The sequence below is a fragment of the Psittacula echo genome, assembly GCF_963264785.1.
Source record: "Psittacula echo genome assembly, chromosome: Z".
NCBI classification, from domain to species: Eukaryota; Metazoa; Chordata; class Aves; order Psittaciformes; family Psittacidae; genus Psittacula; species Psittacula echo.
Window position 1 is genome coordinate 74,480,069 of NC_137742.1, and position 125,585 is coordinate 74,605,653.

The following is a 125,585-nucleotide window of genomic DNA, read 5'->3' on the forward strand; positions in this document are numbered from 1 at the left end:
TGATGTATCTTCTAGTTCCTCTTATAAATTCCTCGTACTGCATGCAATATTGCACAAATGTTTCAAAAATTCTCCAGTGTACTTAGTACATTGTAGAGCAAAGTGAAAACCCTCAGTAGCAACCATCCCTCACTGTCACAACATCCCATAGCTTACCACTAGTAAGCCTGATTTTTATTGCTTTCCCCCTTTGAACCTAGTCTAAAGGTCTTTCAATCAGCTCTGCTAACTTCTGAGCAAAAGTATTTTTCTCCTATTAAGAAATGTGAATCCTGTCAGTCACAGCAAGCTTGGTGTTCTATAGATGACCCGTGATCAAGACCTCAAAATTCTGCTGGTGTCACCAGTCTCAGAGTCAGGCATTGATAAACTGGGTCTGCCTGTTTCTTTTGAAGTCATTCCCTACAACTTGGGAGGTTAGGCAAGAATACTGCCTGCACTTCGAATCCCTTCTGCAACCTCAACAAGGACCTGAAGTCTCTTTTGGTTGCCCGTGGGCTTTTCACTATGACTTTGTTGGTACTCATATGACAGAGCAATAGCTGATAATAATCTGAGGACCATAGAAGGCTAGGAAATTGCCTGCTGATTTATTTAGCTTGACTCCCAGGGCAGCAGCCAAATGCAAGGCAGCTGTGGTCAACAAATCAGACTTTGTTCTCTCAGAATGGAGTCACTTAAGACAATAACATATATTTTTCTTCACAGAAGAGGTAATGATACAGATAATAGGTTGACCTGACCTTGGTGACTCCTCTAGCATAGATGAATCATTATCTACTTCATCATGACCCTGTCTTTCCAATTACAGAGCTTTATGGCATTACATTTCTGAGCGTTACAGATCTACCCTCTTTCCACACTAACAACTCTGGTTCTCTTTTCAGCTCTCAGCTGCAGTGAGTGCTTGGTGCTATGTTTCTGTCCAATTTTGCCTTCACCTTTTTTACATGTGACTGAGGAGATGCCATTATTTCTTCCTTTTTCATCATGTAACTGGTCTTCGAACAAACATTGTCGAATCCCAGTGACTATCCTTCCCACAGTCCCCCTCTCTAGTACTGACCTTAACTGGGGAAGAAGGATAAAACAATCAAGCTTGATTTGTAGGTTTGCAACTGACCTCAAAGTGGAGAGTGTTGGCACAAAGACAGGCAGGGCCCTGAAGGCCTGGGGAAAGCCCTGGTTATGGAGGAATGCTGCTCATCAAGCCTGTGTGTGGGTCTGTGCAAAGTTTTTGCTGTATATGTCAGACCTTCTAAGGGGAGGACTGTCCAGGGGACAGGAAAGCTGGTTTACATTATGGAAAAATCCACTTTCCCTGAGCTTTTTCTGAGATGCTCCCAACATGACATGACCAACCAATGACACATACCATGGATTTTTTTCTTTCAGCATTATTTCACCTGATGTGTCTATCTCCTTTCTTAGCACTTCTGTTTTCACATTTTTCCCCGGATTCACTGAGAGACCTTGCTATTTCTAGGATAAATTTTTTCCCTTGCCTGAGGTGTGAGCAGTCAGAGAACATTGCCTTTTCAGTGGTGTTAACTCAGATACAATACAGACATCCAAACCAGGCAGACAGCAGTTTGACATATGCAACTCTCCCACCATTTTCAAAACATTCTGCTGTCATCTTGCTCTAAAATCATGTATGCAGTGTTGCATGTTCTCTAGTTTTCATGCTTACAAACTCTCTCCTGGTTTTCCTTTTGATTAATACTTCTTCAGGAGTCCACCTCCTGTGGGTAATCTGTGTCTCAGGTAGTTCTTCAAAGTGGGGAACATCCTGCCACCGAAGTCAGAGGTTGCTCCTCTTGAGGTTATAGTGTAGTGGTATTTTCACCAAACTCAAGGAAATAAACTCTCCAGCCAGAATGACAGGTTTGTAACTGACATGACTCTGTTATGGTACTGGGTGCATGGGGGATCGATCCACCAGTCACACACATCAAAGAGACAGTTCACAGCTCACGTATCTTCATTACATACACATTCATTATAATTCTGTGAAATGCCCACCCAATTCCTGTTACTCATTGCATATGGTAATTTGGGCAGATAAGGCTGTGGTGCAGGGTCTGTGAGCTTGAGGAGTGGTCTCTGGGGGTTGCAGTGCTTGTCTGGGGAAAAACACCCCCACTCGGTTTACCCTTCTATGGAAATCCATTAGTTAAGGACATTGGAATGTGTTTAGTGTTTCCAATTAACTACATGTTCTTGTCTGGGCTAATTTCTGATCCTGAGAGGCTCCTTGAGCTTTCTTTCACAGCTGTTTACCCATTTGTCAGGCCTTACCAACAGGAGGAAGGCTTACATTGGTTTGAGAGAAGACATCTGGTTTTCTTGTTGCATGCCTTCCTTATCTCTATATCCTTTATACACAGTCTCTATCTGTATAGCCTCTATGCACAGTAAAATTCTAGTTTAAGAATCCTTGTAACCCCATCTGTGTCTAAGTCTCTATATTAGTGAAATACTAATTTAATTTGGTATCAATTTTACAGTGAAATAAGTAAAGGACTAAGATATTCTTTATTTTCAGTGGGGATGGAGAAATAGAAAAAGATTTAAAGAGCCAGAAGGATAATTATAGAAGGCATTAACTGAAACTTTCTGGTGGCAAATACACTGCTGGCCCAAGTTCCATTAGATGTGTTTTTAGAATTCTCCAGATGCTCCTACATCCCCCAAACCAAACCTGAGTAAACTCCTAATTTTCTAGATCCTGTACAAGTGCAGCAGCAGTTTCTTTCCTTCTGATAAGAGGCCTACCCTCATCTTCCAGAGGACAATTGCATAAACGTAATAGTGTGGTAGGGTTTATGAAGCAATAAGACTGTAAAACAGGATAGAGAGTTATGTTGTATTTATCCACTCCATGCTGTGCCTCAGCTTTGTGGTCTAATCAGGAGATTATTAAGAGTATATATTTCATGTTAATTATGATAGGGCAAAAGGACAATTTGATTACTGTTAGAACCTTACTCTTGCCAAGTGCTCTACTTAGTTAGAAAATAAATAACTAGAACCTAATAGCCTTGGGCCAGTTTTAATTCACTCATGTAGAAAAATGTTTTAATCCTCTTTAGTGGTAGTCAAAATAATAATCAGATTATAGACAATTCACAAATGTGCTGTCAAAGTAAACGTGATCATAATTAAAGACTATATTCTTTCAGGGAATTTTATTTTATGGCATCCCATGATAAGCATAATTAAACTTCTTGGTAAGCTGAATATTAAGCTGAGTTAGAATTAACCTGTCACACATCAAAAAATGCTGCTGCTGAGGTGTAAAAAGGAGCTTAGGATCTGTGATAGCTGGAAACATGTGAGTCTTACATAAGAAACTCCTTTTCCCTGGCAGTCTTCTCATCCCTTTTGTCAGACCAGAACACAAAACATCCATTCTTGTGCATATCTTCCTACCAAAGGAATTATCTAGGGTGGGGAAAAATCTAAGCAGAGAGTTCATGCTGGCTTACTACCAAAAAATTCACGCTTCAACTCATTCACATCTTCACTGGAAAGCTCTTTCAACTGAAAATCTTATTCAGCTTAATCTCGGTAAGACTTCTAGGTGTTAGAAAATAGACCTAAAAAGAGAATGTCCATCATCTGGCCTGAATGAGAATCAGGTTGCCATTCCTTTGCCTCTTCAGAGCAGAAAGCACAGACAACATTGTCAACAGTGACTACCTTTCCTCTTGTGCTGTCACAAAACCTGGAAAAATGTTTCCTCCTGCAAAACACAAAAGGTCACAGACCATTTTCTGGTCCTTGCTGGACTGATATCAGGAATCTTGCAAGCTTCAAATCCAGCTAAAACTAGCCTAGCATGCCAATGAAAGGGTCATAGAAAAAAGAAAAATAAAAAAATGGCTTCTCTGACGAAACGGTAAGAGCCACAGAAAAACAACAGCACTGAGTTTTTTTAATAGAATGTAAAAGCTGCAAGTTCAAGGGAATTTTCTTTGCTTGGTTTCTTTTAATAAGCAGGATTGAGAAAATCTTTCTTTAAAGAAAAGAGCATTGCCTCTGCATAAGATCATGTGAAGCCCTCAGCAGAGGCTGGCTGTCAGACTTGTTCTACAGTCCAGCAGGTAATCATAGCTCAGATTATGGAAAGCTGGCTTTCTATTAGAAACTGTCATGTACATCTGCTACTCTCAAAGAACTGCCAGAGGTTCCCAAGCCAGTGTGCTGTGTGGGTTTCTCTTCTCAAACTTCCATAGATCATGAGCAAAAGTGATAAGAAAACTGAAGACAAGCCTATCCAAACCAGAACTTCTTTAGTTTGCCTTTCCTCTGAAGTGGCTGAACAAGGCTGAAAATCCACAGCTCACATACTGCAGATCTTTTGGAAGGTTGTGGTCTTGTTCCTCATATGTTGCTTTTCCAAGTAAAAACCAAATCAACTTTCCTTCATCTAAAAGGACTTGGAAAGTCGTTGCTCATGAGTGAGTCTGTATCTGGATACTGGGAATGGAGTAATAGGAAAGTGGGGCTCTTGACTTTCTTACACAACTCCCTAGACTACAGATATTCCTCGACAGTTGCCTGCTGTGTTCTGTGGTGCGTGGGACAGTGTCAGTAGCTGTTCCAGTGAAGTCCAGGTGTCTTCCTAGGTGTTCACTATGGCAATGAAAATTGCTAAAGTCCATTTTTGTCCCAGAAGCAAACTCGAGCTTTTCCATTTCCTAATAAATCCCCGTGTTGTGGGTTTTTGTTGTGTGCAACTGAGCGGCAGTTATGCTTCATACAACTGCTTGCTCACTCAATCCACCCCCAGTAGGGTGGGGAGGAGAATCAAAAGCATAAAACTGATAAAACTCATGGGTTGAAATAAAGCAATTTTAACAGAAAAAGCATAACTGCATGAATAAACAAAGCAAAATAAGGAATTCATTAACAATTTTCCATTATCAGGCATTCAGCCGTTTCCAGGTCTCGATCTCTCATGGTGATTAAATGGGAAGACACACCGTAACTCTGAATGCATCCCCATCCTCCTTCTTTCCCACAGGTTATTTCTTTTGCACACCAAAAAAAAAAAGAAAAAAAAAGGTATAGGACGTCCCTATGGTCAGTTGGTCAGTCCTCCTGTTTGTTCCCCATGCTTCCATGCATTAGTGTACAGATTTGCCCCATAAGATATTCTGGAGGCAGCTCCTTCTTTACATACCTATGCATGAAGTGACTGCATTTCACTTCTAGTTTGTTGAATGCTACCATCCTTCTGTACCAGTCACCCTAGGCCCTTGTCTTTCTCACCTCATCCACAACTCCTTCACTTGTTATTTGAGAAATTTCTCGACAACATCATCATTCCTAGTTTAAATCTCTTCTTATCTGGTTGGCAAGCCTGTTGGCAAAGATCCTTTTGCCCCTGCTTGCCAGGGGGATCCTGCCTCTTCCAAGTGATTGTTGATCTTCAAAGAAAATCCCAGGGTCATAGACACCGAAACTGTGGTGCCAGCACCACCTGAGCAATCAATTGTTGGATCCATCCACTCCTCCTCAGGCCCTTATACCTCACCAGCAGGACTGAGGAGAGCACCTCCTTGCTCCCCATGCCCTTGATTACTGGGCTCAGAGCATTGTAGTCACTTCCTAGGTCATACACAGCAATGCCTACATAGAAGAGCAGCCCCATGCAATAGTTGAACGTACCTTAGTAGCTGCTTCACATCACCCTGAATTTGAGATTCCAGCAAGCAGCAAGCAACCCTTGATGGCAAATCAAGATGGGGGCCTTCATTACATGCAGTAAAGCCTCTAGTCTGATGTGCAATTCCCAAAACCATGTAGGATCAATTTAAGCACTGGCTGAAGATCGAGCGCATACTATCCTAAACAGAGATATATGCTTAATGTTCTCTAAGCATTACAAGTGCAATTTGTGTGCTGGTCTTCTTCCTCATTGTATGGTATATTTATGAGCAGTTTGGTTTTGTTTTTGTTTTTTTTTTCCCTGGATCGTGATTGAATCCTGGTGGTAACTACTTCACATTCTCCATGCAACAGTGAATTGAAAATATCATGGAAATGTGAATGTGTTTCTGATATGCATTACTGAAATTAAAATGCATGAGGCTTGGGGAGATTCAGAGCTGTTCTCAGTAATAAATGAACTGAAATCTCAGTTCTGGTGAGCAACAAGAAGAGTAACAAGGCTCAGAGAGGAAAACAACTTTCTGTACTGCTATCATCAATGCCAAAAGGAAAACAAGAAAAAAGTCCTTTCTAAGGAACTCGTCCTCTCCTCTTACAATTACTCCTATTAATGCAAGTGAATCTAATCTACAGTGCTTTTTTTAATCCTCCTGATAGAGCTGGAAATATTTCTTAATGTTATTACCTTGTTAGTGGATAAACAATGTGTTTTTTACAAGTTCATACATATTATGGCAAAGCAGGGCATAGACCCCATGTTTGCAGATGGATGCAAAAGACAGTATCATCAGAAGAGTCTTTCCAGCAATCAACTAGAACATGAAGAAGGAAAGAGACCAGACAGTTTTGCTTTCCTGAAATGCATGAGCTAATTTTTAATATGCTGTAAAAGAGAGAGGGTCTTATTGACACTGGTGGCTTACTGAATCTAATATCACTTTAATAGTTTGCTCCAACATCCAGTGGAGTTAATGGGAAAGCTTTCAGGGAGATAGTGTCCTTTTGTTGACAGAAGTCAGCATTCTAGTCTAGGAGGGTTGGTTCCTTGTCCTTCTTTTACAGGAGAGGTATCTGAGATGGGATTTTTCTGGCTTCCCAAGGGCAATGGAAGTCTCTCAGCTTTCTATTTGCAATCTCAGTCTGTCTTCTACCAGGAATCCCATCTAAACAGGTAAATGTAGTGATTCACAATACAAGAATCGTTTCCATTTCTGTGAATCCCACATAAAAATGTAGGTGAAGTCAGTAAAGAGCCTGGCACACTGATGAAGAAGAACATAAAACTCACAAGATAAAAGCAAGTGTGCTTAGGGTCAGGTTCACATTGAACATCCTACAAGGGGATACTGTGTTAGCAGGCCACATAATTTACGACATTGCAGTACTCAGAGCAGTTAACACAGCAGACAGAAATGTCTTTTCTTACACTGTTCTTTGAGAAGTGAATTAGATATTTCAACTACTCTGAGTTAGAAATATGTTTGTGGCCAGTGTCAATTTACTTTAAGTCATTCTCCATTTTTTTTTTAGCTGGGTTCACCTGAATGCTGGTTGATATTTTTGGTGTTCTTTGAGGATGCTTTCTGAGCCTGTAATTTGCTTTTCAGGAAGTTAAAAATATTTGTGAAAAATATTTGTGAAAATATATAAATAGATATGTAAGTATATAATTAATTTATATAATGAATTATAAGTACAAATATAAATACAAATATTAGTACATATGTATTGGGGATATTCATGTAGTCTTCTAGAGGAGTTTGCATGTAATACAATTTTTAAAAGATTTCTACCCCAAGTATGTATTCATTTTTTGACTTTCAGATCTAGAAATTTCCAACTTCTTGTCTTGCTGCTGCCAGTTTCAGAAGAGGAACAATATAATTATTCCAGATTAATATGAGTTAACCTCACAAATGAGAGCTGACTAACTGCATTATTTATTATTTAAGTATTATTTAATATATTCATCAAGCAAGTTTGCTGATGACATTAAGCTGGGAGGAGTGGCCGACACGCCAGAAGGCTGTGCTGCCATCCAGCGAGACCTGGACAGGCTGGAGAGTTGAGCAGGGAGTAACTTGATGAAATATAACAAGAGAAAGTGTAGAGTCCTGCATCTGGGCAGGAACAACCCCAGGTTCCAGTATAGGTTGGGGAACGACCTGTTAGAGAGTAGTGTAGGGGAGAGGGACCTGGGGGTCCTAGTGGACGGCAGGATGACCCTGAGCCAACACTGTGCCCTTGTGGCCAAGAAGGCCAATGGCATCCTGGGGTGTATTAGAAGGGGGGTGGTCAGTATGTCGAGAGAGGTCCTCCTTCCCCTCTACTCTGCCCTGGTGAGACCGCATCTGGAATATTGTGTCCAGTTCTGGGCCCCTCAGTTCAAGAAGGACAGGGACCTGCTGGAGAGAGTCCAGCGCAGGGCAACTAAGATGATTAAGGGAGTGGAGCATCTCCCTTATGAGGAAAGACTGAGGGAGCTTGGTCTCTATAGTTTGGAGAGGAGGAGACTACGGGGGGACCTTATTAGTGTACATAAATATATAAAGGGGGAGTGTCACGAGGATGGAGTCAGGCTCTTCTCAGTGGCAAACAATGATAGGACAAGGGGTAATGGGTACAAACTGGAACACAAGAGGTTCCACTTAAACTTGAGAAGAAACTTCTTCTCAGTGAGGGTGACGGAACACTGGAACAGGCTGCCCAGGGGGGTTGTGGAGTCTCCTTCTCTGGAGACATTCAAAACCCGCCTGGACACATTCCTGTGTAACCTTATCTAGGTGTTCCTGCTCCGGCAGTGGGATTGGACTAGATGATCTTTTGAGGTCCCTTCCAATCTCTAACATACTGTGATACTGTGATACTGTGCAATGCCTCTGATGTACAGTCTTAGTCTGGTCATATTTGTTTTCATCACCAGCTGGAGGAAAGGGTGAGGGGTCATCAAGTTCTGCAGCACCATGGCTATGCTTTGTCTGCTCTAACCTCATTTAGCTCTGCTCAGAAAGCTTTCTTAGTAAGGAGAATTCTGAGCTGGTAGCTAAGTGACAATTAATAGAGCTGCCCTGCACCTTGCAGTCTCAGCACTATCCAGGCACAGAAACAAGGCATCAGCAGGAAATTTCAGCCCTTGCCAGAGTCAGTCAATGGGAACTGACCATGAAAAGCAACTTGGAATTCCCTTTTGGACTGCTTTGGGATTTTCAGATCTTTATCTGTGAATATGGATTAGCCCAAAAGCTTCTTTGAGTCCAGCCTGTCTTTAGAGTGGAGTTTCTCTCCCACACTGAGGCTGTTGCTTAGACTGAGTGGAGAGGAGGAAGCTGGTTCAGTGTTGAAAGCTGTGTTCCTTAGGGACTCTGAACTCTCGTGCAGTGAAGAAGAGGAGTGTGTTTCAATACACTCAGTCTCCTGCCTCTTGTCTGCAAGGCTCTTGGCATGGGAGGTGTGTAAGATAGGTCCTAGTGGGACCAAAGGGGCAATCTGGAGAGCTGTTGCCTGCCTATGGGGTATCTATCATCATTTTTATCTTCTGGACTAAGAATTTTGATGTTTGTAGGCAAAAGAGGCAAAGACAAGTACTCTGGATCAGTCCTAACACTGGCCCCTGAAGGACACCACTCGTTACTGGTCTCCGACTGCCATTGACCGCAACTCTCTGTGTGCGGACATCCAGCCGATTCTTTATCCACCAGGTGGTCTATCTATCAAATCTGTGTCACTCTGCAAGGATGAGACAAAGATGTTGTGTGGGATAGTGCTGAATGTTTCACATGTGTCAACGCTGAGAGAAAACACACCTGTAGCTTTTGTTGCAAGGATTACAGATGTGGTTCTCCCCTGTGCCTTGTGCCATGGAGCTAGTCAAACCCTAACACACTCAAGCACATATTGAATGCTCTTCTACCAAAGAGCTTCTCGAAGAAGCAGGATTAACAACATGCTGGTGGGTCTGAAAAGCGCTGGTGAGCAAATATGGACATGCTCCAGATATGAGTGTTCTGACCAAAAGGTAAATGCCAAGGTAAAAGCACTACAATACCCAATTTTTAATGTATGATGATCCCAGTTCATTGTTTGATTGGATTAAGCCCCATCCAACCTGGCCTTAAACACTTGTCAGGGATTGAGCAGCCGCAGCTTCTCTGGGCAACCTGTGCCAGAGTCTCACCACCCTCACAGAGAAGAGCTTCCCAAGATCTCATCTCAATCTCCCCTCTGTCAGGTTAAAGCCATTCCCCCTGGCCTGTCCCTACAGACCCTTGTCAAAAGCCCCTCCCCAGGTTTCTTGTTGGCAGCTTTACGCACTGGCAGGTGGTCTAAGGTCTCCCTGGAGCCTTTTCTTCTCCACTCTGAACAAGCCCAGCTCTCTCGCCTGTCTCCAGAGCAAAGCTGCTCCAGCCATCACAGCATCTCAGTAGCCCAGTCCAGGTATTAATAGTCCAAGGAAGAAAGGGTTTTTTTTGAAAGTATGGACAGGCCTTCTCTCCTTTAACATCACCCTCAGCATATGTGCTTATTTTTAACATTAACTGACAATTTTAGCACATGTTTTGATGTATGTTTTGCAGCAAAGTCTCCTTAGTTTAACAAGGACAGTTTCTTTTGTGCCAATAAATGCACTTCTCTTTCTTCCCTCTGGATGCCTGGTGTGCTCATATGACAAAGTTAGGACTAAGAGACTAGCTGGAAAACAGAGTAGTTGCTAGCTCTGCCTTATACAAGAAATATTCAAAGGTGTACCTCTGCCAGAAATAATCCATCCAGAGAACATGCCACCCACCACTTTTTTGGATGGAAGGCAGATTGAAAGGGGGATTCATTAAACAAGGCTCTGCTTGTAGCATGTATTGTTTGAATCTCTGTTTCCCCTGTCCATTGGCACTGTGGGTTTTTTGGTGTTCCTCGCTGGCTGCTGCAGCTGTGAATCCTGGTTGAAATGCTGCTGTCAAGCCCTGGATCCAAGAGACAGGCAGTTTCTTGAGGATTACTACTATAGGTAGTTTAATGTATTTCCATTTCAGTGACATCAAAGGTTCAGCGATTCATTCCTTCTTTCCCCTGCTGTGGTTTCCATCCCTGATATGGGTCAGGTTCTTGTCCTATGATGAGTTTTAACCTTTGATGTGACAATGCAGAAATCCACCCACCACAACTAATGTGTGCAATGCCACAGTTGGCCTTAGTCGTAACTTCAGTGTTCTTAGGCCAAGATGTTTCCAAGCTATAAACTATGCTCCCACCTTCCTTCAAATCCCCCAAAGGGAGACAGGGAGACTCCTCTCAACCTTTGACCTACTTTTACTCGGAGAGAGAGGGAAAGGCAATTTTTCATGGTAAATATATGGGGCTAAAGAGCCTCTACCTGCATCCCCCCCATAAAACTTTCATCTTTCTTTGTTTCTTTTCCCTGCCCATGACAGGAGGGTTGGAACTAGATGATTTTAAGGCCCTTTCCAAACCTAACTATTCTATGATTCTATGATATCTTTCCTAAAAATAAAAAAGAAAATCAAAGCTTCACAACAGCTCCTTTCCTGAGTTATTGAATAACTTTTTGAAGGGAAGAAGAAAAGGAGAATGGTTCCTGTAGGAAGTTGAGTGTGCATGTGGGATGACAATTTTTCACCAAAAAAAGTCATGGGAATTTGGAAGTTTTGTGATAATTGCTCTTTTATACATTGTCTCTTCTTGACTAGGAGTAGGAATGCACAGGTGAGAATATCACTGCAAATTCTTGTGAGGAAGGGTGATAAAATGACTGTTTGTAAGTGCTGCCACACACACTCTCCTGCCTCCCATTCTTTATACACTGACAAGTATGTCACATCTGCCTGATTTCAGCTGGCAGCTGAGATTATCTTTCACCTGGCAGCTGAGATTATCTTTCACCTATGCTGCTTTGCGCATCGTAACAGATGAGCTCACACAATCAATATAGAGCTAATGACAAATGTACTGTCCCCTACTTGTCTTTCCTAAGAAACACAAGACTTGAACTAAAAATTAAAATGGTAAAAAAAATCCTCAACACCCAAAACCGACATGGGAAGAAACAATTTTCTCACTGCGGGTGTTCAACCCTCCAAGCTTCTGGTACTGATATTCTCTGATCTTAATTGCTTTTGTGAACCAGGCAATCACATGATGCAATAATCAAACCAGTAAATCAGTTCAAGTAGTGATGTACCTTGTAATTAAGCAATGCAAGTAATCAGCCTAAAATGAGGGCCATAAGAAATTATAGTGTCATCAAGCAATAACTCAATCACAGCTCTTCATAAAGTTTGGCAATAATGTGGAAAAGATTGTGTAGTTATTAAGCCCCTCAATTTTGGAATTTCCAGTAAGATTCAAGCAATGTTTAAATACCCTGTCAGAAGGCAGAACTACTTTCCAGTTAAATCTCAAATCCTCTCCTACTGTTAAACTGGTAGAAAACGTTTTTATCTGCCCTGAAGTCTGATGAGAATTGAGTTTCTGACAGTGTCCGTGTCTTCACTCTGGAAACCTTTATTTTAAAAAGAAGAACATTGTGTTCCTATCCTTTTTACCTCTCTAAAAGCTAACCTGGTCTCAGAAGTTTAAAAAAGGATCCTGGCATTGTATTTTAGCAATGTTTCGGGGAGGGGTGTGTGTGTGGGGGAATAAAATATCTCACTCTTACCTTTTTCTCCATGGAAACACCTTACAAAAACAAAGGCATTTTAGACTTCTTTGTGATCAAAGTAACCCCTTGTACAATTAAGAGGAACATTTTGTGAAGTAAACTTTCTCTTGTCGTTGGAAATACTTTTCTTCTAGAAACTGGAAACAAAAATGAGTAATAACTTTTTAAACCATTGGGTTTTCTCCATAACTTTTTATGCTGAAGTCTTTGGTTTTCAAGTGGTTTTGATAGAAATGCATGAAGGTGATTTTTTTTTTTTAAAATACCAAAAATGGTTTTCAGAAATCAAATTACCACTATTCTTGATCAAAAACTTGAAATACAGGAGTTGGGGGGAGGGATGTGGTGTGCGTGTTTGTAGGGTTTTTGTTTGTTTTTTATTTTTTAGTTTTGCATTTCTGGAGCTCTTTGAAAACTTGAGCAAAAACAATGAGAATGAAAACTTGACAGAAAAAGCACATCCAAACTAAAGCAAGAAAGTCCTTCTATTGAAACTCTCATGGAAAATAACATCATCCTGTGATTTTTGTTTCGATGCTGTTTTCTAGGGCTGGGAATTAGCACTGTTTTTACAAGCTGCATTTATTTTGTTTGGAGTTAAGCTCTCATTAGTATTTGCTTGGTAAATGTAGCTTCATTGATTTCATTTTCTACCTACTGTGATACTTTAAGCTGCAGCCTCAATGAAGTGAGAAGATCTCTCAGCTGCATCACAGTGAGTGCCCTTTTTATCCAACTAAATATATCACCGTGACTTTAATTTTCACCTGAGGTTTGTGAATTGAATAGATGGATTTCTCCATCCCCTCTCATTGATGTACAGTTATGAAACCTTGACCTTTACCTGCTGAATACCCGTTTCATTTTAGCCTGAGAATAATTCAGTCCCAGAGCTGTAATGAAGTTTCCCAAACTTGTTTGTCTGCTAAGTACAAAGTTCTATCCCATGCAGGGAGCGAAGGAGAGAACTGGTTACCTATTAATCATGACATTTCTGCTATTTTCCTGTCCCAGAGAGACTTGACATATCCCACTAATCTTCTCCTTAGGTCTTCAGGAAGTCTACACCATATTATTCTGTACTTTTCCATTAATATATACTGTAGGAGATAAATGTAATGAAACTGTGCAATCCCTTATGGAAGGGGGAAGGAATTTCATTTAAAATGGTCTCTCAGTGGGTTAAAGCTATGTGCTTACACTTTCACATCCAGTCACTAGCACCAAGATGAGTATGCCCAGCTGCTTTAACTAAGATCAGTTATGTATGGCATAACAAAAGTATGTGCACACTAGGGTAAAATGGCCAGAAGCACCAAACTTAGTCCAATGGAGTGTTCAAAATGCTCCACGACAACCCATAGGACTAACATCATCAGAGATTCTCTCTGGGAGGTGTCCAGCTATACCAGGGTCGTATATTCCAGCTAAGACCAACCTATTGAATGGAGATGAATGGTTGACCCAGTACATTTTATATATGCAAAAAGGGTTTAAAGATAAAAGAAGATATGCCCAATGGTGCCACCGCATACCACCTGAAATGCAGGTACGTGTTATACAGCCAGAAGACAAAGTCTTAATTAAAGTGTTTTTCCAAAAATAAAAATTGGAACCTAAATGGTAGGTGCCATGTACTGGTTTACTGTGTTCTTATTTTGCTGTTAAGGTTTTAGGAGAAGAAAACTGGATACCCCATTCTGAAGTGGAAAGAGTTGTGGATAGCCAAACCAGCAGATTGAAGACAGAACCCTGAACAGCGACAAAGAGTCAAGTGGGATATTTCACTACTTCTGACACTGCCAACTCTAGTGACTGCTACCCTATAGCTAAGTATAACATTAAAAAGAATGAGTGTTAAGGGTGGTCATGTTGTACCTGTTACTGATAGTCACCTTGTATGAGAACGATCACATGGTTTGGAATTTTTATCTATGTGTCCATTGCAGTGATAATGCTTGGGTTGCATACTGGTTTAACAGTATTTCCAGCTCATGTGAGATGTGAACTGTTACAGGGTGCCCTAGAGTGAAGGGATGGCATTTTCCTAATATTGTGGCTGCTGCCACTGGTTTAATACAACCAGATCTAGTTCCATGGAGTAGTATGCAATCAGTCCCTGGTGTGGTCCTAACTTTTGTGTTGTCACGCCAGTGGCTATTCTTTTTCATTCATGCACATATAAGTTGAAAGGCTTTGTATAATCTGGGAGGCCAAGAGTGGGAGCTGATGCCAAAGCTCCTTTTATAGTTTTAGAAGCTTGTTGCCTTCCTGGACACCATGCAATAGCTTCCACTTCCTCATTTGTTTTTGCTTCTGTCAGAGGTTTTGTGATTTCTCCTAACACAGGAATCCAAAATCCCACAGCTCAAAGGAACACTCCCAACTGTTTCTTTGTAATTGGAAGTAGAAGCTTTATTATAGTTTCTATTCTTTCTGGGTCTGTTACTCACTGCACTTCCCTTAGGATAAACCCTAGATATTTAACTTCCTTCTTACACAGCTGGAGTTTGTACAGCGATGCGTGTTGTACCAAGGCAGTACATAGATGTATAGTACCTTTTATATAGGCGTCCTCATCTTTACTTGCTATTAACAAATCACCTACATATTGTGTGAGAGCTGATTCACCCAGTAGTTTTATGTCTTTCAAATAATTTCTCAATATTCGTGAAAAAATTGTAGGAGACCCTGCAAACCCCTGTGGAAGGCGTGCCCAGCTTAATTGCTGTCCTTTCCACACAAAGGCAAACAGAAATTGTCTGTCCTCATCTAAAGGGATACTGAAAAAGGCAGCAGTTAGATCAATAGCAGTAAAATACCTTGTCAATGTGGTATCTGTAGAAGTATGGTAGAGGGATTGGGCACCACTGGATGAGGAGCCACAGCATGATAATTACCTGCAGATCTTGTACAAAACAGTATTCTGGGTCCCCATCTTCATCTAATCTATTCTTTTTTGCAGGGAGTTTAAGAGTATTACAGAGCAACATAATCTTCCAAAATTCTTTCGGCTAAATACTGGTCTGTCTGCTTTTGAATGCCCTTCTCAGCTTCTTGGGGAATAGGATGCTGTTTTATGGCCAGAGAGGGTTTCCTCTCTTTGTTTTTATGTTTATGGGTTAGTAATCCCACATGAGTTGTAATTTACTGCAAAGCTTTGATAGTACTCATTTCAATACTTCTGGTATTTTTGGCTCATTTTGTGAGCTTTTGGTACTCACACTCATTCACATAATTAATAAGTCTTTCCTTTCAGGTGAAAAATGTAATTCTACATCCAGACCCTTCAAGAGATCTCCACCTAGCAGGCACGCCGCGGGGTTCTCTGCTAATAAAAATTGCCCCATATACTCATTTCCTATTGTTACTAACCAGGGCTTACTCAAATTCCTCTCTTATTTTCCTGTAACTCCATGTATTAAAATTCTGTCTGTGGTCCTGGACCATCTCAGTGTAAAAGTTGAAAGGGATAACATGGTTCCTGTATCCACCAATAATTCAGTTTCATTCCTTTTAACTTCACCTACATTATGTCCCTGCTGGTCCAATTGGGTTACCCACGTATTAAAAACCTCTAACCTTTCTAGACTCCACCCAAATCTGCAGAGTCCTTATCTTCTAGTCATTGTGACTGTGACTCCTGGGGCAATTCTCTGCCATGGTAATTTTTCCTTCTGTCCTTTCCCATGGCTGGAGTGGATATTCCCACTGTATATGTCCTAAATTCCCACAATAATACCACGCACCTCCAGCATTCCTTCCATTTCTCTTTCCCTTTTCCCTGGTCTTAGTTCAGACCTGTATCTGCTGTCTTCGTTTCCCAGCCCATCTTTTACATGTAAGTTCCTTGCTAAAGCCACAACCAGTAAATTTGTCTCCTGTTCTTTTGGTTTCTTACTTTCTTTAATTTGCTTAGCTTTTTGCCTTTCTCTTTCCTTGCATCCATCATATACAAATACAGCAACACTCAAAATCTTCTACAAATTCTCTACCTGCCACCCAGCTCCAAGGTAAAACTGGAATGCAGAAAAAATGGGTTAGTTGAGACCCCCAACATTTCAGAATGAAGGGGAAAAAAAATCAACACACTAGCAAGCTAGTATAATGTGAGTTATACTTTTGGAGAAGAGAAGGCTGCATAGAAACCTCTTATCAGCCTTCCAGTATTTAAAGTGGGCCTACAAGGATGGTGGAAAGGGACTCTTCATCAGGGACTGTAGCAACAGGACAAGTGGTAATGGATTCAAACTCAAACAGGGGAAGTTCAGATTAGATATAAGGAAGAAATTGTTTTCTGTGAGGGTGGTGAGGCACTGGAACTGTGGAGACATGGTTAGCAAGCAAAGGTCATGTTCCCATGTCTGAGCTTAATTAAGCACAGATTCTGTGAAAGTGAGGAAAAACACCAGTGGTGTACAGTTACCAGCAGTGTAAAAACCCTGGAAGTTAACCAATAGAGATAGAAGACCAGCCGGCCTAACTTGTAGCTAAAAATTGTCTGTGAACTAGGAGCAGAGACCTTGAGGGGAGGATGTGTATATGAGCAGGGGAAAATCACTGAAATGCACCTGGAATGTACCCAATGCTGTATAAGCCGACCAATCACTACGGGAAGCTGTGTGTACGTGGCAGTTTGACACTATATATACCCATTATTTGAGCACAATAAACGGATCACTTTTATCAATCATATTGATTGTGCATGTGTTCCCTCCGTGCGCGACGACATGGAACAAGTTTTCTTCTTGAAAATGGGAGTTATATTTTCCCTTTTCAAGTCCTCAGGAGCTTCACCTGACTGCCATGATTAATTCGTAGAGGAAGCCCCAGGAGGAATTCACCACCATTCCCAGCCAACTTGGAAACCTGGATGAGAAGCAGCAATTAGATTAAGAAAACAAAATTTTCTGTGTAGTTGCTTAATCTTGCTTCAAACATATATTTCTTGGTTGTGTGTGGGCCAAGCATGAACGAAACATCAACCAGGCCTCCCTCAACTCAAGCTCTCCCTGCTCTGCCCCTGCATGGTAGTTAGCTCCAGAAATTTGAGGAAAGGATCTCGCTCTGCTAAACTGTAACTGGCACAGTGAGGAGGAGCTTGCAGAGAGGCATTCATCTTTATTGCTTGAATAATTATCAGCTTTGCTTGATGTGCATCAGCTGGCTTTGTGAGTTTGATAAATGTTATCATTTGAAGATTAAATTTTACAAAAGAGGGTTAGACGAGAAATGGCATGTAACTAATTGGTGGCAAGCAATGTGAAATTAAAAGGAAGGCAAGTGTATGTAACAATGCTTGTATTTCACACAGATTCAGGCACATTACTGATTAAACATTTTGTTTATTGAATCCTGAAATACTTTGACTCCCAACAGAGGACATTTTTCTCTTTCTACCCGCGTCTCCTGAAGATTCAATAAACACAGTGATTTTTTTCATTTAATGTGAGACTGATTTTAGCAAAAAACCATCATACAGGAAGACCTTGTGTAAGAGTTAAATCATGTTCCCAAATCACATCATTTGTATTCAGGGAAACTCATCATTTTAGTTGTTCCAGCCTAGATGAATTAATTTGGATTCAACAAAGCACTTGCACATGTGCACTAATGGAAGTATCTGCTTAAGTTCAGTTATTTCAGTGTAGCTTAAGGAAATGCTTTAAGTCAAATTCCTTCTCTTGTGATTTAGCTTAAATTGGAATCTGTGCTTTGGCCATTCTTGTCTAATAATCACCTCGTTCAGATTTAAGAACTTTTTTATGACTACTGAAGTGTTGCTTCTGCTGGCCAGTAATAAGCCATCCATTTTGTGACTGTTTAATAGGTTCATAGCTGATGTGTTCCATGAACGCTAACATTGTATAGCATAGATAACTTTTTTCCTTTTTTGCTAAGGGATTCACTTGCATGCGCTGGGCATGGGGAGGATGTGGAAATGGAAAGAATAAAAAGGCTAGTTTTGTAGGTCGTTTTTTTTTTTCCTATTTTAGCTATAAAATTTATTACATGATCAGAGTAAATCCCTGGAGGTCTGATTTACTAGTTGCTATAATCCAGTCCCAGTGGGATTATGTTATAGGCCTAATAGATGTGGTGTAGGAAATATGCTAGTAAGAGAAGAATTGAGAACAGATGCAATATTTTAGCTCCACTTGCATTGATTTTTGCACATGTGGATGCTTTCAGAGAAAGGTGAAGCGGGAAGAGGAATGGTAGTGGATGTCCTTGGGTACTCTCGGAGAGAAGCCTGATGAAAGAACAGCCTGTTGTGTAAAGCTGTGGTTTTGTAGATGGGTTTCCTCATCGTATGGCTGACCTTTCTTTGCCTGCAAAACCCGAAGGAATAGAATCTCCTACATTGCTGCCTGCATGCAACCTTGTTCCCACTATGCCTGTGGAGCTGTCAGTTGACTGACACTGTCTGGACCAGTGCAAGAAATGCCATGCTAGTAAAAATATGGAATGAGTTTGTTGGACATATTTATTTTATTTATATGACATTGCAAGTTACTTTTTTACAGTGCCACTAAAGGAAAAAGTACTCATTCTAAGGAGAAATTTATGTCTATATTTTCTGGATTACATAGACTTGCTATTTCCAGGTACTGCTATTTCCCTCATCCTGATTCAGCAAATACTTTCTACCTAGAAAATTACTTCTTCATATGTTTAGATTTCTTAACAAAGTGAGGTGGTAGGGAGCAAGTTCAGACTAAAATAGGAAGGTATGAACTGTTGGTTTGTATCTAAGTATTGTGGTCTCTGTAGAGACATCTGAATGTAAACAGCATAATACTGTAACAGCTTAATTTATTAGCACCATATGACATACCTAAGAGTAATTGCTCTACAGGTGTCTGAGGTATCTAAAGAGATATGCACACATTCACTTCATGCCTAATGAAAAATTAAAAATAATGAACAACTAGATTTGTTATTGTGAATAGGAAATCATGTCTATTGATGTGAATAGCTCCCTTCCAAGCTGAGTTCAGAACTTGTGGCTACTCTTTTTACACAGGAAAAGAACTACAGGGACACAATAGTACACTACTCATACTCATACACAGCTGAGTATGCTGTTTCACTTTGCTCCTTTTCTTTGCCTAGAAGCAAAGTAATAAAAGAAGGTGAGGTACTCAACTAGCTAAGAAAATTGAGAAGTTTGTTTGACCTTTTAAATTTTGTTTCCACTGTAAATTGCAACAAAGAGGAAAAACGTGACCTCTTTCCCCCTCTCTATGATATGGAAAATCTGAAAAAAAGAGAGGTGCTCTGATAGGATTATGTGTTTAGTGTTGATACAGACATGTGTTGCTAGAAGAGAAAATTCAAGGCAAAATGAATTAGTCATCACCAAGGTACAGTGCTTTTGCCATATCAAAGCAGAATATCCCCACAGCATCAAATACAGGTAAGGAGAAATACTTTCTTTGCCTTATCTTTAAACTTCTATGTAAACTGAGACATTTTTAGAGAATGCACTGATTTGGACAAGCATTATTTACCAGTGGAAAAAATCCAGTCAAAATTACTTGAAATAGAAGTCCCACAACAAAAGCTTGATATGTTTTTGATAAAGACATCATGATCTGATCACCTGAGTTATAAAGATGAATTCCCAGCTTTTTGGACAACTTATGTCTCCCAAAGAAGCCTTTTAATGTGGACCAGTAAATCCTGAAGACAAAAAGCTACAGGATCTTCACTCCATCATGGCCATCTGCAGGAATCAGAGCCCTGCGTTGGGACTCTCTCAAGGTAAGAGCTTGTTTGGAGAAGAGGAAACAGAGACAGGGATGGAGCTACAAGGACAAGGAGAGTAGAAAAGGGAGAGTACAAACAAGAAAACCCTGCCTTAGCATCTAGGAGCTGTAAACGGCAGCCTACCAAGCAGCTTTTTCGTAAAGAAGGCTTGGACACCCATGCTAACATATAAAGAAGATATAATATGCATGCCTGTTTCTGCATGTCATGGAGACAGGGTGATCAACAAATGTTTGCTTCAGGTTTTAAAAGAGGAGACACCTAAAATTTGTTCATTTGTGTGATACCTTCAGCAAATGCTCACCTAGAAAGGCCACCTTCAAGAAATTTGAAGTGGCTTTTTCTTCAGATCTAGCAGAAATGGTTTAAAAATCCTGTCACAGTTTTGACAAATGGGAAATATGCACTTCTTTAAGGGAACATGTATGTATTTTTTCTATTTTGTTGGAAAATAAAGAGCTTACTTCAGGACTGCTATAAGCTGAGTAGAATAGCAAGAAACAAAGCAATACTTCTGAAGAGACAAAACGTCTAGGATTCTGAAACGTTTTGAAAGCCGGACTAGACAGCTGAAGAGCAAACAGGAATATGAAGTAGTGCTGAGTGAACAAAACCACTGGGGGGACTGAAACTGTTTTTGATTCCTCTCTCTCAATAGCTGTCTTGATAAGAAGCTAATCATCCTATTCAAGGCCAGGCTGGACAGAGCCTTCGGTGACATGGTCTAGTGTGAGGCACCCCTGCTCATCACAGGGGGTTGGAACTGGATGATCTTAAGGTCCTTTCCAAGCCTAACAATTCTATGACTCTATGATCCTATCTTGCTGCTGACGAGGTCCTGCCTGCAACACATAGAACAGTGCTGCGGGTACATCAGTGTGAGTTGATACTAAGGTGGGAAAAAAACAAACAAAACCTCCCAAAAAAACAGACAAAAAGAAACAAAGTAGGTTCACTCTGGGCAGCTGCTGAAGTATTTTCTATAACCTTCTTCTCTATAACTTTCTTATTAGTAATATTTTTGTATGGCAACTTGGCATTGATTCCAGTTTAGCAGTCAAACACCATATGGAATTGAATAATCAAACATTGCATTTAAAGATGCTGAAATAAAACATCTTGACTCATGTAATTTTTTTTCTTAACTTCCTGGAAACAGACTCTTTTCCTTCTTTTTGGAGAATTGAATATTCATTTTTTCAATGAAAAATGTGTCCAAAACTGATTATTGGCTTACACCACTTTTTTACACAGACATCAGTAAATGCACAGATACCCAGCTGATGGCCAAGGAGTCTGAGTTCCATAGACAAAGCTCCATGGAGATCTTCCTCTGCTCTGAGTTTTCCATACTCTTCATTTGCTCCAAGCAAGGTTACAGAGTGGATTCCTTTTGTCCTGGTACTGTAAAGGAAGAAGACTCTTCCCACAGTCAGAAGGAGGCATATCTCAGTCTTACAGTGCAAATCAGATGGAAAGCTGCCTTTGGTATTTTGAGAAAATTTGGAGGTGCCAGCGGTGGTCTTAGCATGTGCCCATGGTTCTGAGATAGATCCCATTTGAGAAACCAGACTCCATTCCTTGCTCTGATGAAAAAACACTGCTATTCATGAATATGACTGCCAGATTAATATTAATAAAGTCTTCTGGACATATTTTGTTATATGCCATCAGAGTAAAGATGCATGGGCATTGCTCATATCATGGCTATGGCTGGGCAAGCTGTTATTTCTCTTGTAACAGAAGTCATATATATCTTGGTTAAATCACATAACAGATCACCATGGGTCAGTCTGTCTTGCTGGTTTTCTCAGCAAATTTAGGACAAGTTGTGTCAGAACCCCTCTGTTGCATTTCCAAGGTGAGGGCCTTCTGCAGAAGAGACCATTATTAGATGCATCTATAGAATACATCACCTCTGACCATCTATTTTCTCTTCCTTGTTCCTGAACCCTGTGTGTTGATGAGGGTATTGGTGGGATCTTTTCTGACTGATAAGTCAGGGTGCCACCTGGATAGAAGGTACCCAAATCAGGCTCACAAGCATTTGCATTTTCATCTTTGAAGGCACATCCTGTGGGAGCTGCTTAGAAGCTGTCACTTGAGGCAGGGAAGAGGTGCTTAATTTGAGACTAGGAGTATCTCAGTGAGGTTTGTGGCTTGGTGATCCTGTGCCTTACTCTCCTTGAAGAAGAGGGAGCTGTGAAGTAGTTGGTGTTGCGGTCTTGTTTCACAGATTCATGTATCTTGATTTTCTATGGCAGCTGTATAATCTGGAAAAAATGGGAGCAGTTTTGGGACAAAAGCATGGGTACATGACCTTTGAAGGGTCACCTGGTTCTGGGGACAATCCAGCAGCTCTAAACAGGTCAATGAAGAAGCTCAAAGACCTCTCAGGGCCTTCTCCTTGATATTCTTATTGTTTTGCATGGCTTTGAAGGCCCCTGTGAATGACGCCACTTTATTCTCTGCACACAAGGGAGGACATTTCATGTTGCAAACCTTGTCAGGAGCCTATGGACAGGAAAGGTACCATTTCTCAGCAGCACTACTTGTCTGTGCTGACCCTTGTTGCTACAGGAGTTTTTTGGCATTGCATGCTCTGGCAGGAAAAAACCCAGTTTAGGCAATTATTATATTAACTATTATCCTCCACTTCTCTGATCCTTTGTTTGAGGGAATTTGAATTGTTCCTTCTCAGACTCCAGCATATAAGAGGAAGGTGTGTACGAGGAAGTTAAGTAATGTGTGGTGAGCACACTGTCTTCCTTTCCAAGAGCATTCACACGATGCGGCAAGAATGTGAGGTGATGCACGATAGACCCAAACTATAAGCTCCACCCAGAATTATCTGGGAACATGCGGGTGGGGAGGTGGGGGGTGGGGGCGAGCAACATAGGCTTGAAAATACTGTGTTAATTGCACAGGAATGTGGGTACACAACTCCAGCAGGCTCCCAGGTTTATTTCTTGGGCATAGCCCTCTACAGTGACACACTACTAAAAGTGTGTATGGGAAAGAGAGCATCAAAAAGATATGCCCTTTGGACTGGAAATATAGGGGGTGAGGTAGGGCTTAAAAAAAGCAGGTTCCCTACACCCTCTTGGTGAATAGGGTGCAGAATAGAATATAGAGTAGATGAGATAGAGATAGATAGAGATAGAGATAGATAGAGATAGAGATAGAGATAGAGATAGAGATGATAGAGATAGAGATAGAGATAGAGATAGAGATAGAGATAGAGATAGAGATAGAGATAGAGATAGAGATAGAGATAGAGATAGAGATAGAGACAGGCAGGATGGGACAGGATAGGATAGGATAGGATAGGATAGGATAGGATAGGATAGGATAGGATAGAACACAGCAGAATGAATAAAAAGAAGGATAAAGAATGTAGAATGTAAAGAATAGAAAATAGAAAATACCATAGTTCAGTTGGAAGGGATTTCCAGTGATCACCTAGTCCAACTGCTTGACCAATTCAGGGCTGACTGAAAGTTAAAGAGTGCTGTTAAGGGCATTGTCCAAATGCCTCTTCAACAGTGACAGGCTTGGTGCAGAGTGGGGGATCCAAGCTGGGGGCGGATATTATCCTGAGCACAGGAGCCCTCCCGCATCTGCACCCGAAAGCTCTGCAGGTTGTAGAGCGCCGGGGCCTGACAGCTCTGCCCTGCGAGGAACCGTTCTGCCTTGGACCTGGACCCGCACACCTGCGCCCCGCTGCCCCCCTTCATTCTCATTTCGGTGGCTTCGGGGACTGCTGCTCCAGCTCTCCCGCTGCCGATAGCAGGGTGGGCAGCAGCAGAGCCCCAGGCCGGCTGTGGCATCGTAAAGGTAGCGGGTATGGCTTTGCTTACGCACGTAGCGCTTGCAGCACAAACAGCCCCTTTCTCACCTTTAGATGCCGTCCAGAATTCGTGATGGACCATGAATGATCTTAAAGGTCTTTTCCAACCTAGTTGATTTTATGACTCTATGTATCGCCGCAGTAAACTGCAGGGATGGGGACCCGAACACCTCCACCTCCCCTCCCCACCCCGCCCCCCCTCCCGACTTTCCCCAGCCTCCTCCTGGGCTGCAAACATCGCTGGGTAGCGAGAGAACTGAGCTGAGCGCGGTGAAATCCAAGCGAAGGAAGAGGGAGGAGGAGGCTCTGCTCCCTTTCCATATTCTTCCTTGCCTCTCCAACTCCTTCGAGGACCTCGGGGATTAGAAGGAAGGGGATGTCCGGGAAAGACCCAGAGCAGAGTATGCGGGCCCGCTCTCCCACCCTCTCCGTTTTTCAGGAATCCGTATTTGCAGAGGTGTCCTCGGTATACACACACAGTGACTCCCGAGTAGATGCAAGGACGCGATTGCAGAAAGCATCAGCTCGCTCACAACCTCCCTTCCTTTCCTGCCGGCAAAGAGAGAGAAAAGCTGGGGATGCTGCAAAAACACGGGATGGGGCTGGTGGGGGAGGGGGTGGGGTTGGGGGCGTGGTGGTGTGCATGAGGGCATACGCACCCCCCGAAGGGCTGGGGAGCGCCGAGGCAAGGGGCGGGGGAGCCGGGGGCAGAGGGAGGGATGGAGCCCGTCTCCCGCAACGAGGGGAGGAGGAAGGAGGGACCGTGTTGGTGGGATGGTCCGGAAGTCCTGTGATAAAAAGAGGGGCGCGGGGGGAAAAGTAGGGAGCAGCTCTGGACTCCTTTCCTCTCTCTTCTCTTCATCCCCGAACACGCAACTTCCCCGGCACTTCCTTTGAGCGCACGAGAGCCGGTAGGACCGGAGCGGAGCTGCCGCAGGGACCTGCCATCGGCCCTGCCCAGCCCATCTCACCTCATCCCAGCTCAGGAAAGCTCTTCCCAGCTCAGCACATCGCTCGCCAGCCGAGCGAGGTACCGGCGCCGGGGCGGGATGGACCGTGTGGTGCTGTACCGTACAATGCCGTGCCGTGACGTGCCGGTGTGCGGAGCGGCAGCGGGCACGCAGGGATGGGGAAGCCCTTCTTGTCGTCGTCCCCTGCGCTGACAGGCCCCGTGGTGCCTGTGCCGGGAGAGGAGCAGCCACCAAACCGAGCGCACCTCTTCCAGCCTTGTCAACCTTGAGCCGTCCCGGGTGTTCCCGAGGAGGTGAAGCCCTCGCTGGCTTTGAGCCGGAGAAAGGGTTCTGAGGGATCAAGGTGCGGGATCGTGCCCCGCATCCATTATCTCTCTCCGGCCTCCCCCGCTGGCACAAGCGGATGCTTCACCTTCAAATGCCCCCTCGGTGGTCCTCGGCGGAGCTATGGCTCCCGAGATCGCCCTCGGAAAACAGAGAAAGCGAGATGCAGGCGGGGAAAACGAGGAAGTTCAGAGGTTTAACGCCTTCCTCCCCGCCTGCAGGAGAGAAGCCGTGAGGAGCATCACACGGCTCCTTCAGGGTCACTCCTGTGTTTCCTTCCCTCCTTCTCCTCCCTCTTCCCTGCTCATCAGCATCCAGCTTTGCTTCCCCCGTGCCTTGTCCTGCAGACCCAAGGCCTGCAGGTATGGCAGATTGGAAACCTGCCTGCACCCAGACAAGGGGAGAAAAGTGAGATTGAGAAGCTGAGAAAGACCAGGCATCAGCGTTTTCTCCCCCTAAAGAAACCATTCCTCTTACAGTTGTGCCTTTCTGCAGGGTGCCCTTCAAGGACTCCTGATACCTGTGCATCTGGGGTGTGAAGGTGGGCAGCACTGCTAAGCCATCGTCATGGACTTCGTCATGAAACAAGCTCTAGGAGGTAAGTGCAGTTGGCATAAGAGGGGCCCCCCATCCCCTTCCGTTTACATCTGACAAGAGAGGGTCTCTGTGAGTCTCTGTAAGGGTCTGCAGCTGGAAGAGCTGTCTGGAAACACATTCCTCTCATGGATTCGTGATCTCAGAGCCAAGTGTCTGAAGGACCTGGGCATGAGAGGGCAGCAACAAGCAGACAGCAAAGTGCCATGTCAGGGGAGAGATCTCCAACACAAGCTGTGCAGGGCCTGGGTCATGTCTCTTCTGGCACTTGACTTGCTCCATAGTGCGCAGGTCTTGCCTTGCTTCATGTCATACTGCTGAGGTGGGTATTACAAAGGCTGCAAAAAGTTTTAGCTAGGGTAAACCCAAAGAGATACTAGCATTTTGTATATGTGCATGAGCCTCCTCTTTATCTTCTCCCCTCAGACCTTGACCAAAAAACAGTCAGTGCAGAAACGTTTGTACCTGGTGTTTGGAGATTTGTTTTTAATAAGACAATCACTGCAATAAGCAGTGATTAAATATTAATAAAATATCCCCCACATATGCACCATACATGGATTTTGGGCTAACCCGAAATACATTTTCGACATATTTTCTTCCATGTGTGTTTTAACCTAATGATGGGAAATAGAAAAGGCAACGGTGTATGTGTATGGGGAAACTGAAGACAATGCAGAAGTATTTGGGGATGAGATTGTTTTGTTCTGCCACAGTGCACATTGCTTTTCTGTGCCTTTCACATTGCCTGTGACACAGGCTGTCACTGTGATGATGATGCTGAATGATGGCTGCTGTTGGGAGTTGGAATAGTTGGCTTCTGAGGAAGTCACTGAGATTGATCTGATCATTCTTTTTTTGTACTGTACCTCATATATGAATTTTTTATTGATTTTCCTTTGGAGAAACTGTACAGTCATGGGACTGTGAGAATACTTTGTGCATAGTGTTACTCTACTGATGTCTTCACCATTTACTGCGGGGCTCTCTCCCATGATATGGGAGCAAGATTTTTATCCTTGAAAGCAAATGGATTGTTTGAGGGTTTTTTGTTTGTTTTGTTTTGTTTTTGCTGTTGTTTTTATCACCAAGACAGCAATATTCTCACAGTTAAGACTAGAACAAGCAACCCAACTTTTATCTAAGGTGTTTTGAATGGGAAGGTACTACTGGACAAGAAAACGTCTAATCTGATTGTACAAAATAGCTAGATATGGAGATCTCTATGTGAGAAGACAGCAGTTTGTATGGTAGCAGTGTTGCATTGCATTACTCTGCAGGACCTGTTTTGAAGGAGAAATAGTTTTGGGAAGAGTAGATTTTGCACTGTTCACTACTGCTTGCACAGAAATGAACACTTGTACCTGCAAACTGGAGATACAGCGACAGCAGCTGGAGATCTTGTGAATCCACCAAGAGAAATAACTGCTTAGAGACTGCAGTTAAAGGCAGGGGAGGAGGGCTGCAGCAGAGCAGTAACGGCTGAGGTGCATGCCTTTTTGTTCATCTTAATTTCTAACCTGAGCTGGAAGCAGTGTTTGCCCATGCTTAACATAACAATAACAACATAACATATAACAATAATCCAGGGCAGACATTCATCCTAACATAATGTTGCATGCCAGAGTCAGGATTGGCATCATAAAAGGACTTGCTAAGAAGGAAAAGTCTGAGTTCCTGATGTCTGTCAAGATGCTGTCCAGGGCACCAGCTCTTCTGCCAGGTGACTTAATGCGTCTGGAACTTGCTTACTTAATAAACAAGAAGTCTCTGCAAAGTGGGAAAATCCAGTGCTCATTCATTAAGCAAAGACCTGGTTTTAAATTAGTAATTTCTAAGAGGAAATACAGCATCACCCAAGGCAAACAGCATGGCGAGCAAAGCTAGTTTTGGACACTTGTTTTCCACTGGAGCTGAAGCCCAAGCTGATGCAGTCTGGCTGAACTGGCACAGTAAGATAAAGACTAAAGGTTGCAGTTTCCTTAATTACGGGGCCAGAACCCTTTTGTTTGCTGGTTCTGACATCCAAAGGAAGATGCTCAAGTTGAGCAAAGCACCAAACCTCTGGTGGGTAACAGGCTTGCTTCTGCTAGCATGGTGTGATCTGCTAGTGGGCTTTTTCATTATTCACACTTCCAGCAACATCTTCCCGTGGATTTTGTGGCTTTTGGACTTCAGTTTCATTTGGCTTTTCCCAGAACATCTCCAAATTAATTTTGCTGCCTGCTTGAGATTTTTTGAATGGTGTGAAAGTTCTTATCCAGTTCGCAGAATCTCTTCTGGCAACCCTGGAAGAAACAAAAAATACTGCAATTTTGTCAGAGAGGTCCAGTTTACAGAGAATCAGACTTGCTATAGATATCACTTGCAGATCACCTTCAGCTATGATAGCTTACCCCTTTCACTATCTCAGCCATGACAAAAGCCAATGGGCTTCCTTGTATAATCATTATGGTCATGACATTTTCTTTTCCCAGCATTCAGCACTAAAGTGGGTCTTAGACCAGAGCTTATGGTAGCTCAGAGCCTGGATCTGAGAACTGCTTGCAGGTTGGGTGTTTTTCTGCTTTTCTGCTCGACAGGGCTGTACAGGGCTTTGAAATATATGTGGACTTTGGGACCAGATTTTGTCATACTAGAGTGGTTAGAGTATGTACTGGGAGGAATACTTCATTGCTTTCCCAACTCCTCACTCATTAGTAGAACACTTCTGTGGGAGTTCTCCCATTGTCTTTGAAGCTATCTTTGAGGACATTGTCCTGTGCCATTAGAGACAAGGGAATCAGGTTTGATTTTCCTTGGAGTTTTGCCAGTCAGACAAGAAGAAGTCAGTGATGTGTCTCGAAAGGTAAGTGAGCTGTTAGGAAGCAAGGATAGGCAGTTATGTTATGTAGAGTTGCTTGGCTTGGAAGTCTGTGTGAATGGAAAATTTGCATTTTGTGAAATTGGTTTTGCGGGTTACTGTGTTGTGAAAGAGGAGTGTGTCCTTGTGCGGACTTGTTGTTAAAGGACGTCTGTTTCTGTGCAGTGGAAGGCCATGCTCTGCTATACTGCCGCACAGGGATTTTGCTGCTCATATTGGCAGCAGAATCTGCATGGTGGTTAACCATTTGAAATACGTCTTTGCAAATCCCTGTCCCATTCAAGGCAAAATCCTTGTCCCTATCATTAGCAGTGGACAGTGGTTGAGGAAAAGCTGTGCAAAATACGAGCTCATTTGGCCAATTTGCTTCCATGGCTTGTTTTGTGCTCCTTAGACATTTCAACACGCTGTTTGAAAGTCATCTCATTTATTGTCTGACAATGCCAGAAGCTACAGAGATACAATGCAGTCATGATGCTTATTAGCTGTGTAGGACAACAAGAAGAAAATAGCAAGAAGAAACCCAGACGTTTAACAATTTTGGCTTCTTCTTGCAAAAAGGTAACAGGGACTGCAAAGGCACATTTTGTAACTGATCCACTCACACCAGCAGACACTGACATAGGTATGCAGCAAGGGTGATCAGTCACTTTACTGTTCCTGCGACAGTTCATTAAATGAAGAAAACCAGAGTGATTTAATGATTGTGTTTTACATTAGGATTGCTCTTTACCAAGCCAGAGCAGACCTCAGAAGCACTCTCATAATGACCAAGGTTTCCAACTTCTCAGGAAAAAACTGGTAATGGAGGACATGAAGGAATTCAGCCATAGTGTTTTTCACTGGGAATTGTTTATTTCTTTATAGATTTTTGTGAAAGCAAAGATTACTTTAACAGCTGTGTTATACTCTTGTGTCATACAGCCCTGTCTCACTTCTGTCGCTAGTGGCTTGGACAAATAGGGAAAAGGGACCAAAGTAGAAGACAGTAAAATTCATGAAGCTCTGCTAGCTGTCATCCTGTAACTGGGAGACCTGGGGCACAAGGGTCTCTGGCAATTTTCAAATGGAAAAAGAGGAAAGCCTATGGGGAGGTGAGTAGGATTTGTCTGAGGTGGGATCATGACATGGTTGAAGAGAGAGAGATTTCTTAGGGCAGAATCTAGCACTGTGCATACCATTCTGTGAAAATATGGATATACAGAAAACACAACAGCTCTAACTCTATTATATGATGTTGCACAGGGGCCTTTTAATGTGCTCCTTTTATTGACATGGATAAGATATGTGTCTAGCTGGGATGTCTGCCGTTAATTAGTGACTTTTCCTAATGTCAGCCTGTGGATAAATCACATAACTCATTTCATATACAATAGTGCAGATCAATGGTACTGTCTACATTTCTTGTTCATACTACCCGTACTCCTTGAACTCATTGTGCAATGCAAGCTCCATCAGGAGGGAGGCTTCATTGGAGTTTCTGGATAGATATTCACTGGTCTATATTGAAGGTATAAGTTTCTGTTTTATTGGTTGCAGCTTCAAGTGAAGACTACAGCTTAGCAATCACTTTATCTGTCACGATTCATTGGAGATTTGGTTTGGTTCATAATAATTGTTAAAATACTGCAGGCAGAAGACAAATGCAAAACCATTGCCATCTGGAAGATGTCAGCAAGGGGAGACTGCCTACTTCATGTACCCTACTGGCAGCTTTGATTCAGCTAGGTAAACCAAAAAATACAGTCCAAAGAGGGTCTAAAGTGTCCTTGTTCCCAAAGATAGGCAGTGATCTAAACCTTCCTGAACATGATGGGGTTGAAGTCACTGTTCATAAGCTCTGAAAAAACAACCCCTGTGCTAAGCTTACGTTAGTGAATGTGTACGTATGTGTGAATGCCAGCTAAGCCTGAATGGAAGCTGTACTAGTGTTTGACAACATCTCAGCAGAGGCCTTCTCTGTGGTTTGTGAAGTGTATATTTTGAAGCTACATTTGTCTTATTTTATTTGCTTGTGATGTCAGGATGAGGTACTTGGTTTTCGCTAGAAAAGTCAGTGAGATTGAGTGCAGTCAGAGGCAATACAGACGTGCCTAGGGTGGAACAGACAGTGAAACAAACACAGTAGTTTCTTTCCTCTCCTCTTCCAATTCAGCCTCTTGTTTCTCACATGTGCAGTTCTCTGCTGAGCCTGTTTCCTGTTCTGGGGCCTCATGCATCATCTAGATCGTGTGCCACTGCTGATGTTAATGTATGAAGTTCTGGAGCAGGACTGAAACTGTAATGCAGAATGGCAAATTATACTGCCAACATGTAGTGATGGTGTTTACTTCTGGGGTCTCTATTGCCTATAATCATTGAAACCTGTGATAGATGAGGTCTTTCTTTTTGCAGTAAGATGTTTCCATATCACATACACTGAAGAAGCTGAGATGAGACAGGAGTTCTCCAAAGTGGTAAATGTGGGGGGCCCATCTACTTTTGTTCTCAGAAAACTTCTGCCTGTATTGCGTGCAGCTATAGGCCCCACAATTTAGGCATATTGTTAAGGTATTTGATTGGGTCCGAGGAGGGCAACAAAACTGGTGAAAGGGCTGGAGAGCACATCCTGTGAGGAGCAGTTGAGAACTCATAGTCCAGAGAACGCTATCAGGATGCTTCAAGGGCTGGAGCACTTCTGCTGCGGAGACAGGCCGAGAGCCTGGAGAAGAGAAGGCTCTGGGGAGACTTTGGAGCAGCTTCCAGTGCTTAAAGGGGTCAGAAGAAAATTTGGAGGGGGGCTTTTGGCAAGGGCCTATGTGGACACGACAAGGGGGAATGGCTTTAACCTGACAGAGGGGAGACTGAGATGAGCTCTTAGGCAGAAGTTCTTCCCTGTGAGAGTGGTGAGACCATGGCACAGGTTGCCCAGAGAAGCTGTGGCTGCCCCATCCCTGGCACTGCTCAAGGCTAGGTTGGATGGGGCTTGGAGCAACCTGGTCTAGTGGAAGGTGTCCCTGCCCATGACAGGGGGTGGACCTGGATGAACTTTAAGGTCCCTTTCTACCCGAACCAGTCTGAGATTCTGTGAATCTGTGATTCTATGATTCTATGACTATAGGTTTGTGTAGTTTGAAGAAAAGCAGGCTGAGAGGTGTCCTTATTGCTCCCTAAAGCTGCCTGAGGAGGCTGAGGATTTCATCTCTTCTTCCCAGTGACAGGATATGTGCGAATGGTTTAAGTCAAACACTGGGGCAGGCTCCCTAGAGACAATGAAACAGGTTGCCCAGGGCAGTCGTGGATGCCGCATCCCTGGAAAAGTCTGTGTGAGGTGGTGGATGCCCCAAGCCTGTCAGTGTTGAAGAAGAATTTGGACAATGCCCTTGATGACGTTTTAACTTTTGGTCACCTCTAAAAGAGTCAGCTGGACTAGATGATGGTTTAAGGTCCCTTCCACTATGTTATGTGAAATATATTATATATATTATATTATATTATATTATATTATATTATATTATATTATATTATATTATATTATATTATATTATATTATATTATATTATATTATATTATATTATATTATATTATATTATATTATTATATTATATTATATTAATTTATTATATATATACCACACATATATATGAACTGTATTATCTTATTCTATTAAGTTCTAAAGTGAGTAAGAGTATAAGATGAATTCTGCAGCCCTGGTCTGTAGTATGGTTGTGTTGTTGGTCTAATATCTTCTGGGTCTTCTTTTCTTCAATGCTTTGAGTGTATGTATTTTAACAATGTTATGAAGAGGTAGTGTTGATATCAGATAGATACATTTTTCACAAGGAATGGTTTTATAGGCCTTTTTCTTCTTAATGTGCGTTGCTGACAAAGAGATTTTCTTTAAGAAATTGGATTAAGTTGAGTGCAATCATGATGTCTGTGGCAGAGAAAAGGATAGAAACCAAAATCCCACGTAGGTGACTCAGCGCTTACAGAAAAGCAAAATATAAATGCATTTAGCTGTTAAATGCTGATTAATCTATACCAGCCTTGGATCTTCCCTGTTAATTTATTTGATGCCAGATCCTCCAGTAGCAAACTGTAGGGTTTAGTTATTCAGGGATTCCCATTGACACCAAAGAGCAAGATGTCTTTCAAGGAAGCAAGTCATAGACTGTGGAGATGATACTGATGAAAGAGCTCGTATGATTTATTCCACTTAGGATCCAACTCAGAAGGAGAAAAACTGGCTAGGTCCTTCCTTCCTGTGCCTTTCTTGAGAAACCTTCCTTTTATTCTTGCTTTCCTCCATTGGTCCTGTTGCTGTTATAATCGTACAGATGCTCTCACTTGTGTATGCTGGGATCTTATGCTTCTCTTATTTGTAAGCAAGCACTGAGATAGTATTCGTGGATGAAATGAGCAACCTTCAGATGGTAGAGGTATGTCACAAAGAGCTTAACTAAGATTTCTCCTGCTGAGCATCTGCTTGACAAGTGCCTGCTTGGAGTGCAGTTACAAGGATAAGCAGGAAATTTTCTCTCTCAGAGAAGGGAGAAAGTGAGAAAAAAGGAAATTTCATATGCACTGTGAGGTATTATGGAGTTTATCTAGTATTTCTTCATGGCAGAACAAAAGATGCTTCTCTTTGATTCTCTGTCCATTTCAAAGGAAGTTCTGACACTTTTCATTTTAACATCTGTTGCTGTACAGCTGAATCTTTCTGGCTTTTCTCTTTTCTCATCTTCCATGATTGAACCTGGTTCTCATGGGGGTAGAGAAAAGTGGTGATTTCTTGCCCAGCTGTATACTTTTGGCACAGTTTGTCAGTGTTGAATTTTTGGCCTGCTTTGCATAGATAAACCCTATCTGCAGCCTCAGATTTGGAGCTAGTCAGGAGTCCAGTCCATGATGCCTTACAGTTATTCAGACCTTTCTGGTGAAATGGGACTCTGAAAATACAAGCTACTGGTTTGCCTTTGTGTTGGTCTTTGGGGAGAGAGAAGTTCAGACTGTTGTTAGGCTGTTAGTTGTGGAGGCCTATTCACTTGCTTGTGTGCTGGCAAAGGGGCAGCCATTAGAGAAGGCTGGTGAACATGAATGCCTATGTACATGGCAGGGCATTGTGCTTTGATTAGAAATGAAAATAAGACAATGAAATCAAATCCCTGAAGCTACATGGGTTAGAAATCTTACTGGGTGAAGTTGAAAGTGTATGGACTGTTTTTGTTTGTTAGCACTGCAGTAATACAGGGCTCTAAAAGGGCTAACTAATCGCTGCAAATGCTTAAGTGAAGGCAGGCACCTTGTCTAATGGAAGACAAGAATCTTTCATTCTGGAGCATCCCCAAGCATAGAGTTCAATTCTAGCGGTAAGATGTTTGCATGGGAAATTGCAGTAAGAAATCTGTGGCAGCTGCATGGAGATTAAAAGCTCTCCAGCAGTTTTTGAAGGTCACCAAATTGTTGAGGAGACCTGGAAAAGGAATGGCAGTAAGCCGGAAAGGCTGGAAGAACGAGAGGGACAAATCTTTAGTGTGTTGGCACTGGCTTGCCTCCTATTAGAGGGCTATATGCAAATGCTTTTCAGTTTGAGCATCATGGTCCCCTCTTAGAACACTATATGATAATGCTCAGAGAGGAAAGAGAGGGAGTAGAGACTGGTGATGAGACTCAGAGACAGATACAGGTTCTAGTGTTTTCAAGAATGGGAATCCACCATTTCTCAGGGCCTTGGAGAGGCGAATGGTTACCAAACTATGGGACATGAGTCTCTCAAAGCTGCAGAATTTCTACTCCCACTTCCTACAGCTGCAGATGCACCATGCTGAGGCTCTTCCAAGTTCTCTGAATCTCCTCTTTCAGTGCTGGGGCAGGCAGCACTCTTCTTAACCTTGGACACTCCTTTTTAGGAGACTGCAACTCTGCACTGCCTTTGTGTACTCATTCCATGTGCTGAAATCAAGTGCTTGCTCAAGGCTACACAGAACCTTGAACTTTTGCTAAGTAATGTATTTGAGAACTATGTTTGTGGCTGTCTTATTTTCTCACCTATGGCTTGATAGTGAGAGCTTGGATACAGTTAGTTCTGTTTCTCTCTTTGGTGGGTTCAGGTTGGGGTATGTGTCTCAGGATGAAGAGCTTTGCCAAGAAGGCTGAGAATTTCCACAAGTTGCTGAGCAGATAAGCATGTGGTTTGCTAAAGAGTGATCACTGCAAATACAGACATGGCCAAGGTTACTTGTGATCTTCCTACCACTGATACAAATCACAGTGCATACCAGAAACAAAATACTTCAACAAATTGTGTTTCTCTGCTAGGGACAAATTGATAATAACACTGTGTAAGAGAGTTGATCCACCCTTCTTTTCCCTCCCTGCAGTTTTAAATGAGCTGATTGGGTGGATGCTGTCACTGCAGAAACGCACTAATGCAAAAGCTAAATTTAATCTGATTACTTTGATGCGCACTTTTTTTAATATTTGAATTTGCCGTTACCTACAAGAACAAAGCTGCTCAGCAATTACTTGTGTTTTTGCAGCATGATTTGAGTCTTGTGGCTCCTTTGCAGTGATACTGACCTTGAATGAATGTCAAACGTGCAACATCAACAGGAATGCGGGATTTGAATGTGGGAAATCAGGAAAGAAACAAAGAAACCCAAGCATGGAATGGTTAAGCTGTCGCCTGAGATAATAGGAGGAATGAAAGCGAAGGCAGACATCTATTAAAAGAGGCAAAGCCATGTGTGTCGAAGTTTAGGTTAGCTGACCTGCCCTGTCTCTGTGTCTCTGGATCTACTTCTTCTCTTTTTGCTGGTGACTAGAGGCAAAGTTGACCAGCTGAGAAGAAATTTGAACCTTGTGCTTCAGATAATTGAGTGGGAGATTGTTGTCCCAGCTGCTGAACCCTGGGTGCGCTTGGAAATGTTACTTAGTCTCTAGGTTAGATTGCTATTCTCCCAGTCCCCTTCCACAGAAAGCAAAGCTGGTCAGAGCCAAATGTGACCCACAGGAACCTGAACAGTGCCCTTCTCTTAATTGGAAGGAAATAGCTTTTCCTTTTCCTTCAGTTGCTCCTTCTGCTTCTTGATGCTTGGCAGAGCTGAACATGCATACTTAATAGACTTGAACATTTGTCCTTCTCTTGCTATTGGCAGTGAAATTTTCTTGTTTATTCTTCCTCCCTCCCACCATGTTATTGCATGAGACACTTTATCACGGACTGTACTGATAGGACAAGGGCTAATAGGTTCAAATTTAAACAGGGGGGATTTAGGTTAGATATAAAGAAGTTCTTCCCTGTGACGGTGGTGAGGCCCTGGCACAGACTGCCCGGAGAAGTTGTAGCTGCCCCATCGCTGGCAGTGCTCAAGGCCAGGTTGGACAGGGCTCGGAGCAACCTGGTGTAGTGGAAGGTGTCCCTGCCTGTGGCAGGGGTTGGAACTGGATGAGCTTTAAGGTCCCTTCGAACACAAACCAATCTGGGATTCTATGATTCTGTGTAGTGTGAGGCTTCCTGCATGTCCCCTGAAGGGGCAGAAACTGTGGGGAACTGCCTGATCTCTGTTAAGTCCCTGTTCTTAGTATATGTGTCCATGGAATTCCTTGAAAAGACACATATTAATTAAAATTTTATTTTGCAAGACGTCTTTGGAAAGGTTTTACTAAACTATGAGGGTTTGGTTGGTTGGTTTTGTTGTATTTTTGGGGGTTTTTTTGCCTATGAAAAGATTTTAAATACACAGTTTTTATTTTCTCAGTAATCAAGAAGAGACTCCTTGTAAACATGAATGATTTCATGAGACTAAGACATCATATCCAAACAGACGTATTTTTAATTTTTGTCAGCCACTTATTATTTTGCTGGAGTCAAGTGTATGAATGCTAGTTTCCCCCGATAGACAGGTTGCTCTTACTGGGTAAATGTTTCATTCTTTGTGAATGAATCTATTTCTCTTTGTAGTTTCCTCCAGATTTATTTTTTAATTAAGTAAAATAAATTTTATTTAAAAAACTGAAAACAAACAAAATACAAACAATCAAAAAATTGAGGAGAAGGAGAAACTTTTCAGAAGTTTTGGCAACTGCCATCATATCAGCATAGCTGCTTTTGTTGGACGGCTCCAGCTAGTAATAAAACTGCCGGGGAGAGTGTTTAGAAAAACCATAATCTCTGTTAGAAATAGACAAATGTGCCTTTTATTATTTACAATTCTGATGATGATGAAGAAGATAATTATTATTATCTATATTTAAAACACTTTTCTTGTGACAATTACAAGTTTCTCCTCCATATTTTTCTTACAGTTTAAATAGCTGCAATTCCTGTTCCATGTCAGCCCAGCTGCACTGTGACAGATGAACAGGAGCATAAAAGAGGAAATTTGTAATTACATGGAGATACACTAAAATGCTGAGGAAAAATTTAAGAAGGGAAACAACTGCTCTTTCTAAATACATGAGAGAGTTCAACACTGCAGTAAAGGAAGGACAATATTGGTAAAAGAATACGTGAATAAATTGGCCGTGAACATAGTAGAGTGAGGAGTAAGAAGAGAGTTTCTGACAAGTGGAAAAGGAGAGGTGCTGGGGGAGTCTGGGAGAAATGAAAGCGAGGTCTCATGTAGGTTTCAAATAATCAGTGTAATTGTGCATGCCCAGTGAGGCAGGAAATAGTTCTGTATCCTGAGCACCCCTATAGAAAGCAGATAATGTCTTTGACTCTTCAGTTGAAAGACTGTCCTATTAACAAAACCATCAAAGGGGTTTAGTTTTTACATTCAGTTTAGATGTTATTACAATATGTGATAATCTCTGATGGGATCCAGGGGCCTGGCCCAGCTCACAGGGAAAGCAGCAGTGTGCCCCTCTGCATGAGGTTGTCATGGAATCTTGTAATCATGTAATGGTTTGGGTTCCTAACCCTTGCCATGTGCAGGGACACCTTCTACTAGGCTTTCACAAGCTGTGCCTGGACCTCGCCATCCTCACAGGGAAGAATTTCCCTCCATTGTAAATGCTAGCCACAGTTTATGTGGAACAGTTTACACAGTTTACCCACAGTTCACAGTTTTGAACAGTTGTCAGCGAACAAGCTATTCTGTCTTCCTCAGTACCAATATTTACTGTTTTACTTCTGATGGCAGATTATTAGACTTAGTATACGTTCCTCACTTTATGCTCCTGCTATGTACCCTGGCCATAACCTGGACTTAGGCTCACATTCCAGTGACTTAAATCTCTACATAGGTAGACATTTCAGGAGGATGCATTATGCTGGCTTAACAACCATGAAAAGAGGCATGTTTTATTTGCAAGGCTGAATCCCCTGGGCTCAAATGCCTCCTGTAGTATTGTGAGGCTGATAACTTTCCACTCAAATCTCCTTCAAACTGCTGAATTACTCCAGGAGTACCTACCCAAAGGAAAGCTTCAGCCAGGGCATATAGGCAAACAGTAGAATATCAGATCATTGCCATAGCAAAGTGTTGGCTTCTGGAAGAGAAGAGGAAGGTGCCATCCCATTCTGCTGACTGCATCTGGTTGTGTGACCAAGCAGAGATGCCACTGCAATTCCCCTTTTCTGATTATGAGTCTTGAGATGTCCTGCCATAGAGACAATGACTTGCTTCCTGGCTGAGACACTCAACTGGGGCTTCTGGTTTTGCTTTTTAACTGCTATCTTGTAAAACTTTTCAGGTGGTACTGCTTCCTCCTGGACCTCAGCTCAATTCTTCAAGGACACTATACATGTACTCTTGCTATGCTAGCTGCTGCACTAATGGTTGCTTAAATAGGTGAGCAAACCCCATCATCTCAATCACGACCACAGACAAGAGGTTCTGCTTCCACACCAGCTACAGTGAAAAAAAAGCTACCATAATTTTAACTCTCCTTCACACCTTGAATCCTACCAATGCAGGGTATGTAAGCTTCAATGCTGTTTAAACTCTAGCCAACTATTGTGAATTGGCCACACTGAGTTATGAACACCCATTATTTTTTATCTCACTTGTAGACATGCTGTCTAATTGCTGATTTTTAAGTGGTTATTTGTCTGATATTTATTTGGGGCTTAGTTTAGCATGTATTTTGCTATGTCCTGTAAAAGACTAGGTCTTTTTTATGTGCTTAGAAATTAAAATTAAAAGACAGCAATTGAACTAATCTAGCCCAACAGAGACAAGCTCTGCATGACCAGTAAAACCCAGGGCTTGATGCTGCACAACAGGGTCCTGAGACCTCACAGACACTGCTGTGATACAGCATAATGTTATTCACAAATTTCAGCTGCTATAAGAATGTTTTTATTTTTTTTTGACAGAGATCTGTCTGTCTACAGCAGCTGAAGGCAGCATTTCTACTAATTTCTTGTAGATGAGAGTAAAATCATCACAGGGCTTTTCTTTCTTTTCTCCTTAAAACCTCACAAAAATCCTTCAAAATCTCATGGGTTGGAGTATTTTGTCTTTCTAAACAGTCTGAAAGGATGGGTCAGATCTAGCACTGCTGAATGTGCATAGAAAAGGTATTTGTGGCTCCTTATTAGGGGACTGGCTAACCAGAGATGGTGTTACTTACATAAGATCTCAAACATACCCCAAGTGCAGCACGGATGCTTTGGAGTGAAGCAATTATCTATTTTGCTGTCTTAAGAACAGAGTGACCTAGATTCTGTCTTCTTTTTTCTCTTTCTCTTTTTTTTTTTCCCCACTTTTCCTCACGGGGTGGCCCACTTAGTTGATTAAACTGCATTTCAATTATAACAGGTTGTGTTACAGCTGTGAATAAAGCAGATGTAAAGAGACTTGAGCTGATAAAGTAATTTTTTCTTCTTTTTTTTGCCTTGTTGGTTAGCTGGAAACTAAGTGACAAGCATTAGTTTTAGCAGTTTTGAGTGACAGGTATCTCACAATAGCCTTTGCTAGCAGCAGGGAATGCGAAAGTGATATAGTGAAAAGTTGTGCATTTCACGGTAATTAAAAAAAAACAATGTAATGGTATAATTTCAAATAAGAGATTTGAAACAAGCTTTAAATCCAAAATAAGCCCAAGGTCAGCAAATGCAGTGACAACGTGAGGCTGATACTTTTTTGTAGTAAATACATAAACCACGTTTACACTTTTGCATTATTTATAATTTTGGTGTGCCTGCAAATTCTCTAATAAATCATCAGAGGCATTAGGAGGACAAATAAGACATCCACGTAGAGTCTGACAAGGACATGACCAAGATCCAGCTGAAAACTACCCATCCTAAACATTCTTTTATAATGGAATTTTCCTTTAAGGACATGATGGCAAGGTAACATGTGGTCTGTGCTAAAGAATGCTGTACTTAATGAAAACTGAGCATCAGCTCAGTGTTGTATTTTTTGCCTTCCCTGTTTTCTCCTCTCATTTAAACCTCAGGGAGCAGAAGAAAAGCAAATCTGTTCAGAGGAGGACAACCTGAAAAGTAAAATTCCTCTTCCCATCAAGTTCAAGGAGGAAAAGGATCCAATGAGAGCTCTTAATCCCTGCCTGAAGACAAGTGCAGTCAAACTGTACTCCCAGCTATATATTTCTGGGTAGGTATCTGCATCAGAGATGAACCTGTGGATGGAACCCAGCACCAGATTTATGCATGGACTCCAAGTGGTGGGAGGAGAACCTTCTGTCTCTTTGGGCTGGATGTTTTGCAAGGCTTCTGGCCATATCATTGCATCACCTGCAGCTGAGCAGCCTTTATAGCATTGCCACCTGCACATTCATCTTGCTGTTATTTCTGTCCCTGACAGTGTGGAAAGCTGATGCTATGAATATATTTCCTGATGGCAGAACAGAGGAAGCCTGCCCATTCCTGCTCTGGAAAGTCCCATTGCCCAAGCTGAGCTCTAGTGTACTGTCTTGCTGCTCACTTGCTACTTCAGGTTCTGAAAGTGGTCTCAGAGCTGCAAAGTCTGTTCTATGCAGTTTGAGACAATCTCCTTTGCTGCCTGGGTTCTCATTTGACTTCAGCAACACATGAAAGAAGCATCCACCTGTGTCGAAATCTGCCTTTGATACTTTTGAGCTTAAAGAAATTCCTAGGGGATCTGGGAAGAGCTACGGGAGAAGGGCCTGGGAAAATCCTCCTTCCGGTGTTTATGCTGAACTTCCTGGTATCAGGGAGTAGTGGGCTAGTAAGGAAGAAATACGCAAATGTTCTGTGAGATACTATACGAAGATGATGGCTGAGTTCTTCACTTATGAGAAGAGCCAGGTGTCCTCCAAGTGAGTCTCACTTAGAGCAAAATAGAAAGATCACATTCTTCTATGTTCAGTTAGTAAAAATAAAGTGCTATTTGTCTTCGTAAGGAATTTTTCCTCCATTGGGAAAGATTAATCAGCAATACCACTGAAGATAAAAGCCAGTCATGTAATTTGAAGGCCTTGAAGACCCTAAAAGATGACTTGCATTAAAGATGACTGTCATCAAGGGGAAGGCCACATTGATTTCAAACGGTCTAAGGTCCTTTTGAAATTTAAAAGCATTTGTGGTACACTTACACATGATCTTAGATGCTTTTATTTTGACTTTCATGATTAATTTTCTTCCCTTTCTCAATAGCTAACTTACAAAGACATGGACACTGGTGTATCTTACAATCTACTCTTTTTTTCCTCATTTCATGAAACCTCCTGTCAGGATGTTATCTCTGTTTTACTTTGGTGCAAAGATAGCACTAGAGCTGCTTGTCAGGGTCTGTTCTTCCTGGTGTTCTCTTATGAGGACAGTAGTGGGAAGGAGAAAATGGAACAACCAATCTTTTCTGAGGTCTCAGCACTCCAGTTTTCCACCAATAAACTTGTTCCCTTCTTTGGACTGCTGCAACTTCTTCCCTGTAACAATGTGAGTAGATTCTGGTACTTTTTGCTGCTTAGACCTAGCAATGATGGATGAAGACAAATAAATGATACCCTGTGAACTTACATGTCTCAGCAGTCTGGATTACAGGGTAATATGTGCATGGTGCTGCTGAAAGAGCTGGTGTGAACTGCCAGTGGAGCATGTAGGGGTTAATGCTATCAGAGACATTCATCCAGTGAGCTTTAGTCCTGTCTTTGCTCATGATGATGTGGTAATGTTGTGATGAATTGGATTCACTGTGGAATTGTAGTAACTTGTACTGGGGCCATGCATATGCAGCTTCCCCTGAGAAAGATCTTGCCTTGACTTTAGCGAGAAAGCATTGTGACCTTTGGCACAAACAATAAATCACAGAGTGGTTTGGGTTGGAAGGGACCTTAAGGCTCATCCAGTTCCACCCCCCTGTCATGGGCAGGGACACCTTTGACTAGACCAAAATTCCCCAAGCCCCTTGCAAACTGGCCTTCAATACTGCCAGGGATGGGGCAGCCACAGCTTCACTGGGCAATCTGTGCCAGGGCCTCACCACCATCACAGGGAAGAACTTCTTCCAGATGTCTCATCTCAGTCTCCCATTTCTCAGTTTAAAGCCTTTGTCCTGTCCCTACAGGCCTTTGTCAAAAGCTTCTCTCCAGGTTGTTGGTTTCATTAGGCACTGGGAGCTGCTTTAAAGTCTCCCCGGAGCCTTCTCTTCTACAGGCTGAACAAGCCCTGACTGCACAGCCTGACTTCGAATGGGGAGAGAATGATCTCCTTTATGTGTGGGGCATGTTTCGGAGCGTCCATCACTAAGCACAGGGACCTTGTTCATATGGTGACAGGGTATTCTCTACTGCTGCTGGGTGTACTTACACCATGGATCACAGCTGATGGACCCTGCCCACAACCTCAATTCCAGCAGACCTCTTCTCCTAGAAAGCCCACAACCTCAATTCCAGCAGATCTCCTAGAGAGCCCATTGCACCTTTCGAACAGCCATAATGTGCTGAGAGGATATTTTCCCTCTACTTGTTAGATGTGTTCGCCACACAGAAAAATCACCAGACTGGCTTTGCTATATTCACCATACTGAGAAGGTGACCTCTCTGTCCCCTCTCACTGGTGTGTGCACACAGTAACTACGATTGCTATACAGAGCATTGACTACGAGCATGTATGAATCCTTCTTTGACTGTATTGATTGTAGATAGTATGCTCAGAATAAAAAATCCCTGTTATCCACCATTCCCCATAATTTTAATTTCATGTGCAAGTTCGTACCAGGGAATCAGAGACTTGCCTTGATCATATCATTGACAGTCTTGGGGAGTTAAATTCAGTTCAGGGTTTAAGCAGAGGGACTTGAGGTTCCTTATGTCTTCGCAAAGGCTCACTGTTCATGTTTGCTAACCTTTTAATTAGAGAACCAAATAGCGAAAGTGGTAAGAGGTAACTGGCATGAAATACAAAACCCTCAACACAGCTTTCATTTTAACAAGGTTCTTATTCCCATTCTCTTTAACTATAAAGCCTTTATAAGAGAGCCAACTCATGAGTCAGTCTTCATTAAGACATTGTACTAAAACTGGCTGTAACCGTTCTTTGAAAAATAAGAAATTAGTTGTGTTGAGTAAATCAAGGTTTCTTGGTTTGTTTGGCTGTTTTTGGTTTCTTATCTTGCTCAAATCCAGTCCCATGCCCTCAAAAAACTGCAGGAAGCACACACTGGGGCAGTGGGAGGAGAGAGGAGTACTGGCATAATTTATCTTCTCCTCAGAGAAGCTGGCCTAACCTTGCATTCTTCGTTGCTCAAGGGTAGAAAGCACAACCTTGTAATAAGGCACTCGGGGACTTTGCTGACTTTCGGCTGACTCCGTGGCCATGAGCTCATGCCAGTTTGGTAAATGAGGCAAAATTGCCTATCCTTTCCTGGTCTGTTGGACTATGTAATTTTTCACAGATAACATGGGAAGTCCCATCTGTTTCATAACATATTCCAGACCTTTGAGGCATCTTTGGGAACAGAAGCTGTGAGAAGAGAGCTTTTTCCTCTCTGTCCACCATCACATTATTCCACTGTCAGAAGCAAAGCTACTAAGACTTTAGCTCTCATTTATGGCATGTCATTGACCTCTGGTCCCAAATGGCTGTTAATTGTTAGACAATTTCTCGACACTGTCACCAGGCCTCTGATTTTTAACCAGCTCGGTCTGGCTTATACCTGTAGCAACCTTTATGTGTATCGGTATGGTTATATTTAGTCATTTGATGAGTGAAGAGTGTGCCTGAACCCAGCATGCTTTTCTTCCAAGATTGTGCCAGTAGCCACAAACGCATGAGAGGAAACCAATTAGACAGACACTGTTTACTGCTTTTTGGGGCACAGCCTTTAGTTTTCCAGTGCAGTGTCATGATAGAAATAGGCTAGACTTCAGCTGTGTTGGTCTATCCAAAAACCAGTGGTGTTGTTTCACTGCTGCTTGATCCGTGTCAGACAGATAAACAGAAACACAGATACATGGTTGTGTGTTGCAAACCGGTCAGCCACCATAACATCAAAGGATCTACAGAGTTGAACTGGTTTTGGTGAGAGAAAGTGTTTGTCATAAAATCTGTTTATCGTTAATCTAAACTTCAGCTTAATTAACCTGTGACAGACTCATCTGTGTAACTTTCCAGCTGAAGCATTGAAGCTCCTGAACAAGCTCATTAAGATACTCTGATGGATGGACCAGCTTGACAATGGGAAGTGACACAACTAATCTTAAATACAGAATGTTTCATTATGTAATATTTAAAAAAAATTTTTTCCTTAAGCAGATCTCAGCACCTCTGGGGAACATTTACAGCTTCTTCCTGTGAGTAAGCATGTGTTCCTTCTCTGGCCTAAAAGGTGATAATAAAGTCCTTCGCAGGATCTGTGGTAGTTCCTTGATAGAGAAAGATGAAATACAGCACTGGGATATATTCTGGCCACCAATGAAAGGAACAGAGTGAAGGTCATTTAAGCATTTTCAGCAGAGCACAATCACTCAGATCAGGATGATTTGCTGCCTGATATACTCACATAATGTCAGGATGAAGCAGAGCTGTATTTAGTAGCTCTTCTTTTTAATCTGCAATATGAGCTATTTCCTGGCACACTGCATTGATTTCCATCTCATCTTTATCTTGTATAATTGTAGAGGCAGGACAAAGCCTAATCTAGTCTTATTTTTCTAGTGTCTTCCATGCCTTAGCTATGACAATAGTTTATATCACTGTCATCTCCTTTTCGACAGAACTGCTGGTGGATCCACACTCCCTTGTGGGAAGCATACTTTTACTTCTGCACTTGAATATTCCTCTTTTGGTAGACAGCTTTGGCTTTGCATCAATCCTGTTTTATGCCATTATTTAAGTGCACTGTTAATGCTAATTTTGCCCTGCTAGCTTTCCAGCATCCAGATAAAGAGTTGTAGGAAGGCTGGTGTGATTGAAAGCTACGTTTTTTTTTCCTGGGTATTGCAAAGTATTCTGTCTTGTAACAAGCCATGCATGTCAAACTTCCTTACTTTGCCCAGTTTAAACCTATGCTACTGCAGCAATGGAGTGAGTGTCCATACTGTCATTCAAGTGATTAATTAAAATGAGGGATAGACCTTTCAGAGCACTCTCCCTGCAGCAACTCTCCTTGTCCTTCCAACCTGACAGCAAATCAATTATGTATCAGCTTCCAGACTTAACAAAACAATGCCAGTGGTCTCCAGGAGCCTTTTTATTGTTGCTTCTACAAACATACTGATGAATACAACTAACATAGCTAATCATCAGATTCTGAAGTCCCCTCAAAGAATTAACATGAAGTGATCTTCTAAAGGACCTCCCAAGAGACACTGGTTTCCCTTCAGGAGAATGGAGAGAGCACAGGCAATGTTTCTTAACCATATATACTGGATGCCCATATCAATTGAGATGGATCTCATTAGGATTGTCTTCTTGGGAGAAGGTTCTGAATTGTCACAGCTACAGACCCAATTTAGATTAACTAGAAATGTTTACAAAAAGAAGAAGGTCTGTTCTTGCTTTCATATCTGCTAAACAGAAGTCTGCTTTATAGCTTCATTGCAGCCATTTCCTCTTCTATTCCTTTGTCTGCCCCCGTTAAACTTGGTAGACAAATGGAACAAGGAGAGGTGCTGAGAGAAGAGTTTGAGAAGAATAAGGAGGTGTTCTAACAGCAGAATTTGGAGCTGTGAGTATCCTGGAACTGAGATATGCCCCTAATCTTCTAGAATTTAGATAATCTTGCTGGTAAAGTATCTATAAGGTTTGTGATAGGTGTTACACTCATCTAATAACTCAAGTTTTATCTGTGTTATGTCTTCTAATATATTACATCCTTTATAGGTGCAAGGAACAGGTTATTGCACATTAGCACTGTTGCTATTACCTCTCTTTGTGTGCTTCTCAGTCTGGTTTGATGGATGTTGGTCCTCTTTTCTTGAGCAAACCGAAGCCTTCTATCAGTATGGAAGTCCTGTCAAAGGAATGCTTTGTTCATAAAGTGTACTATTTAGAGCAGGAGGCATCTGAGCTTTAATTCAGTATGCAAGAGGTGATGTGGATGTAGTCTCATGTATTTCAGTGACATTGCGTTGTATTTTCCTGGAAAGGAAGACATAACCAGCATGAGCCATTTCTATGTGCACTGTATCCCTTTAGCTTTTTCAGTGCTGCATATGTATACCAGTCACCTGGAAAGATCATAGCAACAAGCAGGAGAGTTTTCTGAAACAGTGCGGGGAGTGTGTCTGTATTGGAGGACAAATCTGAAGTTGAGGTAGGTGAAGTGGAAGGAAAATATGTTTTCACACAGTTTTCACTTCCAAAGCCGGAGGTCAGCCAGGTACCACAAAAATTCACTCCAGAATCTCTTGTGGGAATTGTCATCCACAGCTGCACCATTTGGGCAAATCAGTGATAAGCTGAAAGCACAGGGAGGCAGCAGATTTTCTGCTCCATGTTGTGTCCAAGAGACCCACACTAGCATTAGGACTGGAGCTGTTAAACTGAAAGTAGGATTGGAGCTATTAAATTGAAAGCAATTCCATGATATTGTTTGTATGAGTCAGTTTGGTAGATGAGAAAATGAACATGAGCCAGCAGCTTGCGCTCACAGCCCAGAAAGCCAACTGTATCCTGGACTGCATCAAGAGGAGCGTGACCAGCAGGTCAAAGGAGTTGATCCTGCCCCCCTACCCTGCTCTCGTGAGACCTCACTTGAAGTATTGTGTGCAGTTTTGGTGTCCTCAACATAAAAAGGACATGGAACTGTTGGAACAAGTCCAGAGGAGGGCCACGAGGATGATCAGGGGACTGGAGCACCTCCCATATGAAGACAGACTGAGAAAGTTGGGGCTGTTCAGCCTGGAGAAGAGAAGGCTGCTTGGAGACCTCATAGCAGCCTTCCATATCTGAAGGGGGCCTACAAGGATGCTGGGGAGGGACTATTCATCAGGGACTGTAGTGAGAGGACAAGGGGTAATGGGTTCAAACTTAAACAGGGGAAGTTTAGATTGGATATAAGCAAGAAGTTCTTTGCTGTAAGGGTGGTGAGGCACTGGAATGGCTTGCTCAGGGAGGTTGTGAATGCTCCATCCTTGGTGGTGTTCAAGGCCAGGTTGGACAGAGCCTTGGGTGGCATGGTTTAGTGTGGGGTGTCCCTGCCCATGGCAGGGGGGTTGGAACTAGATGTTCTTAAGGGCCTTTCCAACCCTAACTATCCTATGATTCTATGATTAATGTTTTCACTATCCACACTGCCCTTTTAGAGTACTTGCATCTTTCCATTTAGAGTGTGGCCACACCAGGAAACAGTGCAGCACAACTAGAAACCTGCCCCAGGGCAGGAGTGAAAATAAGAAAGCGGTACACGTCTTTTGGTTCTCTTAGCCATGTGAATGCAAAGGCAACATATACGACAAGGCAAGCAGATGATGAATTTTCCTGTAGCTGGTCTGTGGGAACAACAATGGTAAGAGTCCTGGTTTTCCTTTGTTCTTCCAGACTGGATCATCAGTTATGCTTCTGAGATAAATGCAGAACCCCTGTCAGAATGAACAAGAGGCTGAACTTGCAGTGTGAGCATAATGAAAATGAAATGTGAGGATATGGCAGAAAGTATCTGAGATGCCATGTTCTCAAGAAGAGAAATATGGTTTACAGGAACTGAAAAAAGAGATGAGGGGCGTGTGCTGGGAGTCTGTCCCTTGAACAGTTACCCAAAGCTGCTGTGATTAAGATACTCAGACAGAGACCCTGTCCCAAACTGTGGCTGTTCAGGTCTCTGGCTGCAGGGAGTGCCAGAGCCTGCTGCTGCTGAGGGAGGGAGGCCAGCATTCCACCTGTGTGAGGTGTGAGCAGGTAGAAGATCTGCTTAGATTGGTGGCAGAACTTAAAGAGGAGGTCGAGACGCTGAGGACCATCAGGGAGTGTGAAAGGGAGATCGACTGGTGGAGTAACTCCCTGGCGTGCCAGCAGGAACGGTTCCAGGGAGATATCTCCCAAAAGGGGATGGACCCCCTTTCCTCTCAGACAGAGGGGAATGGCCGGAGACAGCCCCTGCCCTGTAGCTGTCGCGCAGAGGTAAGGGACCAAAAAGACGATGAGGGCTGGAAGCAAGTTCCAGTTCGGAACCGTGGGCAACCTTCCTCGCTTCCTGCCCTGCTTCCCCAGGTGCCCCTCCGTAATAGGTTTGAGGCCCTGGATCTTGATGGAGAGGTAAGTGAGGATGTGGTGCAAGGCCAGACTACAAGGTCACATCGGAAAAGGCGGTCGACTTCGCACCTCAAGACTGCCTCTGACAAGAAAGATGTTGTAGGCGATTCCCTTCTGAGAGGAACAGAGGGCCCTATATGCAGAGTTGACCCTCATCATAGGGAAGTGTGTAGTCTGCCTGGAGCCCGGATCAGGGATATCACCAGAACGCTCCCCAGCCTGGTGCACCCGACAGACTACTACCTGCTGCTGGTCTTCCAGACAGGTGGGGGGGAAACTGCTTCCCGCAGTCTGAGGGGGATGAAGAAAGACTACAGGGCCTTGGGGCGGATGGTGAAAGAGTCTGGGGCTCAAGTGATCTTCTCCTCGCTTCTTCCATCTTCTGGTGATGATGTGGGACTGAATGGGAAAATTCAGTCTGTAAATAATTGGCTACGAGACTGGTGCTTTAGGCAGGGCTTTGGGTTCTTTGATAACAGCTGGTTTTATAAGGCTCCAGTCCGAATGATGGCACGTGGGAAAGGTTTAACTCACAGAGGCAAAAGGATGCTGGGGCATGATTTAGCAGGGCTCATTTGGAGAGCTTTAAACTAGATTCGAAGGTGGATGGGGTTGTAACTGGGCTTGCCCCTGTGGGGCAGCACTCTAGGATTGATGAAGACTGGAAGGCCTCCTATAATCCTAGGGTGAAAATGGTGAGCTCAGCTCCCTCCTTGAAATGCCTATACACCAATGCGTGCAGCATGGGAAATAAGCAGGAGGAGTTGGAGACCTGTGTTAAGTCAGGAGATTATGATCTGGTGGCAATTACAGAGACGTGGTGGGACAGCTCACATGACTGGAATATACTCATGGAGGGCTATGTCCTTTTCAGGAAAGACAGGCCAGCCAGGCGGGGTGCTGGGGTTGCTCTTTATGTGCGAGAGCAGCTGCAATGTACTGAGTTCTGTCCTGGGTCAGGGGATGAGCGAGTTGAGAGTCTGTGGGTGAGAATTAAGGGGCAGGCTAGCAGGGGCGATACTGTTGTGGGTGTGTTACAGGCCACCAGATAAGGGTGAGGGAGTTGACGAGGCCTTCTACAGGCAGCTGAGAGCAGCCTCACAGTCACAGGCCGTGGTCATCATGGGGGATTTTAACTTCCCTGATATTTGCTGGAAGGACTACTCAGCAACACAGCCACAGTCCAGGAGGTTCCTCCAGTGTATGGATGATAACTTCCTCATGCAAATGGTGGATGAGCCAACCAGGAGAGGAGCGCTGCTGGATCTCATCCTCACTAACAAGGAGGGTCTGGTCGAAGCAGTAAAGGTTGAGGGCTGCCTTGGTTGCAGCGACCACGAGATGGTGGAATTCAGGATCTTGTGTGGTAGGACCAGTACAATAGCAAGTAGAATTGCAACCCTGGACTTTAGCAGGGCAAACTTTGGCCTTTTCAAGCAATTGCTAGGGGAAATCCCATGGGCAAGGCTGCTTGAAGGTAAAGGGGCTCAGGATAGTTGGTTGACATTCAAGAATTGCTTATTCCGAGCTCAAGAGCAGAGCATCCCGACACGTAGGAAGTCAAGGAAGAGGGCCAAGAGACCTGCGTGGCTAAAAAGGAACTGCTGGGTATGCTCAAGTGGAAGAGGAGAGTTTAAAGGTCATGGAAGGAGGGGCTGGCCACTTGGGAGGAATAAGGCTGCTGCTAGAGGATGTAGGAAGGCAGCTAGGATGGCTAAGGCCTCCTTAGAATTAAATCTGGCAAGAGGGGTCAAGGACAGCAGAAAGAAGTTTTTCAAATACATAGCTGATAAAACTAACACCAGAGGCAAGGTTGGCCCACTGGTGAATGGGATGGGTGCCCTGGTGACAGAATATACAGAGATGGCAGAGTTATTGAATGCCTTCTTTGGCTCTGTCTACTCTGCCGGAGGCAGTCCTGAAGAGCCCTGTACTCCTGAGACCTCAGATGAAGTCAGGTCAAGGGAGCAGTTTGCCTTAGTCGACAAGGAATGGGTTAGGGACCAGTTGAGCAATCTGGACATCCATAAATCCATGGGTCCAGATGGGATGCACCCGCGGGTGCTGAGGGAACTGGCGGAAGTCATTGCTAGACCACTCTCCATCATCTTTACCAAGTCTTGGGAAACAGGAGAGGTGCCTGAGGACTGGAGGAAAGCAAATGTCACTCCAGTCTTCATAAAGGGCAAGAAGGAGGACCCGGGTAACTATAGTCCGGTCAGCCTCACCTCCATCCCTGGGAAAGTGATGGAACACCTTATCCTTGATGCCATCTTAAGGCATGTCAAGGATAAGAGGGTTCTGAGGGGCAGTCAACATGGCTTTACCAAGGGGAAGTCATGCTTGACCAACCTCATAGCCTTTTATGAAGAAATAACATTGTGGATGGATGATGGCAGAGCGGTGGATGTGGTCTACCTAGACTTCAGCAAAGCATTTGACACAGTCTCCCACAGCATCCTCATAGCTAAATTGAGGAAGTGTGGCCTGGATGATCAGGTAGTGAGGTGGACTGTGAACTGGCTGAAGGACAGAAGCCAGAGAGTTGTAGTCTATGGGGCGGAGTCTAGTTGGAGGCCTGTATCTAGTGGAGTGCCTCAAGGGTCAATACTGGGACCAGTATTATTTAATATATTCATCAATGATTTAGATGAGGGAATTGAGTGTACTGTCAGCAAGTTTGCTGATGACACTAAGCTGGGAGGAGTGGCTGACACGCCAGAAGGCTGTGCTGCCATCCAGCGAGACCTGGACAGGCTGGAGAGTTGGGCAGGGAATAACTTGATGAAATATAACAAGGGAAAGTGTAGAGTCCTGCATCTGGGCAGGAACAACCCCAGGTTCCAGTATAGGTTGGGGAACGACCTGATAGAGAGCAGCGTAGGGGAGAGGGACCTGGGGGTCCTAGTAGATGGCAGGATGACCATGAGCCAACACTGTGCCCTTGTGGCCAAGAAGGCCAATGGCATCCTAGGGTGTATTAGAAGGGGGGTGGTCAGTAGGTCGAGAGAGGTCCTCCTTCTCCTCTACTCTGCCCTGGTGAGACCGCATCTGGAATATTGTGTCCAGTTCTGGGCCCCTCAGTTCAAGAAGGACAGGGACCTGCTGGAGAGAGTCCAGCGCAGGGCAACTAAGATGATTAAGGGAGTGGAGCATCTCCCTTATGAGGAAAGACTGAGGGAGCTGGGTCTCTATAGTTTGGAGAGGAGGAGACTGCGGGGGGACCTTATTAGTGCACATAAATATATAAAGGGGGAGTGTCTCGAGGAAGGAGCCAGGCTCTTCTCAGTGGCAAACAATGATAGGATAAGGGGTAATGGGTATAAACTGGAACACAAGAGGTTCCACTTAAACTTGAGAAGAAACTTCTTCTCAGTGAGGGTGACAGAACACTGGAACAGTCTGCCCAGGGAGGTTGTGGAGTCTCCTTCCCTGGAGACATTCAAAACCTTCCTGGACACATTCCTATGTAACCTTATCTAGGTGTTCCTGCTCTGGCAGGGGGATTGGACTAGATGATCTTTTGAGGTCCCTTCCAATCTCTAACATACTGTGATACTGTGATGTTGCCCCTCTTTCTTTCAATTCATCACAGTTGCACTTTACCTGAAAACATTAACTGGCATAAATTTGTAAGTGGCATATTCGTTTCGAATATGGCCACTAGTCTGACACTACTTCAAGTTTCCAGCCTAAAGAGGCAGGCAGCTCTTAATTCTGTCTGCTATTATGCAGAAGCATCTAAACCCATCAGGTATGTGCTGAACTGGGACTATGTTTGAGCTTTCTTCTAGAAGCTTTGATATCTAATCTCTTCTTTTTTTTTTTTCATGTCAGCTGTTAGGTGTGATTTCTCAGCAGTTGTGGCCAATGTAGTGTTCCCTTGTGTGTATGTTGGCTACATGGTGGTGAGATAAGGATTCTTTCTCTACTGGAGAACAGTGCACTGAGTTCACAAAACAAGTGAACCTGTTCTGTCCTTTCAAAATTGGATAACTCAGTTTGTTGTTGGTGTTCACAAATGGAAAAAACAGAATGTGACTCAAGGATTAATTAGGTTGTCCTATTTGCGGTGGTAGTCACTCTTGAGGCGTGGTACTCAGCAAAGGTTGACTTCAAGAGCATCCAAATTACTCTCTATTAGTAGTCTTCTCTCTTTTTACTTTCATGCTTGAAGCTGGGTTTTTTTTTTGTTTTGTTTTTTTTTTCAGTAAGCACAAATAACACTTCAAGGAGCTATTTTGGTGGTGCTAAATGTTCCCCTGATCTCTCTGTCTGTCTTTAAGTCAATGTCTATCATCCTTGCCACAGACATAAAGGCGGAGGGGAAAGAGGCAAGCATTAGCTTTTAGCAGTTGTGTTGGTTCTTGCCTTAACAGTTGGTTCTTGCCTTGACAGTGTAAGTTTTAGCTTGATCTTAAAGCATGATTTTCTGTGCAGGCTGAATAACTGAGTAACTCTTATGTTTAACATAAGAGAAAGAAAATCACTAGGATTCCTGTGATGCCAACTGATGATCTGTGGCTTTAACCTGCAAACACTTTAAATTGTGGTCCATCAGACTCTAACCAAGTCCCTAGCTGAAAGAAATGTTTCAAAAGTTCATCATGGTCATCAGTAAGGTAAAAAACATGGCCTAAAATTTAAGCATATGTGTGGCTCCTTTGTTAGGCTGGGGCTCTGTCATTTTTTGTATACAATGAAGAAATTGGAACTTGTCAGCCTTTTGTAGTCACAATTCCCTTGTCGTCTTGTCCTAAACTGAGATCTGTGCATGACAGAAGTCTGAACATGAATGCAGAACTATTGTCAACTGGCAAAAAACTGGTGAGAACTATAATGTGTTGAGACTCATGAGGAGACCCAGGCTACAACCATCAATTGCTACCTCCCTTTATGGGATAGCCTTTAAGCCTTGTTTCTTACAGCCACTGCCATTTATTCTTGGCAGCAGAAAGCCCTGTTCTGCCCTTTTTTAAAATATTGGTGTTTAGCCCATTTAAAGAGTGTGCAGATAGAAAATTTTCCAGCCACTCTTCTAGGTCATGTTCCATCTCTCTTTGTATGAGTTCTCCATCTCCAGTAATGCTTCAGATGCAGCTGTGTTTCTGGGCTCTTTTGCACAGCAAATTTAAAATTGTGATAAGCAGCTGCTAGTTGGAATTGAGGCTTAGGGGCTCATTAGCTCACAGAGACATTTGTATTTCCATTTGCATTTTAGGGGAGCTTATGATACCCTGTAATTACAATGTCTGAAGGCTCTCCATCCTCCGGGGCCTCAGTAGCCACAGGTTTTCTGCAAAATTTACCATTTGTTTGGAAAGCAGCTAACTACCTTGTACCATTGACAGTCAAAGAGGTGATACCCACCCCTGCAGGCACTATGGCATGTCTTCAGTAATAACAATGGATACTTCCTCCTTAGAACTCACTAGACTGTAATGTGTTTTCCAAAGTGGGGGAAGGTCTTTACTGCTTTCACAGAAGAAAGAGCTAAGGCTCAGAGGTAAACCCGGGTCACTGGGATGTAGGTAGAGTGAACTTGTCATCCTGACTAAGAAACAGTTTGTTCCCAGTGCTCACCTGTCCTGTAAAATGCGTGGAGTTCTGTGGGACTGACACTCTCTTGGAAGATGGTTTCTTCTGCTCCTATCTTCATCCCCAGGTATTAGCCTTTGAAAAATTAACTCAGTCACCACGGCTGAGATAGTGTTTCTGTGATAGGAGAGGAGAGTCAGCAGCAAGCAAAAAAGAGTAGTGAAGGAAAAGGAAACATCATGTGAAGGAAGGAGACAAGAATGGAGATATTCTGAAATTTCTCTGGCTAAAAACTCACATTGAGCAAATATCTTTCAAAGAGAGGTTGAACTAGAGAGCTTTCAGCGTGCCTTCCCATCTAAGTGGTTCTGTGACCCTGTGGTGTGAGAAGTCTACTTACTGCTGGTTCATGTTGGTCCTCCTGGTGGAAGCAGTCAGTGAAGAAAAACTAGAAATGAGCCCTTGTCTCTTGTCTAATGTGGTGTTTTGTAGCTTGAGTGGAAAGCCAGCATGCACTTCTGTTAATATCAAAATCTTGTTGTGGGAAACGTATGTTACATATGAAAAGCCAAGAATATATTAGTATAATCAAAAACTTAACTAACTAAAGATGTATTATTAGTTCAGATTTAGTTCTTAAGGCAAAAGAAAACCCAAAATAAATACTGCTATTAAAAAAACATCAGTTGTAATAACAATACAGTTAAAATTATCATACGCATGTTCTAGTATTTATCTTCCTACCCCATTCTGTGATAACATGCTTGCCGTTGCTTCTTGAGGTCATAAGAAGAATAGCTTCAATCTGATCAAAAGAGTCATGAGTACTGAGCGTTCTTTATCAGGAGAAACATGATGGTGATGTTAATGAATTCTTCCTCACTCAAGGATTCAGTTGGGGTCATTTTTATATATTCCCTAGCACACTTTTACACCTTGCTCTTTTTTTCTTAATCTATATTCAGATAAACTATATATAATACCATACATGTATGTTCTTTGTTCTATTATCTCTGCAACTGCTTTTGCCCATCTCCAACTTTGTATTTCTTTAAGTAACTATTATTGAGTTGGAGTTTCTCCAGTCTTAACCCGCATCTCATCGTCCATCCTATGTTCATTTCTAATGATGGGGCATCCACAGCTTCTTTGGGCAACTTGTTGTTATTACAGAATTACAAAGGAAGGTTAGATATAAGGAAGAAGTTCTTTACTGCGAGGGCGGTGGGGCACTGGAATATGTTACCCAAAGAAGTGGTAAATGCTCCGTCCTTGGCAGTGCTCAAGGCAGGTTGAACAGAGCCTTGGGTGACGTTGTCTAGTGTGAGGTGTCCCTGCTCATTGCAGGGGGGTTGGAACTAGATGATCTTAAGGTCTTTTCCAACATTAACCATTCTATGATTCTATGATGCTATGAAGTGTATAGTTATGACCTTTATGCTCACCTATGTAAGTTATGAGATGTCTTACAAGTGCAACACTCACCAAATTATTCTCAGGAGTGTGGGATGGAAAGTGTATATTCATAAATGATCCACATCACAAAATTTGGAGTCATATGGGCATCCCCAGTGAGGGTCCAGTCTGAGAGATGTCATATAAGGAAGCATCAAAAGAGAAGCTAGTCTTGGGTAAATACCTGCTTAATTATATATGATGTCGGTGTAAACACATAAGTGGGCATAGGACATGATTCCCAGCTTTCTTCATCACCACAGTTGGCACCAGTGGTACCTTGTCAAGTATGTTTTGGCTGGTGGGCAGCTTATTGGGGATATTCTGGGCTCTTGCTGAGTTCATCAGGAATATCTCAAACTCCTGCTGCATTCACCAGAGCCTCGAGCACATTAGGGAGGCCTTGGGGTGGGGTGACCTTGGAGGCACCCACAAAGGAGATATACAGCTTTGTCAGTTGGTTTACTTGGTTACCTTTATGACTGCTTGCATTAACTCTTCTCTACAACATCCTGTGTCTCCATTTCCCTAGGACCCTGCTGTATGCTTTCTTCTAAACTATGCTAAATTGTGCTACAATCATAGATACAACTACACAAAATGACTGCCTGCTTCTACTTCCTTTTCAAAAATCATGATTTTACTGTGGGGACATAAGCGAAAGTAAGAGAAATCAGCTAGAGCCACCTGGACATTAGGAAAACATCTGTTAGAACTAAATGAAGCATAGCTGTAACTCCAGGAGGGTCAAAATCAGCTCAAATAAAGAAGGCTTGGCAAGACTGAGCCCTGAGATCATGTCATGGTTTAAGCCCAGCCGGTAACTCAGAACCATGCAGCCACTTGCTCACTCCCCCTGCTTCTTCGTCCTCCCACTCCTGGAGGGATGGAGAGGAGAATGGACACCTCCCACAGGTTGAGATAAGAACAGCCCAGTAACTAACGTATAACATAAACCACTACTGCTACCACCAATAATAATAATGATAAGGGAAAAAACAAGGGAAGAGAATACAATCGCTCATCACCTACTGACGGATACCCATCCTGACCAGAGCAGCGATTTGGCCTTCTGGGTAACTGCCCCCAGTTTATATACTGGGCATGACGTGCTGTGGTATGGAATACACCTTTGGCTAGTTTGGGTCAGGTGTTCTCCCGGCTTCCCTCCTCCCTGGCAGAGTGTGAGACTGAGAAAGTGCTTGATCAGAGTAAACATTACTGAGTAACAGCTAAAAACACTGGTGTGTTATCAGCGCTGTTCCCAGGCTGAAAGTCAAAAACACAGCACTGCAGTAGGTACGAAGAAGGAGAAAAATGACTGCTACTGCTGAACCCAGGACAGGTCACTACACAGCTTATGCTCTGGTACTCACACTGGCTGTACTGCAAAGAGCCTTCATTTATCCGGGTGAACGGGGACACATGGCTGTTTCCCATGGCCCCACACCAGCTGTTGTGGGTGCTCATCTTACCCACACCTTCCACCTGTGGCTCGGGTCTGATTGTTTCTCAGGTTTACTGTCTCTAGCTTCGCTTACAGTAGCGTAACAGACAACACTGACATCCTGCTCTCAAAGTGCCATTAGCAGCTCTTTTTTTCAGGTCTTTCGAGGGAAATTTTAGCTCTACTATAAATTCAATTCAATTTGCACTGCAGTGACTTGACCTCTCCATGCTTGACCATACACGCAGATGTGGATTACACTCACCTATCTGTGATGCAGGGCTCACATTTTGTTCTCTCTTTTTTTTTTTAATAACAAATTTTTTTTGACATGTTTTTAATGCTTAGCAAAGTCACATTGAAAATATTCCATGACTGCTATAATCAATGCCAACTTGAATCTGCCAGTATTTGTTATCAAGTCCTTGCAAGTACAATGCATTATATGCTGTAGTAAACACTACACTGAGTTCTATGGCATTTGCAGGATCCTGTGTTTGCTGTATTAATCAAAATGTGTGTGTTGTATTCTCTTACTGTGAAATTTGTTTTCATGTGAGATGCAGCAGAACCTCAGCTTACGTGACCCATAGCAGAGACTCCTATGACAGCTTGCAGAAGTAGGGAGTTGCATAGCAGGGACTCCTATGACAGATTTGAGAAAGGGCCCAGCTCCCATGTGGAAACTTAAAGCACTGAAGAACAAATATATGTACTTGTGAGCAAGCAGCATCCAAAATGTAGTTGGAAAGTTGGAAAGGGTTAAAATGAAGAATAAAGTGGAGGGTAATAAAAAGGGTACAAATATCTTTACTGCTAATGGTTAGAAAGAATTCTCCAAGAACGACATAAATAGCTCTTGGTCAAACACTAATTATGTTAGTAATCAGCCAGAACCATCCCAAAGTCTGCAACAAAGACACGCAAGAAACAGAGTTTCTGAGGGTGAACTACAATTTTGACTTTCACTGTGCATGTAGGTTACCCATCCTGCGCTTCTTCTAACAGGTACTAAAATAGATTGCAGGTCTCTAATCACCAGGACATATTCTTCATTGATGTTGACTTCACAGAACTGCAGGCTAGTTCACAGGATGTAAGAACTCAGCTTTTACCTGTAGTTCTCAGAAGCAGCAGCTTCACACACTTACTGGTGATGAAAGCTGACAAGTGTATGTGGAAGAAGATACTTGAAAATGATGAAGGGTCAGAAATGGTTTGAGTCTTCTGTGTAGTCTCGGTTAGAAATGTGAAGACAGCATAGTTACACAGGAACAGGATTTCTGCCTTGCAGTGAGGGGGAGTAATTTTTAGTATTTGGCATAGCAGGCCTATAGGAAAGCATTTGTTACAAATAAACCCAGGATGAACACAGAGGGGATTCCAATAGGCACTGAAAAAAGTGCTAAGCAAGAAAGACATCACCTTGCCATGCTCAATGCTGCTCAGTATGCAGTGGGATTAGCTTGGATATTTGAAACTAAGTTGCAACCATGTAAACTGAAATTTTTTACGTTAAATCCAGCTGGAATAAACACCAGGCAGACAAACTTTAATACTGCAAAGTCTGTTCCTGTGCCTCAGCTCCTGTTAGTTCCTAGCGGCATCTTTGTTCCCGCCAACACTGAAATTCCCTCATGATTGAATTCCTGTGGTACTCCCTCATGCTGTTAAGTTTAACCATTCCTTTTGAACAGTGGCTGCACCAGAAATTTTTGGAATCAGTTTCACCGTTCTTAGGATTCAGTTCAAAAGGATATTATATGGCAGGACTCTGGCAGATCAAATGAAAGGATCACCTAGCTCTGTGTTGGCTCCAACAGTGGATGCATTGAAAAGACAGCAACTGGGTAAAGTGTAGCGGAGATCCACCCACAACGTTGTCCAGCCTCCAGTACATGTGTCTTTCAAAACCAGATGTTACTTCTGTGCATATTTGATCATCGTGAGGATTCTTTAATTTGGAGCAAGGAAGTGTTTATGTAAAAAAAAAATTTAATGGGATTTGAGCAGAGACAAAAATATGGTATTCTCCAGCCTTGTAAAACTGGATCTCCACACCGAAACCTGCATTTTGTACTGAACTGGATTTGTCATTCAAAACAAACAAAGCTCTGGTATTTTAAAAGCAGTTGAAAACAATAGGAGAGTTCAAAAGGCTGTGAAAGACGTTACATGGAGCAGTCTATGCCTTTTGCTTCTTTAGATCCCAATCAAAGGCTCAAAGCCTTTGGATGGAAAGCCTGGGTGATGTACAATTTGGGGTGAATAAAGAATTTTGACATATATTCTCCCTTGTGATAATGATGGGTGAGGTCTTTCAGCATAAAATTGGTATAAATCATGCTCATTGTAAAGGTAAGGGGCCTCATTGCAGTTAGCAATGAAATCCCATGCATATTTCTTGGAAATCACTCGCTTGAAAGGTGGAATTAGAAGATCTTTTGCTGGAATAGGTAATTTGCAACACGTTGGCTGTCCATTTGTGTAACTAGGATACATAATAAGCAAATCTTACCAAAAAGCTGTTGCCTACTGTCATTTCGATGCGGGCTTTGGCTATCCTTTTCTGCAAAGAGGTGGGCAGATTTCTGCTTACATCCTGCACCACTGAATTTAATGTGGGTTTTTTTTTTTAAATTTCTGAAAAGGCTTAGCAAAGAAAGAAGAGACCTCTGTGACCTTATGTGTGGTGTGGGCAGCTCACAATGTTTGTTTCACCACCATCTCACATCATCTGTTCACAGTAGAGCCTTTTTACTGTTCTGGTATCCAGAAATACATGTAGGAAGGCAGGTTTACACTGGATTACACCATTGGTCTCCCTCTTTCTGCCTCCTGTCTCTAGTACTGGCAAAATGTAGATACTTCAGCAAAGTGTATGCACATGCCAAAATAATAACTTCCCCTAATATTCTTTCATCTCTCTTATTCTCTCTTTTTATGCTGGGGGCTTCCTGGCCTATAAGTATTTCCTCTGCATTTAATGATACTATGTGGAATTATCTGCTGTGATTTTGTAGAGCCTATCCTTGAATCTGTGGCACATTTTGTGTCCTCAGATGGAGTGCTGTGGATACCTTCTATTATCCACAGGACTTTGTGCATGTGTTCCACTAGCCTGCTATTGGTTGCATGAAACATCAAGTTTGAATCTTGCTCCTCATACCTTCATTTGCTCTCTCAGCTGATTTTCTGGAATTTAAGTCCATGGGACAGGGAAAGTGCAATGTGTTTTCAGACATGGAGGAGGTCTGTGGTTTCCCATAGTCCGACGTGTAAAGGACTTCTACTGAGACTCATGTTTCCCAGTTCAAATCTCAAGCAATCAAAAACTTGGTGCCGAAGATGGCTGCATAATCAGAAGTGGAAATCACATAGAATCCTAGAATCTCAGACTGGTTTGGGTTGGAAGAGACCTTAAAGCTCTTTCAGTTCCAACCCCCTGCCACAGGCAGGCACACCTTCCACTAGAGCAAGTTGCTCCAAGCCCCTTCCAACCTGGCCTTGTGATGCCAGTGATGGGGCAGCCACAGCTTCTCTGGGCAATCTGTGCCAGGGCCTCACCACCCTCACAGGGAAGAACTGCTTCAGAGCTCATCTCAGTCTCCCGTCTGTCAGGTTAAAGCCATTCCCCCTTGTCCTGTCCCTACACATTCTTACATCATCACTCAAAAGATCCACATTTTCTTCTAGTAGCCTGAGAATACTTATGAAAGTAAGACATTAATTTTGCTGTGCTGTTGAAGCAGAATTGCGAAGATTCTTGAAGGTATCTTGCTGAACAAGAGCAAGCTCAGCCTTCATAAACAAATGGAATTGATATTTGTCTATCTGCAAGAAATATTTTGGCTTTTGCAAAAGTGTCTCTAATACTCAGTAGGTGTCCTGGGTTCAGCAGTAGCAGTCATTTTCCTCCTTCGTAGTAGCTGGTGCAGTGTTGTGTTTTCAACTTTAGTCTGAGAATAGTGCTGATAACACAGCAATGTGGCTTAAACCACAACAGTAGGTCAGTTAAGGAGCGATAGAAAATGCTGTGTGACCTAAGCAAATGTGTAAGATGATGTAAGAAAAAAGAAGAAGAATAATGGTGAATGAACAGTTCACAAAGCTCCATCACTCATCTGCTGTTCATGGTCTGCTGGTAATATGAAGAATTAAGAGCAACACACCAAAAATTAGACAGAAGATTGTGTGATACTGCTAAGCTTGCAGCAAAAAGGATGTATATGGAATAATTAAATTCAGGCTCACTTGTTTATTCTTTCCATTACTTACTTAGGTAGCATAACCTGATTTCACTTAAGTGTAACCCTGGCTTCAGGTAGGAATCCAGGTGACAGTCATAAAGATACATAATTATCTCCATCTTTTTTGGAGCGTTCCATCTTGGTCATTTTAGACTATTATTGCTGTTGTTATTACTCTTGGTTTTGTTGTTGTTACTTACAGTTTTTAAGTTAGTCTGAGGAAATTAGCATCAATGAAAAAAATGGAGAAAAAGTAGCATCTCTTGTGCTGACGAATGAATGAAATTATTTTGAGGCCGAGGAAGGAAAGCATTTACAGCAGAGCAGAAAATGGACAGCTGCAAAGAAACTGTGTTTTAACTTGCCTGAGAGCTGAAACTCTATGCCATTCATAGTTTTGCAGCTAAATGACTGCAATGCTAAATATAGTAGCTGAGAAGTATCTGGACCTCTACTCTTAGAAAAAGAGGATGGTGTCACACGGTTCCCACCTTTGCTAGTTTAGCTTTATTCACAACCCTCTGCCTCTGTTGCTAAACTCCATAGCTATGCATAAATAGCAATTCTGAACGTGAGTGGCCATAAGACCTTAAAGAAGTTCCAAGAGACAGTCCAGTTTGTGAACTCACAGCTTAAGCCACTAAACTCTTCCATGGGTTGGAAATTCAGACTTCCTCTCTCCTCCAACTCAGTAGAACATTTGGCATAAGAATGGGGTTTGGGACATGCCAAGCATTGGGTTTTTTTCCTGATCTTGACTGTAAGATACTTCTGACATTAAAATGGAAACTGTCTATAAGTATAATGCACATGTGCTTTTTTCTCTTTTTTCTCTTTCATTTTTTTTTTTTTTAATCAGGAGTCTCTATTTTGTGAAGGTTGTAGAACTGGCTTCTGTTGTCTTCCTCTAGCCACGACATACTAGAAAGGGTTTCCCAGGATAGTAGTACATCCTGCTGTTAGGAACAGAAATATTTCAATGGAAATGTACTTCATAGACCTGAATTTGCCAGATGTGAGGCAAGTGTCCATGCAGAAGATGCTGGAAGGTGAAATGTGGTTTGTTAAAGGTGCTAGCATCCTCCTATGGGCTAAGGACAGATAATGTTTGCCTATAAATCAGTCTGTAGCCTATACTTGTCCTTGTCAAACAGTTGGAGAGTCTCAAGGGGACAGTATTGGCTGTGCCTTTCAAGTTAGTGTCCTCCCCTGGGTAAAATCCCATTGAAGATACACTGTTCTGCAGGCCACAGTGTCCTGACTAAAGGTTTATTTTTGTAAGTATGCATGTCACAGCCAAAAATTGATTTCTGTGGAGAATAATACTAATGTGGCTTCTGGTTCTCTCGAAGAAGAGAGGCTCCAGCTTTTGCCTTAATATTTTGCCTGTGCATATGAGTTCTAGCAGATGATACTATTGACAGTGTTCTTTTACCTATTCCTCTCAGCTAAGTAGTTTTGGTGGAGAATTGTGAGTTTCTTTCCTGACATGGAGGTGTATCACGTTTGATAGGATGACTTGATCAGTTACAGAAGTGCCAATTTACAATTCAGTTACCAGGGTGCAAGGGAAAGAAAACATGAGTTAGATTTGATGTTCAGAAAGAGTAAGTGGGATCATGAAAAGGATTTGAGGAAACATAATTATCCAATTTTTCATGGTTTCCTTGCACTCTACAAGGAAGCCAAGGAAGCCATAACACACTAGTTATCCGAAACTGCAGCTTTACATGTGTTATCCCTGAGGAAATCTTGCATATGTAAATTTAAAATCCCTTTCTGATAATTGCACAGTGAACTTGCCCATAATTCACTGTAGTGAGGGAAAAATACCTTACAAGAAGATAAGGAGTAAAGTGGGAATATGAGAGAGAAATGCTGCTTGTGTTAACATTTTCGGGGTAACTAATCTGCCCTAAAGTGCTCCTGAAATCAACTTCTATAATTGATGGCTTGGAAACTTTAGCTGTTATTGCAAGCACACAGCAAACTGTCATTTATGAGACAACTAGCAGTCCAGAATTTCTTTAGCACTCAGGAAAAGGCTTTATGACTCTTTCTTCATTTATCTGTGGCTCTTGACTTTTCAGCTCTAAGCACAGTTGTCATTTGGATCATTTACTATGTTCATTGTGAGGTGGGATGTCGTTGCAATGGCAGCACAGTCCCTTGCTGCACAAAGTGGACATGGAAGTAATGGTTGCCTTTTAGAGCTCAGTTGTTGCTAAAATCACAATATCTTGTACTGAAGCTGATTACTGGATGAGCTATGTAGGAATAAAAAGAGACAGATCTGTCTAACAGGATTTATCATGAGTGTTAGAGAGTGAAGAATAATGAAGTCTTCAGTAGCTTCTTTCTATCCCAGAAAAGTACAGTACTATGCCTTAGACCAAACCATTACCTGAGGGTAGTGCCTGCTAGTTTCAGTCTTAATTCCTGCACTTGGCAGAACTACTCTTAGAACGTGAAATTGAAGGTACCTCTTGAGATCTGCCCAAGACTGCACAATCAGGTTTGGAATATCATATATGTACATACATATATACATACTCTTTGAAGAAGACAGAAACTGTTCTCCATGCACTTTGCAATAACAAATAAGAGAATCACCGACTGGTTTGTTCTGGAAAGGACCTTAAAGCTCACACAATTCCAAACCCCTGCCATGGGCAGGGACATCTTCCACTAGAGCAGGTTGCTCCTCAAAGCCCTGACCAACCTGGCCTTGAACCCTAATGTCTAATGTAAATCTGTCAGTTTAAAGCCATTCCTCTTGTCCTGTCCCTACAGACCCTTGTCAAAAGCCCCTCTCCAGGTTTCTTGTAGCCCCTTTAGGCACTGGCAGCTGCTCTAAGGTCTCCCCTCAAGGAGCCTTCTCTTCTCCAGACTGAACAAGCCCAGCTCTCTCAGCCTGTCTCCAGAGCAGAGCTGCTCCAGCCCTCATGGCATCTCTGTGGCCTCCTCTGGACTTGCTCCAAGAAGCTCCATGTCCCTCTTGTGTTGTGCCCCAGAGCTGGACACATGACTGCAGAGGGGGTCTCCACAGAGCACAGCAGAAGGGGAGAATCCGCTGCCTCGACCTGCTGCTCATGCTCTGAGGATGCAGCCCAGCACATGGCGGGGTTCTGGGCTGCAAGCTCACACTGCTGTACACAAAGTACTGGTTTATACTCAGGAGAGACAAAAATAAAGTGGTCAGGGTCCAGATGCCTGGCAGAGAAAGGCTAAATTCCTTCTTGGGGGTGGGCTTCTTCCTTTGAAGGATCAGCAACAGGTGAGGAAATAACCCATTAGATAAATTGATGCAGAAACCGCTTCCTAGTAGTAGTAGGAGGATGGAGCACGTGATTTTCTTGGGATCTTCCCAGCCCTATTTCCCATGGTTGTTTCTCCCTGATAAAATTCTACTGAATTATTGTTTTTATGAGGAGCAAAGATCTCTCATTTTAGGTTGCGATAAATTATTACAGTATTAATTAGAACTTGCATAGCCAATTTCATTTTTCAGAGTTTTTAAAAAGTGTTAATCACTTTATTAGTAATAATTAACATGTTATTTGGGATTTCTAGTGCTTTTTTTCCCCAGTTGTTTGTTTGCCTTTGATTTTGCTCCTTCAGATGTGTTTTCTGTCCTCACTTTGCAGTTTTAATGGTGTATTTTCACCTGGTGTGTTCAAGTTATATGCAGTTTCTTCCCCCTGATTTTTTTTATTCTGATAACATGGGTCATGGATATAAGAAGGAGTGTGGATGTATGATGACTGTAAAATTACTTCCAAACATTTCTTTAAGAGCCCTATGAATGAACGAACTCTCACCCTCAATTAGCCTGAGTGTTGGCTTCTGTTATCGTTAAACTTGTTTAAAGAATGGCTTTGTTTTTTGAGGAAGAGGTCATATTGTTGTTGGGGTCTTTTCCCCTGTAGACTGCTATTCTTCTGGAATGGTTGCAGTGTCCCATGAATTGATGTGGCATGTTATCTTCAAGGCTCTTGAGTGTCCAGTTCATAGATGCATGGCCAAGGCTATCCAGTGAAGTTTGGTAAGCTTTCATGACGTGAAAGTAGGAGTCCAGCTTGGCTCCTACAACAGTTGTTTCTGTGGTAGAGAGAGAAGTCAGCACCAGGTGCATAGCTCAGCTGATTGTGAGGAGAGTGGAAATATTTCCTGGCTCCATTGCTGGATAGATTTCACATTTCGTTATTCCCAGACAGGAATTTATTACCTAGCACATAATTCCTTGACATTCCTAGGAAGTACTTGCTGATGAAAGTAAAATGGTTCAAAACAAGGTCTCTATGTATTATAGCAATACAGCTCAATTGTGTCATTGTTAGGTTTAGATGATATAACACGATATAGCCTCAGTAGTTTGCTATCTGAACTAGTTGAAAGGGACATGAGCCAGCAGTGGGCCCTGGGGAAAGCAATAGGTATGAAACTACTTGCATCTTGAAGTATATTTCATGTCCCTGTGGAGATTTGAGATGGAGTGAGTTGGGCTCCAAACCCTTTCCTGAAGATGGACCTGGAAAACTTTCCTATCACTTTGGCTTCTGTTTAGGTTTATGTTATGCCCTAGCTCTTTGCTATAGCAGAAATTAAAAGATATCCACACTGGCACTTAGAGAGGCAGGGGATCTTGGTCACCTGTATCATCTCTTCAGGGAGAAAAAGGGGAGAATGTAATTTATTTCAGTAATTAATTTGCTTGTCATAATAAAAAATATCCCTAACTTAAGTGTGACATAAAGATGATGGGAGGAATAATTGACTTCAATTTATCTTCAGTGATTTTCTTTTCCTTCCTTACACTTACAAAATGCTGAAGGCTGGATATTGAAAAGACTTTCTCCATGGACTGAGTCACCCCTACCTCAACATGTTCTGAAATACTAGAATTGAACATTCCTTGCAGGTCCAGGGGGCCTCTGCTCACTTCAAGAAAACCAGTAACACTCCCAAGACCTGTTAGTCATTCTGAAGGGACTGCAGAACTGGTTAAAAAATATACAAAGTCCAGTTCCTTTTGAGTGCATGTGGTGATCAAGATGGCTTGCGAAATATCAGAATAAAGCCTCACCTATGAGCTCACGGTTTTGTAGCATTTCATAGCTAACCTATCTCTGCTTCCTTGTATCCCCCTCAGTTTACCGCCTTGGGTACTAGCTTTCTAACAGCATCCCAGCTACTCATCATACCCTATTTACTCCCACTCCACAGTTTTCTTTGCCCTTTTCTATACTGCCTAGCATTGGTTGCTAAAGAAATGCTGACTGAATTTCTGATCACTGCCTCTTGGGATGGGGAATGTCGTCATATCTGTCTCTGTGGGTGATAATTTCAGTTCATCAGTCTTGCCTTATCTTCTGCTTTCTACATAACACATCAAAAGCTTTCAAGCTGTCCTCCATCTCCTCTGTCTGCAACTGGAAAATAGGGCTGAAACTGCATGTTCCCCTGTTAGTGGGAGAGCAGAGGGAAGGTTGGTATGACACATTTATACACCACAGTGTGGTGGCATATAAATAACCTTCCAAGGAAGCAAGCTCAAAACTCAAGAAAAATATAGGTAATACAGTGTTACTTTAATATGTATTTTGCAAGGAGATGAAGATGTCCCATCCATCCCTTCCAAGGGAGGTCTTTTAGAAAAGTTTCACAATGCTCCAACTATTCCAGATTTTTTTACTCAATATGTACTGGATCCTGACTTCTTCTCATGATTTCTCCAGAAAGTAATGCTGTTGTAGGAAGCAATCTCTTGACGATGCAGGAAAAAAGCCTTTAGGTAAATAAACCAGATGGTTTGTGAATATTTTGTTAAAGAATACTGATTAAAATATTATTTTGCAGGAGTTTGCAGAGGCCAGAGAGTTTTGAATTGGCCATTTCCATTGGCCATAGATATGTACTGTCAGATCTGTAGATCTCTAGATCTCTAGATTCTGTACTGTCAGGTCTCAGAAGGACCTTTGCATGGGTTATATGTGGCTGTAAAGCAGCCTGTGCAGAAGAGTGAATGTGTAAGGATGGAAGATGTGGTTGGCCTGATATACCCTTCCCACACACCCCAGGATTCCTGGTCAGATCCTCATATGGAGCAGAAGTCCTTATATTAAACTAGAGTGTAGCTTGAAAATGGTGCCATTTCATTCTGGTGGAGACACAATAAGAGCTGGGATAACTCTTGGGATAACAAAACAGGAGGTAGAAGCTTAAATTCTCCTTTAGATGATATTTTTCAGCCCAGCAGGATTGACATGATGACTTTGAATGCAGCATGGAGAGTAAGTATAATGGGATTGTCTAAGAAGGAATGTCTACAATTTGCCATTAATATGGTACCAGGTAAGGAAGGCAGAGACATAGAATACAGATTTGGATTTATGTTTTGAGCAAGATTCATTTTTCCAAAGGCAGCAGAAAGCCAAAAGACTGTAGAGGTTTATCAGTACCAAACTGAAAAACCTTGATTGTCTGATCAGCCAGAGGCTGGATGCTGGAACTTACAAACTGGAGTTATCAGTCTTTAACTGGGCTTTCCAGAAGCCCCAGTGCCATTAAAAAGTTCTAGGACATGAGGAGATTTTCTGCTAATGTCGTCTGTGTTATCTCCTGCTGAATACTGACTGTGAAATCACAGCCTGTCTCTGTTCTGGAAATGTGTGAGGAAAAATAGTTGAGCTGGGATACAGATGAGAAATAGTGCAATTGAAGCAGTTCTGGGAGACCATCCAGATGTCTTTGAAGCCTGTGTGAGTCAATCCATCCACGCAGCATTATCTCTAGAGCTCCCATATGTTCAGCACAACAGTCTGTACTCACACCCAAAAGGTGCTAAACTAATGCTTTAAGTGCTTCAGACCTAATTCCCAGAGCTACTGATCCAGATCTGAGCTTAACCAGACTGCACAATGGGTGTATAACACAGAAGGAGGACAGATCAGAGATTAATCTGAGCAGGGTGTGTCTGTAAGAAAGCTGGTCCTGGAATTACTACCAAACCCCTTGTCACCAAAATCCTACTTTGATGCCAGATGCCTGTTGCCCTTTTTTTCCCTTTGTTTATCTCAGGCTTTAACCTGACAGAGGGCAGAGTGAGATAAGATTTTAGGAAGTTCTTCCCTGTGAGGGTGGTGAGGTGCTGTCACAGGTTGCCCAGAGAAGCTGTGGTTGCTCCATCCCTGACAGTGTTCAAAGCCAGGTTGGACGGGGCTTGAAGCAATCTGGTTTAGTGCCCATGACATGGGGTTGGAACTGGATGAGTTTTGAGGTCTCTTGTATTCCAAACCAACCTGTGACTCTGATTCTAAGACTATATATGTGGGAAAATTAAGATGGAAAATCATCTTCAAACAGCAAGGTCTGGCACTGCTTCAATACACATTTTACATCACTCCTGCAGGCTTCATTTCCACCTGTCCTTGCCATCCTTCCTTACTCAGCCCCAAGTCTTGTTCTTCTCTCTGCCAGTGTATTGTGATGGTCCTTGTCTACTTCCAAAAGATCCCGCAGAAGGCTTTCTGTTAATTTATCTCCAAGAATGTCACAATAGGGGCAGGGGCTGTAAGGGCCTATCTTCTTCTTCCGGGTGCAAGCTCTTATTGGTTTAAATGTTCAGGTGGACATATGCCATCAATCTGTGATAAAGCATTTCTGTAGAGCAGATTTAGCATAGCCTTATATTTCTAGGCCAGTCCTAGGCCTGCATTTATAAGACCAGAAACTTTTTTCTGCCGGCTCCTGACATTGCTTAGAATTGTCGTGCTTTCACTTCGGGATGTTTAGACTTGGGTTTTGTAGCTCTACTGACATCTTCAGTAGGTGTTAGCATTCAGGTGACTCTGTCTCAAAGCAAACTCTACAAATCATCAAAAACAAATGCATCAAATACATCTCTTAAGATTTACCTGTACGTTCCTTTTCAAGAACAACTCAGCTGGAAAGTCCTGTTCCATGGTCATTTGGAGTCCAGAATAGCTTAATTCCCCTTTAAAGGTGTTGGAGTTGAAACTTTCAACTTCGCTTAACCTGAAGGAAGTTGTGGGTGAAATATCCCACACAGTGAGCTGCATTTTGTAGGACTGTTAAACACACTAGCACACAATTCTTTCCAGTGGTTAAAGGAAGAACTGTTCCTTTCTGACATCAGAATCAGCTGTTGAATATGAAGGTGATAGATCTTGCCACTTCATTTTTTGTTTTAATAAAACCAGTCCTCGTTAGTGATGGAAGAGTGATAATGTGTGAGCATTTTAAACTGGACCCCGCACCAATAACTAAGTAAGTAATGATAAAACTTTAAAACAGTCATGCAAAGCAGTTCAGCAAATATTTTATCCTGGAAAACACATACTTCTCTTATTGTCGGATTTACATTTGCAGGCTGATCATCATTCACCCTTAATAAAAAAAAAATGATATGTGTGTGCTGTAAGTGTCCTTAAGTAAAACCCTGCAATACAATATTTGTCTGGGGATAAATCTGCTTGAATTATGTGGTGTATAAGCAAAATCAAGCAAGAGGAGTAGAAGAGGAAATTCTACACAGTGTCAGCAAGTTGTGAAGAATTATCAATAGGCCAAATGCAGTTTCTTTAATGACAGGTGAGCTTGCAGTGTCTGCAAAAGAAAGGATGCAATCAATAGGTATTTCAACTACGGTCCAGCCACTATAAAACTGGTGAAATATTTCTGTCACAAAAGGGTGAGAGTTTTTGCAAAATTTTAAAATTTCTGACCAGCGAACTCTCTGGAAAGGTAAGATTGTGTTTTCTCAGTAAGTTTTTTGAATACTGCAGGAAGTCCAGAAGAAAACTGGCATTACTTCAACAATGAAAAGTTGAAAGGGAAAGTGGGTGACCCAGTTTTCTGTTCAAAACATAAACAAAACGTCTGACACAAGAAAGGTAGATGCATACTTCAGTGTGTGTGATTAATTAATACCATTCAATATACTTTTTCTGGAAAGTATATCATGTCATATTAAGTCATTTCCTACTAGAAATGAGGTGACATGCTAGGCAGAATTTCAGTATTGTTGACATAATACCTTGTGTACTGGAAGATGTGAATGGTAGACACTGCGTGCTGCCTTTGAATCCATTAGGATGTCAATAAACAGCATACTGAATGGATTAAAACTGAGTCCTAGGTCAGGCTTAGAATGTCCTTTCAAACAGAAACCATGGGCTTAAAATGTGTGCTGCTATATGGTACTGTACCAGGTACTAGGAAGAAAATTAACTCTATCCCACCTAAAACCAGGAAACCTGGAAAGTCTGCGCAGTTTGCAAGGCTGAAGCGGTGCATAGTGGAGACCATAACAGAAGGCCAAAATTTTGTGTCCATATTCATGTGCTGAGCTTGCTATTGGTGAAGTTGATTGTTCTCCCAGCCTAGGAAAGAAGAGGGACCTGATTTTTGTTTCATACACAAGAAAAATTAAAATTTGTGTGACAGAAGGAGAAGAGAAAGCTGACAATGCAGGGGGGTCACTGGAAACAGGCATGATACTTATTTAGTAAAACTGAAGAGCTGGTGCATATCAGGGGCACATATTCATTACACAGTTTGGACAAGAAGGGAAGTTGTGATTTTTTGCTGAATTCAGTAAGAACAAATAGAGTTTGGGATGTGTCAGGGAATGACAAAAAGAGCTCGTAAGTCAAGCGCAAATGTTTGAGGCTTTGTATATTTTTGTAGCAGCAAACAAGATGTAATCAAGCTGTTCTGCTTCAGGACAGAAAAGATCCACAGAAAGATATGGACAGGCTGGACTTATGGGCCAAGGCCAATGCTTTGAGGTTCAATAAGGCAAAGCGCCAGATCCTGCACTGCACCATAGCAACTCCATGCAACTCTCCAGGCCTGGGTAAGAGTGGCTGGAAAACTGTTCAGCAGAAAAAGACTTGGGGGTGCTGACTGATGGAGCTGAACACAAGCCACATTGTGGCCAGTCAGAAGGCCAATAGCATCCTAGCCTGCATCAGCGGTAATGTGGCCAGCAGGGCCAGGGCAGCGATCATCTCCCTGTACTGGGCAATGGTGAGGCTGCACCTCAAATCCTGTGTTCAGTTTTGGGTCCTTCACTAAAAGAGAGACATTGAGGTGCTGGAGCGGGTCCAAAGAAGGTCAATGGAGCTGGTGAAGGGCCTGGAGCACAAGTCTGATGAGGAATGGCTGAGGGAACTGGGGTATTTAGTCTGGAGAACAGAAGGCTCAGGTGGGTCCTTATCGCTCTCTACAACTGCCTGAAAGGAGGACGGAGCCAGGAGGTGGCTGGCTTCTTCTCCCAAGGAACAAGTGATAGGACAAGAGGAAATGGCTACAAGCTGTGCCAGGGAAGGTTTAGCCTGGATATTACGAGCAGCTTCTTTCCTGAAATGGTGGTCAGGCATTGGAGCAGGCTGCCCAAGGAAGTGGTAGAATCACAGTCCCTGGTGGTATTTAAAAGATGTGTGGATATGATGCTCAGCAGCATATTTTAATGGTGCCTTCTCAGTGTTATATTCATGGTTGGATTTGATCTTAAAGGTCTTTTCCAACCTAAATAACTTTATTGTTCTATGTAAAAAAAGATGTGGACAGGCTAAAGAGTGTCCAGCGAAAGGCTACAAATCTGATGTAAGGACTGGGAAGCCTGCCATATGAGGAATGGCTGAGAGAATTGGGTTTCTTCAGTCTTCATAAAATAAGACGTCAGAGAGACCTTATCGCCATGTTCCAGTATTTCAAGGGTTTTTGTTTCCCCCCAGAATTTCATTCAGCTGATAAAATACCGTAAGCACCAGGCTTCCTGTAATTAGGAAGTCCGTTTTTAAAAGTGCTCACAGATGCAGCCTGCTCTACCATGCACTGAAATCAGCATGTGTCTTTTTACTGTTTTAGGTGCAACTTTTGCTTCAGATTCATTCAGCCTGAATTCCCACTGCATAGGTTTACCAGCTGCGTTACTTCTTCCAAGATTGTCCTTCTGATGTCTGTTCCCCGCATTGTTTCCCTAAACAGAGGTCCCCTGTGAGAGAGCATCTCTACAAACCACACCATTGTACAAATAGCTTTATACACGGTTCTGTTAATATCTCCATGTTGGAGCAGATCATATTTTCTCCTTGGCTTGCCTCACAGGGATAAGGACACAGCTAGAGAAATCTTTTCTTGATAGTCCTTAATGATCTAGGTGGAGCTGAGAAGAGTTTACTGCCAGGAATGGCCTGTGGTTTATTGGCAAGAGGACTGGATGTTCCATTGTGTAATACAAAAGCAGTCTTCTCGAATAATCTGGCATCATTTTGTGCTGTTAGTGCTGCTGTAGTGCCAAGGACATGAAGTTACTGTATTAATGACAGTAACTGTTCTTGAGAATAGTCACCTAATACTAGGCTAAAGTCCGTTATTAGTGTGGACTGTGTAATAAAGGTATCTCAAAGTTTATAATTTCGTATAGTCCTAGTATCCTCAGCAATGTGGTGTTAAATAAAAACTGATTGAGGAGTATGGGAGGATATCAGTATAATTATATCATCATTATCATCATAATCATCATAACCAATTATTATGACCCAAAACACAATCAGGCTTTGTATAAAAGTGCTTTATACTCTTTTAACTTGTCCCTTTTCTGACCTGGGATCAAGTGGATTGGAGACATCTTTATGTTAGTGTCTGTTTCACGGTGAGATTCCTTTGACATCTGAATAAATTGAAGACTCAGAAAAGTGTTTCTGGGACTGCTTCAGTAACACTTGCAGCCTCCAAGACTAATAAAATTGGCCAGTTTGGTTTCATAGATTCACCTTGGATCATAGCCACAAGGCTGGAATTGAAGAGTTGAGGAAGATAATTTCTGGTAGGAAAAAGAAGGGACGGGAATGAATAGCTGAACATAGTGCTAGCGATATGTATGTTTTCTGTACCCAGCAAAGAGGTTTTCGGAAAGATACCAGAGGCTAACTGGCTATGGGATTCTCTAGAAAGGCATTTGAAAAATGGTCAGCCTCACATGATAAGAAGCAAATAGTGCAAGCCATGCTTCCTGGCATAATAGGTGGAGAGCAGTCCTCAACACTGCCATTTCTTCTGTCATCCATTTTCAGAGAAGCCCTGCAAAGACTTGCACAGGGACAGGTTAGGGATATAGTAAGAGTAATGAAGTGGGAGGAAGCTAAAAATCAAACTCTGTGTTTGAAAGAGAAATTTCAGCCTGTGTGTATAATCTGATGAATAACAGCAGAAATTTTTAGTCTTTTTACTTGCGCCCAGAACAGAAATATGATTCCAGGTACCAGGCTCTCTCATGACATGTTCTACATCGAAGTATCTCAACATTCAGTACAACAGCATGATTGGAGTCAAGTGTCAAGTACATGCACACATACAGAACCTGGGACTTAGGCAGATGCCTAAATAAAATATAAAATTCCTGAGTTTATATATTTCCCTTCTTCTCTCTTCAAGGAAGAGTCCACTAGCTGTGAATACCTCTTTGAAGAGGAATTGTATTAGACAAATAGCTTCAGAAAATCTGCAATTCAAATGAAAAGTACTTGTGTCAGTGTTTGACAAAGCATACCCAGTGGGGTGCCCTGTGATTCTGTCACTGAGCAGATGGGGAGATGGAAGATTATTGTTTGCTGTATTTCAATTTCATATAGACAGCACATTGTACATCACATGAATGTGATGAATCAGATGAACCCTCACAGCTGAAGTTTGACAACTACTAATGGAAAAATACCGATGAAGTAAAGTGTAGCCTATCAAAACAGTAGGCTTACATTATGAGAATAATTCTTTTTAAAGGAACTGTTTTCAAACTTTTGGATTTCTTCAGATTAAAGCGAATAAATTTACATTTTTGCAAAACAGTGAAGTTGAGATGAATAAGCAAATTCTCTTTTTTCTGTTCAACTATAAAGTCTCTACAAATAAAGCAAGTATTTGATGATGGGCTTGGAATGATACAGCCTTGTCCTACTGCAACGTCTGACTGCATGTTAATTTTTATTGTGACCTTGAGTTTTGCACTAAATTGCTGTGCTAGTCTGTGTACTGAACTCTAAAAGCCTTTAGCGTATTAGGATATCTAGCTGATGTATTCATTTCAAAGCTCCTAGTTTGACCTATTCATATTCGTCACATAGCAGAGAAAGACAATGTGCTAATTCCCAAAGCAAAACAAAATTATGTGAACTTATGAAATGGCTCTGTTTTGCTTTGGGGATAGTATCTCTCAAATACTTTTCATGAGTGAATATATTGCTTGCACCCTTAAATTACTAGAACTATTCTTAGTCTGAAAGTGTGTAATCAAAGAGCTGTTGACCTTGAGCAGTATACTGTGTCATGTTAAAATCATAAACCAATAATCAGACATGCTTCACCTGGTACAGGATGATATTCTTTTTGGTCCAGCTCTGTTTTCTTCTTCACTAACAGTTACGTGACTATTACACGGTTTACAACCCATTTCTCTACTTAGTCATCCACATATGCTCTTCATTTAGAATCATAGAGTCATAGAATAGTTAGGGATGGAAAGGACCTTAAGATCATCTAGTTCCAACCCCCTTGCCATGGGCAGGGACACCTCACATTAAACCACGTCACCCAAGGCCTCATCCAACCTGGCCTTGAACACCACCAAGGATGGAGCATTCACAGCTTCCCTGGGCAACCCATTCCAGTGCCTCACCACCCTCTCAGTAAAGAATTTCTTCCTTATATCCAATCTAAACTTCCCCTGTTTATGTTTGAACCTGTTACCCCTTGTCCTGTCAGTACAGTCCCTAATGAATAGTTCCTCCCCAGCATCCTTATAGCCCCCCTTCAGCTATGGAAGGATGCTATGAGGTCTCAATGCAGCCTTCTCTTCTCCAGGCTGAACAGCCCCAACTTTCTCAGCCTGTCTCCATACGGGAGGTGCTCCAGTCCCCTGATCACCCTCGTGGCCCTCCTCTGGACTTGTTCCAACAGTTCCATGTTCTTTTTATGTTGAGGACACCAGAACTGAACACGATACTCCAAGTGAGGTCTCACGAGAGCAGAGTAGGGGGGCAGGATCACCTCCTTCGACCTGCTGGTTATGCTCCTCTTGATGCAGCCCAGAATACGGTTGGCTTTCTGGGCTGCGAGCGCACACTGAAGCCGGCTCATGTTCATTTTTTCATCGACCAACACCCCCAAGTCCTTCTCCGCAGGGTGCTCTGAATCTCTTCTCTGCCCAACCTGTAGCTGTGCCTGGGATTACTCTGACGAGGTGGAGGACCTTGCACTTGGCATGGTTAAACTTCATAAGGTTGGCATCAGCTCACCTCACAAGCATGTCAAGGTCCCTCTGGATGGTGTCCCTTCGCTCCGGTGCATCAAACGAACTACACAGCTTGGTGTCATCGGCAAACTTGCTGAGGGCGCACTCAATCCCACTGTCCATGTCACTGACAAATATGTTGAACAAGACTGGTCCCAACACTCATCCCTGAGGGACACCACTCGTTACTGGTTTCCAGCCAGGCATTGAATTGACCACATTGACCACAACTCTTTGTGTGCGGCCAGCCAGCCTGTTCTTTATCCACCGGGTGGTCCACCCATCAAATTGATGTCTCTCGAATTTAGAGACAAGGATGTCATGTGGGACAGTGTCAAATGCTTTGCACAAGTCCAGGTAGATGACGTCAACCGCTCTGCCCCTGTCCATCAGTTCCATAGCCCCATTATAGAAGGCCACCAAATTGGTCAGGCAGGATTTCCCCTTAGTGAAGCCATGCTGACTGTCACCAGCCACCTCCTTGTTTTTCATGTGCCTTAGCATGCCTTCCAGGAGAATCTGCTCCAAGATTTTGCCAGGCACAGAGGTGAGACTGACTGGTCTGTAATTCCCTGGGTCATCGATTTTCCCCTTCTTGAAAAATGGGGGTTATATTTCCCTTTTTCCAGTCATTGGGAAATTCACCTGACTTCCATGATTTTTCAAATATGATGGACAGTGGCTTAGCAGCTTCATTCGCCAGCTCCTTCAGGACCCACAGATGGATTTAATTAGGTCCCATGCACTTGTGTACGTTTAGGTTTTTAAGATGGTCTCTAACCAGATCCTCTTCTACAGTGGGCCTAGGGTATTCATTCTCAAATTTATCTGAAAGAGAAAAAAAGAAAGTTGAAAGATTATTCTCACCATGCTGAAAAGATGAGGTTCATCTGAGCTATGCAACATCAGGCTGTCAATACATCTTCCTTACATTGCATCCTTAGTGTTGGTATACAGTTGTTTCCTGCAGAATCTTTCCTTTGGGAGTAGGCTTATTTGGGTTGCAGGGATGGCTAGTTCAAATTCTAGTAAGAGACTTTTGTCTCAACACTCAGTTCTTCTCTGAAAGTGATGCTAGCATGAGCTCAGGCATCCTTCCCTTGGGAGAGTCCAGCCCTGTAACCTGAAGGAATTCTTTCCCAGCTAGGAAAGGAACGGAAGTAAGTGCAATGATTTAGTAAGTCATATTTAACGAAACCTCATTTTACTTACTAAAGGTTCATGCTGGTGGAACAGATTTGGTGTGTCTAAATCTTCTGATGGTAACAGCCTTTTTAAAATTCCAAATACCTAAGAAGTTATCCATACAATGTAGTAATGTTGTAAAATACACACATATTCAAAAATATTCACATGCTGCTTTCACTGTGGGAAATAGAAAGCAACAAAGGAAATTATGTCTCAATGGGATATCAAAGCAGATGATGTGACTCACTTCCAGAAATAGTAATAAAATTTGTAATGTTACATTTTCTTTTCTTTGTTTTTAAAGGACTTTTGCAGAAAGGCATTGGTTCAATTCATTCACTGGCCTCTCACCTAGTGCTTGAAACCTGAAAAATCTGTGGTTATAAACTCCAATTTTACTTTAATCATAATCTAGGCTCAACAACATGCACTGCTGGAGCAGCAGTCCAACACGATAAGAGCACAGGTCCCTTGACTCCCCCACCCTGCTGCTGCTCATCATGAAAAATGTAAGAACAGAGGAAGTTTGGAATCATGTTTCCGCAAACATTTTCCAAGCTTCTAACACTGCTGGTTATGGAACTTCTTGACCAGAAAGTAATTTCTTTATATTTGGCAGCCCTCTTTTTCTTCTTGATCTCTTCTATTCTCCTCTCCGTTCCACGGAAATTGATAGCATTTGCAATATCCTGTGGCAAGGAATCTCACAGGTCAGTTACTTGCTTTATAAATAACCACAATCTTCTGTTTCTCTGAAGTTTTACTCAGACTAACTCTCTTTGAAATTTGCTTCCTCCTTAGCTCCTGCTTAACTCTCATATTTCAATATACAGTGAGGAGTCATTCTTTCTCCAAGTCATTCCCAATTCTGTAGAGCTCCAGCAATGTGCCTTCTTCCCTGGCTGGAAAGTTCCATTCTATTAATAGTTGCTTGGACCAAAGCTGTCCCACACCTCATCCTCAATGACGTACTTTAATGTAATCTTGCTTACCTTGACAAGCTGCACAGACCTTTAGTTCAGAGCAAACAAGAATTTAAATTACACATTTTTGTGAACCTACTCCTATTCGTGACAGATGCTGACTGCATAAACACACACCACAAAATGCACTGTGCCTCTCCCAGGTTACAACTTCAGAGTATTTCCATTAGTGAATATTAATAAAATTCATTTTACTACTAGAAGGTATTTCTAACCTTTAATCAGCAAGTTTCTTTTGACTTAATTTAAAGGATATTAACTTCCTGTACCTGAGAATATAATCTCTTTGAATCTTTTTGGTTTTTTATTTTTTTAATCTTTTTTTCCCCCATGCGTAGAGTAAATGGTGAGCTCGCAACTTTTCACAGGAAAAAATGTGCAGCTTCTCAGTATTGCATCCCATCTGTCTGCAAAAATAAGACTGAATCCAGTTGCAGTTGAGGTTACAGATGGATTGAAAATAACAGTCCCTCCTACTAATTTTTCTGGACTGCATTTCTTAAGCATCTCAGTGCAGAAACTGTCCTGATGCCCTTCCTTATTCTTGCAGTTCTGGGTCACAGATGAAGATCGTAAATATGTTTAATTGGTTATTGAAATGAACAGTGCTTGTTTCTCTATATAAAGCTTTTAATGCGCCTTTCCCTCCTTTCCACTGCATATGGTCTCTGTGTATCACTACAGCGTTACGGGTCACGAAGAATAGGGCCAAGTATCGCAGGCCACACGTTGGATTATGTCTGCAATAGCAAGCAAGGTGTAGCCTTGAAAATATGCTGTCCATGCTGTCATAGAATCATAGAATAGCTAGGGTTGGAAATGTCCGCCTTGCTCCAGTGGCTGTTGATTCCAGAGCAAGTATTAATTGTACAGAAAACTGAAATTATTCCCCTATAGCATGTATGTGCTTGTCAGCACTGGGTGTGTCAGCACTGGGTTGCACTGCAGAAGCGTCTTTACTGTAACAGTGGAGTTAAGCCCAGTCTCTTTCTCCAGTACCAGCGTAATTCCTTTGAAGGGTTGGGGTCTGTATGTATCATGTTTTCTTTTTGGTACTGAAAGCTTTATATTTGGTCCCTGAGCTTCCTTAGGTCTCAAGATTTGTGGGCATGGGGAATGGCAAAGTGGTGTAATAGCAGTTCTCTCTCCAGGGGTAAGGGCTTTATATGACATGCTAATTCCACATTCTACCGTGGAAAGCAAATAGTAAGTCAGTTATTTTCTGTCTTTGCCTGGGATAGGGAAAGATAGCACTCCTAAAGTACAGTAAACTCTCTGGTTCTGCATACTGATGACCTTCTGTAGATAGCCACAGATTATTGAGGTGCTCTTAAGAGCTTTCATGCTCTCTCTTTAATGGTTTGGGTATCCAGAGAGTTCCCAACTGACTGGGAGCTTCATGGACTCAGCACTCCTAACATCACAATGAGCTGGGAAGGAGTTTGGTGGAGGATCTCCCTCAGATACTTCCCACCTAGGTTCGCCCAGTTGCATCAACCACTATTACGAGCACACATCTAGGCACGTACAGGATCTGTGCTGGCATGAAAAATATTGGCCTGACATCTGACAACAGTATTCTTTCTTCCTACCTACTGCAAATACTTCAGTGCTCAGGTTCAAAGCAAAGAGAGGTTAGTGTAGCTAATGAGCTATGGGTGGATTCTTCTAAAGTCTACAGGAGAAGAGACAGGATCATCAGGGTCAAACTCAGAGATGTAAAATTACCTATTCACAGTCAGCTATTGTCTCATGTTATCTTCCAATTGCTCCATTCTTAAGTCTGCATCACATTATTTCTGGTTCCATTTTACAGTAATGACATATTGAGTCATAATGCATTCAGAAGGGAAGTGCTGGGGAAAGAAAAAAAGGCAAAAGAGAATTTACCAGTCATCTTTCCTCTAGGTAAGAGATCTCACTGTGATGCTTCCATGATAGGATTAAGCTACATGACAAGTCATAGAGTATTGCACACTTCTAATGTGAAACAATCAGTCTGGTAATAGTTCAGTTGCAGACCTGTGAATACAAGGTTCCAAAAGACTGTGCCTGCATAGAAATCATAAGAAACAAATACAGTTTTTTAGCTTGATGTTGGGATCTCAGTTTACGAAGCAGTCATTTTATACACCAAGTGAATATGGTGGTCCTTTCGTCACAGCTATGAGGGATACCACTCTTCTCCACCTTAAAATGCTTCAGGAAGAGAAGGGTGCTGTTGATTGTGCTGGATTTGCTGCTAGGATATGTAGCAGCAAATGTACTATAACTGTATGCTATACTACTTGCCCACCACAGTGTAGTAATCAAGCTTTTGGGCATGGCTGTTCCCTCAGAGACTCTTTCAAACCCTGACTTTTCTGTTGCTTAGATATGGCAGCTGCTGTGGTTGTGGCTCTTAAAGAAAGACTTGTGGTTGTGGTACTTGAGGGTACTTTCCTGCTATACCCTCCATTCTTCAGGACAGCAAGAGGAACAAAGTGCCTCTGGAGAAATTACCAAAGAAAAAACTGTTTCCATGAGACACAGTTGGTGTCTGAGCAATCTTGACCACTATTTGCAATACTTGCTCTGGAGTGCAAGAGAAGGTAATATTTGTACAAGTTACGAATGCAGGGTGAATGGATCAATGTAGATTACCAAGATGTTCCCATGTCAGGGTGAATGGAGCAATGTAGATTAGCAAGATGTTCCCATGTAAACTCAAATTATTTCAAGGAGTGAGAGCAACAAACTTACATGACTGTTTCTTTGTCTTTTTCACTAGAAAAGCATTTATAAAAGTATGTTTTGTTTTAGGATTACACTGTAGGCTCTTTCACTTATGTAATATTTCTGCAAGTTCAAGTTTTTTTTCTATACAAAAGTGTTTCATATCTTTAAATTTTTTCTTGATTCGCCTGCAATTAAAAAAAAAAGTCTAGAAATGACATAAATTCTTTTTCTTGCCCAATTATCTTCTTATCCCTTGAGCTTTTCTGAGTAATCCTATAGACACAGGTAACTCAATCTCATGCTGAATAATGCATGGATCAACAGCAGGCATGGCCTATATATTAAGAAGAGTGAAAGAAATTAGTACTGACGGAAGACTGGAAATAGATCAAACACATTTTGGACAAACAAGGCTACAAGGTGTCTTGCAAGAGGTCTTTAGTCCCTTGGTGTTTAACAGCACCCTAGGCCTTTTGCCTCCTGAAGTAAATTAATATAAAATTTGGAGGAAATTTTACCTTCCTTGTTTTGAGAACGTTTGTCTTGAGATCTGCATGTTCTAGAAGGGTTGTGAAGATCTTACTATGATGAAGACTAAACAAGACACCAGGACGTGCAAGAGGTAGCAGGCTTAAAGCTAAAGGTTGAGTGGAGAAGAGATTCAGAGCAGCCCTGAGGAGAAGAACTTGGGGGATTTGGTTGATGAGAAACTGAACATAAGCTGGCTTCAGTGTGCACTCACAGCCCAGAAAGCCAACTGTATCCTGGGCTGCATCAAAAGGAGCATAACCAGCAGGTCGAAGGAGGGGATCCTGCCCCCCTACCCTGCTCTTGTTAGACCTCACTTGGAGTACTGTGTACAGTTCTGGTGTCCTCAACATAAAAAGAACATGGAACTGTTGGAACAAGTCCAGAGGAGGGTCACGAGGGTGATCAAGGGACTGGAGCACCTCCTGTATGAAGACAGGCTGAGAAAGTTGAGGCTCTTCAGCCTGGAAAAGAGAAGGCTGTGTGGAGACCTCATAGCAGCCTTCCAGTATCTGAAGGAGGGCTATAAGGATGCTGCGGAGGGACTGTTCATTAGGGACTGTAGTGATAGGACAACGGGTAACGGGTTAAAACTTAAACAAGGGAAGTTTAGATTGGGTATAAGGAAGAAGTTCTTTACTGTGAGGGTGGTGAGACAGTGGAACAGGTTGCCCAGGGAATTTGTGAATGCTCCACTCCTGGCGGTGTTCAAAGCCAGATTGGATGGAATCTTTGGTGACATGGTTTAGTGTGAGGTGTCCCTGCACATGGCAGGGGGGATTAGAACTAGATAATCTTAAGGTCTTTTCCAACCTTAACTATTCTATGATTCTATTCTATGATTCTATTCTATGATTCTATGTGAAAAAGGCAGCAAGAACAAAACTCCATGTGTGTGTTCTCTACAGACTGACGCATCAAGAGTCAGGATTTTATATGATTCAGGTTTATGCAGCCTGCCTGTGTTATATGAGAGAGGTTTATGTAGCCTGGTCTTGATGTAAGCCCACAGAAGTTAAATACAGGCTGCGCAGCCGTTGTGGCCTGTCATCCTGATGGTGTTGCCTTGGGATAGTTCACTGAGTCCTTTGATGTTCCACCTCACAGGAAGGAAATTCCTGTTCTTGATTTCAGGTGAGATAAATATTCAGATTAATTTATAAATGGAAGTTCTTTCAAATATAGTAATAATGCTACTGTATTTCCCTTAGCTTTTTCATGCTGTTTGACAGGAAATTGTTGTCTTTTGTATTGGGTTAGTGTGTGGCCAAGCTTTGGGTCATGTTTCAAGTGTGTGTTTCTTTCTCACTTAAGGTACATTCATGACTTTTGCTTTTATAAAAAGAGAAGACTTCGCCTTGGTGTCCGCAGAACAGCCTAGGATACGGACTTCAGTAGTGTCGGATAGTTAGACTGTCCTTATATTTGTCAGAAAATGATAAAACCTGCCTTAGGAACTGTGTCACAAATTGATTTATATCAATATAAAGAGAAATAGCAGACTTTGTTTTGAGGGTTACCCACCGAGGTCTGCAGGACCCAGAATAACGAATGTTGGGTGAAAGATAACACCTACTTCCAGGGTAAGAACATGTGCAACAGAAACGCTACCTTCGTTGGTTTTGGAGTAGAAGATATTTTCTTTTCTTCCCGTATTTGAAGGAAATAGATTTACCTTGGGATGTTCTTAGTCCTGAGAGATGGTGTTCTGGATGTCAGAATAGATTTACTGCTCACTATCTATTAGGAAAAAATTGCAATTTTTTTTTTTTTTTTTTTTTTTTTTTCCAGATTTTCAAAGTTCTGCGTCACACACTGTGTGTGATGGGATTATTGAAAAGCAGACAGTGACAAAAGGGTAAGTCACCCTGGCAGAAGGGAAGATGGTGCAATTCAGAGTTGTGTTAATCAAGATTAAAGGCTAAACCAGAGTGCGGTGCATGTGACAAGAGACAACAGCCAGGCCAAATACAAGAACTGTATTTACTGAATAAGGAGTTATAGGGGTTCAGATTCTGGCACTCTCCAGCTATAACTGTGAAGAAAACTTAAAGATTGTGAAGGCACTTAAAGATTGTTAGAATATGAAACAATGCAATATGTTAACAACTGCCATGCCACTGTGATTTTTTTTAATTACTTTTCTACAAATAAAACCATATGTCTCAGGCTAACAATAACTTCAGTCTTTTTTTCCTATGACAAAATATTGGCTTCTCAGATCTCTTGTAAGCTTTGAACTCAGCAGGGCCTGACTGCTCTAGTATTGCTTCCTCTCCACTTTTTGAGGATCTTTTTGGTTTTGCAGCTTTCTGAAATTACTCCATTTTGTGACCTGCATGAAATCCTTTGAAAAAGCCAGGAAACCTTCTTGCTAGGTTCCATAGTAGCACGGCCACTGGGTAGGCAACAGTATTTAAAAAACACTGGGGAGAATGTGCTAGTTCGTTCTTTCATGACTTGGTTTATCCATTTCACATATGTTTCAGCAGATTAGAATATCCCGTGACGCATTCTGTGTTATAGGCCAGGTTGGATGGGGCTTGGAGCAAACTGATTTAGTGGAAGCTGTCCCTGCCTGTGTCAGGGGCTTGCAACTGGATAATCTTAAGGTCCTTTCCAACTCAAATCATTCTATGATTCCAAGTTTGCCTACAGGTAGCAGCACATTGTCAGCTCCTTCCAGGAAATAATTGTCCTAAAGTTTCACTCTTCCTCCAGTGGAAAGGCTGCAAGATGAGTGTATGGGGGTAGAGAGGAGACCATTCATGCTGTGTAACTTTTGTGTGAATCAAAGACAGTGGGAAACAGGAGGTGAAAATGGGCTGGGAGCATCTGCAGGGCTTCTTTGCCAGGAAAGACATAGACATTTTGGAGAGGGTCCAGAAGACGGCCACAAAAGAGATCAGAGAGATGGAGCACCCCTGCTATGAGGAAAGGCTGAGAAGGTTGTTCAGCCTGGAGAAGACTGGATAGGCCTTCCTGTGGCCTTTCAGTTCTTACAAGGGGTCTGTAAGAAAGATGGGGAACAACTTTTTAGCAGGGCCTGTTGCAACAGGATGAGGGGTGAAGTTTTTAAACTAAAAGCGTGAGATTCAGGGTCAATGTGAGGAAGTAAGTTTTACAATGAAGGTGGTAAAATACTGGAACAGATTGCCCAGAGAGATGCACCACCCATGGAGACATTCAAGGCCAGTCTGCATTGGGTTCTGGGCAACCCAAAAAATCTGTAATTCTAGTATTCTGTGAACCTGACCTAGCTGAAAATATCTTTGCTTGTTAGAGGAGCGTTGACTATATAAACTCTAAGGTCCCTTCCAACTCAAGCTATTCTATGACTCTGTGACTAGCTCAATGATAATATGGAAGTAGCTGCCTCAAGCCATGGTGATAGGCAAGCTCAAGAATGAATGACAGGGAGGAGTTAGACCAGGAATGACTGCTGGAGGGATGCAGGAAGGATTGCCTCAGTAAGTAACCCCAGAGGAGGGAATGGCTGAAGTCTCTGCAGCAGCTAACACAGAGATTTCTTGCTGAGAAAGTCATTCAGTGTAGGGCTTTGAAGCACCTCTCATGTGAAGTCAAAACCACACTCACAGACTCATAGACTCACAGACTCACAGACTCACAGAATCACAGAATCACAGGATCACAGAATGGTTTGGGTAGGAAAGGACCTTGAGATCACCTAGTTCTGACCTCCTTGCATGGGCAGGGATGCCTCACACTACAGCTTGTTGCTCAAGGCTTTGTCCATTCTAGCCTTGAACCCTGACAGGGATGAAGCATTTACCACTTCTTTGCGCAACTGTGCAAGTGCCTCACAACCCTGACAGTAAAGAACTTCTTTATATCTAACCTGAACTCCCCCTTATAAGTTTAAACTCATCTGCGTTTGTGTTACCAAGGAAGACTTTGCATCCTGAAACTCCTCATTCGCATCTCCATGCAAAAGGAATTGCAAATTGCACTGTTCCTGTGTTGCAGAGAGATGTGTGTAGACCATTGGCTGACTCTGAACCAGTTTTGGCAGCACTCTGCAAGGGATTGTGAAACATACCATACAACTCCTTTTGTCAAAGAAATTTTTCAGGCTTTGACAAAGAATCTGGTGACCTCCTGTTGGGAACTGAATTTCATCCTGGTAGTGAAAACTGTTCTCAGCCAGTATAGCTCATTCAGGTGTAATCAGCAGACGTACTGACAACTGAAGGAAGATTGGAAATAGACTGCAATATTTTAAGAGCGCGCGAACAGAGGTTCAGTTTGTATTTCGTTTAAAAGAATCTCACCTGCTTGAGTAAATTTTGGTTGTGATGATGACAAAGGTTATGTCACAGCAGCCAGGGGGAAGAGTTTGAAAGCATCTCCGTAACATCAAAGGGATTTGAACAAAAATGCTTGGACAAGATCTGATTTGTAGAATCATTGAATGCTTTGGGTTGGAAGGTGACAGTGGGTATTGGACCATGAATATTCAAGTTGGAGATCATTTGCAGTCTGTGGGTGTTTCCATGTATTTATCCAGTTTTCCCAATAAAATGGAAGTGTTAGAATGTTTGCGTTCGCTAGCTAAATGAAGATGGTCATCTTTATTGTTATTATTTACCACTTGGCAAAAAAAAAAAAAAAAAAGTCTATACAACCAGATCTTGTCATGTCTAAAATTACCAGTTTCTCAATGTTTCTCTATGGGAGACTAAAGGCGCCATTTCTCTGTCACTTTTTTGGGGTTTGTAGAGTTGCTTTTGGTTCAGAGCTGCTTTCAATTTAGGGTTCTGGGAAAACATAGAATCACAGAGTGGTTTCTGTTGGAAGGGACCTTAAAGCTCATCCAGTTCCAGACCCCTGTCGCAGGCATGGATATCTTCCACTATATCAGGTTGCTCGAAGCCCTGTCCAGCCTGGCCTTGAGCACTGCCATGGATGGGACAACCATCCATGACCAATCCAACAGCTTCTCTGGGCAACCTCTGCCTGTATCTCACCATATGTGACCTGGAAAAGAAATGTGGAAGGGTAAAGTCATAATATCTGCTCAACTCCCAAGGAATTCCTTGGTGGTTTTTAGAGACAGTAGTTAACTTGGTAATTGTCATCTCCGAAGCAATTCAGGAGGATTGTCCTGTTGCAGATGTTTTTCCCAAGAACTGATGTGGAATGCAAGAGCAAGAGCAGTCCTCTGGCGCTGCTGGGACAATGAAAAGGTAATTTATAAGTGAGGGATAAGGGGTTGTGAAAACCTCTTCACTTTATTTAACCTCCAATGGTGCCAACTAACAATGATTTGAAAAGATTTTGACAGTATCTCCTTCCAGCTTAAGCCTTTGAAAAGGCCCAATTACTTTGCCTTATGCAATGTAAGAGATGTTAAATATGTAGTCAGCCACCTGTAGTGTTCTGTCAGAGTGAAGGTAGCTTTTCTAGTAAATGATGCAGGGTGCATACCTGCTCCAGAGCAAGTCTAGCATGACTTCCAAAGGATATGTGTCTTCACTTCATCCTGTAACCAAGGTTGGTCCTGCTGCAGCCTTCTGGTTCTCTGATGATGAAGCATCACGGTAAATGCCCTCCTTTTTCCCCAGCACCATCTTTCCTCCCCAGCTGGACTTTAGTCAGTCATTTGCCAACAAAAATTCCTCTGAAATATAGGGTAGTTGGATTTATGCAGCCCTCTGGGGACAAGTGCATGCAGGAGGCACCTCCATTTGCATGGATGTGCAAGGGCTTTGCACAGTAACAAATTGCTGGCTCAGAATCACATAGGGGCTGAAAATTTGAGACCAATGCGTATGCAGGGGTAGAAAGAGCACAAGGCAGCACCAGGATTCTACCTGCACACTAAGCATTAGAGGCAGTGGTGTCCAAGGGTAAATAACAGACATGCAGAGATGCTGTTCCTTTCTGGTCTCTGATAGGAACCTCAAAATCATCAGCAGCTCCAAACGTCTGCTAATACTGTGTGCTCTTACCTGTCATGGGATGTGTAATTTCTGGAGCAATTAAGACTGTGATTACTCATCCCTGCAACTGAGATCTCAAATTCCTTTCCTAACCATGGTGTTACTCCTTTCTGGATGTGTCAGCTGTCTGTTACATTAAAGATCCTCCAAAATCAATCTTCAGCCACTTGACTTCAGGTTAGACAAAAGGAAGAAGTTCTTTACTGTGAGCGTGGTGAGGCATCCTTACAGGTTGTGCAAAAAAGTGGTAAAAGCTCTGTCCCTGGCAGCGTTCAAGGCCAGTTGGACGGAGCCTTGTGCCTTATGTTCTAGTGTAATGTGTCCCTGCCCATGGCAGAGCGGTTGTAACTAGATAATCTTACGGTGCTTTCCATCCCTAACTGTTCTAAGATTCTATGGCTGAGCTGACGGACTGAAAGAATCATGTGAATGGCAGCTTACCCATTTCTGGACTGAAAATGATTATATTGCTTTCCTACAAGTATACAGATGCAGAGTCTTTCTCTTGCAGCCCTGCTTCTCAAACCGGTGCCAGGTAACCAGCCTGGTCAGACTGGGTGCACTAGGGTGCACTGCTTCTGTGTGGAGTGTGCCTCCCGCACAGTGGAAGGAGAAGCATTTCCAGCAGAAGGAGGTCCTGGCTGTGGGGAAGGAAAGAGCTGGAATCATGGTTGTTTTCCCACATACTTACAGGGCTGACTTTGTCTTATGCTTTCTCTAGGGGCTACCAAAGACATGGGGAAGATGCTGGGTGGGGAGGAGGAGAAAGACCCAGATGCTGCCAAGAAAGAAGAAGAACGACAGGAAGCTCTCAGGCAACAAGAGGAAGAGAGAAAAGCCAAATATGCCAAGATGGAGGCTGAAAGAGAAGTCATGAGACAAGGAATTCGAGACAAGGTAAGGCATCTGGCTTTCAGCACACACTGGGCATCTCATAATGCTCAGTGGAGAGCTACAGCTTTCAGCTTTACAGCTGATTTGAGACCAGTTCCCTGAGTACCTTCATAGAGCCAGATAGTTCCTTCATCATACTGAACTTTCTAATCTTGTGCACTGTCCGACGAGCTCTGTCCCTTCTGTATGGGAGGTTTAAACACACCTCCTGTACAGAAAAACCCTGTAAAGTTGAAATAATTGAAGATGAGGGGAGAAAAATTACTATTTTTTTCATAACCTATTAAATGCTGACATTATTTTAAATGTTATAATCTTCTCTGTCCTTTTGAGGATACTTTCCAAGCTTATATTTCTGGTGTTTAAGAAGGGTCATAATTCAGTGTGTTTCTGAGAGATACAGTCCAAGTATCTTTTGTATTGCTTCCAAGGCTTTCTTTGTTTTGACAGGTGACAAATCTGCTCTAGTTTTCGTATCTAGGCTTCCACTACTCACAGGGAATTGATTCATCTGAAAGAAAGCTTTGCTTATCTGAGGGACTTAACCATTCGCAAGCACTCTCTACTACTTGAGTTGATGATTTCCTTGTAATGACACAATTTGGTGTGAGAAGGAAATGAAAAAATGTGAGGATTGAGAAAGAGATTGAAATATAGAAAAGAAACCTTTACTAGACAAATTAGCTAGATTTAAGGTGGCTGAACCCATTGTTACCATACATTAGCCTTTAGTGATAGGTGTGTGGAGGGAGAAGGCAGTTTTGCTGCCTCATCCTCAAGACAGGGCCAAAATTGTCTTTTTATAATAATATAGTTTTATAAGAAGATGTCTTCGAGCTCAGTATTACTTGGAAAGAAATGTGGATAATGATTGGAGGAAAGGTTTCTGATCATGATTGCCTGTGTGTTGACTTGTGTCGTATGTCTGCAATACCTGCAGACAGAATGAGGAAGTCCTGGTCAGTATAAGAGATGCTCCCTGTGCAAGGCCTACCACTGCACAGCTTACAGTGCCCTAAGAAAATGTCTGTGAGAAAGCTTCAAAGTCTCATCAAAGGGCTGAGGGAGGCTGTCCACAAACAAAACTGTGCGCTGGATCAAACTTCTGACACAATCTTTATGATAGATGAGGAAAGAGAGGTTAAAGATGAATTGTTGTGATGGCATAGTGCATCTTGTAAAAAGAAGTCAAGTATTGTTCAGCTAATAAAGAAATTCTGGATTACACTTCTAAAAAACCAAAAGGGAATTATCTAAGTATGACGCTGCCAGGAGAAAGGTATTCATATGGTCATTTGAAAGAGGGTTTTGGCTACCAGGCAGACACAGAACCCTTACCTGTTCAAAATTTTTTGTTTCATAGTGTATCTTATGAGTATGTGTCTACAGTCATATATTAATATAAAAATATCAATGTGTGCAGTGTATGTTCAATGTATGTCTATAGGTTGAACTGTTTCTAAGCAATAACAAAGGTTTGCATTAGATATGAGGGGAGAAAAAAAGAGTAATGAATTTCTGAGTTGCAGGCAGGTGTTCTGATGTTCTCTTTTCACTGGTCACTGTCTCTTCTGGTAGATCACTGAAGGGTTCCCAGAAGCAGATGAAGCTTTCTTTCTGTTGGGAAAACTGCTGTAAAAGCATTTAAAAAATCTGGGATGCCGTCTGTTACATCTGAAACATCCAGCCAATGGGAATTTCACTGAGATACTGTCAGCTATCTCGACTTTGCTGAGTCAAGCTGAGTACTGAGAGGTGAACGCTCTTGAAAATGGATTGACTCCTGAGCTATACGGCAACTGGTTGGCTCTGCAGAGGGGATAAACAGGGATGCTTGAAGCAATGTTATTTCACCTCATTGAAATCTCTGGTTTGGAACAGGCATTGAAAGCTTTTTTAGTGATGTGGTGGGTGATCTTTCAGATTAGCATCAGGAATTCCTGTTTTAGGGGGTGCACCTGGATTGCAAAAACACCACTTGGTTTCCCATGGTTCTCTTTCTCTTGGGGGTAATCCCAGGTAGCATGCATTTGAAAATGAAGTTGCCTTCTCCAGAGTTAGAAAAGATGGATAAAGCCATAGAAAGGAGCTGTATTAGGTTTTAAAGATGTTTTTTTTTTTATTTTGAGAGATCTGTGAAAGCAGGCATTACTTTGTTCTGAAAAAAAGGTGGATTTGAAGATACACAAGACTGTTTCCAATTACTGGTGGCTAGAAATGTGAAACAAATGTTGAAATAATAGAAAAAAGGGCTAGATTATTTCCTCCATTACTTATTAATCCTTAATCTTAATAATCATTGTCTATTTAATTTCTGCACCAACTCCTGTAAAAATAGAAATACAGAGAAAGAGAAAACTGAGAAAAAAGATTTTGTCTGGGTATGTGTGCACATAGCTAGCATATGCTAACTTCAGGTTTAAAATCTAATGTGTTAAATTGAGATAAGTATTTCCCTAGCCCAGCATGGCAGCTGGGCACAGAAATTACTTTGGAAATGGGTAGAATGAATTTAACTAGGGTTGTATAGTCTGGAGAAGAGAAGGCTCATGAGGGACCTTATCGCTCTCTACAACTACCTGAAAAGAGGATGGAGCCAGGAGGTGGCTGGTCTTTTCTCCCAAGGAGCAAACAGCAGGACAAGAAGAAATGGCTACAAGCTGTGCCGGAGAGGTTTAGCCCGGATATTAGGGACAATTTCTTCCCCAAAAGGGTGGTCAGGCATTGGAACAGACTGCCCAGGGCAGTGGTGGAATCATAGTCCCTTGAAGTGTTCACACACTGTGTAGATGGGCCCTTAGTGACATGGTTTAGTGGTGGCTTTGGCAGGGCTGGAGCAACGGTTGGACATGGTAATCTTAAAGGTCTTTTCTAACCTGGCTGATTCTGTGTTTCTATGAACAACATTCTTTCTTTTTTTTTTCCCTATTAAAAGTAGGCAGCATATTCATTTGTAAATGAATTTTTAAGGGTGACGTTGGACATGACACTTCGAAATATCTGGACTAGCTCCTGCCCAATTATAAAGTCCAGCATCTGATACTGAAAATGGACTGAAAGTATGTAAAGAACATAACTGGGGTGTACTCCAGCTTCCTTCTACCTCCAGATACATATACGCAGCTTGCTTTCTGAGCTGATCTGGGCTTGGGATCTCAAAGCTCCTGCCAAGAATCCTTCAGTGCCCCCGTACCTGGTAGGTCAGGTCTTGTTCCTAGCATTCTGGTGGTGAGACTATGGATAGCTAATATCTCTTACGTTGCTAATACCATCAGCTCGACATCTAGAGCAAGCATCAGTGCAGTCTCCAGTGCTCCTAGGAGAAATACTGCCTAGGAGAAATACTGCTCCTAAGAGAAATAAAGAGATGACCTTGTTTGTTTTATGTACCTGCACACCTCATCAGCAAAAGCTAACTGCTTCATGTAATGATCCATAATTACTTTTTTACAAGATTATTTCCATCAGTGTGACAGACCCAAGGCCTAAAAGAACCCTAGTACATGCTCTGTAATTAACACTCTACCCATCTTGGCTGCTAGTGAAACAATGCCTGTAGTTTGGCATCTTGCAAATCTTAAACATGCTTTAGAGAGTCAGCATTGCTGAGCCTAGGTTGAAAAGTAGCAAGAGCTCAAGGCTATCTTCGCAAAAGTGGGTTTCAACCAAAAAGGATGTTAGCATGGTCCTCTGTCCAAATGGCTTGGCTTCAAGGCAGAATTCAGGTTTGGATTTAGGCCATCCTTGAGATGGAGCATGAACTGCTTCAGCAGGTGCTATATACTTGGTTCTCAAAGTAAAAGGGGAAAGTGTCTCTGGCTCATCGTATCTTTGACCAGCCTTATGTGCTCGGAGGAATAAAGCAAAAGTTTAGTTCTAGTAACAAGGATTTCTGCCCTCCAAGTTGAGCGTGAAATCTGCATGAGAAGTATGTAAAGGTGTCAAATGGTAAATTCAAGTGCTGGAAGAATAAAAGTTGTCTCTACAATTGTAACTGACACTGTTGTGTGCGGTGCAAAGATTGTCGCAGAGTGCTTAATTTTATGGTCATACGTCTATGCTTCCAGGAACCTCAGCTCTCCCATTGCACACGAGGGGGTCAACTGTTTCCTTAATAAGCAAATATGCAGTATTTCATCTCTGCCATGCCTTAAAATGTGTGTTCTCAAGCTCATTTATTATGCAGTATCCAAATTCTGATAGCGAAATAATGAGTTCCCTCATTTGAGAGATTCTTTGTTGCTATTATTGAAATGCTTTCACTAACATAGCTGATGAGTACCTCCTAACAACGGTTACTTGTGAGATTTATCTTGGTGGGGTACAAAGGTTTTTGTCGATTTTCTCCTGTTTACAAAGTACAAAAGCAGAAGGGTCATTATGTGACTGAAGCCTTGGGGGCAGAAAAATGTTAACATATTGTTGCATCAGTGAGCCTGTATGGCACAGTTAGAAACGCTCAGGACTTCCTTGTCCCTTTGCTGGCAACAAGGAAATGGTGAAGTCTGGTGTTTGATGTTCCTGCATGCAGCATATCGCACTGTGGGAGAATGTGCAGTCCCTGTTCTCTTTAAGTGTGAGTCCTTCTGCCTCTGGATGTGTGCCATTATTTTTCCAATTTTTCTTATGGGGCCTTTAAAAGCTTTCAAATATGGTTGGGCAGTAAGAGTCTCTGAAGCATTTGGAATTTTCCAGGAAAACCATGAAAGCTATTCAGTTCTTTATAGGTATTTAAGACATGTAATTTCCAGGTCTTCCACTTTTTAAGGTAGGTGTTACTGGAACTTACTTCTAGAAAAGTGAGAGCATTTGGGTTGCTGGCACTAGGAGATATCCTAAGTAAAACCTTTTGCTTTCATAATGCTACTTTTTTCTTTTTATTCTTTTTTTAATCTGATGGCTGAACTCAATTTTGGCACTAAACCACTCAGACAAGAAAGCAATCAGGATTTATAGCTGTAGTCCTAGATCGTTATGTGAAATAATCAACATGCAACATGAATTAATTTTTTACTGTTAATGTATCATTTGCATATTTTTATATATAATTGGTGCATAGCTGTGAAAATCCTGTCTTAGGGCAGGAAAAATACCAGAATGTGAATTGACTCTGTTCTGCAGCAATATCAGACCTTTGAAACTAAGCTCCAAGCTCAGGAGTGCAAACTTAACTTTGGTAAAAATTTGTTGATGTAAAAACAGCTTCACACTGTTAGCAAAACTCTTTGGTGTTACTGCATCTATGGGATGTTTCATTCATGTCTAACTTCAGATGCAAATATTACCAAGGGCTTTAAAAACTCTGGTACAAAGGAATAAATTTTCACTGCCTGAAAATGTGATTTGAACGTGCAGCCTTCCTTGTGAGGAAGAAATATATATAGTACGTTTTTACTGGAGACTTATCAGCAACTGAAAAAAAGTGCTGAAATTGTATTAGTATTCTTTGCATGTCAAAATAAAAGGTTTTCCTCAGCAACCGATCATGTTCTGTGATTCAAATGACAGGATTCATGTCTCAGTGAACAGAAACATTCTGTCTGATCTCTTCCCTTTTTAATCATTGATATTAAACCAGTGATGTGAATTTTTATTTAGCACTTGTAATATAATGGACCTGTGGCTACTTGTCAGTGTGTGGTCCTTAAGATGGATTTTCAGCGATTAAAATGTATGCTTTGCACAGATGGAGAGGTATCAATTAACATGACTCTTCTGTTTCCACAGTGTCTTTTGGAAATCCGGGTTTAAAAAAAAAAAAAAAATCCTTAAATCCTTTCTTTGTTTATTTCAGTGAAGAAAAAATTTCTGCTCTAGACTAAGGAGTGTTTACAACTGGGTCACAGGCCTTCCTGGCTCTGAGAAAGCATTAGGCCTGGCTATGACCTTCCTGGTGTGATGCTTTGCGAGATGGAGATTATATTGTGCCTTCCAAGAAGTGGGCTCTGGTGTAGGTGGGAGCAGTCATGATGACACAGAGAAAAAAATGCACTCTTTGTAGCAATTAAATCATAGTCTGTTTTGGGTGAAGAACACTACAAGGGCACTGTCTTGTGGTGTTTACTGTGCTCCAGACTCATTTGATTCCCTGATTACTGAGGACAGTGGAACCTGGAGTAATTGTTGGAGCAAGTCCAGAGGAGGGCAACGGGGATAATCAGGGGACTCAAAGACCTCTCATATGAAGACAGACTGAGAAAATTGGAGCTGTTCAGCCTGGAGAAGAAAAGGCTGCATGAAGATCTCAGCAGCTTTCCAGGATCTGAAGGGGGCCTACAAGCATGCAGGGATTGTAGCGGTGGGACAAAGGGTAATGGGTTTAAACTTAAACGGGAGATTTGGGTTAGGTGTATGGACGAAATTCTTTACTGTGAGGGAGGTGAGGCACTGGAATGGGTTGCCCAAGGAAGCTGTGAATGCTCCATCCCTGGCAGTGTTCAAGGCCAGGTGGGACGGGGCTTAGAGCAACATGGTCTAGTGGAAGGTGTTCCTGCCTGTGGCAGGAGAGGTGGAAGTATCTAGCTTAAGGTCCTTTCCAAACCACACCATTCTAGAATTCTATGATTCTAAGCCCAATCAGAGTAGGAAGAAGGAAATTACATTTGCGGAGTGCTTGAAGAACACCATAGCCGCAGATCATTATCATGCTGGTATTTGCAGACATTCAAGGGTGTAAAGTGATTTGACCTGGACTAGACTTCTGACCTTCTGCCAGAACTTCTTCCCAAAACCAGTTGTATGCAAGGATGTCCTGACTGGCCTATGTTGCCTTTCGTCTGGATTCTTGAATTTCCAGAACAGTTTTCTTGATAGTTTAGAGGACAGTTCTTTAGCATTAAACTTGTTTCCAGACTACACCGCTTTGAGGTTTTACTAGATCACCCGCTTCCCTAACACTTTCAACCTTTGAAAATTCCAGCCATATTTAATTTTCTGCTTTGTATATCAAAAATGTCCCCTTGTCTGTGAGGCAGTGACTGTATTTTGTAAAAAGGTGAACAAACTGGTCCCCTCCAGTAAAAGGAAGCATAACTAGAAAGCCAGAGGTTAACAAAGCTACGTGGGTATGCGTAAGCTCAGCAGTGGCTCTTCAGAGTTTAGAGAGAGAATGGTGCCTTCTCAGATGTGCTTTTCAGCATGAAACAGGGATCAATGTACCTGCTAAGGACCTCCAAAGCCATACTTAGCCATAGTCCTCTTTAGAGTGAATTTAGTGAATTTGTTTCTACCTAACCTCTGTAGTTTCATCTTTATATTCTCTTGGAAATCCCAGGATATGCATCACATCTTGGTCTTTGTGAATCCAGCCACCTACATGTACAAAATTCTCTAGGTGGTCTAATGAAAGTATGTGTGTACCAGGTCTTTTTTCTCAACATTAAACTAACAGCACTTCCCTGATAGGACAAGTTGTGTGGATTACTTTCTGCTCTGTAGCTTTCAGCCATTTTTAAAATTTGGAAAAGGGAGGCACCATTGTCAAACCATTGGAGCTCAGAAGCAAGCTGACATCTTTTTCATCTGCTCCATGATAGTTAAAGGTTCAATTATTTAGCAGAACCCAGCAGGATCAGTTTCCAGCTGCTGATTTCCCCACTAATACATTCAGGGTCTCATTAGTCAGCTTCTTTCTGCAGCTCTTCCTTGTTCTAACTTTGTTTCTGTGTTTCACGCTAATCCAGATCTATACCGGTAGATGTCATTTTGTATACTCAGTAACGAGATCCCACTGGGTGATGCTTCTGGAGTTATTGAAATGTCCCCTCAAGTGCAGAATTTTTACTGTTATGTACTGGCAAGGCACCTTGTAGAATCATTCAGCTGAAATCCTCACTTCAATAACTTTTGTCCTGCTGAACTGGCTGGCAAAACTTGTGTGCATTGCTGTCATGGTGCTGAGCAGATTCAGTCACTCAGGACTGGGTGCATAATAAATAGAAACAAATAACATACAGCAATTACTGCTGGAGTTAAGCTATGAAGGACATCTGAATAGTATCTCATGCCTTCCTGGCTGTGACTTACCAAAACTCCAAGCATTTGGCTCACCTATTTGGAAAGACAAGAAATGTGAATGCCAACAAATGATCTTCTTTTCAAGGTCTTTTCCAATACCATTGGAACTGAGAATCTGTGTCTGAATAACCAGACATTACTGGTGCTGTTCTACCACCTCACAGACCAAGCTACACTTTCAGTCCTCAGACCAGAGTGCCTCATTACCAGAAGATCTGTTTGGAAACTAATATGCAACAATTTTAATTGACTTATTATTCTAGTCTCATAATAAGAAACTCTTCAGGACAGCCCTCTCTCACTCCATCAGTTGTTTATTTATGTTACCACCCAAAGGACAAGAAAGGTGAGAAGGCAATAACTATTTGTAATTTATTGTCTGATCACACAGTGCTTTCTCCTTTTCCCTCTCTCTGTTTTGTTTGTATTTTGCTGTTTCTGGAGCTATCCTTTTTTTTCAGAGCTCGGATAGACTGACTACATTGCACAGCAAGAACGTGTCATCTAGGAATCACTGCTTTATTGCTACAGAACATCATTACTATAGCATGTACACACAGAGAAATGTATATTGAGAGAGTCTGAATAGATTTTATTTATTCAGACTTTTTTTTTTCATTGCATTAGGAGAATATTAATACAAAGGGAATGTCTGCATCATGGACAAAACCTTACTTCATTCCAGTTTTGGTGTCAGTGTGCATTCATTTGTCACCATCATTACTCCACAGCTTGAGGAAGTCCATGAGAGACCTCATGGAAGAGGCTACCCAAAGAAATTGGTGGCTGCCCCATCCCTGCTAGTGCTCAAGATAGGTTGGGTGGGACTTCCAGCAACCTGGTCTAGTTGAAGGTATTCCTGCCTGAGGCAGGGGGTTGGAACTAGATGAGCTTTAAGGTCCTTTCCAACCCATTCCATTCTACAATTCTATGATAATAAAATCTACATTAAATATATAATTTTACTAATACTTTAATTATTATTACATTTTAGTTAGCATTACTGCTTGTGATTTACAGGTGGAGAAATTGAGCAGTTTGCCCGAAATCATGCAGTGGTTGAGTAAGAAATTAATTTCCTGAGCTGGAGGCCTAGGGATAATCTAATCTTTGTGTAAATAGGGTTTTCTCTCCCAAAAACCTCTAGAGGGAGCAGTCCATAACAGAAGTTTAGGACTTAGAAGCTAAGAGCATCCCAGAGCCTGTATAAACCGCGTTCCCATTGTTACTGGTCTCCAGAACCGGCTCTCATGCCAGCACCCTTCCATTTGGAATTACTTCAGGTAGTGGAGGCAAAACCAAACGGAGTAATTTCGTGGCTAAATCCCAACAAAGACAGGAATGCCTCTCTTTGCATTGAGTGGCAGAAGAGCTTATTTGCTGCTCTGCTGTTTTGAGGAATAAAATATTCTTTCCTTGTTGGAAAACCCCTCAGTAAGAATGGTATAAAATTTGGCCAAGTGGCTGAAGTACCTCTGAGTTTTTGCTAACACATCGTCTCTAAACCTCTCAATTCACCTCATCTTTCAAGGTAGACAGTTCTGTCCTGGATCATGCTGCTTGTGTCAGACCCAAAATGCAGATAGTGACATTAGACAAAAGGGAGAAGTACTATTGCCTGTAATAAGTACAGTTTCAACCATGAACACATGAATGTTAGAGGTATCACATGACAGGTAACAAGAGCAAATACCCAACAGTAACATAACCTTTGAACAACTTAAAATAATTTAAATCTGCTTAACAGAGATATCTAATTATATCCTTGATAAAACTTATTCAGTGAAAGGTTTTAGGCTCAGTAACATTGTATTTTTTAAGAAGTTTCACTAAGCTCCTCCTTGCCTGTTTCTACAACAGGTATCTTGGCAAGTATCTTTACAACAGAGCACTCTAAATAAGAGCACTGGCATAACCACAGGAGAGATTAGTTTCCTGCTTTTAGTAAGCATGCCCAGAAATTTAAAAGGTGTACTTCAGTCTTAATGAAATGATTTATTTGACCGACATGGACTGTTTTCCTCTAGTGGCCTGAAGTAGTTTAGAAAGAAATTACAGTTTTTTGTTCAAAAACTAAATACAGAAATTCATCAGTTTCTCCTGAGCCTGGTGTGAAATGGTGTTGAGGAACCACCTATTGATTTATCGAGGGGGGGAGCAATTCAGGTACAGGGAAATTACTAAAGGCACTTTGTCCTGATACCACCAAACATCATGAAATCAATTCCCACACTTCACACACATACACTGCAAGCTTTTAACACGAAGTGTAACTATGCTTTTTTAGGTGGATTTCTTTATGTTTGCTCAGTGATGACTCAGAAACAGCATCGTAGGTCCTGCACATGTAACTTTGTACATGATTCTGACAAAGAAGCCTGAAATAAAAGGTTCTAAGATAGGTAAGCACAGCTTGGAAGGAGTTTGGTAGGAATGTCCCAGGACAAACCTAGGCGCTTCCTAGTACAGTTATCTTGAAACAGTGCTGCACATGTCTTGTCCCCCCAGTCTTTTGTAATCAGAGCATCATTATTGTGAAGTAAGGCAGTGCTTAAAAGGTACTAAAAATGTAACAGCTCCTGTCATTAAAATCAAACCTGAAAGCTCTGAAGTGTTGACTAAGTGGAATAATAGTTATTAAAGTACCTGGTCTTGCTAGGAGATGCCAGGTCTATCTGGCTTTACTGTACTCAAGGGAACACTGAAGAATTTAAAATTATGAAAGGAAAATCAAGCTGAAAGCTACACAGTGGGATGCCTGTGGAAGCAGACTGATTTATAACTTCGTGCAGAGCTATCAAAAGGCTACACTGGATTGATTTATCATTATTTTGATTAATAAAACACAACATTGCCTTTACAAGTCTTATTAAATCAGGTAATTTATGCAGTTTCTAGTGATTGTGCTTTTAAACACAGCTCCCTTCCTCTTAGAAAGCTGCACTCGTTCAAGCAATATAGTCCTGATCACTGTAGGTAAAACTTCTGATGGTTCCTGGTTTAAAAATGTAGAACTTAAAGGCAATAAACTAATTTGTAGCTGTCGGTAGTGCTTGGAAAAATTCAGCCATTGCAATGCCTTTATAATCTGCAAAACACAGTAAGTACTACCCCAGGCAGCAACATCATGTTTTCTAAAGCAGAAATTATAGAATTGCTTTTGTTACAGGGTGAAAAAAGGTGAAGTAAGGGGTAAGAATAGGAATAAATTCACCTCTAGTTTAGTCTGGAGAGAAGGATCTTAATCTCAAGAAACAGCCTGCCTTCTATTTCCAGCAATTGACTGAGATAGGGCTATAAGAAGGGTGGTTTATTTGGTCTCCACAGTCCTGCATGAGAAAGGCAGCATGCACTTTGTGTCAGGGTGATCCCTGTCCTGAGGACACTGCCAGACAGATACACTGAAATGAAATTAAAACCAGATGCAGGCAGAGGATGTGGTGTATGTTACGTATGTGGCAGGGCCTGGATCACAGACTGATGGGTGATTTCCTCCATCCTGCTTGAAAAAATTGTTTTATGATACTGCAGGTCCTTGTATGGATCCTTAGCCAGACAGAACATTTTAGGAGGATGATACCACAGCTAAGAGAAAAATACCCTGTCACAGAGAAGTGATAATGATTCTCCTGTAGATTGCTATCCTAATGATAACATCAGAACTTAAATTTGACATGCTTTGTAACTCTTTTGTACACTATCCATTTAAGGAACCACCCCACTGTGAAGACCATCACAGGGCAATAACAAGAACAGGTACAAGCTTCTTCTGAGTCTATGCCCCTTGTTGAATTTGGATTGTATACCACCGTCTGCCTCACACACTCAGAGAAAAAAAAAAAACAGAAACTGAATCAATTAAAAGTTACTGTATGTTGCTGATTACAACTTAAAAAAGATAACATATGCATGGACTTTTTTCCACTTAAAAAATCCAACACCCCCCCCAAAAAAAAAAAAAAAGCCCTAAAACATTAGTTACAAATTAATGTACCTGACAATTTTATTTAGAACTCTTAAACTGCAGAGAAATGTCCTACAGTATTTAACTTGCTTAAATGTGGATTTACATATTAGTACAGGAACAATTATATTGTTTTGCTAATCAGAACATTTTTCACGTTTTTGACTAAAGGCTGATTTTTTTCCTTTCTTTTGCTTCTGTAAAAGCTGGTGTGCTCTGATTCTTTGTTCTCAACCAATGCAATTATTTTTAAGGAAATACGGGGGGGTTGCCATGGATATTGCACAAGGAGGAAGCTTTGTGGATAGTTAAACTTGTTTTGTTTGTCTATGTGTCCATAGCATGGTTGTTTCTGGTTTATCTGATAGTACATATCAGCCTCTCTACTCCATGACTGCTTTTCACTTGTCCTGTAGGTATTTTTTCTTCCTTGAAAAAATATAACTGAATGTCAAATGATGAGAACATGTCAGAAACTGATACTGTATATAGTTGACAGTATTTCCTCTGTTCTTTGACTCTTAGTCATTTAGTCATGGCTTAAACTTTGCTTAATTCATGTCATTAACTGATGCAAATTAGAGGATCAAAATGCAAAAGACAGGATTTAAAAGCATTCTGTCCATAAAAAAAAGAACTTAAATGTGTGGACAAATCGTAGTACATCTTTGCAAGTTGTGCAGCTGCTGGTCACTCCTAGTCCTTGGCATCGTTATGGACAGCAGGCTTTATGTCCGACATGATCTGCAGGAGTGAAATGCTGTTGGTAGAGCTTTAATACAACAGAGGCTCTGGTGACACATGTCAGCCTTACAGCCTGAGATGTGAAGTATCCTATAGCTGTGCTTCAAACCATGACACCATGGTCTCTTTTACTCCATGTAAAGTTAGGAGCATGAGCTTTTTCCATGCACCTTTTTCTCTGCTGGCTGCTTGCGGGCAGTTCCCGACTCTGCTTTGCCCTCTGTATACAAACAGTATTAGCAGTTATGTAAAACCAGTGCTCTGCCAGACAGCTTTGCCCTTGATTAGCCAGAATACGTCCACCCTCGTGGCCACTGCCTTGGGCTCTGTACACACAGATGTCCACCCTGCTCTGGTGCAAGGAAGCAGCTTGGACAGCACATCACTGCCTTGCTCTGCCTGTGGTCCAGACAGTCTAGGGACAGAAACGTTCTCTGGATAGAGGAGCCCAAAGAGTAATGGTGAATGATGCCACATCTAGTTGGCAGGTGCTCACTAGTGGTGTCCCCCAGGGCTTGGAACTGGGGCCAGTGTTGTTTAAGATCATCCAGATCTTTTTTAACAACCTGGATGGGGATCGTGGGCACCCTCAATAAATTTGTGGATTATACCAAGTTGGGCAGAGTATTGATCTACGGGAGGTCAGAAAGGCTCTGCAGAGGGATCTGGACAGGCTGGATATATGGGCCAAGGCCAATGTTATGAGGTTCAACAAGGCAAAGTGCCAGATCCTGCACTTGAGCCATAGCAAACCCATGCAATGCTCCATGTATGGGGAAGAGTGACTGGAAAACTGCTCAGCAGAAAGAGACATGAGGGTGCTGATTGATGGAGCTGAACTTGAGCCAGATTTTCCCCAGGCAGCCAACATGGCCAGCAGCATCCTGGCCTATATCAGCAATAGTGTGGCCAGCAGGACCAGGGCAGTGATCATCCCCCTGTACTGGGCACTAATGAGGCCACACCTCGAATACTGTGTTCAGTTCTGGGCCCCTCACTACAAGAGAGACATTGAGGTGCTGGAGCAGGTCCAGAAAAAGAGCAGAGGAGCTGGTGAATGGCCTGGAGCACAAGTGTGATGAGGAATGGCTGAGGGAACTGAGGGTGTTTAGTTTGAAGAAGAGAAGGCTCAGGGGGGACCTTAGCAGTCTCTAGAACTACCTGAAAGGAGGATGGAGGCAGGAGGTGGCTGGTCTCTTCTCCCAAGGAACAACAATAGGACAAGAGGAAAACACCTCAAGCTGTGCCAGGGGAGGTTTAGCCTGGATATTAGGAGCAATTTCTTCTCCAAAAGGCTGGTCAGGCATTTGAACAGACTGCCCAGGGGTGTGGTGGAATCATTTTTCCTGGAAGTGTTCACAAACTGTGTAGATGAGGCCCTCAGTGACATGGTTAGAAGTGGCCTTGGCAGTGCTGGAGCAATGGTTGGACTTGATGGTCTTATAGGTGTTTTCCAACCCAGTTGATTCTGCGATTCTATGAGTCCATTATTCTACTAGTGAATAGAGAATCTGTAAGGTTAAACTCTGATCAGACCTTCCCTAACACCATGTGCTGAATGCCAGACACCTCCTTGGATGTGGCAAGTTACTTGTGCTTTCTGAGTCAGCTCTGAGGCAAACGATCTCAAATGCTTCTGAACCAGTACTTTCATGCTTCACATACAAGATCGGCTGTAAATTGGTGTCTCGTATTGCTACCTATTTTACAAGACAGAATTGCAAAGCCAGCTATTCAACCATCTAAAATACTGACCTAGAAAGTGTAGGAAAAAAAAACCTTCTTTTTTATGGGACACTACAACTGAAATGGATTTTGTTGCATAGGTACTGCCAGTATGGAAGGCATCCCTGGAAATATTTTTCCTAGCTCAAGAGGTATTGCTTTCACAGAGAAGTTTTATATTAGCCCTTGTCTTGACAGATAGATATCAATCTCAATACTTACAGGTGGATGATTTTCAGATGCAACTGATCATGGACTGAATATACTTGAAAAAGTAAATTTAAAAAAGCAGTAACCACTGTTTGTAACTTCTGATGAGTAGCTTTAGAAATCTCAAAACAGTAATGAGCTAAGTGAGCTAGAAGATCATATTTAAACAGGAAAATGTAATAATCTGAAACTGCTGAAGAAGTTTTATCCTGTGCATGCCCATATTATACAAAAAACCTTGAGAGTCTTGGAGGTAGTAAAAGTCAGAATTAAAAATAGAAAACACACTGGAATGAAGAAAATGTGGAAGAATAATAAAATAAGGGTGGTAAAAAGCACCAGAATTTATAAAAAAGGAAAAGAGCAGAAGCAGAATTTCAGAACTGGCAGGATTAAAGGTAATAAAACTATAGAATCATAGACTCTCAGAGTGGTTTGGGTGGGAAGGGACCTTAGGGCTCATCCAGTTCCAAGCCCCCTGTCATGAGCCAGGACACCTTCCACTCAACCAGGTTGCTCCAAGCTCCATTCAACCTGGCCTTGAGCACTGCCAGGAATGGGGCAACCACAACTTCTCTGGGCACCAAATGTGCACCAAGAAAGGATATTTCCAACAGCACTGATCTGCTATTAAATGAATTCTGTACAACTGTTAATGACACTGATTTATCTTCTGTGTACAAGAGACACAAAAGATGTCTATGAGATGAAAATTTTAAAAAGTCATTTACAGCTAAAGATGTTATTAGATAACAGCTCTGATGTGAAAACAACAAACTTTGATGACCTATGCTGTGGATACTACAGATCAGGCCAGCTAGGTGCATACACCAGAAAAGAAAAACTGATAAGGTAGTACCAATAAGCTTGAACTGATTCTTGCGTACAGTTAGAAGTTTAGTTCATATTGTAACAGGACATTTTTAGGCTTGACACGACATCGTTTCTGAATTGCTAGCAGTAAATATGTATAAAAATTGATTAAGGTTTTGCAAAGAGTATCCTTGTCAAATAGGTAAATTCTAAGTCTCCTGAATGATTAGTCCCTGGCCCTACACCTAGAGAATATTTTTATTAAGACAACAAAGACAGATATGTATAGGAAGAACAGAAAATCTATTATCTTTTCTGCAGGCCACATTAAGAGAAATAAATAGCATGTCATGAAAAAATCACATGAATTGTCACGTTTTAATAACAATGCTGTGGGGAGGAGAGTTCCCTTCAGCCATCAAGCCTGTGGTTCAGCGATGAAAATACAGGCAAATCCAGTTCTTTCAAAAATTGCAGCTTTACTCAGAACCACTGTTGAACATCACTAAAACCATAAATAATTCTAAAATTAACATAAAGGCAAAAAAGGCATTTGATGATAAACATGTTCCCTGCAGTTGGAGAGAGTTTTGCATTCTCTCAGACAACTAAAGGCAAGAATGGAACACTTAACTGTGCTTTGAATGGTGTTAGGATAGGACCACAGCTCTGCTTACTGGTGACTACACTTTACTGAACCATCCCTAAGCCATTGATGCTGCCAGAACTGAATCACCAAGGTATATAAAATCTGAAAGGTTTTCATGTTGCTTTCTTTCCCCTTTCCCGGCAGGAGGGAGGGGAAGAAAGGAAGTAAATACTTACAACGTTCTGGGCCCAAATGATTCCCTTCTCCTAGAGGAACACACAGATGTAGGAAGAATTTTAGCCCAATTTATGCTCACTGAGTAAAGTTTATCTTTGTTTTGGTAAATGGAGCATTATAGAACTGAAGCAAAATCATTGTTAAGTTAGAATGTATGCTGTGGATAGTTCTGCAAGTCCCATCAACTGATTCTCAGAGAAGAAAATGTTGCTGATAAAGTGTTGAAGACCTTTGAAGAAAATACATCAATCAGAAAGAGATTTCGTCTCCTCACAGAAGAATCAAATGTTTCTGGCCTGATGAAACAGCCTAATCTCAGGAAATTTTCTCTTTAATATTGAAATAGCTCTTAAAATGATGACTTGTTGAGAGTGAGCAGAAAAACTGGTTTAAATGGAATGTCACAACTTCAGTAAAACAGATGTACTCAGCTTTTGTTTGGAACGTTTTTTCATGTAGCTTATCTTTTTTATTATTATTATTAACAAAGAGCCATTTCAATGAGAGAGATAAAAAAAATCAAACATGGAGAGTTTCTTCCAAAATGGGAACAAAACTAGCAGTTTTTTTTTAAAGCCAATAGCAGAACTACCTCTCACTTTTATGGTGCAAGATAAGGTCTGAATAGGTGGTCAGAAAGGGCAAAGAAAAGACAAAGAACAAGGAGGAAAAACGGGTTAAGAGACAACCAGGATGACACAGAAATTTAATGGCGAATCTGAAAAAATCCATGTTCTTTGAATTCCTGTATTGTTTAACTGCATGGCTTTTCAGCAGGAGAAAGTAATCTCACTGATTTCCAATACTGTAAGAAGAAATGGAATCTGATTGAGACTTCCTTATACATGCAATACGGAGAAGAGCAGAGCACGTGTACTTTAGACCCAGGCAGACTAGGCAGAACAGGCTCCCTTGTGCAAATGCTATGAACTGACTAGCAGAATAATATTTGTAAAATTTATTTAATTTAATAGAGATGAGGAGAAGAAATAAGACAGTCCCAAGCCTGTTTCCCTGCACAGAGAAATGATTGAGAGATTTTTCTTTCTGTTAATTAGAATGGATTGATCGTAGGAGCATCTAGTTAGCTTGAAATCACAGTTGAAAACACAATCTTGTATTAAGAAATATTATATTAAATGAATATTATAATCAGAGGATGGAAAGTAATAAATAAAATATGTCCCAAGTTCCTTTAGGATTTATAAAATGTAAATTGGTAAAGAGTATGGATGTGGTTAACTCACAAAAGAGTAATCATAACAATTAGAAATCTGTACCTCCAGTGCATCAATAGAATAATAGAATAATAGAATAGCAAGTGGGTGCTGTTGAAGTCAGCTCTGACTTGTATCTTAAGACCAGTGTAAATAGGTTCAATAAAGTACCAGTATGTCAACAATGTTTAACTCAATCTTAAAGATTAGCATGGTAAAATGTAGGACATATCTTGTTTATCTGGTAGGTATTTCATGAAGTATTGAGATCCATTTTTTTGTATTATTAATTATACACTTACAAAATCTAACAAAACCACATTTCTGAGGTTTTTTTTGCCAATTGTAAATTATGAGCAATCATGACACCCGTACACTGGAAAAGCATTCACAGCACATTTCAGGTTTGCTTACAGAAGAGACACAGAACCGAAATGAGCTATTGTAAATAACCGGTTTCAGCAAACTTCTTTGCTGAGTCTTCATAAAGGTAGACATCTGATTTCCATGTGGCTGTAGAGTTATCTATATGCATAAGTCTTTTAAAATATATATAATGAACAATTAACAGAGTATCTAAATGTGCATCATTTGGCTGAATAACTTTTTTAGTAGCAAGTGCTTCTTCAGGCTAAAGAATGGTCATGTATACCCACAACACTCACTCTGTCTTCCGTGCTCTCTAGAATTTAATCTTAGTACTGTAGTTAAGCCTTGATCTGTGATTGAAAAAGCTGTATGATCCTGCAACTGGAAGCTCTGAAGAATATATGACAGTTGCCTCCACCTCAACAAATTCTCAGAGATGCCCAGTAAGGTGGTATTTGACAAGTCACCCTGGCTGGTCATCAGAAGAGGAAGAGGAGTGTAGAGTTTTACAGACAAGATTACAGGAAAATCTTGTGACAATTTGGGGTGCGTTGCAGTGTTCCATCTGCATCAGTGTTCCATGTGCAAGTTGCATCCATTTCCAGTCATCGTGTCTGGAGACTTTCAAAAGAATTGGAAATGCAATAAGGTAACAGGTCTAAAAAAGAATTATTACATTCGTACAAGGGGAAGAGCTAAATATGACAGCCCAAATCCAAGCCTGGTTTCATGATGTCACTAAACTTCTCATGGGTGAATGTAGTTGATGTCAGAGGAAGGATCACTTAATATTGCCGTCATTCTTACAATCCTTCTCAAAGCAGCAACTTCTGGCCAGCTGACTGGACCCTTGATCTAACACAGTATTACAGCTTTGCTACTCCTTTTGTTCTGTGTTTCTGTTGTTTTCACTCCCTCTCTCTTTCCCTTCTCTTACTTTCCTTTCTTCCCTTTAAAAAGAGCTTTCTTCCCATTTAAAAAGAGCTAAGATCTTGCAGGCAAAACAAGTCTTGTTGTAAGGAAATGAGAATTGCAGGAAAACTATCCTGAAGCTGCATCTAAATTGACTCTATGTGTGAGTAAGCCAAGAAGTATATTCAATCAGGTACTAAATTAAGGTAGTTCCCCCTTCATTTTAAAAGGCTCTTTTCCTTTGTGCTAGCTTTAGCTGTGAAATGGTAGTGTGTGACATATATACATTGGAACTAGTTGAGACATGCTACAGTGAATCTCACAGCTCTTGCCAGCTGTCATTAGCAGAACCTGAATGTATTCCCAGAGTGTTTCCATTTCTGTAGAAGGAATTGATTATGCTTCAGGGAAGGGAGGTTGGACGAAAGAGAGGGAGTAAAAGGAAGAGGAACCTTGTTGCTTTCTAATTTTAATGAATCCATCACAATGGGAATGAGTAATTAAGTATCTGTTTAAAAATAAAAAATTAAAAACTCCTGAATGCACAACATACATAATTCAGAGTGAGAAGAAAATAATCTGAGGAGGGAGCCTTGGGAATATTTTCTATGATTTCAGTGATAACCAGGTACGTGAAGTGCCTGTGCCTTTTTAAGATTTAGCTATCAAACAGTTCATTTGTCTTCCCCTGAGCTGGTGCTCACTTCCTCCTTCGTACTGAATAAGGAGAAATGCATATCTCAAATTATGAAGTCCTAGGTGCCTGCCTTAGTGCAGAATGTAATGCTGCCCATAGTGTATGTCACTGACTAGAAGAGCTCAGAATAGATTTTTAGCTTCTAGTTATCAAACTGAGCAAGGTGCTTATGAGGAGCCTCTTCTTCTATTACCAGATTCATTGCAATGCCTTTTTGGGGAGGAGATCCAGAAATAAGAGAGCATCTTGCTACATAATTGTCTTGGTCCTTCTTAACCATATTCTTAAACCAGCTACCAGTTTGCAGTCCATGTCTCTCTCCAGTGCTTTATATAAGTGCAGAAGGCAATTTCTCCACTGTCTGAAGTTTTTCATTTTTTTGCTTTGAATACACTTTCCAGATGATATTCCTGCAGGAAAAGCCACAGCGCAAAGTGGGAAAAATATTGTTACTCTCTTCTAAATAAGTTCATTAAAACAAAACAGCTTTCTGCTTCCTATATTCTTCATTGTCTGCAGCGTTGCTCTCTCTCCTTCTCTTGGGAACCTCAGACCTGCTTTAATAAAGACTGATGAAGTTAGCACCTCAGAAAAATAATTTTTAAACACAAGTCTGAACAGCCAGGCAAATAACATTTCCACACAACATTACTGAATAATAATGCAGTGTCCTCAGGCTTGCTGTGCTGCACTAGGAAGCATGTGTGTGATGGAATATTGATGGGTAATCTAGAGAGCAAGTGGGTGCTGTTGAAGTCAGCGATGATAATGCTGTCAATGAGCTGTTCTGTCTTCAGACATTTAGAGACTGTGTGTCTCTAAGTCTTCTGCTTTTTCCTCCTGATACACCTGTGGTAGGGCTGTGTTATTTCTGGGGAGAGAACCAAGTAAAACTAGAGCAGGAACTGGGGCTGAGGAACCTGCTATATTGAGAAAGTAACAGGCAAACCCTTACCAGTAGGGATGCCCAGAATGTATGCACATATAAACAAGAGGGAAAATTTCTATCAGCAAAAAACGCACCCCACCTTTCCCAATATCCTTGAGAGAACTCCAGAATTAAAAGCTTGTGACCATCTTAAAAGTCTGCAAACAACTTTTTGCCAAGGTTTGCAAAATTCCTATTTTCCCACACTCCAAAAACTTCTTTGTCAGAAATCCTGCAAATGAAGGATTTCCACCCTCAAAGCGTACCAGATCAAGCACAACAAGTGCCAGAACACAACCACACACTTCAGCATCAGCCAAGAAAGATCTGGGATCGGTCAGTATCACTGACGATGCTAAACTTCTGTTCTCTGACCATGGCCAGTCAACAGAATGGATGAGAAAAGGTCGGCAGATGATTCTATCTGGAAGAAATGTGAACCATGAAACATGCATCTCATCTCTGGTGCAGGTTTTGAGCTACCCACTCAAGCTGTTTGTAGGCTGTTGCAATGGTGGGAGCTTTATTATGCAGTGGCGGGTCACAGAACAGCAGCTCTCCAAACTGGTAATAGCAACCGAGCCTTGCAGCACTACAAAGACACAGTATGTCCCTCTAGCTCTGTAACATCATTAATGCTATTCAACTGGATAGGTGAGATGCACCAGATATTCTCCCTTACCAACTTTCATTCTCTACAAACATCACTTCCACAGCCTATTGTGCAGCAAGAAAACTACCTAAAATTACAAAAGGAAGAGGCTGGTGTGCCAGATCAAAATTTGCTAGAGAGAGATAAGTAACTTGCCCTTCATTTTTTTCATGTCCATGGAAACGACTACAGCATGTGAACAAACATTTATGCCTTCTTACTTGATCTTTTTAGGTGTTAGAAGTGTTCTTCCCATTTTTAAATAATTTTGATATCAGAGTTGTCCCCTCTGTGGCCAGCTAATGGGATTGAGAAGTACTTTTCAACTTTAGAGTGAAGTGTGTCAAAGGCTTGAAACTAATTGATTAGCTACCTTTGATTTTACTGAGTCTTGTCTCTGAGCTTGTGGCAATGCCACAGATGTATTGTCAGGGTGTGTATGCTAATTAGATCCTAGCCACAGTGGGATGTGGTAGGATTTATTCCACCCAGAAGAATCCCCAAAGAGCTGATGACAAAAATTAAAGGGTCTCACAGCAAGGAATGAAGATAATCACCTAACTAGTCTTTCCAGATGCATTACTACTACACAATTACACTGTCTTGTGCTGGCAGCAAAGTCAACATTGAAAACTTTGGTATAAGTTACAGAAGGAAAAAAATCTTAGTAAAAAGTTTTATGGAGATTCATGTCCTGTCAAAATCTGTCAATCCAGGGCAGTTACTGATGACAGAATAGCCTCATGAGAATTGCATGGAAGCAACTTGTTAATTTGTGTGGCATCTCTATAAGCAATGGCTCCTTCAGAGCAGATTCAGTCACTGCAGACCCTTTGGAAAGGTAAATCTTTGACCCAAGTTCTCTGTCCACTAAGAAGAAATAAATTTTCTCCAATACAGGTCACACAAAAAGCTGGGGGAAAAAAGTGCAGATGCATACCTATATTCGAGAGCACTTTTTAATGTACTACTAATGCCAAGGACTACCTAGAGTTCATAATAGCAAGAGCCGTCACGTGCACACAGAAATTTATGCAACATGCCAGAAAAAAATTGGCACGTAAAATATTTTTTTAATCTATGTTGGTAGTCTTCCATAGAATTGCAAAGGGAACAAATGCAGAGAGATCATGTAGTTTATCTACTGAGATATCATCTACTGCAATGAAATCAGCCTTTTAGCGTTCAGCCTTTGAATTTCCTCTGGTTTCAACCTCCAATCTGCCAAAGTGCATGTGATCTTTAAGACAATGGAATGATGAGACCTTGCAAGCACAAACGTAGCAATGCAGGTTGATAACAATTTCTAATCCTCAGGAGCAGTCATCAAGTTCCCTATTCCCCTGGAAGGGCAAACACTATTTCTTTTGGCAGTTGTCTGAGTCTTCACCATGTTTTGCACTGTAAGACAAAGCTGACTCTTCATCCTGCAGTGAGTCACTCCTCATCCGCTTGTATTAAATTCTTGTAAAACACGAGTCTGGACCTACACTGACTGGACTACAGCTTTAAGAATAAAATAAAATAATAAAAAAATAAAAACTAGGGGAAAAAAACCAAAACCAAAACAAAATCCTTTCACATATGGTAAACAGAGGCTATGGAAAATAGTTACACCTAATCTAAATTATTGCAACATACCAGGGAATTAATTTTACCAGCCTTGTAGTAATAGGAAGGCTTTCATTTGTCAACAAAAAACATTGTAGGAGGCAGGAAGGAGGAGGAGCAGCTTGTATTCCATGTTCTGATCTTGAAAAGTGCACACATAAACACATATATATTCTGTGGATTTATTTATGCTGTCAGATACTTAGCTGTAACATAAATCCTTTTAAACTTACACAAGTGACTGTATTTATCCATATCCAAAGTCTCTGCCACTGGCTTCTGGGAAGTTTTTCTTGTAAAAATCAATATGCAAACATTGGAAATACAAGAAATCATAACCCACTTGGGCTAGGAGCACACCTGCTCTGCATAACTGGAAGATGCCTCTGATCTCATAGGAGCCTTCTGCAGCTTGACCCATCCTGGTGATCATGGAGCAGAACTCAAAATCCACTGTAATCTATAAGAAATTGTACTCCAATTCTTACTGTGAAATACGCAACTTTCTTCTTATCATGTCTCATCTGCTTTGAAGAATAGAATTGACCCAGATTTTTCTGATTGAAGCTGAAAGTCAAGTTCTGAGGGAGAGATTTTCCAAAGGACCTAATAGGCTTAGGAGTACAACACATACAGTACTTACCTTGTGCCCTGTGGTCATAAGTCAATTGTGATTTCAGTCAAACCTCCAGATATGTAGAATCAATATTCCGAAGCCTTTGATCCTGTGTTTTTCTTCATGAGTCAGGTATTCTCTGCTTACTCTGGAGATTTCTTCTCTGATTACAAGATAGAAGTCTTTGCTATTCAACAGCAACTTAGTTATCTCCACTCCTGAAACTCTCTGAACTTCATTCCCTCTCACTAAGGCTGACCATTACGCAATAAGACATCATTTTAATATGGATGCTGCATACACAGGAGGAAGAAAATAAACATATTTGGAAACACAGAGAGAAGTAAATCATGTCTCCTGCTGAGTATTCTGAAAAACATATGTGATAGCTATGCCTGTTCTTTCTTATAGACTCTTTCTTCCCAAAGAGGAGTAAATTTCTTCTGAAACTGGAGTTCACAAGCTAGTTCACACCACCTGAAGGTAATGATGGGAAAGAGCATTTTGACTGTGAAAACCTAGCGTAGTCCAGTTGGGTGAGCAAGGAGCACAATGGGCAGTTTGCTTCAGAAGAGTCACCAATAATAGTGGATCAAGCCAAAACATGTTTCCCATCTTTCTCTTTTACCGATATATGTCTGGTCGCACTTCCATTGAGACTAATGGAAAGATTCCCTTTGATCTGAATCAGTAGCAAGTTCAGTGTCCTTTGCCACCAGGAAAAAGATGCACCTCTGTTTTTCACTTACAGTTGCACAAATAGTAAGCATTGGACAGATGTGATGTTGCTGCTAATCAAAGTAGTGTAGCAAGGCTTGTTGAGTACAGATCAGACCTACTCAGGAAACCACTGCTTTACCTTCCTCTGTGTCAGTTGTGAGGCAACAGAAAAACAACCTTTGTTTCTACTGATTTGGGCAGCACTGCTCTTGGATTCTGGGGTCAATGCGTATTCCCACAGGAACCATAGAATCCTAGTATCATAGAATGGTTTGGGTTTGAAGGGACTTTAAAGCTCATCCACTTCCAAACCCCTGCCACATGCAGGGACACCTTCCATTAGACCATGTTGCTCCAAGTCTCATCCAACCTGGCCAACAAAACCAAACATACTAACAAAAAAGAGCCAATTTTCATGCACAAATGAACTGAGGGAATCCCTAATGATGAGGTGGAAGAAGAGGCAGTGCACATTTCTGGGCCAGATTCATGTAAAAGCAGGTCTATGTGCTGAGAACAGAGTGCCCAGTATTACCATCCTCTGTAGGAAAACCTTTCTGTCATTCTGCAGCATCCCCAGCTCAGGGACTTTGAGGGAATAGACATAGGGGAAGGAAAATATGCTGTTTATATTGTCACATAAAAGCACAGCAGCACACTTATAACAGGAACATCTGTAAGCAATACTGCAACACCAGTAAAAAGACAAAATCAGACCAACAAAATGACAGATACTTTCCTAAGGCTTTGACTGAACATTGCCTCATCTTCACTTGAAATTTAAAGCCAAAGATGTACTCAGCAGCCTGTTCACTCACAGAGACCAAAGAAATCATGTAGAAAGAGTAGTTTTCTGTACAATTGTGGAGCTAAAGGTCAGCGCTAAACCTTACCTATTCCTCTCAGTTTGTTTCTTTCCAACATATAGACCAAGCAGAAGGTGTCATTAGACAATGGTGGGAAGATTTTAATTGGGCTGGTGCTCTCTTTGGGAATAAAAGAAAAAATACAACTTAGTACATAAAATAAATGAAGCTCAAAAGGGTAGATAAGAGATAAATCTTTTCGCAGTAGCTGTATCTTTTCTTTTTCCCAGATTTTTTCTTTTAAAAAAACTTTTCAGAAAGAATCAGGTTAGACATAAGGAGAAATATTTTAATTGTGAAGAGTAGTTAAGTTCCAGATAAGAGTTCATCAGCTGAGGTCTCTAGGAAGAGGACTGGTTCAGGTCAAGTTAGCCCTTGAGGTGGAAGGGTGGGAAAATTGCCCTGTGTCTTGTCAAACCATATCCTTGCAAGTCTGGCTAATAATTTGGCTCTTTTTCTATTGTATTGCGGGTTTGAATGTAAATGAAACTTAATAGGCAGGGCTGTGTATTGAAAAACAAGGTCTTCTGTAACCTGTATATGAAGCAAGATAAGGAAGAAATATTGAAATCTCTCAGTTAGAAGCTCAGCTGTTAAATAAAATAATAATTCCAGAGATGGCTATATCTGCCACGTCTGTTGAGACATGGATTCAGTACCACCTGCAGCTAAGCAAAACCACCGAGGAGGAAAATTCCCTGAAGAGAAATGTAACCAGCACAATTCATACGCCAAATCTTTCCCATAAACAAAGGGCAGGGTGAAAGATCTGGGCTTGTTCAGCCTGGAGAAGAGAAGGCTCCAGGGAGACATTAGAGCAGTCTTCCAATACCTCAAGGGGGCCGACAAGAAACCTGTGGAGGGGCTTTTGACGAGGGCCTATAAGGAAAGGATAAGCGGGAATGGCTTTAAGCTGAGAGAGAGGAGATTGAGATGAGATTTTAGGAAGCAGTCTTCCCTATGAGAGTGGTGAGGCACTGGCACAGGTTGCCCAGGGAAGCTGTAGCTGCCCCATCCCTGGCAGTGTTCAAGGCCAGGCTGGATGGAGCTTGGAGCAACCTGGTCTGGTGGAAGGTGTCTCTGCCTGTGGCAGGGTTTTGGAACTGGATGAGCTTTAAGGTCCCTTCCAACCCAAACCACTCTGTTTTCTTACTCTAAGAAAACAAAATTAAGTGCTGGCTGATGTGCAGTGTTATTTCTTGGGATGGAAACTGAAGACCAATTAGACTTGTGTACATGTGAAGCCAGTCAAAGGAACACAGTTCATTTCTCTGCTCCAAGGAATTTAACTGATCTTTGTTTATCTTCTTCACATTCCCAGTAGCTGACACTTCAAGTCTAGTTTGCAGGACAGATATGTAGTATCAAAACCACTAGTCCTCATTTCCTTTTATCCAGGTATTAAGAGGAAAGAAAAGCGTGCAGTAAGAATATACAACAATATTCTGTGATTATATGAAGTATATACATAATGATATTTAATAGTTTATAGAGACTGTAAAATATGGTAATTCAACCATGGCAACAGCAGATACAGTTATGTGATTAACTATAATAATCTTAGTGAGTAACTACAATAATCTTGTAGCATACAATCATTAGAAATGTTAGTAGCATAATGTTATGCTTATTGTGTTATGGATAACTCAACCTGCTAAGGTCAGCAAGAGCACTCTGTTGCTCTTTTGAATCCCCATTCAGAGTATAAGAGTCCCCAAAGGTCATACTGCCTCTCATGTCAATGGGAAAGGTGTTCATCTTGGCAGCTGCCTATTCTCAGACTCCAGAATCCTCTTCATTGCTAAGGTTCTGCTGGTCCCACCATGCAGTTTCTCTATCCCTCACAAAAACTCCTGTATTTCCTTAGCTTCTTGAGATAAATCTCTTATTGTTCCTAGAGGGTCAGTACGAAATCTGATCCAAATAAACTACTCACTTAATCTTGATTCTAGCTGTCTTCCTGGAAAGCCAGATTTTTGCTAGATAGGTATGCTCATTTTTAATAAACAATGATTAGCTTGTCATAAAAAAATGGTAACTACCTTTGGGTGGATTGACATTTTAGCTGCAGGTCCACCTTGGCTGAACAGTTCTTCTATTCCTTAACATACTTACTGCCATTAAAGTCACATCAGATTTCCAACATGTTTCTAGTTCACACACTTAATTTGACTTGTGGAAAGCAGAAGGAAGAGGCAAGGAAAGAAATGACAAAGAAGTTGATTGTTAGGGTAGTCTTTTCCTGACATCCACTCAGTGAATGTGGGCAAACTAAGTGCCATGGTGTTTTTCCCTGTTCTTTCCACCCAATCACTGAGGATTCCAGCCTGCCAGTATTTCACCAGCATACAACCCAGTGAAAACAATCTTATGTGACAGCATAGTAATGACTTTAAAAGCAGCAATGCAGTTTACATACTTAAAATATCTCAGTATCTTGCTGTTTTAGGTCCATAATTTACATTATTAATTGTATGGTGACATGAGCGAAGGCTAAGCAGATAATGGTATAAATACAGCCTCTGATATTAAATTTTGTAGTGTTGGACTTTGAAAAGAAAAATGAAATAGTTGTAATTTTTTTTTTTTTTTTGAGATAGTGCAATATTTACCATCCTTAGGAAAGCCAGAGCATGAAAAAGGTCATTTTTATATTTTTAAGAATTATTTGTTGACTCCATTTTACAGACTTCAAGTGAAGACTCCAGGTGTTTTTTTAAATTTTGCTCATATTAACTTTCCTTGTCATAATTTGATTTCCTCTGAAACAATTTCAAACCTGAATAATTGCATTTTATTCACCTATGAATCATATTACATTTTGACTAATCGTATTGAATCGTATTACATTTTGACTAATGTAAAGTGTTAGAAAATACCACCAACCTTAAATTATAACAATGAACTGATCCTTTCTTATAAAAATTGCTTTTGATGCAATGCCATCTTTCTCCAAGAGAAGAATACGTTTGTCCAAAATAAATCCGTATTTGGGTGTTACCTATGTACTAGGCAGAAATGACTTATTATTACATGTTTTAGCATTGCTGTGGATAGGAACCAGGCTGACATGTACTGTGCTACTTCCTTCATATAATCTTTAATCTTCCCTCTGTCCTAGCAAATAGTAACACCTGAGTGGTTGCTTTTGTTCCATACTTTCCTGTGGTCTAGATCTCTATTCAACAAGGTCATGACACAGAGGATCAACCAACCATTGTCTTGAGATGGAGGATCTGAAAGCATGCACGGGACATGTGTGTTACTATGATTTGTGTTGTTTCTGCTATTCTCCTCTAGGTGGCAAAGGAAGGTAAAGTCTGCAGACAAGTTAACACTGGAAATCATCTAAAGGGGTCTACCTGTGACTTGAAAGGGAGAATGAGCAGCTAGCCGTATAGACTGTACACAGTCTAGTGGTGTATGTCATTCCCCCCGCAGTGGTTGCTGTTCCTATGCTGGATCTTCTTTTTGCTGTTCAGTCTTGCACCTATAAGTTGATCAAATGCTTCCTTTGCCTCAGATGTGGCGACATCATTTGTCTTGAATATCTCTCCCACAAAATGTGTTTGTGACCAGCATGCACTAGGTATAAAAATCATAAAACAAATATCCTTAATGAACATTTTCTGGAAGAACTGATTTAGAGAACTATGTGGTTTTGAAGTTACTGTTTTCAACCTTGCAGGATGTCATCCTAAATCTTAATGACAATGGAGAAACAAAGCAAAAATATTGGCTTTTTTCAAAAATGTTTAGGATTTTCTTGCCAAAACCAAGAACCCTTTGAAATCATAAAGTCATGACAGAAGTAAAGATTTTTTTGCTTTACTGGTAAACAATTTGGTCTATACTTAATGGAAAAAAAATTACAAGATAAAATAATGAAAAGAGCATCTACTTCATTTCTATTCAACAGAACCACACTATTGATACTAGAAAATACTGAGTACTTTGTACCAACATAATTCTTTGATATTTTTTAAATAACATCTAATTTTCATTTAAAAGTTCTTTTCAGGCTTATTCACTGTCCCGGGTTCAGCAGTAGCAGTCAGTTTTTCTCCTTCTTAGTGGCTGGTGCAGCGCTGTGGATTTGACTTTCGGCCTGGGAACACAGCTAACTGATAACACTGATGTTTAGACTGACCAAGGACTTTGTGAGTCTCATGCTCTCCCAGGGAGGAGGAGAAGCTGGGAGAAAGCAGGGACAGGACACCTGACCCAAACTAGCCAAAGAGTATTCCATACAACAGCACGTCATGCCGGGGGATGTAACTGGGAGCTACCCGGAAGGGCACGACCTCTTTTCCAGCGGGCTATTTTCCGGCGGGCGGTATTATATACTCTGCCCTTGTTATTTCTCTTATCATTATTATTATTGGTTGCAGCAGTAGTGATTTGTGTTATACCTTAATTACTGGACTGTTTTTATCTCAACCCATGGGAGTTACATTCTTTCGATTCTCCTCCCCATCCCTCTGGGGCGGAGGGGGGGAAGTAGACTGCGTGGTTCTAATCTACAGCTGGGGCTTAAACCACGACATTCACGTAAAATATTTTGATGTTCTTTGCCTGAATTTACGTTAGTTAGTTAGGTTCAATGTACTGAGACAAACTTTAACTTCATTTGGCACTTTAACTAAAATTTAAGCATATGTAAAGGAATAGCTTCTACAGAGCAATAATTTTGAAGCTGATAGCTGCTACAGCCTTTCCTCAATAGAGGTCAAATGCCTCTATAATGTAACTGAAGTGAAAAGGTTTTAAGGTATTTTTCTGGTGCTTGTGAAGTTATTGAGCAGGCAAGAGTCAGCAGCTGTAAAAACATCTGGTTAGAAAGGGAAATGACTTAGAAGAAGAATGTTCCTGGCAACCTGGTAACCTGGAGTCCAGAATCCTTGCAAAATGCAAATGACTTTTTTGAAGCACAGCTGGGCACTGAGAAAAGGGACATCTGAGATTGCATCAATGACAAAAGAAGCTAAGGAAGTTTAACCTATATTTATAGTCAGAAAAATTCTGAGAAATTTAAATTGATCTGAGTAAATAGAGCAAGTCTCTGAGCAACCAGATCTAGTTGAAGATGTCCTTGCTCACTGCAGAAGGGTTGGACTTGATGACCTTTACAGGGCCCTTCCAACCCAAACCATTCTCTGATTTTATAATAACGAGGGTATCTTAAACGTATCCTTGTTTCTGTAGATTTGCATGGGACAGCTTGTATTGAGATATTTTTTTTAATTGTGTATCACCATAACCTCCAAAATTTCTGTGAAAACACTTACGGAAAGAGCATCAAAACCTGCGAATCACCGAAAGGCATGAAAGCTGAGAAGTGATGAGGGTTGATAGTGCAGAAATAGTTTTCCTTGGCATCATAGAATCATAGAATCATAGAATAGTGTTGGAAAGGACCTTAGAATCATCTAGTTCCAACCCCCCTACCGTGACCAGGGACACCTCACACTAAACCATGTCACCCAAGATTTCATCCAACCTGGCCTTGAACACCGCCAGGGGTGGAGCATTCACAGCTTCCCTGGGAAAACCATTCCAGTGCCTCACCAGTAAAGAATTTCTTCCTTATATCCAATCTAAACTTCCCCTGTTTAAGTTTTAACCTGTTACCCCTTGTCCTGTCACTACAGTCCCTGATGAAGAGTCCCTTCCCAGCATCCTTATAGTCCCCCTTCAGATATGGAAGGCTGCTATTAGGTCTTCAAGCAGCCTTCTCTTTTCCAGGCTGAACGGCCTCAACTTTCTCAGCCTGTCTTCATACAAGAGGTGCTCCAGTCGCCTGATCATCCTCGTGGCCCTCCTCTGGACTTGTTCCAACAGTTCCATGTTCTTTTTATGTTGAGGACACCAGAACTGTACACAATACTCCAAGTGAGGTCTCACGAGAGCAGGGTAGGGGGGAAGGATCCCCTCCTTCGACCTGCTGGTCACGCTCCTCTTGCTGCAGCCCAGGATATGGTTGGCTTTCTGGGCTGCGAGCGCACACTGCCAGCTCATGTTCATTTTTTCATTGACCAACACCCCCAAGTCCTTCTCTGCAGGGCTGCTCTGAATCTCTTCTCTGACCAACCCAGGTGTAGGACCTTGCACTTGGCATCACTTCAAACTAGCAGTTTTAAAGAAAGTCCTAATGATTGTGGGAGCTGAGATATTGCAGCACTTCTCTCCCTAAACTGGTTCATTCAGGCATATATTTAGTTCTCTATTAAATCTTGCATTTTGAATGTAAAATCATAAAAAAGAGATTCTGGTTTGTCATATAATAAGCACACCTTTAATAGCATACCTTTAATTCTTAATGGGAGTAGCAAATTTCAGGTATCTATTCTACTCTGAGACATCCATTCTTCTCACAGGCTTAGTGATGTTTCTCTTTAGTGTGAGTCAGCTTTAGCTCCGGAAGTGCAGAGTTCAGTGGGCAAACAGAGTTTCTCATAAAAGTTTATTTTCATTAGGTCTTTCTGTCCCACTTTTATTGTTTTTGTGTTGTAGTCCCAAATTCTGTTCCATACTTGTTTCTGAGTGGTTTGAGCATGTGACTGTCTTGCCACGGAATCAAAGGATTTTTAGAGCTTGAATGGACCACTGGGGATCATCTAGTTCAATTCCCTGACAAGGCAGGGCCACCTACAACAGGTCACATAGGAACATGTCCATGGTGGTTTTGGAATGTCTCCAGAGAGGAAGATTCCACAACCCACCTGGGAAGCCTTTTCCAGTGCACTGCCACCCTCAACGTAAAGAAGTACTTCCTCATGTGGAGGTGAAACTTCTTGTGTTTTAGTTTATGGCCTTTGCACCTCGTTGTCGTTTGAGATCTGTCCATCCACCTGGCTGTACTTAGTGGGGGAGTTGTTAGGAGGTGTAATTTGGGTGTCTTTGTGAAAAGGCAAATATGAACGGTGGTGCTCATACTGCAGAATAAAAAGCATTGTCGTGATGGCTGGTTTCATCAGTCATCCAGTTTGGCAGGTGACTGACAATGTGCTCTCTCTCTCCTGCAGTATGGGATAAAGAAGAAGGAAGAAAAGGAAGCAGAGGCGCAGGCTGCACTGGAAGCTAATGCTGAAGGGAGTCTGACGCGCCCAAAGAAGGCTATCCCTCCTGGCTGCGGGAATGAGGAGGAGGAAGAAGAAGAAAGCATTCTAGACACAGTCATCAAATACCTACCAGGGCCCCTGCAAGACATGTTCAAGAAGTAATAGGTGCAGACTGTTAGATGGGCATAAACAGTACTGCAAAGAATTTTTCTTTTGCCCAATGGGGATTTACAAACTTGCCATCAATCATGCAGCCCCACCTCTGCCCTTTACTGCTCACTGGGTTCCCTTTGCTTCCCATTCCCTTTCGACTGCCTCTTGCCTTTGCTCATCAGTTTATTCTTGGTATATAGTCACATCCAGTAGATGCCTCTGAATGGATGTAGAAATTAAAAAGCTGCAGACTACACAACTTTTATTATAAGCCATAGCACTATGTATGTTAACGCAACTGTACATTAAGCATGTAAAAGGAACAACCTTATGTGCATTTCCATCCAAAGCAGGAAGGAGTTTTCACTAAGTGTGAACAGTGGCTTCTTTAATTTTCTTTCTCTTTTTATTATTATTGATAATAATTACTAGCCATTATTTCTTGTTGATTGGCTCACAGTAGCCATTTGATGGTGAGCACATTTGCCTTGGAAGGAATATCACAGTTCTCCCAAGGGCAGAGCTTTCCTGTTTTAATTCCATCACTGGCATAAATAAGAGATCATTTGAAAGGTAAATCAGGCATGACTTACACAGCTGACATCACTAACTGTGGAAGAAGTGAGTCATCTGCCCTCAGATGCTGGTATGTAGATGCCTCAGAATCTAAGCAAGAGTTGTGTTGATTTGGGAATTAGCCATAGACTTAACTTGAAAAGTCAGATTTGGTCAGACAGTTGCCATACAGAGAGCTGAAGCCACAGGTGAGTTCGCGGTGTTCTGGTAGAGGACCTCCCCAACCTCTTTGAAGCCAATGACCAAGTACACAGATCACTCCTATTAACCCTCCTTCTGCGTAGTGTCATACTCAACTGTCCCATTCCCAGCAGTGCTTGCAGGATGGACATTTGAGTTTCAGTGTATTGTTGTGTTCTGTGTCCTGTCCACCCTTTCCTGCAGTGTGTGGGAGAGTGTGGTGGCCTGAATGTTAGCCAGAGATCCAGAAATCCTGGGTATGCCTGCTATGAGTCATGCTAAATTACTGCGTTGCCTTGGGGAGGTCATTTATTTTCCTGTCCCAAACAGCTGCTCCAGCTGAGTAATGTAGGTTTCAGTCTCTACCTACCATAAAAGCATAAAATGAGGATGCTTCTCCAGTGCTCTGCAGAAGCTAATTAATATTGTCACAGTGTGTGGCATCTCTTGATTCCATTAGGGTGGGAGGAAATCTGTCTCTCACTATTATCTTTGCTGCCTTTCCCAGACACATATAAAGAGAGCTTCTCAATACAGGTCTGTACACATTGAGTAACTGCATAAGATAAGCCAAATTCTACTGCAGATGTTGGTTTGCTAGTATATACACAGACTTACATATGCAGTCTGATTTCAAACACAGGCCCCCATGGTCAGGTATCTGGCTTGTCCTCTATAGAGCTCATCCTGGAGTTCTTGGGTTTGTCTAGGTCTCTGTAGCTGCTGCTGAGAGCATCATACCATCTCAGTCTTACAGTCCAGTAGAAGAATCGTGGTTTAGTTCACTGAAAATTTTACTAAGTATATGAAAGACATTTGGCAGAAAAAAGGAAAACAATGTCAGACACTTCATTATGTACCTAAATTAATCATTTTACTTTCATAGAATTTCCTTGATGCACTTGTTCCGTGTAAGCAAGTTTAGACAAACATCTCAGTACTTCCCTGAACAAGAAATTTTTAAAGATATTTATCATCTTTTCAGGTAAGCAGAAGAAATCTGCATTATGGTTAAGGCAGTGAGCTTATGAACTCTGTGCCTTTTAGCAGTGTCTCTCATAAAAGAGAAAAAATATTATGAAAGAGAAGAAATGTATTTATTTTGCCCTCCTTACCCAAGTCTTATCCAGGCCCTTGCTTCACAAATTACTTCAACTGTAAGTTTCTACCAAATCCAAGGTAAAGGTTGAGGAAGTTCGACTGATCTACAAATCAGAACCAGCTGACAAAGGTGCAATTTATTTCAGACTGTGTCTATAAACAAGGTGTGTTCGTTCAAGTATCAGCTGCCAAGGGCTTCCCAGAGGAAAAAGAAGACAGGTTTTGCTCTTTCAGATAATGCCAGTGGGGTTTTTTCATAACTTTCATTTAAAGCAAGGTGAATGTCTTCAAGACTGTAATAGCCCAGAGCTCTCTTTATCTCTGATTACATACTTGGATGTAGCGTAACTTTGTTGTGCAATTTACTATTTCTAGGGAGAGTGTCCTACTCACCCCATGAAAATTCAACAATTAGTAATTTAAACCTATTTAAGTCAACCTGACAGAATAGAAAATTCAACGTTTGTCACAAAGGCAGCAGCTGGTTTTGATGCTCTGCCACAGAGGGAAATAAATCCAACACCCCTGAAAGCCAAAAGGCAGAGGATGGCTCTTTGCTCTGGCCACTCATTGGCGGTGAAATCTATATCACACTGAGATAGAGAAATCAGTCTTTTACAAGTGCGCTGTCTAATCTCTGTGTCCTGCATCCTTTGCATAAGTAGAACTAACAGGAATGTGCCCATGTTAAAAAGAACACATCCATTCATATCTTCCTTTAGCCTTGTGCTGGAGAACTCTGCAAACAAACAAATCAGGAAGATTAGCTCATTCTGCTTTGCTTTGGCCATTCTCTACCACTTGCTTGTTGATCTTTCCTTAGCCCCTATCATGGACTCACTTCCTCATTCAGCCAAATACTCGACGTAGAATCAGAATTTTCTGCCTGTTGTGCTCCTTGCAGAATGGCTCTGCCAACTGCTTGTTTATCTTTAGACTCTGGCAGCTGGATGTACATATTTGTGCACATATGTGTGGAAGAGGAAGAAAAGGGAGAAGAAAGGGAGAAAAGACGGAAGGGAAGGGTGTTTGGTATTATGTTTTCTAAATGTCTCAACACCTCTGCTATTAAATGACTTGTCTAAGTGTTTGTAAGTGGATAATGCTATTCCTCAGCAGGTAGCATTAGAAATACGCCTTCAGTGAACTGAACTCCTGAGCTGTATGAATATCTGTGTCCAAACTCTGAAGAGGGCCATAAGAACTCTGTACTGAGTTTGTTAGGCCTCATATGGGGTCAGAGAGCAGGAGAGAAAGGGAATGTGGTTTATTAAATATTTGATGAGTCTTTTCTATTGCGGGAGCTTCCCAGCCCAGTTGTGTCATCACTTCTGTACCTCAGCTGTCCACACCAGCGCTTCCTTCAGCAGAGACCTCAGCCAGGCCTGAGTTGGTAGTTCCTATTTTAATTGTTCTTTTTTTTCAATAAAGAAACGTAACAGGAGATATACTGCAGGTACTGGGCAGGTTTTGCTCGTGTTTGCCTCACGTAACTTTTGGCACTAGAATGAGTTGTGGACCTCTCCTCAAGTCACTCCACTGTCCCTGAAGTGCCTCAGCCATGCTGAACAGACTGGAGAGCAGGCACTCTCCCTTCCTTTCTGCCCATCCATTTCCCTTCCCACACTGAACTGGCAACATGGGACACAGACATGTTTGGCTCATATATGAATGTGAGAAGCATTTTCTCAGACTCTTTCCCCCTCAGCCCTCAAGCAGGTGTTGAAGTACTTAAATGAGACCAAAGACAAGCATGGTTCATTGTTTGGATTTTGAATATATTTGTATTTCCATTCCATTGCTTAATTTCATCACTGGTCTGTTCAGTCTCAGGTAAAAGAGAGCTTTCATTTTTTTTTAACTAGCTTTTATTTACACAGAAAGGTTGGTGGCTAGACATTGCAGCCATTTCCTTCAGAGTTCCAAGAACTTACTTGTTAGAGTGAAAACAATTCAAAGGGCCTCCACATTTGGAGGGTAAACAACTTGGTTTACCGTTGACCTTGTGAACTCACATTTATATTTAGAGAAAGCCATACAAAATCAGACTGCAATATTAATTATCAATGCTAATCTTCTGTTTAAAATAAATAAAACAAAAAATAAGATAATGTGCTTAATCACTTTGGAGTTCCTGTATGTTTCTAATACTATATGTTGGCTTAGGTTCTTCCCAGCCCCTGTCCTCTGTCAAGAAAGACCATATCAATGCTGCTGAATACATCTTTTGGCAAGCTTACTGTACTAGACCAAGAATTGTTAGAAGTTAGATGTTGTGACATGAGTGTAATGTCTTATATATCTGAAAGCTGTCTGTAACTATTCCGAATATGTGTTGTCAAAATAACTGTTTTTTCATGCATTGAGTTAGTAAAAGATTTCATTACTGTCATGAGAAAATTGCTTGTTTTCTCACACACAGAGAGCAAAAATTCAACTTAGCCGTGTATTTTCTAGTAGAAATGCTCCACAGTTTCCTTTCAGATGCATGAAGTATTCTCCAGGCAACTAGAAGACGATTTAGAGACTTTGTGAATGTGAACTTAGTTTGTTACTTGCCTGCTACTTTTTCCTGCATGATGTGGGTAAATGGTATGATATTCTTTAAAAATGGAATCACAGCCAATAAAAATACTGTTGATTTCATACAATTTTTTGCAATGCTTTCCTGTGAAATTCTGCCAGGCTACACTTGAAAATCAAAGTATGTATGCTGAAATACAAATGGAATAGTAAAAGAACCAAGGAGAAACATGGGTATTATTTGATGAGGCTTGACATCTACTGGTAATTATTAAATTTTAAGGAAGTTTTGCTATTAGGAATTAGTGTTCCTTAGGAAGAGCAACATACCTTTGAAAGAAACACAGGAATCTCACTATGGTTTAGTGAGAATACATCTGGATCTTTAAACAAAAAGTATAAAAACTTGATTTGCAATGATATCAGATGTATCTTTGGATCCAGATTTTGTGATGCATACAAAAGTCTTTGGGTGGCAAGTTGTGCACAGCTAAGCCTCAGTTTATTTGTTCAGGGTCAAATCAGTAGTTGCTATGTCCAGCAAATTGATGGAAAAAGAAAGAGAAATAACCAAACAACTCATAGGAAATGTTGATAGTGTTTTCCCTTGGAAAGCCTTTTTTAAGACCATTGCACGGTGATGTGTTGGGTTTTTTACTAACAGAAGCAGACAAAGGACTGTCACAGAGAAATCAGCAAGCACTCATGGAAGGTTCTGGTAAAAATCACTGAAGTTACAGAGGTGTGTTAACAACCTACTTCTCATAGACTGATCCTGGGATGCAATGTTTAGCTCTACTGCAAGGTTTCAGCCTTCATTAGAGCAGTGGAGGCACAGGCTACATGTTTTGGCAGATGCGAAACGTGTAAATGGAAAGCTGTGTGCAACAACATTCACCATTTTTTGTCCAAACTCAGTCCATTTTTATGGCTTCATTTAATTTTCTTTCTGAAGTACCATGGATGATCAAGGCTGCATAAATCTTTCTTTGAAAACGGGGCTTGAATGAAGGTTACTGAACAATGCTGGCACAACACTGTCCTGTGTGTTGGATCCCAGGAGATTTGTGGCAGGCATCAATAACCCTACTTAAAAAATCTCAACCAAGATATTTAATTCTCCCTCTCCAACTGTCCCTCCACTTTTCAGGAAAAATAAGGTTAAAACTGCATTGGGATATTCCTTGTTGCAGATAGCTCTGCTAAAGCCTGTCTCTGGTGTTTTTAGAGGTGATCTGAGATAGGTACTGAAAGCAAATCTGAGAAAGACAAATGGTTGGAGCATATCATAGAATCATAGAGTTAGCTGGGCTGGAAAGACCATCAAATCCAACCATTGCTCCAGCACTGCCAAGGCCACCACTAAACCATGTCACTAAGACCTCATCTACACAGTCTGTGAATACTTCCAGGAACAAGGATTCCACCACTCCCCTGGGCAGTCTGTTCAAATGCCTGACCAGCCTTTTGGAGAAGAAATTG

General features: G+C 41.7%; 1 protein-coding gene across 1 annotated transcript; it reads left to right on the forward strand.

The window, feature by feature from the left end:
* Positions 1-25,840: 25,840 nt before the first annotated feature.
* On the forward strand, positions 25,841-119,732 carry LOC308231562 (complexin-1; the record flags this gene model as incomplete). The annotated part of the gene is made up of 3 exons (XM_080637139.1): positions 25,841-25,871; positions 87,451-87,626; positions 119,535-119,732. The coding sequence occupies 3 exons, from the start codon at positions 25,841-25,843 to the stop codon at positions 119,730-119,732; spliced, it is 405 nt and encodes a 134-aa protein (XP_080493265.1).
* Between the last annotated feature and the right edge of the window lie 5,853 nt (positions 119,733-125,585).